At 30.0% G+C, this 107,143-nt stretch overlaps 2 protein-coding genes across 6 annotated transcripts; one reads left to right on the top strand and one right to left on the bottom strand.

The window, feature by feature from the left end:
• Positions 1–769: 769 nt before the first annotated feature.
• D1 (D1 chromosomal protein) lies at positions 770–58,793 on the top strand. 5 transcript variants are annotated; one of them, XM_067283512.1, is made up of 7 exons: positions 770–924; positions 21,623–21,751; positions 39,461–39,517; positions 51,044–51,109; positions 53,001–53,054; positions 53,215–53,288; positions 58,049–58,793. In XM_067283512.1, exons 2-6 carry the CDS (start codon positions 21,632–21,634, stop codon positions 53,272–53,274), a joined length of 357 nt encoding a protein of 118 aa, XP_067139613.1. In that variant the 5' UTR covers positions 770–924; positions 21,623–21,631; the 3' UTR covers positions 53,275–53,288; positions 58,049–58,793. The 5 variants fall into 5 exon arrangements, with proteins under 5 accessions (XP_067139613.1, XP_067139617.1, XP_067139614.1 ...); XM_067283513.1 differs by having other exon boundaries at positions 779–920; XM_067283515.1 differs by lacking the exon at positions 770–924 and adding an exon at positions 19,091–19,110.
• A 4,227-nt stretch (positions 58,794–63,020) lies between these two features.
• Positions 63,021–103,863, bottom strand: LOC136986088 (repetitive organellar protein-like). Its single transcript, XM_067283549.1, has 12 exons — positions 103,833–103,863; positions 100,445–100,670; positions 97,490–97,693; positions 85,498–85,631; positions 83,796–83,896; positions 78,836–79,437; positions 69,951–70,040; positions 68,760–68,836; positions 64,909–65,048; positions 64,730–64,818; positions 63,327–63,407; positions 63,021–63,258 (listed from the first exon to the last, which is right to left on the bottom strand). Exons 2-12 carry the CDS (start codon positions 100,667–100,669, stop codon positions 63,037–63,039), a joined length of 1,965 nt encoding a protein of 654 aa, XP_067139650.1. The 5' UTR covers position 100,670; positions 103,833–103,863; the 3' UTR covers positions 63,021–63,036.
• Positions 103,864–107,143: the final 3,280 nt, after the last annotated feature.

The following is a 107,143-nucleotide window of genomic DNA, read 5'->3' as shown; positions in this document are numbered from 1 at the left end:
TGGATGATGAATTATATAATATGGCAGATCGAATCATCAAGTAAATATCGCTCGAATGAATAGGATATTTAATTAATATATTTTTTAAACATTAAAAATATTTTACAAATTGACATTTTGGAATATTTTAAATATAATTTTTTAATTCAATACAAGAATAAGGAAATTTGAAAAAATAAAATAAAAAGTTCTTCGCTTATTCTAAATTAATTTAAGTTCACTGTTTATCTCGTGTAAGTGATATAAATTATATATAAGTAAATATCAGAGCACAAATTTATATTATTTCTTACATAATATATCCATTTAGACTGTACGAAAATATATTCGAATTTTGAACAAATTATAAAATAGAAATTTAATTATTTTAATAAATAAAAATCATTAAGTAATCGTAAATATTTTTTTAAAACAAATAATTCACTTTAAATTAATAAATCAAGTTCTGTTCTTCGTCAAGTTCTACGTCAAGTTCTGTTATTGTATTAAATTTATCTCTTCGAATATCTTATTTGCAAATTCTTAATAATTAAAAAATAATAATTTATAAGTAAGGATACGTAATCCGTATTTACTACTTTAAAACGTTAATAATATTTTTAAATAATAAAACATGGCGACGGATTTAGTATTTAATAACTTTAATTAAACGATTAATTATTTTAGTGTATATATAAATATATATATATAAAAAATGGTGCAGATAAAATCTATAAAAGTATCGGACGATTCTTATTAAGGTGAATGAATGAGGGTCATTGGCCTCTTTTCCATTTATCCCGTTTTGGCGCGCGAGAGCTCTCCCGCCATCCCGCCAATAACGCCGTGTTTAGTGCCATCTGACGGTTGTTGTACGCGTGAGGAAAACAAAGCGTATCAGCGCGGGTTTTTGTTCCCTTAACGTTCTTTTTGGATTAAAAGTAGGTAAGATATTTCGTATTGTCAATACCGAATTTTTAACCGTAATGTTACGTTATTATCCGACCTTCGACTTTATTTTATCTTCGAGTCAAATATTCCATCCGTAAAAGAAGGAATTAAGTCAAACGACGTTCATTGTTGCGCGCTTATTTTAAATTTCAAATGGAGACTTCTAACCGGAGGTTTGAAGATTAAAAAATTGATTTTTTCTTTATAAAATTATCATCATAAGTTTATTTGTCCAAGTTAACGAGGTAATTAACGTGTTTTTTATGGTTAACATTGGACGAATGTCAACCGTTTTTCCTATATAGCTAGACAATAATGTCGTTGGATGGCAAACTGTTATAGGCTCGTTTGGCTACTTTGAAAATGTCCGTCATTTTTGCAATCGACGTACAAAATTATTCCACTGTTTATTACATTACCCGTTCCTTAAACGCAATTAAATCGTCATCGTAATTAACGTCGACGTTAATAAAATTAACTTACCGTCGATGATATTTCGTCTTTTAAATTTCTATAAATTTTTCTTTTGTTTGGTTTTACTGTTATTCGCTGGTGTGATGCACTGCAATTGTCTTTTTCAAATATTAATTGTCTTTTTCAAATATTAATTACTATACCAAAGCCGTATTGAAAATAAGTAAATAAATTCGACGTTTTTATTTATTTATTTATTTATTTTGGAATTTTTATGGCTTTTCTTTAATTTTAATTATATTATAAGATTAAATGTAATTACTTAAATGTTAAATTATTAATGATTTTTTAAGAAGTTTTTTAAAAAATTTTAATTATTTTAAATACATAAACAATTATTATTAATCAATAACACACCTATTGGGTTTAGTGGGATGTTTATATTTGTATTATTAATCAATTTTATTTGTATTATTAATAGAAGAAAAAAATGATTACTTCTGATGTAAAATGTCAAAATGATTTGCTGGATTCATTCAAAATATATATATATATATATATATATTTTAGGAATAAACCTAAAATATTTTTAAACATTTTGTTCTGATTTCGGACTAAAAATTTGTAAAATAAATCGGTTTCGAAAAAATGTAATATATTTAAATTCGTTTTGTTCTCCGAAGTGTATTAATTTTAATTAATAGCACGTATGAGAAGTTTATATTACTTCTCGCTATATTGTTTTATGCTTCTGTTTTCGTTTATAACTTAATGATTCACCAGTTAAAGATGGTATTTTTATTATATAATCAAAATTATATTATTACTATTGTTATTAATGAAAAAAGGTTTATATGCTAAATGTCAAACTATGCTTTTAACACTGTTTTTTTATTTCTAGGAAAGAGTTACTGTAGTATGTTTTATTACAGGAAAGTGTTAGGTGCTTTAATTTTGGATTGTCATTTTTGAAGTGTTTAATATTTCAATTATATTATTCTAGTGTTATGAAAACTTTTATATATTTTTTTCCCTGTTAATAGGTTAGACTAATAATAATTGAAGTGTAGATTTCAAAAAATTAAATTTATTTTTTATCTTTACCATACATATTCCATTATATATCAGTACATTCAAAAATATAACTATTACAGTAAAGTTCTAAACCTATGCAAAATATATATTAAAAAATGCAATAATTTATTAAGAAATTAAGTTAAATTATATATTTTAATAATGTATTTATACTTTACGTAAATATTAAAAATGAAGTATTTTGATTAAATTTATTAGAAACTATAGAATGGGTTTTAAGTATTAAAATTTTAATTTAAATAATTATATTAACAAAAATGACTGTATTTCAGAAATCTAAAAATAATTGATTTTAAAGCCCTTACCATGATGAACTTAGCTGGAGATGAGTGTTAATATAGATATTGATAAAAATAAACAGTAGTGTATTTTAAAATATACAATTATCTGTCATATTATTTTTAACGTTTTGATATTTGCAATGTCTTCACCTTTTTTTTATAAATTTTTAAATTAATTTTTTAATATGCATTCCAATGATCTGAGAGTTTGCAAGAATGCTTGAATTAATACAATAATTTCTATTCTGTATGTTATGTTAACCTAAAAAATTATAAAAAGTCGCACATTAAAATCCATCAGTACGAGCTGTCGATAAAAATTGTGTGTGTAATTTCATTTTAAAATATTTAAAATGAAAGTATATGTACAGTTTTAATTGACAATTCTGTGTTTAAAATTTTTTCATATGTATTTTTGTATGTTCTGTCTGCTCTCTTCTAGTGGAAGAGCAAACCACAGTGGGATCTGTAGCTGAGATGATAAAGGTCTTAAAAAATTTTTATCTGGATCAAGTAATGATTTCTAAAATTTTTAGAGTTTATTTAGATTTATGTTACACAATTTAATGCTGTATTATTTTAGTTTCCCATGTGGATTAGACATTCAGATTTTTAGTATTCCAATATCATTGTTTATTTGATTGAATTAATCATTTTAATTTATTTATCAAATTAAATTTGGAATTTAATTTGATAAATAAATTTGATTAAAGTAAATATTTTAATTAAATTTATCTTCTTTAATAATAATAATAATAATAATCTAGTAAGGTTTGTGATTTTTCTTAATGAAGTAATTTTATAATAAGACAGATTTATGTTGTATCATTTTATTAATGTTCGAATAGATTATAATAAACTCTAAATTTATATATCATGCAAATGAGATATATGTATTTTGTTGACACAGAATATGCTTTTCTAATATGATGATACTCCATTATGAAATTCTATTTTTAAGTTTATTCATAATGCATAATTAGATTTAGAAGTAAAATTAAACACTGCTATAGGAAGAACAACTGCTAAACTGACCAGTAGAATTTTGTAATACAATCTTAGAGAGACAAAAGTTTATTCTGAAATTAATTCCAGAGTATATATCTTATCTGAAACTTTAAATGCATTACATAAAAAAATATATATGATGTGATAGTTTTCATTGATTGCTGGTATATTGTATGTCTTATAAGCAGGAATCAGATTAATATTTTAAAAATTTTTTTCCCATCAATTATTTTGAAAAATCAAAGAACATGTTAAATTGGTGTTCTTATGCCAGTAGGGCAGTGTTCCTCAACCTTTTTCTACTTGCAGCACGCACACCCATGACTCAACATCGCACACCAAAATATTATTCCCCTCAAGAACATATGATATGATACTAGTAATAGAATTACATAATGCTGCTAATCTATTATTCTTATTATTATTATTATCATCATCATTATATTATTATTATTAAACACACATTAACACCTGTGAGCAAATTTATTTTACATTTAATTTTTTTAATGTAAAAATGCGTGGCTTGTAATAAAGAATAAATGAACATCTTATTTCATCAGTGCTGCAGCAGAGAATGAAATATAAGCATAAGAAACACAACAACTGTGATAAAAATATATAAATAAAACCTGACAATTAATAGATGTAAAAGTTCACATCACGCCTTTCACATTGTGACGGCACACCGGCTGCAGAACACTGCAGTAGGGCAGATTAAAAAACTAAAAAAAGATTATTCCACTGTATAAAAATTATTTCACATTTTTAAAAAAGTTGAAAATAATTTATCAACAATTATTTCTGGCTTTTGGGAACTATATTAAAATCTAGCCATTTCTGCTTAAATTTGGAACTTTGGTATGATTCTAAAATTATTCTGGAAAAATTAAATGGAAACACACTCTGCATTGTGTTTCTATTCAATCTTCTAGTAAGTTATTGTTAATTTAAATAATGAAAAAAATCAAGAATACATTGTGAAAGCAAGTAAAACTTTGATGAATTCAGTGGTACCAAAATTTGGGAATATGATGGTTGAATATTACTATGTTTAGTGTTTGTGACAAAACAGTACTGTGTGAACAAAAATGTCACATTCAGCAGCATGTTTTAACTGGTAAACATGAAAATCAACTTTAACTACAACAGCAGAAATAGCAGTTGCTGTCATTAAGCATTGAAGTTACAAAATGTAGAAGAAACAACTTCAAATGAAAAAAATTTTTCTAAAATTTTTTCTAGCTATAGAGATTCTAGTTTTCAAGCTGGAGAACAAAGAAGTAAGTCATATTTTGGAAAAGTATACTGCTTAACAAGTGTCTTATGACTTAATATTAAGGAAAATTTTTTGAAAGAATATGAAAATGTTTTGGAACAGCGGAGGTTAAAGTATTATGAAAATTAATTTTATCTAGCTCTTGATGAAACCTAAGATTCTCTTGGGAGAGATGAGAGGTGCAGTTTTAAGTGGTTTCATGACAGAAAATCTGAATAACCAGATTTAATAGCATCATCCAGGTGTAATCATACAAGAATTTTTCAAGCAATCAATAATGCGATGTGACTACTTTGAAAAAAATGAAGAAATTGGAATATAGTATGCAAATTTTGTTTCAGATGCAACACTATAGTGATAGTCATGAAAAATGTTCATTGTTTCCAAATCTGATTCATATGATTGGTGGTGTAGCTCATACTGTTAACCATGTTGCTGAAATGATATCTTACAAATTTGAAAAATCATTTGCTCTTATTCAACATGAATTGTATCTTGAGAAAACTAGTGATCTTACCACTGTAACCCATTATTATAAGAATGGGATATTGAGCTAGAAGCTGCCTTCTATTACTGTGAGAACTTTAATACAGTCAAAAATTTTATGGGTGATTTAGAAGCTTTTGCAGCAATTACTAAGGCAAAAAAAATGTTGAAGTTCAGTAACAAAGATGGAACAGATAACTTATGACTGAATTTATAACTGTTATTTCTAAGTATCAGAAAATGTACAGCTGTATTAATCCACTACAAATTGTGTCAATGATCTTGCACATACTGATGTGTTCCAGGCCTAAAGTTAGGAGGATCGATAGGAAGAGGGACACATGGCTCCATCTCATTTCCCAGAGGAAACAAGAAAAAAAATTTGACAAAGTTAATTAACGTTTTTATTTACTGCAGCAAGTCAAAGAGCTATGACATTTAGAAGTACATGAAGTGCCATTATGGCAAGAAAAAACCTAATATTATCTCAAGATTGGGCAGATGCAATTGTCCTTAAAGTAAGTTTTGTCTGAGGAACTTTCACATTTAGTGATCATTTTTTGGAACAAGCCAAAAGTTCAGATCTTGTGAATGATGTATTACAGCAGTGTTTCCCAACGTGGGGCCCAGCCCCACATTTGATTGTTAAGGGGGGCAATTCGAAACTCGTCCAGAGTTTAAGTTAACCGTATAGCCGCTGTATGCCATATTTATTGTAAATATTGATTTAAGTTAGTTTTAATTTTCTTTGTTTTCCTTTCCTTCTAGAACTTTCCTTTATAACCCTTTTCCCTTGGGGTGGGATTAACAATTCTGGGAACCACTGAGAACAAAGAGATGAACAAGGCCCTGAGGCTGGTGAAAGAGGAGAAAGAACATTCTTTGCCCAGACCTCGAGGTGGGCAGACGTGATTTGTGGTGTTCTAGGTCGTGTTTGGCAATGACTGGAAAGTGCAAGAGACTTTGATGAAAGGATTGTGTTTTATCGTGGTTACAATAAAACAGTGTGACAATTAAGTGCCAAGAAAAAACTTCAACGAACACGGCAACGAGAGACCTTCCAAAAGAGTTCAACATATATGTTGGGGAGCATAAGAATTTTAGAAAGGCTTAGGTGGGGCATAGCACAAAAAAGGTTGGGAAACACTGTATTACAGATTCACTGGTTACTTTAGTATAGTACATTCACTGACACACACTTTCACTATCATATAGAATAATGATTCCACAGATTAATTACGCATGAAACAGTGCCTGTTATGTTATCACTTGTTTATCTATTTATTTATTTATTATTAATTTTTATTTTTGTGTATGTGTAGTTAGTATATTCATATATTTGTACATTATAAGTCTGTAGATTTTATTTATCTATTCACGGACTTGCGCACTAGATGTTAAGAAAGTTTTAAAGTTAAAAACGTTTCATAATCAGTTTCATTTGGTATAAATCAAAAATTTTTTTGATTCATTCCTGATGAAGGTCAATTAATTGACTGAAAACGTTAGATACTATAATAAAATAGACTGCATTTTAAAGGTTTGTAAGGTTTAGTTATGAAAAGTCTTAGGCATACCTGATGGTTATTGTTCATTTTTATTTGTATTTTTATTTTATTTGCTCTGTTTTTCATTAATGTATAGAATATATTTTCAAATATATCTTTCAGTATACAAAATTTTGTTCTATGGCCAAGGAGCCACGACTCCAAGTTTCATATTGCCAATGACATCATATTCAGATAAAAAATCAACATAACTGGGATCGTCAAGCAATCTCTTCAACATGCTCAGGGTTCTAAGATATAACCTTAACAACTAAGTACATTTTTGAATTGTTTGTGATAAAAGAAGAATCCTGCTCATCATCAAACAGAACATTCTTAGTTGAAAATGTACACTAGATTCAATATAGCATGAATTACTATTAACTTCATCAAGACAGTCAAGTAAACCTCTTGAAGCCCCTCCATCTATCAAACACTTGCATAAAAAATCTGGTATCTCAATTATTTTCTTATCAGTAACAAAATATCTCTCACAGCTAGGACATCATTCCTTAAAGTTCATCTTGAACTCTGTTTCTGTTGCAGGGGTTGTACTGCATAGGGCCAAAATTGCCAATTGGCAATATTTTTATTAAAACCAGGCAATAAAGCTTAAGGTTTTTATTGCCAATACAGTCGAACCTCGGTATATGACCTTAATCCGTTCCTGATGTTTGGACTTATACCGAATAGGACATATACCAAACCAACCTTTCTTATAAGAAGTAATGTAAAAATGATTAATCCGTTCTCATGTAAAAAAAAAACCCTCTTGATGTGGTATATTAATGGGGTTGTAAAATAATTTACACACTGTTTGAGCACATTAATAAAAAAAATAACAAAAATCTATAATAAAATTTATTACAGTATATTGTATTATATTATTTAAATCATTAAATCAAAATCAAATCAAATCAAACTCTCCTTAATACTAATAATCTGTTTAGAAATTGATTCAATCCCTTTCGCAACATTAGCAGATTTAATAATGTCTTTATTTTTCATGATTGTTGATATCGTCGTTCTCGGAATACGGTATGCAACAGTTGAATCTCGAACACGCATGCCACCTTCATATTTCTCAACAATCTCTTTTTTCATTTCCATTGTGATTCTAGTCATTTTTTTAGTTTTCTGTTGCTTTCCATTTGCCTTTTTGCAATTCATGATTAATAAAAATAATAAAATTTTACTTACAAATTAAAATCAGAAGAAATTTAACAAAGTTATGAACCGTGGGACCGCAAACGTCTAGTCTGGTCTAGTACACCGATAGTGCTACTTGTTCATTGATGGCACGTATAATTGAATTAAGTCATATACCAAGCAAAATTTGTTTCGTCCAAACAGGACATATTTTAAAGCAGACGTATACCGAGGTTCCACTGTATTATTAAAAATATAATACTGGTTATAAAAAAATCTAGTCCACTGATTTTGACATTCAGCATGAAATTGGATCACAAAGCATGCTTCGGGAAAAACAGCAGAATGTCTATCTCTTGTCCTATGTACAACATACTTAGCAATTTCATGATGTCACATGGCAAGTTTTGGCAGAAAGTAAGAAGTTATGTTGAGAACTGATGGCAGTTTTCATGCAATGTTGCCCAGTGTTTCCAGATTGAGAATTTTTTTTATCAACTGATAGAAAATTTGGGAATTGTTTTTGATGACATTTTTTTCACCTACTCAGACTCAGCTTCTTAATAAATCTACTAGATACATCCAATACACCTTATTGCTGAGAACATATATTTATTCTTATAACAAACGTTTTCGGCCCAATTTATGGGCCATCTTCAGGTTACAGTCGTTCGACTCTAATACAAAATCGAACTCGTTCAAAATTAAATCAAATTAGAACATACGTTATAAATTAAACTAATAGAACAAGTATAATCCAATAAATTAAATCAAAATAAACCAAACATGAAAATGAAAATAAAATACGGTACTGGCCGTAAACATTAAGGAACAATTCCTTATACATTAATCCAGATATCTATTGAGTCACGGTAGACGCATTATTACGTGTGTTACTTCTTACTATGTATTTCCAGGATGACGGTAACCCCGTCGCATCCTTATAATTTAAACATCTGTCAGCCAAACTTGCTCTGTAAATTTCGCATTTCTCAGTTATGGATGAGAGCGTTGGCGAGCATACTTTTGCAAGAATTTTGGCATCCTCCCATTTAACAACCGAACCATCCGCTTGGGCCATCTTTGATAATGCTGTTGCACACTTGTTTTTAGCGACATCGTACCGGTGTTCCTTTATCCTCACTCCAAGGTTTCTATTAGTGACTCCTACGTAGTCCTTATCTATTCCCAACTGGTCATTTTTGTAGGGAATTGCATATACTCCTGCCTGTTCTCTATCATCAATTCTTTCCTTGTCATTTCTAATCAACCTATAGACTGTGGGGGCCCTTTTGCATATTATACTGGCGTTTTTGTGTCTCGCTATTTGCTTCATAATCGGGAATGTTTCTTCCCGATTATGGTACGATGTCGCTAAAAACAAGTGTGCAACAGCATTATCAAAGATGGCCCAAGCGGATGGTTCGGTTGTTAAATGGGAGGATGCCAAAATTCTTGCAAAAGTATGCTCGCCAACGCTCTCATCCATAACTGAGAAATGCGAAATTTACAGAGCAAGTTTGGCTGACAGATGTTTAAATTATAAGGATGCGACGGGGTTACCGTCATCCTGGAAATACATAGTAAGAAGTAACACACGTAATAATGCGTCTACCGTGACTCAATAGATATCTGGATTAATGTATAAGGAATTGTTCCTTAATGTTTACGGCCAGTACCGTATTTTATTTTCATTTTCATGTTTGGTTTATTTTGATTTAATTTATTGGATTATACTTGTTCTATTAGTTTAATTTATAACGTATGTTCTAATTTGATTTAATTTTGAACGAGTTCGATTTTGTATTAGAGTCGAACGACTGTAACCTGAAGATGGCCCATAAATTGGGCCGAAAACGTTTGTTATAAGAATAAATATATGTTCTCAGCAATAAGGTGTATTGGATGTATCTAGTAGACATTTTTTTCAGTTTGATCTTTTTTCAGTAGACTAAAACAAAATTTTTGACATGACAACATGTGAAATACTGTTTAGATATTGTGATCAAATATGTTGTTTGGAATTATTCATTAAAAAATTATTCAAAAATGATTCTTATTTCTAAGTGATAGTTTAACATGTTATTTTTGCTTTCCAGACTCTAAACTGATAAGGCTTCTATCACCAGCATTAATTAGTAAGTAAAACTGGTGATAATAAATAATCTGACATCGCAACAAAAAATTAAAACTGGAGAAATGGTTGGCGATTTATTTAAAATTTTTCAGAACAACCTCTGTTACAGGATTGAAATTTAGCAAGATGTTTTCTCCTAATACACAAGTTATAACACAAATCAGTAGACAGTGAAATTTTATTAGCACTTGATTTAACTGACCTCCCACTTTTCCAAAACTTTATCAGTATCAGATTACATAAGTACAAACTAGATAAAGTAATACAATGAATTTCTCTGCCAAGTTTTCCATTTGAGAAATTCTGAAGAATCTGTATTAATAATCATGATTAAAAAAATTAATTAAACAGTTATAAGGGTTAGTTTCTTGAGGAATTACAGAATTAAAACTCATGAGGTTATCGTTAGCTATCTTACATTTGTGCTGGATGTTGGTTTATTTTACCTTGTTTATGATATTCTGTTATCAATAAGTTTGAATTTGTATTCTACCTGAGTATGATCTTTAAAAATGACTGAAAATGTTCATAATTAAACTTTTTTTCTGTTTTTAAGGGTTTTCTGAGTGTCTAAATTTCCATATTTGCAGTTTCAGAAATCTTAGTTCTTAAACAACAATTTTCCTCTTCAACAGGAACTTCATATACAGTTGAGAAAGGTGCTGTTCAAGGGTTAATAAAAAAGAAACAATATCACTTGCATTAGTCTTCAAATATTTCAAGGATCCTTGTAAAATGGTGCATAAAGTGGATTTCTCACAACCAGTAATCCTTTCTCCTTTGGTCGTAGGTGTAAAAAAAAGGATTCCAGTCTGTGCATATAAAAACGACCGAAAAGATTCAGTCGCAAAAGAAGAAACGAAAACGTAACTGTATTTTTGCTGATTGAAAATAGTGGATCCTCTTAAGAGTTGGATCACTTAAGCCTTGGTCACACTATGCAATTTCCAGTTGTGCGAGTTGCGCGTGTCTTCTCGTGGTCACACATTGTTCATTGACGTTGCAACTCGGAACACATGACCCTATAATAAACCAATAAAATTACAGTTGCTTGTTTTTGTCTACTTTCGTGAGTTTACCAACATTTTACGTTCTACTTCAGAGTATTTACAGAATTTTAGCTACTTTTCTTATTAAAATAGCAAGCAGTTCCTTTTGTGGAATGAATAAAAGAAAGAAGGCAATAATTTTGTTAGAGCTGGCGAGAATATATGAACAGAAAAATAAGAAAAAACATTCATGCTGGGTTAAAACTTGGCAAAATGAAAATTAACGGGCTAAACAATCGTGCTTTCACCAGCTGATGAATGAATTAAGGCTTTCGGATGCCGAAGGTTATAGGGGATATATCTGTATGAATATAATTTATACTTGTATATAATTTAGGTGAAATGTTTTGTAGTTTGGCACATCAATTTAGAGTGGCCCATAATTCGATATCAGTCATTATCCCAGAAGTTTTGGATGCTATTTATCAATCTTATAAAAGTGAATATTTGTGGGTAAGTGTTGTTTAGAGGAAAGCTTGAATGATTTGATTCATTTATAATCGATATATTTTTTTCTTTTATATAAGCATTTATTTTATTCAATTGTATATTATTAAAAGTAATCAAACATTTTAAAATAAATCTAACAAATAACTTTTATAAATTCAGATTTGATTTGTATCAAATATAGCATTTAAATGTACTGAAACTGAATTAACACAAATGTTATAATCAAGATATGTTGACAAATATACAACACAAAGTATGACGTTGCACAAAGACATTTTCTGATTGGATGCACATTTGCAACCGTCGCGTGTAGAACAAACTTTTTGTTTCTAGTTGCGGTTGCAGTCGTGCCAGTTTTTGAGGGGTGATTACTAGTTAACGGAAACAGCCGTCACAGTTGTAGTTGCCTGCGCGGCTGGAAATCGCATAGTTTGACCAAGGTTTTAGAGATCAATTATGTCTCAAAGTTACCACACTGTTCAAATTAGAACAAAAATTCATTGTGGAGGTGTTCTAGTAGTCATTATGTTTCATTAAACTTCTTAATATACCGGGTCGAAATATAAATCAGCTTACTGGAAACCAATTAACCGGAGCAAAATTTCTAAAGTGCAAACATATAACCTAATTTTGAAGTTAATATATACTGCCATTACCAAGAAACAGGAGATCAAAATAGCATATGGGAGGTGTCAGATCATTTATAGCCTACTAAGGAATGGAAAAGACCATCCGAACCAGCATAATTACCAGGCATCTACAAAGTCTCCATAAAAGATGACAGGTTTGATAGAGAAATGGTGTATGTGGGTGCAACTAAAAAATCCTTAGACACAATTGAAGGAGCATAAGTCAGACATAAGACACAATAAGTGTACGGCAGCCCTTTCGACGTATTCGACAGTCCCTGACATCACGGCAGAATTTGACAGAGCACGTATAGTTCTCACCACCCCACACCAAGATCACCTAAAGATATTAGAAGCAATGGAAATATTCAAGGCAGAGTGCGAATCTACTAGCATTAATTATAAGGAAGAAATGACACTATCTACAGTGTGGAAATTCCTAATGGATGTTTAAATTTAGGTTATTCTTTATTTCATATTTATTCATGTTTATAAACATCTGAATTTAAATGGTTTGCATTTTGAATCTTATATTGGTTCACAATGTTTGATTAAGTTTTGGAGTGCATGTGCATTAGGCATATGAAATTGAACATCTTATAAAGAACTTCAAAAGTTTAAAACTACCTTGCAACGGTTTTGAGTGAATGCCTGAAGAAGAGCCCAGGAGGGACGTCAAAAACATTTGCACTTTAGAAATTTTGCTCCGGTTAATTGGTTTCCAGTAAGATTTACATTATATTCCAAAGTAAAGCATGGAACATATACATTATTATTATCTAAAGAAAAAAGAACAAACAACAATTAGAAAAAAAAGTGAAGTTTAGAATTAAAACTCCAAAGAAAGTCAAATACCATCATAAAATACTTTTTTAATGTTACTAAAATTTTTAGCAATTATTTATGGATTATAAAAAAAAATTAATAAATTAATTATTTTACCATTTGTAGAAATTATTAATCTGGTCATTTTAACTGTCCTGCTTAAACTAAGGGCACTAAAAACTGCCATATATAGGAGCTTAATGATGTAATGAAATGCAAATTAATCTTTTGAGAAATTAAAAAGCACAAATAAAAATGTATTATCCTTTTAAAAAAAAATATGCAATTTTCTGTTTCAAAACATTAGAATAAGAATGCAAATCAGATAAAAACTATTTTATTTTAAACAATATTATATTTGGATACAATTGGTAGTCAGTAGGGCTCCCTTTGGCTTTAATTACAGCATGGATTCTTCAAGTCAATGGTAGTGGTCAGATGGAATGAGACTATGAAAGGCACTTGTCTTTTAGCTTGTGGTTTTAGTTCATTCAGTTTCTTTGCAATATTCCAGAAATTCTCAGTGGAATTTGCAAGTTGGTATAAAACTGACTTCTTTGTCATTAATCCAATCAATGGTTGATGCTGATTTGTGTGATGGAGTGAGATTATGTTAAAAATGAATGTCACTACCAAAAGAAATTTCTGATGATTATGTTATAAATGTTACAAGGAATTTTTGGTACACTTGAACATTCATGACATTCTGTTAACTGTCTGGTGTTCTCTTTTGCCCATTGCAATCATCTTTTTCACTATAAAGAATTGAACTGTGGTTCAATGGCCAGAATCCAAGTTCCCATAATTACACCATGTTGTATTAGTGAATACATTAGTTCATGCATTGTTTCAGTTTGTGTAACTGCAGTTGACTGCAGTCCTTGACATGAGTTACCTTTCTCACCATTTTTGACTATGCAGACCTTTATAAATCATTTTGAAATCACGAGGTTGATGCCTGTTTGTTTTGAATTGCAATTTTAGATGAATTTTTTCTTGTTTGCATGAGCCTTGACCTGATTGTGAAATGTTGGGGGTTTTGGCAATAGTGAGGTTGCGCCAAAGTTTTCATATCTAAAATGTGAATATTGATTGTCGAGTGCGGCTTACAAGATAGCGGTGCTTGACATTCGACGTTCATGTTTTAGAGATGAAAACTTCAGCAGCAATCTTACTAATATCTACCTGCTTCCAGCCTTCAGCAGCCATACATATAACAGATTGTTTTTTCCTCTTAAATAGTCTACTTCTGACCCATTTTGGATTTTTAATTGTTTCCATTGTACCACTTGAGAAAGTTTTATGCTAATTTTCAGGACTATCAAGACAAGACCAAGGATGCAAACTATTCAGAAATTTTATTCTAATATTTTGAAATGTAAAAAGTGTATTTTCTATTATTATTTTTTTTTTTTTGAAAGGGATATTATTATTATATTCATGATTTAATAAACTTGAGTAATTGAGATACAAATTTTATTTAAAAATTAGGAGTACTTTTTTAGCACTTAGGTTTAAAAGTAAAACTATTTTAAAGTTTGTCACATACATCATTGAAGGCCTGTATAACAGTTGTGAAATTTTTCTTTGCTAATTTGAAACTATTAACAGCATAGGTTGTACTTACATTACACCCCTGTTAATGACCAATGAGAATATTCAGCATGTACTGTACAAGTACTGTTTTTAGCACATCTGCTATTTTATCTAAAATCGGAAACAATTCATTTTTTTTTTTATTTCCTGTATTTTGTTTCAGTTTCAATTCAGGCTGCACACAGCTTTCCTTATTCTGCTTTGGTCAGGGATTGATACTTTCTAGAAAGTTTTTGAATGCTAGTTCATTGTTTAAGAGCAATCCATGATTGTATTGTTGTAGCCAGATCACTTGAAAATGCATTCTTCTTGCTTGCATTGTCCTTTGCAGAATTTAATGATGCCAAAATAAAACTGTTTCTTTCTTTCCTTTTGGAAATATGCTGCTTTAGCTGTGAAAAGAGACTTTTATCCAAATTTATGGTAATATCACACAGTTTACATCTTAATTACTATTGTCAGTCACAGTTTTTTTTGTTTTTAAAATTACATACTAACTCCTTCAGTTTTGACTTTTTGGTAACCTTGACATTTTAAACTGGTAAGCTGTCACATAATTCCCACTCACCCTATCCCTTCTTCACCTTCATGAAAGTGGAATTGTCGTTATTATTTTACATTAGTGATGATCAATATCGTAAAATCTGTAGTCAATATAAATGACATAGCATTGTGCAATAATTGATAACAGGTATTCCAGTATTGTCAAAATATGAATTATTAATCAATAACAACAAATTACAGAACTTAAACAGCTTTATTTCAATATTACTGTATTCTATTCCTTGTGCCCCTGTTAATGGACCAATGAGAATATTCAGCATGTACAGACCTAAAGTGTTTACATAGTTTATTAATTCAAGATTTCAAAAACTAGGGAAAAACATTGATTAATATTCAGTCCAATATAGTATATAAAAATATAAATGTACTTATAATATGATAAAATGGTGCAAAACTTTGTTGGATAGTAGATATACTAAACAGAGACTGTCTATTTATAGTGTTTTTAAAACGACCATTAGTTAACTGATTTTTTTTCTAAATAATCACAAAATAATTTTAATAACTATTTGTTATTTAATCTTAAAAAATCATCTTATTTTATAATGTCTTAGAGAAACCATATTCACAAATAGAGTCCGCAATGTACTGTAAACATCACCAAATTGTAAACACTTACATTTACAAGTATGTACTGTATGTACACATGTATTCGTAAATTTAGATTACTTTTTTCTGTACTATATTAAAAACTAAAATTTATTTGTTTGTAAGCTTAAAATAGATTCTTATTAACCATAAATTATTAAAAATGCATTTATAAATAAAATACAGAACTGGGAATTTTAATTTGTGGTTTAACCTAGTGACAAGTAAATTCAAATTACGTCGCCTCTCCTGGAACAAATTACCGACGTAAGGTGAGACATACCTGTATTCACATCATTTTACAGAATATGTACAGGGAAATGGATTTGTGGCCTAAGATAGAAATACCAGATATTTATAATTATTTAATTGATCATCTGCATATATATTCACAGGAAGAAATGACAAATTGGGAAAAGTCTTGAAACCAATTGTATCTATTATTGAATGTTGAAATTTATGTTTGCATTGGTGTCTACTTATTTGATACTGGATAATGAAAAGATGACCATCTCACAAAAGGATGAAGAATATATGTTTTGAATTTTGTTTCCCTTTTGCTAAAGATGTATCAATTAATTGTTGACTTATTATTAATTGTAATGATTGGCTTTTCCCCTGATTAATCATTACGAGGCACCACTGTAACTGTCACTTATTTCGTACTTAATTTATTGTAGGAGGTGGTTCAAACTCCAAATCATTCAACATCTGAAGCTTAATAATAATTCATAATTAAAATAAAATTAGCTTAATTAATAATGAAAACAAGAAATAATGGAAAGTCTTAATTCATCCCCTGACCCTGAACAATACCTATTTGATAAACTTAAAACTGCAAATACACATTATTTAATGTAAAAATAAGACAATTACATGCTCTAATAATAAGTTTAAACTTGAAAACAATAAATAAAATACAAATAATATATAATAAAGTGAAAATTGTATTTACTATTCACACACTGTAGACTTAGCATCTTCAACATGGCCTCCAGATCCACCACATGTATCACTTTCATATTTCACAATAAGGTCTGTTTTAATTTCAATTGTTGAAATTAAAAAAGATACTTAAATCAACCATCCTTTTAGACTTTGTTGCTTCCATGGTCTTTTCAGATTACATAGTTAATAAGTAAAAGTTATATTGAGTTGAACAGAGTTTATTTTTATTTAAGATTCTTCAGTTTTTATGATATATAAAAATTCCAGATTTATCCTGAAATGTTTAACAACCATCTTAAATTATATTTATGTCAAGTATAGAGAACCAATTTATTGCCATAAAAAGATAACATTAAATAAAACATGTAACAAAATTTACATGGACTGTACAAGAAAAATTCTTTAAAGTCAACTGAAAGCTACATGTGTGTATATATAAATAATATATATACATAATAAAACATATAAAACATACATATAATACATAATAAAACATATATAAATAAATGCAAGTACCATTCATGTTTTTTTTCCTAACCTCTCTCATCAACATTTCTAGTGAGTTAATTTTTAAGTATGTAATAAGATTTATTGTTTTTTTGCACTATAAGGTTGTATGATTTTAAAATTATTCAAAATTAGAGTGAATAAACCTTGATCACACTTTTTTTTTAATTTTTGTTCTGATTAATGCTGAAGTTTACTTCTATTGAGTTATAGATAATTTTTAAAATTACATACAGTAATACTTCGATTTTTGTTGACTTTGGTTATCGCCTGTTTCAGTTTTCGTCGATCCCCCCCACCCGAAAATTTGTCTTGGTTTTATCGATTGCCTCGGATTTTGTCAGCGTGGTCAAGTGACCTCACTGCTAATTTTTGAAAACAAAGGGCAACCCTTGCGTTTTCTGGTGCAGTGTGGCATTATTTCTCATTGTGTGAACATTACCCCGCAACGGCCCATCATTGGCTAACAGTTCCGTTCCCTGAACACTAGGAGTTTGGTTGTGAGTTTGTGCTTTGCCAGGATGGGCTGGTCACATGAAATTTTCTGGGTTTTCTCCACATCTGTATGCCTGAATAGGGGCCAGTTATCCTTAAACAGATTTCCCAGAAGGCATTATTCCCCTCGATACGACCATCATAAACACATACAACTACTATTACATGACAATTATGTCACACTTTACCGCGGGGCGATATAGGCTAGAAGCTCATGTCCAACTAGCTTCTACAAGACAAGACATTACCCCGCATGTCTAGCCGAACAGTTCCATTGCTTTCATCTTAATGCTAATTTGTCTTTTTATGTTAATTTTGTATTGCTTTTAATATTTAATGCTATATTAATTTTCTATAAAATGTGTTTTTGGGGTGTATTTTGGACTGTCTAGAACGAATTAATTGGATTTACATTGATTCATATGGAAATAATTGCCTTGGTTTTCGTCGGTTTCAGATTTCACGGATTGCTTTCAGATGGATTATTGACAAAAATCGAGGTATCACTGTACTACTCTTTGGAATAATTTTTTCAAAATAAAAATGTTATGTAAAATATTTTGAAGCATATTATTTGTTTTTTGTGAAGTGTTATAAGTGACATCTACCAGATACTGGTTAACTTCACAAGATAACTAACTCAATAACCTAAAACCAGCAGTAAGAACTGTTTGAAAATAGAACTGAATGTTTTAGAATGAACTATTTTCAAACATTATAAACATGTTTTCTATTTTTGAACATTAGTCTGAAAATGTTCATTCAAGGTGGCAGAAAATGTTTGCTGTTTTAAAGCGAATGTTCTTATTGCAGGTTCTAGGTTAGTTGTCTTGTAAGTATAAAATGCAGTGTGGAGGAGTGTTGCAAAATTCTTTGAAAGAGATTAGGCTGCATCATAGTAAACTATACTATAATAGTAATATCAGTAATTAAATTTTAACACATTTTGAGATTTCTAAGATGCTATGTTAGTTATACAATATTTTGAATTTGATAGAATAATCTGTAGTACTCTTAATTATCTAACATCCATAAATTTTTTGAAATATTTTAACTTTCCAAACTCATTACAAGTTACTGTTCAGACTTTCAATTTGATGGCAAGTGTTAATGAACTGGTCTAAAAAGATATAATTGTAATTTAATTGGTATCATTTTTCAGTTATATTTTAGTTTATAAAATTTTTCAACTTTTTGAAGCCATATAGTTTTAGGTCTTGTTCAGATGAGTGGAATTTCTGCAGAATTACATACTAACTTAAACCCCACCAGTTGTTATGGAATACTCATTTAAATGTAATAACTCATATTAAACAGAAAGTCTATAGCTGTGAGAATGTTATCAGATTCCAGCCATATCACTTGTAGCAGAATGGATGTCATGCAGTAGCCACAGATTGGTTATGGGCTATTACATTGTACCAAATAATTTAAATGAGCAGAAGCAAAAGTTGTGTGGAGAGGGCATAATTGAAATATTGTTTACTAGCTGTTTCACGTTACTATCATCTTTTTTCAGGGTATTTTTCAGAATGTAATAAAATTCATCAAACTTTTGAAAATAACATTCTGAAGTAATTAAAGAATTTTGATTCCTCCTTGAAGCTCATTAAACAACGTATAAAAAGTTTCTTGTAATAAATGACTGCTCACCACTAGATGTACCCAATACCTTCTATTTTTCTTTTTCTTTCTTTCTTTTAAGAATTGAAGTCCTAAGAATACTACTACTGCAGAGTAAAGAGCATTCGTGATGATTGGCCAACTCAAAACAAATTCAGCCATCTTCTGTCCAGAGTGCCCGCAGAAAAAATAATGCAGTGTGGCTGCCATTCTGCAGAAGTTTTGCTTGTCTGAACTGGATCTTACAGTTGTGGAATAATAACAGGATAAATTTCTATTTAATAAAATATCTTATTTTAATAATTCGGTAATTCTAAGTGGATATACATTTTTCTAATTAATAATTTTAACTAATTAAAAATTTTAATTTGCAAAATTGATCTTCTAAAAATTGAAAATGATAATTTCAGAGAGAATGTTCAATTAAAAACAGGTAAATAGATTTGTAAACATTATCTGTAATTGGGCTGCAATTTGAAAAAATTGTAGATGTATAAATTCCTATTGTTGTCCCATCCATCTCATCTGTCTGTCTTTCCTTAATCTTGAGAATGGAATTAGATAGACGAAATCCAAGACCAGATGCAGAAACCTTAGGTGCAGGAGCCCACGATTAACTATATTTGAACTTCCAGTACAAACTGGAAGTCACATTATTTCAATTTAAAAGTTTTCCCCTGAAAGCAGTTAGTAGATGACTAGCATGACTCTGTTGTTAAAGGGAAAGTATGATGTAAGGGGGTAAGCCGCCACTAATTTGAGGTGGAGAGCATATATTTTAAATTAAATAAATAAAAAATTGCAGCCCATCATCGTGACAATGTCACAATAAATAATTGCTCGTTTGTTTTTAAAAACCATTTTGCTCATTTTTGATTTTTTTTTGTTGTACAGTCTTTTAAATAGGCATGGGTACTTGCAGTGGTATAGCGAACATAACTGGCGCCCAGGGCACGACACTATTGGCGCTCCCCTCCAGAAACACATAGTTTGTCTTGGAGACCATTTGGGTGCCCCTCTGCGAGTGGCGCCCGGTGCATGATAGACCCCCTTGCACCCCCCTCGCTACCACCACTGGGTACTTGGATAATAGCTATTTAGGCTATCTGTCTACTTGATACCTGGGTACAAAAACAAGTGATGTTTGTCACCATGTAAAATATTTATAGAAACATTTTCTTTTAATACAAAAAAATTTAAAAATGAACATAAAATACTCTTAAATATTTGTGAAGAATTCACTATAATTTTTCTTTTTATTCCTATTTTAAAATATTTTATTCTTGTTATAAAGTAAAAATTTTAAATTATATTAATAAATTTGTAATGCAATGCTAAAGTTATTCAACAAATATATTTCAGTTTTTATTTTGAAAGCAAAGAATTTCATAATCAATTTTTGCTTAATCAGAAGAAAAATTAATTACAAAAGAATTTATTCATATTAAATATAATCTGGGTCAACTATACTGGTGCCTGCCAGTAAGCCAAAACTTGATTTTGTAGTGCTTGTAAACAATCTATTCCCAATACATAAAGACATCTACAGTACTATCGAAAAGCTTGAACCAAATTAAACCAATGAATCGATGAAACAAAAATATTAAATATAATCTAAAAAATTTTTTTAAAGAGAACAATACCTGACAATAAATAGAAAAATGTATGAAATGGGATCAAATAAAAATATTAGTTATAATTTATTGCATAGATCAGTTTTTGCATATTAACAAATTATAGTTTATTTCAGTAGTGCCCAAACTTTTTGATTGGCAGGCCAGATTGTGCATAAGTTGTAGATAAATGGGCCACAGATATTTTTTATGTTCCATATATACAAAAAATAGGCATATGTCTATCATTTATAGAATGTCAAATATGTTTGTGGGCTGAATTAACATGTATGATAGGCCAGATTTGGCCTGAGGGCCATAGTTTGGGCATCACTGGTTTATTTGATAGTCAATAGGATAATTAATTAATTTTTTGAAATGAATGAAGATTTTAATAAATTTACATTTTTAGTAAAGTACCATGGCAGAAGTTGAGAATGTAGCTGAAGCACCAAAAAGAGGTCGTGGTCGGCCAAAAAAAGGGGAAGCTAAAGTAGAAAAAGCAAAATTGGATGTTGAATTAGATGATGACCTTGATCAGGTAACGTTTTCAGAATTATGCATTTAATAGTTTGTAATATTACATATTTTAATTGTTGAAATAGTATTGTTACAGAAAATTCTGGTTTATTGGAAATAGCTTACTAAATTAAATATTTTTCTACTGCATAGCATATTAAATAAAACAATTTGTAAATGAATTTTGTGAAAAACTAAAAACAAAATGCTTTAACAAAATTTGAAAAATGTTCTGTTAAAATAAGAGTAATAAATTTGATTTGAAATTCTAAAAATTTCTTCTATAGAGACACGTAGAATTTAAGAATTTAAAATACGTAAATAATTATAAGTATATTTGAATTAAACTTTGAATTTTGAAATTCGTATAGTTAATTATAAATGGTATAATTGGAACTTATTACATAATAAAACCATCATCTGAATTGTTTTTGGGTCTAAGTAACTTATATTCAGGAATAATTTAATGATTAGATATAAAACAATTTAAGATAGATACAGATAGGCAACTAGGCCACCATTTAATGATAAATTTAATTTTTAATGACATTGCCAATAGCAGTGTTCTTATGTGATTTGTTCTGAACGACAACCTTATGCTAAGAAAATACATATAGTAAAGAGAACAGCAAGCAACCAAGATCTGAGAATAGGGTTTGTTAGACATTACTAATATAATCAGGTTGATGTATGTTGCTATATTCAGGAAATAAAATAATAAAGTCAAGCATTCATTTACTTGTTTTCATATTTCTTTCCAACAAGCTCATCTAATTGTATGATAGTTACTGACCATGTGACACTGTACAATTGATAAACTTTGTTCTTAGTTTGTCTTGGTTTAATCTGTATTAAAACCATTTTTCCTTTATTAATAGGCACAGTTGTAACAAATCTGGTTATTAATAGAACTGTTTACTTTATAACATTGGAATTTGGTCTCAGAATATTTAAATCTTCTGAATTTGACAATTTAACATTTTAGTTTGCATTAATTTAGTAGAATGCAGTTTTTGAATAAAGAATTTTGGCTGAAAAATTTGAAATATAATACCTGATGCATGGATATAACTGCATCTTTAGCAAATTTAGATATCTAAATAAAACGAAAGAAATATAAATTTAAAAGATCAGCAAAAATGATAGAAACTGAAGGGATTGAGAGAGAGAACAGCTTGAATACATACATTTAGCTTCACACTTCTATAAAGTTATGTACAAATTTTGGTTTCAATGTTTAGGTCAGGTTTACTATCACTACTAATTGGGGAAGATATTTAACAATAACTAAGAAAATATCTAAAATTTCCAGTTGGATTTTTACTATCAAAACTTTGATCAATCAGAAGTCAGACATTGCAATCAAAACCAGAAAGCACTGTACTTTAAGAGAGAGTATTTTCAGGTTTTTATTTTTACTTTTCCTCTCTGCTTTCCACTTTTGCAATCTATGAAAGTTTGTCAGTTACCTCTTTATCAGTTAAGTTCAAGCTGAATGAATCTTCTCTGACAGAAACATCAATATCAGACTTTGAAACTTCTCCTCCTCCATTCCATCTAATAGATGTGTGTTCAAATAACTGTGTGCGTGAGAAATAATTCTAATCCTGACTCTTGTTTTTGCAGTTTATGAGCTGGTTGAACTCTGAACTCAAATCTGATTCTAACAGTCTGTTGTCTTAACAATCATTTGTGTTTTTGTAAATAATAAAACAAATAAACAGTATTTAACTTTTTGACGACTTCTTAATATTTCAACTAGAGAATGTGTGATATCTTCATTGTGACTCTTACCCACTTGATCTGAGATGTTTCAATTGGAAAAAAAGAGACACTCTAGGTTTATATACAACTTCTAGATGTTGATTTTTATAATTCTAGACTATTTAATTAATGTTTTCTAGTTTTGTTCCCTACTGATGGATTCCTGAGACTCAAAAACATTTGGATGATTACCTTATGTGAAAGTTCTGGTTTAAAGTACTTGAATTCTGTACATATTCTAGACATAATTTTTTTTAATTTTGAAGGAAGTAAATTAAAATTATTATAAAATTAAGAAACTGGATCAAAATCAGAATGTTCTCAAATAATAATTTGAGGTTTTAAACATAATTTAATTTATTAATATTTAAATTTTTATTAAATAATAATAATAATGGTGATAAAATATTTGTTCAAACAAAGTAGTTTCTTCTGAAATATAGTTAAAATTTAGAAAACATTAAACACATTTAGCAAATATTAAACTAACCCTTAACTAATGAGTAAATTATTTTAAATTTTAATAGCTGTATAAGATTAGAATTTAGTAAAGAATATCTAGTACTGTAATTTAATGTGGATAACCTGCAGGTTATCCATGTTTGAAAGTCAATTTATGAAAGCAGATGTGAATTGTCTGCTGATTTTAATTTAGCATTTTGAATTCATCAAACAGCTTTTCTTTTATCTAAAGTCGCCAAGAGTGTCTTTAAAAAATATGAAAAATCCTGCATATGCTGCAGACATTCATTTATCATCATGATGTTTTTGGAAACCATTAAAGACTTATATGTATGCCTTGTCTTTGGTTCTCTTCTGTTCATTTTCTTCATAATAGATTTGTATTTATCTCTTTATTTGTAGATAATGGTAATAAATTGTTTTTCCTTTAATTTCAAAGTTGATCTGTTGGTTTTCTTGTCTCCTTTGCATAGAGAATGCAAAGCAGTCAAAAGTACAAGTGTTGTATTTGTTTCTGCATGTGATATGAGAGATTTCAAAGTCTTGGTAATGAAATAAAGCCAAATTTTTGAGAAATAATAGTCTCAAGTTTTCAAAGTTAATAATAAAAACTTAATGTAATAATGATAATGTGTATATTTCTTATCATTATTATTATCACGTAAAATCACACCAAACTCCTGCATGATGGATTCAGAACATGTTCATTATTAGGGTTTCTCATTTTCTGGTCTTTTGCTTGTCCCGGGATTTTTTGGAAAAAAGTGAACTGTTTCTCCCGGATTAATTATTTTTAAGATATACAAAATATCTTGAAATCAAATGATATAATTATTTTTCATTTTTAAAGTAATTTAATATGTTCTGCAACCTCCAAAATCATATTAATAATGCTGTGTAAGATATATATTAAAAATTACCTTTGAATTACATAGAAATTTTCACAAATAAAAAAAGTTTATTAAAGTTTTTTGGAAACTGCTTGCAAGAAAAAAATGTCTTTGAATTCAGTTGAAAATTTAAAGAAAAAATGAACTTTGATCAAACATCTACCTTAGAAGGAAATTTTTATTTTTTAAATAAAACATAATTCAAAATATTATTGTAAATTTTTATAATAAGATTTTAAAAAGCAAAGATGGTCAATATTCCAATCACTCAATCTGATTCTTATTTTAGTAATGAAAAGTCCCACTACCAAGAATGCCCTTTCTGATTCAATTGATGTGAGTGGAATCATGTTTAATGCATTTAAGAGAAGACAGATGTTACGTGTTTTTTCACCTGTAGCCTGGAAGATTTTTAGTTCGTTTTCGACATTGTAGTACTTCTTTTGCTGTCTAGTATTCTTGATTTGTCTATCTCGGCTGCTTTAATAGAAACATCAAGCTTATAGCCAATAATTTGACAGTTCGTTTGTCTTTAATAATCAGGTTATGAAGAAAAACTTCATACTCGCAGACTTCGTACTCGTTTGTATCCTTGCCCAATTTGCACAACCTGGCATAGTGCAGTTATTGAAGCTACTGGGCATGGTTAAAAATTAAGACAACATAAGCACAATTATTCCAGATATTACAGGTTCTGACAAGTAAAGAATTTTGAGAGTCCTGCCACAAATAAGCTACATATTGATTATTGACCACTTGTGACATGCCATAACGAGCAAAAATTTAAAAAACTAATAAGTAGGTTTAAAATTAATAAATACAAATTATTCTGACAGTTTGAGTTAATTATACTTTCTATTTGCAAACTTTCCTCAACCTTAACACAAAATACAAAAAAAGTGAACTTTGAAGAAATTTGCGTGATTTCCCGTGTTAAAAAACAACTGGGATCCCATTTGAGAAACCCTAGTTAATTATAACCAACATTTATTTGTAAGTAGTATTTCTTAACATTAGTGTGTATAGGAATTGTATGGGCACTGGGTTTGGTTTGTACAAATCAGGTGTTTGCTGTAATAAGGATTCATTGTAATGAGAGCTTGCTATATTCTATCCAGAAGTATATGATTAATGTTATTAAGAATTTGAGTTAAAATTTGTCATCTTTGTAGAAATCTGTTTTTCTTACCTAGTGCAGTGTTTATGATGATAATTTTCATATATCAGATAAATTGGGCTTAAATTTCGCTTTTGGTATGAATATTTATATATTCAGTTTTAAATTAAATTATTGACTGATAAAGCATTGGATACATTACCTGATAAAGCACCTGTTATAACCATGGTGATTTTTGGTATTGTTCTTAAAAAAATCAAAAACTATAAATGAAACTCTAAATCTTTATTTCCACTTTAGTTTATTAATAGCTAGGTTGAGGCTGAAGTTTTAAATGCAAAAAAGTGTACGTTGGACGTTCAGCGCCGCTTTCTCGTAAGCCTAGAAGTTTGACAATGGCATTTGGAAAGTCAGTGGAATCATGCTCGACATTCCAAACGCCATTGTCAAACTTCTAGGCTTACAGGAAAGTGGCGCTGAATGTCCGACGTAAATGTTTTCGCGTTTAAAACTTCAGCCTCAACCTCACTATTTTTTTATTTTTTAATCATTTTATTTAGTCTGCATAAGTCATAACAATTCATTCGTTTAATGGGTTCAATAGTTGTGCTGTTGTGCATTATAATTGTATTGATGCATTATAATTGGTAATGTGTCATACATTTTTAAATCTTTTTATTTTTCAATTATAATACTATTGTTTTTAAGATGGTAGATTTATATATAGCATACCTTGCCTTGATGATTTTTGTCTTCACCTTATAATTTTTTTATGTAAAATATCTACAAAATATAATATTAATTTATTAGAATTCACAGTATAGATTCATAAAAGTTAATAATTTAAAAAATCTATGACATTAAAAATTATTATATTAAAAACTAGAAATCCTTTTGTCAAGCATAACAGAATACTTTTTATGAGAAAGTAGAGCAGTAGTTTTCAACCTTTCTGAGGATGCAGAACATCATTCATATACTTTTTATTACACAGAGCATTAGCATCAATACATTCAAAAATTGATAAGCAAATTCATGTTTACTATTCTCAGGAAACAATGAAGCAATAAACTAATAAACTTTAATATATTGAATAAAATAGAAACATGAATTATCTACGACTATAGCAATGGGAATAAATTTGAATAAAAATTAAAACCTTTCCTTTTGTGGAACACTCGAAGTAGGTTTATGGAACACAGGTGTTCCGCAGAACACTGGTTAAGAATCATTGAAGTAGAGATTGAAGAATTGAGAAGAGTAGAGATTTCAAGAAATTTGTGAAGAGTTAATATTTGTACAAATTAAGTAGTTTATACTATCTGCTGTAACATAAAGAGCAACAAAACAAAATTTTACCTAGAGTGGACAAAAATAGGAGTTATAGAGAATTCTCTTACATACACAAACATAAACAAACAGACAGATGATGGCCTTTATATTAAAATAAATATTAAAATCTTTCTTTTTACACTACATTCTGAGTAAACACTATTGTCTTTTAAAAGGTTTCCTTGCTATCTTCCTTTAGTAATAGACACCTTAATATTGAACTGGATAAAGCAAAGTGTTGACAAATTTTATTCTAGTTTTCTCCTAAGCATCTTTCTTTTTAGTTGCAAAATAGCAAGTATGTTTAATTCCATGATTTGAAAAAATAACAAAATTTGCAAAAGAAAAACTAAAAAATTTTTCATGTACTTAGTATACCACTACCTTAAGTCTTAAAGTATCCAGTGCCCATTTGATGGTTATGATATGTCACTGCATTTTTGCATAAGATCACAATGATCCAGGATTACAAAATTCACTATTTCCAAGGATTGTGGCCTAGATTACATTGTCTTCCTAGATCAGAAATGATGATCCTTTCAGAATCAGCAGTTATTATCACGAGATTGTCCAGTTTGCAGTAAATCATCTAATCTGGTAACCTGCTCAACAAAGTCACACCTTCCAGAATCATGCAGTTGCAAGTCATCTCACTAAAATTAATCATACAAGCACCAGCTTTTATGATTACTGATTCTCCAGCATATTCCCTAATTCCTTTTAATCCTTGTTGATCCTAAATTTCTTTAATTCTTGATACAAATCTAAAATTAAAATTAGTTTAATTTTAGATTTGTATCAAGTAAAATTCTCAAGTTTAATGTTCATGATCAATATTTGTTTTAATCCAGTAGGGTCTGTTTATATCTGTTAAATTAAAAATTGTATTTGTTTTTTGCATTGTGATCCAAAAAAGGAGTTCAACTAACATTTTCCATGAGACACATTATATACATTATATGTCAGAGCTATATGTGGTTTATTAGATGCAATTAGGTCACCTCTGTGTTCCATTGGAATACTGCTTTTTGTGTAGAAATCATGTTTCAGTAGAAATGAAAAATGAATATGAAATATTTTATTGTGTGTAAATATGCTGTTTATTATATATTACAGTATCAGATAAAAATTTGTCAGAGGTTTTGAATTTCATTGCTAATATCAGTCTTTTGAATATGAAATGACATAGAACTGAATTATACAAGGCATATTCATATAATACAAATTAAAGATAAAAGTCCAGAAAATATCTCTAAAGCCTTTTAATTGTAGATTGATTTACAATACTGTTAGACATGTTTGTTTATTTTTTAACAAAGCCACTATGGACCTGAATGTATTTGATTAGCCTGGAAATATGTTTCTTGATACCAATGTCCTAGAAATCTTTCACCTGTTCTTGGTAACCACATCTTGAATCTTGTTGTTGTCATCAAACTTCTTTCCAGAGAGTGTTCCTTCAATTTAAGAAAAACTTAATAATTACTTGGTGTGGTATCTAGACTGTGTGATGGATGTTCCAAAACTTCTCACTTGAATGTCTGCAACAACCCTTATGTGATTCAAGCAGTGTGTGGACAAGCGTTATTGAGCAGTAGGACACTATTTTGTTGCATCATTTTGCCTATTCGTAATGTTTTTGCCGTGAAAAGAAACACTGTTGATGAATTTAAGCAGCAGTTTCTTATACAGGCAAAGGAATTGAATCACTGAACAAATCGTGCACTTGGAGGGATTACAAATGATATGGCATTTTAAACATATGCTGCAGTTAAAATCAAGTGACTTCTGTCATGTGATTCAGATTCTAACATGGCAGTGAGGCAAACTGTAAAAAAAATAATTTAAGATAATTAAATTTAATGGGATTTTTCTAGTCATTTAAAATGATGAACATTCATTTTTCTTATTATGACAAAAATGAACTTATTCTAGTACTTATCATTGAAAATCAAATTATTTGAATCTTTTATTTTTATTGTATTGTCATAAGTTTAAGCATTTAAAATAAAATTATTTTATCAGCTAATGTATCATATTGATAAATCTTATGAAATACGGTATGGTAAGTGGTAAAAAAAATATGAGATGTATCGAAGAGTTGTAAATAAATACAGGCTGTCCTCATTTTACACTGGTGTGATTTATGCTAATTGATAGTAATGCTGATTTTGAGATTTTTGGGGAAAAATTCTGAAAACTTTTTCCATAATGTGTAGAATATTTTTGCAACTACTAAATGTAAATGTTTTTTTCTATACCTTGTAGGCTAGTAGCAATTTCACTTAAGCAGTGATTCTAAACAGCCTTGGTTTGTTTATTATTCTAAAATATTTATTGTTCACATAGTATTTCACTATTTTAAAGTGAAGTTGTTATGTAATAAAAATAAAGAACATTCATCCAGCTCACTATGTAGAGATCTGTAATGATATAGCAGAATTTGTGGTTGTCATCTAGCAGAAATGACATCTTTCTTATAACCATATTTAATTGTTGATTTTTAGAAAACTTAATTTTACTGATTTTAAAAATATTATTATTTTGACAATGAGAAATTACAAGAAACATTTGTGTTCTTATTTGATAGTAAAAAATCATTAAATAATGATGTTTGTTATTTGATTAAACAAGCATGTTTTTTTTCATAAATTAAGAAACTTGATATGCACTAAAGGGAGGCGTTAGGTGCCATCTCTTATTAAATTTAATAATTATAATTAAATTAATATTTATTAAATAAATAATAAGAAAAATATATTAACTATAATCACTGGCTATGCATTTTGTTTGGTTAACACTTGACCAATATTTTGTGTATACAAAGTATATTGTTACTGTTTAATTAGCCTATTGGTACTTATGTGTATTTTCATAAATGCTTTAAAATGAAATTAATTAGCAAATGAGAATTTATTTTTATTCATTTATCTCAAACATAAAAAAAACACTGGGAAATATTAGTAAAAACATTGCTTTGAATAGTAAAATTAAAAAATAAACCTGTAAAAGCACTATTCAGTAAAACTGCATTCATCATAAACTACAACAAATCTTTAAATGGAGTTACAATTTCACTTTTTCAAACGTTTATGGTGTTTTTAACATCCTTCCTTAGGATAAAAACTTGCAATTTAAAAATAAGAATAAAAGCTGTCCTCTGAAACAATATGCATTTCGAAATTTTAGCCCTCTCGATGCTGTCCTTGTGTTCTTTAATCCTTGAAGTTAATGACCGACTAGTAGTGCCAATGTAGTACAGGTCTTGCTCAATCCTACTCTAATACTTTAATAAAGAAAGAGGGGCTGCCTGCTTTTGCAAACTTAGCCCACTAGGAAGAAAAAGAGGTGAAGAAAAGGTTCTGAAGGGAGAAGTATAAAGGAAAAGAGAGAAAAGTAAAGGTGAAAAAAGTTCTTAGGACCTCAGAGCACTGCATCAGAAATTATTAATAACCAAAACTACAACAGTTGACAAAATGTTATACAATATTATCAATTACAAGAAATAGTCCGGTTACAGTAGTATGCAAAACCCATCTCTTATGGGTAGGTAGATAATAACCTTGATCACTGCAAGGTTACAATAATATTAAAAACTACGATTTTAATACGCAGAGAATATAAATATTAGCTTACTATAATGTAATAACACTGATTATAATTTCTATTCACAGAGAAGGTAAGTGATTTAAGTTATTTACAAGTTCCCTTGCACTTGATAAGTTAACATGCCGAACATACATAACTGAAATGAGGATGAATATGCCTTTCTAATAAATGTTGATTAATGTTTTTAACAGGTCGCTCAGTCTTACTGTCCTTCAGTGGTATTTCGTGTATACCTGGAATGCACATTGGATTGATGGGCTTTTTGTCATTCTGCAGTAGCCCATATATAGTGGGTTTCTTTTGTAGGTAATTTTCTTCCCCATAGGATTTTCTATCTTTTTGTATATATTGTGTAGAGGTGATATATATTAAACCACTGTGTATTTAACCTGTATATTCCTTCCCTGAATCTCTTGTATCTAGCTTATGCTTCTTGATCATATTCTCTATTGTTCAAGGTTTGAATTCAAATTGTTCTCTGATAGCTTTAATGTATTCTATCTTGTATGTTTGTACAGTACAGTACATGTGGGTTCTGATGAGAGCCCGGAATGCTGCCAGTTTATAGATTATCAGGTCATGAGACATCCATGGTATGAAAAGCAGGCTGTAAGTTGGTTTTCTTTAAACATCCATGGCTATAGCCTCTCCCTTTAGTGTGAGCAAAACATCCAGGAAGTATGCCTGTGTGGCACTTTCTTGCTCTAATTTTATTTTCAATCTGCATGGGTTGGTGTTGATATCATTGATGAACTGTTGTATATTGGGCAGTCACCTCCATACTACCTGTTCCATACTATCAATATGTCATCTATGTATCTTGCATTCAGGACTGTTTCTATCATATTTAGGTAATGCACTGGTTTCCAAGACATTGAAGGTATTGTTTGAATAAAATCAAGTTGGAATGTCTGCAGATGAAATGCATATTGGGCATATTAAGCTTTTTAAGTTTTGTAAAGAATATAATGCTATACACACAGTAAAAGCACTTGTAGTGTGTATGGGGAAGATCTGATCTGGAGGTGGAGGAGACCTACCTCCTTCACCTCCAGATCAAACACCTCCCAGATAAAATACTTCAGACTTACATCAACCTGGTCTTGTGGGAGAATCTCTTGCAACAATGGCAATTTGAATGGGACCAAAAACACAACTCTACTGCCTACTGTTTCTTCCTCTCTATCAAGGATTATTTCAATAACACCTGGCTTTTACCAGACTTTTCTACCATTCAATTTTTCACTGGTCATGGTTGTTTTTTCAACTACCTCCAAAGATTCACCCTTCACAAATAATGACCTTTGCCCCATCTGCGGTGTTCCTGATACTCCCCTCCACTATATCTTTTACTGTCCCATGCTATCCATGCCTCGTCACTTTTTGAGACATGCTGTTTTGGACAAAGGCAGGTGTTGGCCGTGCGAGTGCAATTACTTAACAGATGACAAGAACATTTACTTATACTTTAAACAGCTCATATCTTCCTACAACAAAGTCACAACATTCCCTCAACTCAGTTCCCACTAGCTTTCCATTTTTTGTCACCATTCTTATTCCTCAACTACAACAATTTTGTAAATAATTTTATGTAAATATGTGTTTGTTACATATTTTATACTTTATTTCTATTTTATATTTCCTGTAACTCATTTTTTTTTACTATATACTGTACATTGTATGCAAAATGGTATTTATATTTGTATTTTGTATTTCAACAATTTCAACTGTATTATTTTTCATGTAAATTCATTTGTATTCTTTGTATTGTTAAATTCTTAAATTCATTGTGTTCTTTTATATATTCACAGTACCTGCTGCCTGGTAGTGCTTTGCGGAACCAGGTGGCACATGTTTGTGCCAAATAAAAAAAGTTGATGATGATGATGTATGGGAAAGATGTTCCTAAATTTCAAACATACAAATGTGGTTTTGAAAGTTTTGTTTGGGAAATTTTGAACTAAAGGATACAAAATGTACTGTACAAGGTACCCAAAAGCTGTCAACAAAGAAAAATTGCAAGTAGAAATTGTTAAATAGACAAATAACTTGTGAACTTGCAACAAATCTAAGTGTGTCAAAGACATGTATTGTTGAAACACTCCATCCACTTAAAATGGTTGTAAAATATGATGACTGTGTTCTGCAGGTATTAAGTGAAAAAAATGAACGGGATTGAGTATAATTTTGTTTGACAAAGGTTAATAGCATTAATCAAGGGATGCCTGTAGTAGATAACCTATATATAGTGGAAACCTGTCTATTGCGGAAGAATTGCTTGATTCCTTGGGATTCTATTATAGACTTAACTGTATCAAGATTTAAATGTCTGGAAGCAAAGAATTGCTCAGAGATCTGGGTGGCATAACTGGCAGTGTACCGCACAGTAAGTGGGGGTTGTGGACTTGAATCTCATGCTGAGCCAATTCTTTTCTTTCAGACTGTTCTAAATTATTTAATAAATATTAAATTTTATTTTTAATTTTGATAAGAGATGGTGCTTAACCTCCATCTCTAATACAAAATTATTAATAGTAGCAAACAAATGCCCAATTAATTATGGCAATCATTTGGATTAATATTAATACATTGGGCTTTGGGATGTCTTATATATAATTAAATAATCAATATAAAGTTGCACAGGAAAGAAAAAAAATTGAAAAAATTTCATTTTCAGCAAGATATAATAAATTTTGTAATCTTTTCAAAAATAAATATTTAAAATGTAATAATTTGATTAAATCATGTTCATATTATTGCTTATGAAATCTTCAAACAAAATGTCTAGTTTAAGGATTATTCAAAATCTGAATGGAGTTGCGGAATGTAAATAAAATGTATTAGGAATGTGTTCAGAAAGCATTGATCATTTGGCTGGGAAAAATACAATTATCCACCTGGAGGATGGAAACCGTAATCTCCTTCAAGTGGTCTCCTGGGGCTTGCACTCGCTTTTTTCATAAGTTCCTCCATTGTTGGAAGCACATCAGGGAGGTTCTTTGGAAATGGTGTTCAGTTGCACCATTGCATTCTGCATAATGTCTTCATTTGACTCAAATCAGTGCTATCTTCAGCTTGATGAACAGGCAAAAATCATAGAGCCAGATTGGAAGAGTAGGCAGCTTGACAAAGCAGAGAAATGTGTTTGGCCAAGAAAGCCTGAAAAAAAGAACAGGTATGTTATCATGATGGAGCTGTCAAGTTTCCTGCTGCCAAGTTTGGTTATTTGCTTTGCAGAGCATCATGAAGGTGACTGAGAATGGTCAGGTAATACTCTTTGGTAATGGCTTAGCCTTGTGAAAGTATACTTGTGATTCACCACACCATGGGAGTTAAAGAAGACTGACAATAGCTTTGATGTTGCTGTGCACCTACCATGCTTTTTTTTTTTGCATTGGATATGATGAATGTCTCCACTGTGATGACTGCATCTTGGTTTATGGGTCATACCCTTAAACCCACAACTTATCACCATTGAGTCCAGGAAGTGGGGTCACTGTTTGCACAGTTCAGCATGTCCTGCAAGACTTTGTGGAGTGCTTCTGCTCCATTGTTAGCAGCACTGGCACAAATTACGAGGACAATTTCTGCATGAGGATTTCTCTTTCAACATTGCATCTACTAAACCACTGCTTACCTTACCTTGTCTGCAAGTTCTCGGATGTTGATACAATGGTGTTGCATAACCAGTCTGCACTTGCTCAGTGACCTTCCCATTTCAGATTGTTGCAGGTCTACTGCAATGTTGTTCACTCTCCACCAATATGCAACCATCTTTGAAGTGATTGTGCTACATCCTAATTCATGTGGGGCTCATGGTATCTTTGCCAAAAACCTGCTGAACCTTCCAAATGGTTTCAACTTAGATATTACCATGCTTCTGGCAAAATTTGATACAGTAATTCTGTTATTTCACAACAAATGAAAATACAATAGGCATTCACTACACTGACTGTCCGATGTACATGTTTTCGTGTTTAAAACTTCGGCCTCAACTTCGCTATTCTTTAAAACCTAATAATCAAACCAGCTAATACAGACTTTGTATATGATCGTCTGGGTGATTAAATAGATAAATTGTTATTTAAAATAGTTTTAACATAAAAAAAAAACGTTTTTTGCATTAATATTAATTTTGTATAATCCATTTGGAAATAAGCATATATATATAAAGTGGTTTTAAAGTAAATATAATCTTATATATGTATTATAATCTAATATTTATTTCATATGTATTAAGACAAATTCTAAAATTAGCAATTTGTTTTAAAACCTTTTCACTCTCAAAAAAATGTTACTATAACCCTAATCAACAATATATTTAAGATTTTAAGATGTTCTCATTTGTGTATTATCTTCAAAAATTACTAACTGAAGAGGAGTTATTATATTTCAAATGCATTGTAATTTTAACAAGAAATTTTTATTGCATATGATAGATGGTAAAAAAATAAAAAACTGTGAACTTTCATAATTAGTTACTAGTTATAAGTTCTGTGAATTTTTTTTAAGATATTGAAAAACTAGTTTTAGCATTCACTGCTGCTATTGGAAACAAGTAGCACTGAATATGCCAATACATCCCCTTCTGTAAACTATGTCACTGTTATACATAAATTAAGAATACTCAAAATGAAAAAATTATAATCTTTATGGAATTTGTGGTGATGCAAAATTGAGTCACCATCACCTACTGGAGGACAAAATGATGAAAAACCATTATAATTAAATGTCATGGGAAAGTATGAAACCAAGCAATAAAATATAATCTTAAAAATGTTTCTTACACTCACAAGTAGTAATAAATCACATCTGTGCAATATACCAAAACTTCTAGCGTCTGAATGATGCAAAATTGTCACTTTGCAGCAAAAGTGTTGTTATTAATGATGTAATAAGTAATTTAATTACATTTAAGTAAGGTAAGAAAAGGCAGATTAAAAAGTTAATAGTATTAAAAATTATTTGAACTTTGCACATTGTCAAGAATACTAATAAAGCTGATTTACCCCCTAAATTGTAAATGAAAATTTCCATTCAATTATTATGCCTTTGTGTCCTTTATCATAGCTTAAATTTTTTTATCAAATTTGATAAATGTACTTAGTATACAAAGATAAATTTAAGAAAATTTCCATTATTTATTTTGAATTACACATGAAATTTTTGAAAAAATAATCTGAAGATTGTTATTGAAAATGATATAAAATGTTAGTTTTGATTAAATTGTTTCTAATTGCTGGATTCTTATTGTTGATGTTAATTTATTTGAAATACAGTGGGTGATCAGTTAATGAACAAATTGGATAATGAACACTTTCACAAAAGATTTATATTTTCGGACAACGAACACCTCACAGAACTAACACAAGAAGAAGTGATGTAAAATAATGAATACTGATTGGTCTTCTCTTGTCTTCGTGCAACAATTTGAAACTTATGGAGTGCGGGAGACATCGATGCTCAACCCGGTATATACTGATCAGATAATATTCCTCCGAACTTTAAAACTCTCCCTTGTAATTCCAGCCTTTTATTTCTCTGACAGAAACAATTCTTTTATAGTATTTGCGAGACTGTTGGGTAGGCACTCGTTAGGTTTTGCGTCGGTTTTTATTTTCGGAAGGTGAGAGTACAATAGCAAAGGTAGAGAGTGGGCGGATGTCTGATGTTGCTGGGCAGAATGGCTTGAACAGGTCTACAGTAGGCCACAGTTTAATCTTATCTAAGAAAGATACAGTATAATCAAGAAGACTCAAGCAGCTAAAGGAGTGACAAAAATCACATCTGAGAAATAAAGAACATTGAAGAGCTCATAATGGAACCTGAAACTGATCTCATGACAGAAGAACACTAAGAACTCTTTAATGAAAAACACCAAGAAACTCGGCGAGATATGTTTTCTTCTGAAAAAAAGGATTAATGCTGATGTCTGCTATTAAAGACCTTTTTAAAGAAGTGAGAAGATGTCAGAACAATGGTCTTAGAATGGCATCCAAACCAGGTTGAGGTTAATAGGCTTGGGGATGTCTACAATTACAATGCTATTAATTACTTCTGAAAAATCCTGAAGAAGAGAGAAAAGCAATTGACAATAGACAGATTAAGTAAAAATTAAATACAGGAACATGGCCGGCGTTATTCACATTTAATAAATATAAAAAATATAAATACGACTTTACAAAGTTGGAACTTTGTCTTTTGTCTTTACTTCCTCTGCTGTCTTTATATTTATTAAAATAGACAGATTCTTTAACCCCCACAAACAGAAAAAACTAATAAACTAATAAAAATGCAAAACTGTGTATATATGTATTTTTATTATTACATATAAATAAATGTAGTAAGAAAGTACATATTTTTTATTTTCTGGAGTTCCCAGAATGAATTATTTACCCATAAAAACCTATGGTAAATTGATAATCGGTTAACAAACAATTCGGATAACAAAGTCTTGGAACGGATTATGTTCATTAACTGATCACCCACTGGGTATTAGTTTAGTTAAATGAACTAGTTTGGATTTATGTAGTTTAGCTATTTTGTTAAAAACTTACTATGCATAATTTGAATTTAATATATTTTGTGTAATTATCGGTCTTTGCTGTTCATATTTATTATTATATTTAAGAAAACAGAGAATAATAAATAAAAGCAAGCTATGATAATTTATGATTAAAAAGAATAAATTACCATACAATAAGCCTCTAATTCATTCTGCAAAATAAATAAATTTAGCTCTGCTATAAATTCTTTTGATAAAATTAAATAATAATTTAAAATTCTTGCTAGATATCATATAAAGTTTAATCAAAATAAGATAAATCAATTAAATATTTTTGTTGATATTAATTATAAATTTTTGTTTTTAAATTTTACCCCAAAAATGTGAATAATTATCAGATTTTGTTATCTTTTGTTTTTTGAACAATTCAGTTATTTTGAAAAGAACATTCATAACAAATGCAAAATTAATTATTTTGTATGACTTAATTATAATAAAATGATATTTTTATGATAAAATATAATTTATTCTGAGTAAAATTGAAAGTCAGTACTTTACATAATAAAAGTTAAATTTACAAATTAGATAAAATTTTCAAATTGATCTTTCTAAACATTTAATAAGCTATTTAATCTGTTGAAGCTAACTCTCAATTATTCTTGTGTAAACTGTAAAATAGAAAAAAGCAATAAATGTTTAATTGTTCACTTTCTTAAACTGTGTATAGAACATACTTTTAAACATTTAATGTATCTTTTTTCAATATAGATTTCAATATATATGAATATGTAGAAATTAGAGAGATAGTGATTATTTATTTCAAAACTAGAAATGTAAGGTAGAGAGTAGTTTGAATTATAATTTTTATTCACTTAGATAATTGAGAGTTGACTATCTTCTCAAATAGAATATATTTTTCATTAGCTTTTAATTTCATTGTTGTTAATAGAAATTTTTAAAAAAATAAATAAATAAACCTTTAAAATCTAGCTGCAGTTTTTAATAAATGTTTTCAGCTACTTTAATAGCCACGATCGGGTTTAAATGTAATGTTCGAGAACATTGACATTGAATTTATTCCGTAAAACAAAATAATAATAATACATTATGAATACAGTAAAATTTGTGAATTTATTTATTTATTTTTACTGTTTTATTCAGTAACATGTGTTTTATCAATTTTTTTATAACTGAGTTTTTTTTGAATTATTATTATTATTATTATTATTATTATTATTATAAATAGAAATCATCATTTATTTTTTTGTAGAAGTTTATACTAACAAATTAGAAATTAAAATTATGTAAATTAGAAGGTTTTACATATAACCCAAAAAGTATTTCTCATTTCTTATAAATAAAATAAATGTTCTAATTTTTCAATGTTTCTACACACACCCATACACCAAATATTGAAGAGAAAAAAAATAATAAAACTCAATTCTCTAATTTGTCCAGTGTGAATTTCCTACAAGCAAGAAGGGATGATTTCCATTTATAATTGTTGATAAAAGGAAGATAATTATATATAAAGTAAATTTCTTGAAATTTTATTGTCCAGTATAGAATTTTATATTATAACTATCGCCTTTTCAAATTACTGGAGCAATCAAATAAAAACAAAACCTTTAAATACCAGTAACAGAATTTTAATGAAAACATTGATAGAAGGCCAGAAACATTCATAGTTTTCGTTAAAATTCTGTTACTGGTATTTAAAAGTTTCGTTTTTATTAGAATTATATAAAAATAACGATCTTAATAAATACTTAGCACTGAGAAATTTTTATGAATTTTACTCAAATTTTAAGAAAAAGAATAATCATCATCATCAATTTTGTATAATTGCATTTATTGTTAATTTAATTAATCATTAAAATTCTTTATCTGTTATAAATATTCAGAATGCCATAGCAGATATTCTATTAAACATTACTTAGATTTTTCAGAATTCTTACATTTGTTTAGAAATGCGTGTTTAATTTCCTTATCAAAGGTATAGAATATTTATTTGATAATTCATACTTGGTATCTTCTATCATGTTAAAATAGGAGGAAGAAAATGTTAAAAAAGGTCGTGGGCGTCCTCGTAAATTGGATTCAAACCAGGTAATCTAATTTGAAATTAAAATGCAATATTTTTTCCTTGTAAAATTCTAAATACGTGGGTGGTTCGGAAAGTTCTCGGAATTGGATATACAGAAACAAAATCTGGTTGAATTGGTTATTTTTTAATGTAATCTTCTCTTAGAATAATGTACTTATTCCAGCAGTGTTCCAATGTCTTCATTCTAACAGAAAAAGCTAATTTCCAGATTCTTAAAAATAGCTGTTCACTATAGTGATGAACTCTTCATTTGTGTGAAATTTCTTGTCTGCCAATGTTTTCTTTGGGTTTGGAGAGAGATGGAAGTCATTAGGAGAATATGGGGAATGGGAAAGAAGTTGGAAGTGATGGTAGGCAAATGTTTGCTGGGTAAGATGGACAGAATTCACTGATGCTTTGTCATGTAGAGAAAGGATTTTTTTTTTATATGAGGACTTTTCTCTATAATAACAGTCTTTAGTTTGTCTAAGAGGTCACAATAATAAGCAGCAGAGGATGGTCTCATTTTTTTCCAAGAAGTCAACAAGAACAAAATTCTCTCAGCATTTTAAAAAATGGAAACTATGACTTTCCTCATTAAGGGAACCACTTTTGCCTTCTTCAGAGTCATTGAAGATGCATATTTCCATTGTTTAGATTGTTTAGTCTTGCATATAATAGTGGATCCATATCTTGTTTATGGTCCCATACTGATGTAAAAAAATCCCTTAGATTCTTCTGGTATATGTCCAAACACTCCTTGGAAATTGTTGCATACATACAGTTTTATTTGACTATGAACAAACATGGTACCCACCTTTGCAGAGACCTTAGTTGTGCCCTGTTCTTGGGTTAGGATTTTGTAAACCCAATCAGCAGAGATGCCCACGACCTCAGCAATCTCTCACACTTTTAAGCAATAGTCAGCCAGCACTATAGTGTGGATTTTGTCTGTTTTTCTAGGGTAATAGTAGTTGTCTGTTACAACTACATCTTCCATACTTTCTTGGAAAAGTTTGAAAAGCATTACCCACTTGATTACCATTGAATGTGATGGAAGCAGACTACTATAAAACTTGATCCAAATTGGCTTTGATCCCAGTGGTGGCATTTAACTTCGTCTTTACGAGATACTTTATCAAAGTGCAAATTTCTGTTTTCTCCATTTTCTTTATTGTAATCTATCTTCACTGCTTCTGTTGTCTGCCACAACACTTTCTATTTCCTCTTTGGTGCCAAAATGTTGCACACATGAGAAGTAGTGATGTTGGTTTCCGACACTACCTGTTTTATGTGGATAACACCACTAGCTATATGCGATTCCAAGAACTTTGAACCACCAACGTACTTTATTGTGAAAATAAAAGAAATTTTTGTTTTTCACTATTGTTAATAATCATCTGTGAAATGAAATAATTATTATTAGTCTATTTTTTCACACATAGAATGTTCTAATTTTTGAAATTATATTTTATATCATTATATACACTTAATTTATATAAGTTAAGAAATAATTTTCAAATATTTGATATGAATTTTTTAAAATTATATTTAACTTCACTCAAAATAAACTAATTGGCAAAAATAAGACTAAACAGCTACTTTAAGTAAACAAATTATTTTTTATTTAGACATTTTTTGCCATGGAAGGCCAAAAATAGTTACAAAATAAATAATTTTAGTTTCTTGACCACAGCTGTTTGGTCTTATCTTAATTGGCAAAAATAACCTTAATAAGAAGAAACTAAATTTTTTTAATATTGAAAATAATAAAGAACTTACAATTTATGTAATTTAACACGAGAACATTAAACAAATCAGAAAAGTTGTTCAAAGATAAAGTTATGGTATACATTATAAACACATTTTTTAATATAATTTTTATTGTTTATCATTTATTACAATAATGTGTGTACATATGTTACTGGCCAAACTAATTTGTCCTAGGCCGAACTGATTTAGAATTATTATTCAAGTATATTAATGGTTAAAATAAAATTAAAAGGCAATCAATTAGATGAACAATATTTATTCAAACTTAGTCTACTTAATTATAAAAAACAGGGTTAATATTACCTAGGTATCCAAGGTGGCGGCTCGTCTCCGATTCCAGCAATTAGAAGACAGGGAACAGCGAGGACGCATGTTCTAACCTAAACTAACCTATTCTAATAAATTACCATAATTATTAGCAACCAAATTATTAGAATAGGTTAGGTTAGAACATGCGTCCCCACTGTTCCCTGTCTTCTGATCGCTGGAATCGGAGACGAGCCGCCATCTTTGATACCTAGTGTAACATTAACCAAAAACAGTATTGATTAGAAGTGACACACACTAGTACAAAACTATAAAATAAAAATAAGCTAATCAGTACTTATCAGTTTGTATTTTTTTATTAAGCCATGCATTTTTAAAGGTAATTAACTTACGAAGATATTTTCAAAAATTCAAACGAAATAATAAAAGCTTTTAGAGTCAAACTAAAATTAAAAATGAACTTATTTGTGCTTTTTAGTGTAACATATAAAATATTTTATCTTTTATTTATTTTTACAGGGTGTACTGCGGTGGCATTTCGAATTACACAAAAGTTTTTTTTTTTTTTTTTACACTGGCACATATTTATAGTACATAAATCAGTTTGGTGTAGGACAAACTAGTTTGGCCGGTAACATATATATAACATACGTTAATTGAAATTTTGAATTACATTATATAGTATTGAATCAATATATACATTCTTAAATTTTATTTTAAATTAAACATACATTATCATTTAATTCTGGTTTTTGTATTTTAATTACTAGTAAAAACTTTTAGAAAGATGAGCTAATCTTACAAAATAAGTGTTAAAAAATTTTTAATTTGATATATAACTGTTATTAGAAGAGAAATTTAATTTAAAGATAATAGAAAAATAACTAGAATGTAAGTTTATTATTTTTTAAGGAATTCCATCAGATTATTTATTTTCAAAATTAATTATCTAAAATTTGGAATATAAATAGTGCCAGTGGCATTTTGAATATTTCCCAAAATATCATCTTCATACAATCTTATGTTTTTATGCAAAATTTTAAAAATTTGAATGTTTTTAATTCAGAACAGTTCATTGCAACACTTTTTAATTATATTAGATTTTCTATTGGTGAACTAATAGTATTTTAAATAGTTGTTTTAAAACAACTATTTAAAATACTATTAGTACAACTGTTCTGAAATTGTTTTCAAATCAAAATGTCTGATTTTCTACAGCAAACAATTATTGAAACAAAATGTGAGAGACAGAAATATACTTAAAGCCTAAAAAATTTTAAGTAATTTGCATGTTCCTTGCAGAAGCAGTTCTTTTCAGACAGTTTATATCAGAATTCTACTAAACTTCATTATTACTTAAAATATATTATAAAGTGTTATTATTATTACTATTTATTATGAATTTATATTTAAAAAAAAACCCAAAGGCTTGCAAATATATACGCAATGATTATAAAGTTATTGCGGATATTGCTTGCTTCAGAAAATTTTATGTATATATGAATAATAAAGAAAAGATGATTATTATTCTTTAGTTCAAAAATCATATATACAAAATATATGATGATTGTATTTAATATAACATGTTTTGATGATATAACTTGTATTACATCCTGTAATTTTAGAATAAATGCTTCAGTTTATATATCTACTCTTAGAAATTTTGTTTCATCATAAATTCATTAATTGTTTATGCTTGGACAGCTTTGATTGAAATATTAACCTTTTGATTGATTTCAGATTGGTTTCCTGTCTTCATATTTATTAAACCAATTTAATTAAGTTAAATAATATGTAAATATTATATTTCATCCGTTTTCCGAATTTTATTGCCTTTTAATATTAAATTTGATTGTCTATTTTTCCTCAAAAGTAAAATGAAAAAATGCATTTATGCATATATTTATCATTTTATATTACTTATAAATTTTATTCTGAATTTATTAGCATCATTTGAATTTGAAATAATAATGTTGTACTTAAATCAATATACTGATATTAACATAACTGAATAATGATTATTATAAAAAATCTCTTATTTTAATGGAAGTAAATATGGAATATATATTTCTGTGCTTGCTTTTAAATAAGAGATACAATGTAACTTGGGTTTTTATTAAACAGTTTTACATTGATGATAAATCTTAAAAATAAAAGAAAATTTTGTTTGTGGCGGTGTTTTATCTGTAGCTAAGAATTACACCTCAAATTGTCTTGGGCCTTTACAGACATGTTTGTGTTTAGATTCACATTGTCATTGAATTTTGTCATCTTTTCTTTTAAGTTTTTTTTTTATTTTCATACAAACCTGTTCCATTGTATTTTGTAGAAAATCAAGAAAGCCCACAAGTTTCTTTCAAATGAGCATAAAAGTTTATTTTAGCAAATGAATTTGTGATGTTATTTCCTACAGATCACAGATCAATCAACTACAAAAAAAAAAAAAAAATGCATATAACTTCCATTTTGGAAATAGTAAATTAATAAAACAGTTTATTATTAATATGGTCGAAATAATGATGTGCAACTGGCTGCAAAATTGCATGTGGTGTTGCTACCGTTTAATTAGTCTCTTTGACAGAATATCGATAATCTAGTTCAGTGTTCTTCAACCTTGGGTCTTCAGACCAGTACCATTCCATGTAAATTTTTGTAGACTGGCAAGAAATTTTGTAATAACAAAATAATAAGATTTTAAATTTGTAATTAATATAAACAAATTTTATTTATTTTTCATTGTTGCAATTGTTTAAATAAAGTTTATTATAAATCAAAATTTTATTAAATACCATATTTACTCGCATATACGACAAGGTGTGACTTTAGAGATCAAAATAAAGAAAATTAGATTTATTGATACAATTCTAATTTTATTTCATTTAATCACAAGTAAAATATCAAATGAATGTAAATGCACCTATTGTCCCACAAAATTTAAACTTTAAGGAAAAATCTTGTAAAATTGACAACATAATTTGTTTATGTAAAGCTGGACAATCGGAAACCTTTTTTTTGCCAATTCTTAACAATCGAATCCACTCCGTCGATTACACTTATGAGTTTCTTTGAATTCCGATTTCTGAATAATCATCTGTTTTCATGTGGGAATGGATTAACATTTAAATATATTGGGCTCCTGTGTGATTTTGGAATTTCAATCTGGAATTTAATTCAAAAGCTTTGCTTTTCCTGTTGCTATTCATCTTTACTCCCAACAATATATAAGAACAATTGAAACGACTCAGATAAAATACTTATGGTTTTAAATACAAGAGGGTAAGCATCCAGTAAAAAATGCGAATACAGTTCACAAAAATTATTTGAAAAAACACAAAGAATCTTTCGCTCTCGTATAAAGGATGACCTAGGAATTTGAAGATGTGATACATGAATAAAAACCTCGTCTTATATGCGAGTAAATACGGTATTATCAGATAATACTATAATTACTATATACTAATAATATTTAAAAAATTCATAAAATAATTACATTTATGCATGACAGTTATCAAATGAACATCACTCTGGTGGTAAATCTTCCATCCCTGCTGTTATACTTAGTAGGCATTGCAATATTGTGTCAGTTTACTTATTGGTGACAGTAGCAAAAATTCTTATTTTACACCATTCAAATATTCTGATGCTTGAATATTTTGAAAGTACTTTAAAAAAAATCTTAATGTCCCATCTACTTCCAATGTTTTTTTGAAATATAATTGTCGTCTCTTAACATATATAACTTCAAATTGATTTGTTACAGATTGCTCTGTTAAGGATTACTTTCTTTGTCATTTGAGAGAATTTCTGTAAAATATAATGGAACAAATCTATACAAAGATGTATTTAATAAAATAAATTTTGTTTTATTTTGAGTATCAAAAGAAAAATGACAAAAATTCATTGAATATTTACTTTCGTTGCAGTGTCAATGTTAATGTTCACAAACTAACAAGTGTGTAATTTTCGTAAAAAAACTAGAGCACTACTGGGTACATCAGCTAGTATGTAAATAAGAGAACTGCTTAATACTAGAACAAGTTTTTAGAGAGTATTTGAGTTTTGATTTTGTATGGTTTGAAGATAACTATATTAAAAGATCAAAAGTACATGAAAAGTCTTGTTAATAATGCTGATAAATGTTAATAAATCTTGTTCCTATTCAACCATCTTTGGTTGAATGGGAAGCAAATACTTAGTGTGAAAATATAATTAATTCTTATTAAGCATAGTGTGATCTTGTCCTTATTTAATATTTTTTCTGAATTTTAGTTCATAAGTTTTTCAGGATAAAATTTGCTGTTTTGGGTGGTGTCATATAAGTTATTCAGTTAAAAAAACAATGAACTAATATATATATGTCAGATTATTTTAAATTACAAAATAAAAACTTATTTTAGAATATTGTCATTATTTATTATTTTTACTCAGTTTTACATTTATCTTAACACTTTCCTAGTGTTTGTTTGAATTCCTTTATCATGAAGCAGAATTTCTCAAGCATGTATTGCTTTTTATATAGACCTAGCTGACTTTTTTGTAAATTTTATTATGTTCTCTAAATATGATACAAATACAGAAAGAAATAGTAAAGAAATTCAATGTTATTTCACATTGTAATATTTCTGGCAGGTGATTGATGGATTGCTTTTTGCCAAAGACTATTTTGCAGTAATATTTTTGTTTTCCATGCCATTTTGAAATAGTATGAAATATCTGCCATTATAAAATGTGTACTTATGTAAATTTTGTGATTTTAATGTTTTTGTGAAATGTTGGGAATTTTTGTAATATCATTTTATTAATTTATTTTTATTTGTTGACTCAAAGAAATTTAATTGTAAAAAAACAAAACACTTTTCAGTGGAATGAAAAACTTCTTTAATTAAGATAATCTACTTTGAGACCATAAAGAAAGATATAGTAACATTCTGTACTCATTGGGAATACTTCAAAGTTCACCAATGAATGCCTGAAACTGCAGATATTAGCAGAACAATTATAACTTTTACTACAGTATGTATTTATGTGAATGTGATCTCAGCATATAATTTTTTTCTTAAGCCTCATGCTTTCATCATTTCACTTAAAAGAAGCACTTTACAGCTTCTTTTTGGTGAATTACCAGTCATTAATTCTTGTACTTTGGAGTCATTATTAAGTAAAGTAAGGATTACTTGAACACAAGCACTGTGACATTGCAACAGTCAAGCTGATAACAAAGACAGTCATTAAGTGACTAATGCATAGATAGCACATACAGTGTGGATAAAGAGATGATTTGCATTTTAGACAGAACAGAGTGGGATGGCATGTGATTTTATCTTGCTACTCAGAACACTCAATTTAAAACTTGTGAATGTTTGTTTCTGGAATTTTTCTTTTAATATGTTTAGGTGACAGTTGACTGCAGGTAACTGAAACTGTGAAATATGAAATTACAAATAAGGACAGACTACCGTGTAAACCTTTTAAATATAGCAGAATTTCAGTTATCCCAACTAATTTGGACTGATATATCTTGGATAACGTGGAATGTTAGACAAATTATTAAATAAAGTGGATTTTTATGCATTAACATGTACTACGTGTAGACCTACTTATTTTAAATGATGATTTTTTTTACATTATACTACAAAATACTTTGTACACAGGAGATGAAGTAAAGTAACTTGTATGAAATTAAACATACTTATTAATCTGTTTCCAGAAGTTAGTAAAATTAACATTAATATACATTTCAAATAAAATTAAAATTTACAAATATTCTTATAAATGGTATGCGATTATAATCAAAAACCAAACTATTATCATTTTGTATGGATAACCCATTTGATTGCCTGTACTTAAAAATCAATTTGAAAGTAAATAATTTTATGCAGTAGTGTGTGTTATCTGTTGATTTTAACTTGTAATTTAAAATTTATTTACTAGTTGGTGCAAGAGATGGCGCCACTAGATTGTAACCCGTTTGTAACGGCTGTGGGTGTGTATTTATATAGGTTACTATATTAAAGGGTTAGTGGATGTTTATTTGTGAATTTACTCCTCAAATAGCTTTTCCTTGTATAAACTTATCAAGATTGTCTTTATAAAATGCGTCTTGTCTTTGTTCTTTCTAGTTCATTTTCTGCACATCAATCCACACTTTGATATTATTAAACACTTAAAGTTAACTTTGAAAGCTGGTTTCTGGTATATATAATAACTCCTCCATGTAATAACCAATACACAACTATTTAAAGAAGCTTTTGTTTAGAACCTTATTGTCAGTTTTGTTTTATTTTAGTATATAAAGTAAATAGAAGCTGAGTAATCAACTCTTAAATGTATATCATTAGATATTGCTGACCATTAAAATCTCTTCTATAATTTTTTTTCAAAGTTATTTTAGCATTCAGTATTATAATTATTTGATTCATGAGGTAGAAATGAAGTTTGGGTGTTTGCTGACCATTTGTATTTTTGACACTTTGATATTCCATTTCATTTTTATAATTATATCTACAAAGAACTGCAAACAAAATGAAATGAAAATGGGGAAATGAGATAATTGAGACAATACATCATGCTTTTTGTAACTAATTGAGATGTGACATGTATACTCTATATATAGTGATGTAATGATTCAGATTATACAAAGGTTTTGTATTCCTTCCAGCAATTTTTTGCAGAGTATATATGCTGAGATTACAGTACATCTATCAAATAATAAATTATAACAACAGAAAAGATGACAGCCTCCCTTGCAAACTGTGAAAATTATGTTTATTAAAAAAAGAAGATAAAGGCACGATTGGTAAAACCACAGTTACCAAAACAAAACTCTATAAGAAGGAAGGAGTTAGTAGAACAGTGGTTTCCAACCTTTTTTTAATTGCGACCTTTTTTAGTTTTTTAAAAATGTTCGCGACCCTTTTACATCCGTCATATTTGATCAATGAAACAAAAAATAAAAGATTTGACAAAATATATTTAAGGACTTAACAATAGTGATGATATTTTTTATTAAGTATTAATTATTAATGTGATGATTGAGCTTTCATCTGCTTAACCTCTTAACTTAGGACTATAAAGCTAGTGGAAGGAACGACGAAACTAGATTGAGGCGTCTCTAGCAGCGATGCTGAGTAACAGAATCGGGGCTACAAAGCACCACTAAAAGTATGACACGTGAAATGGCCTTGTTAACGGAGGTCTCAACTATACCTGGCTAGTTTGCCACAGCCGAATTTCACCAGGCATAAGGAGAGGTGCGGGTGTCGGCTGCCCACTGATTACGTCACATATCTCACGTGTTGCCAAGCATAAATAAATTATTAACATTAAGGTGACCCATCGGTTGGGAACCGTTGTAGTAGAAGAATGATAACTATGACACTGAATATACATTTTACATTAAAAATATAACAGTATATTTTGTAGATTACAAGAAATGAAAAAATTCTAAAGCTATTTCAAACTGGCTGAGAAGCATCAATTATTAACTTTTTAATAGTTGTGAAGTCTGCATTGTTTTCTTTTGAATTTCTTTGTAAGAGTACCATTAATTAATGTTTCCTATTCCTGTTTAAGTTTAAAAAATACTTCTAGAGACTGGATCAGTGTACATAAAGTGATTAGTATGGTCGTATATCATCAGTAATACCTGTAGTAGGTAAAAAGAATATTACTACTTTCAGCATTGAATTACAGATATTTTTTAATTATATAAAGAAAACGTTAATTATTGCATTATTATTATTTAAATTGGAAAGCATTTGAAAATTTTAATAATTTAATTGCAGCTTATTTTCTCACTGTTTATATAAAGTGTCTTTTGCGGACTAATAAATATTGAAAACCATGTGGGTGTATGAGGAAATATATATATATATAATTTACTTTAACTTCTGATTCTAATGGACTTAATGTACTCAAATAATAGATGGAATGAAAATGAAAAGAAGTTACTGGTTTATATAAATTTTTGTTTACTTGATTTTATATATTTGTAAATGTATTAATGTCAATAATTCACAAATTATTTCAGCCTTTTGTGACCTTTTATTGAAATATTTCATTATCTTATATAGTTCAATTTTGTGTATGGTATATATAATAAATGTGACAACATGATAATTACTTCAAATATCAAATGAATGACCAGATTCCTTTATTAAAATTAATTATTTAGAGAAATTTGAAATGGAGCTTATCTGTGTATTGACAAAAGTAGTTTACATTATTTTTACTTTACTAGAATTTTGAACATGCTCACAATTTAAAAATTTGTGTATGTGTCATATGTAACTAATTTGGAAATTTGTGTTCAGAGAATATAACTTGAAGATTGTTAAATAATATGTACTTGATATGCAAATTTATAAATTAGCATTAATATTCGAAAATAATTTCAAATTGTCTTTGTTTTAGAATATAGTTTTATTGCATGTATAATATTGTTCATAGATTTGTGTACTTAAATAACATGATAAATAATATTCCTGTGACATCGGTATCATGTACAGTACAATATATTATTATTATGTATGATGATAATGATTTCTAATATTGGTGTATAAAATTGAGTTCAAATGCAGAGGAGAGCACATGAAATTTTAGAGTAGAATAATACAAGAAATGGTTTAATTAACTAATTTTTGTTGGTACCAAGACGATTGTTAAGTGACCTCATAGATATGTTATGTCAAAAGTTGGTTAAAAACTTAAATATCAGTGAAAAGTATTTTCTTTCATAATTGATATTGTACTACAGTGTGAATTAATACATAGAAAAATAATAAATATAACAACCGTTGTGATATTTTTATCAGTTAGATATACTAAGATTTCTAGTTTATATTTTTCTAGTTAACTTAATTCTTTTGATGGAAACTTAAAACATAATCTTAAACTTATTTTTTACATATTAAGTTCATAAATTGTAAAGTACATTTAGAATGATATATCATTCTAAATGTATAAATGATAATCATTCTACCTTTGTAATGTTGAAAAACTTGGACTTAATCTAAAACCTCCTTTTTCAATGTAAAGTAAAATGAAGAGGTTCCATTTTCCACAGTTATTCTCTTGATAATTAAAAAAATTTGAGGTAAAATGTCTAGCAGTTTTAAACTTTAAAATATTAAGTTTGATTTCAAAAACTTTTTATTCAACTACCTCAGATTTTTTAATGAAAACCATGCTTTTTTAAAATAATACGTAATATTTTCATTGTACTAAAAACAAAATAGTTACTTAATCTTATATTTATAATATGTTAGTCATATTTTAATGAAAATCAGGCAGTAAATATTTAAATTTTTTTTATGATAAGTTATATATGTTATGCAATTTAACTGTCAGACTATTTAAGATTATGATTTTTTCATTTTTCATTAAGCTAATGTGATCTAACATAATTAAAATTTTAAAACTTCAGTGGCAATTAAATTTATTTTATTTAACTTTAGTTTTAAAATAATTATATAAATACTTTAAATTCATATTGGTTTTTAATTTATTAGGATGACTCTGATCAACCAAAACGAAAACGTGGAAGGCCAAAGGGTAGCACCAAGAAACCACGAAAGGTATTAGTACAAATTAATGTTAAATGTTTAAAAATAACACACACACTCCAATTACAACATATTAACATTAATGTTAAAATTTATATCATTTAAAAAAATTTTTTTTTACCTGAAGAAGACATTCTATACATGTCGAAAGTGCTTGCAAGATATTTTGTGCTTTACTGGTAGAAAGTTTATTAATGCCAAAAGACAGTGATCTTAAATTTTTATCTAATAGGATGCTAGACTTACTTCTAACTCAAAACCAAAAATGGTGTGTAACTCTACAGTACGTCTTTCACTAACGTTTTCGAACCAACGGTTCTTCTTCGGGTGAAAAACTTAGTATTTTTTCACCTGAATATATTACCCTTAATATTTTTATTTAAATTTATTTAATGGTAAAAAGTTTTAAAGAAGAAAAAAATGTTATATTGAGGTTTTAAATTCAAAATCTCTGAAGTTTTATGTATACCGAATCAAATTAGTTTACGAAATATTGGGTGAAGATGATGGCAAACAACAGACATTGTTGCTCGAATAAATGTGCCGTGCTTAATCAATTTTAAGATGATTGTAAGTTTGAAATCAAATTTTTTGAGAGAAAAATTTTGAAATAATCAGTTTTATTAAGTAAGAAGTTAGAGAAAAAAGGAACAAATATCACAATTTTTAATCAAATCAAATGTCGTACAATTTAAAATTCAGTACCAAACGCGATACAATCGGCAACTCAGAGTGCCGATTGGCTATTGTATGTCGGATGATCACTCCTCGATGTATTATTTTCACTTTGCCTGACTAGATGATAGCAGTATTCATAATGACCGGTCAATTTGATAAATTAATCAATATTTATCACACTGCGCGCCCTTTTTGGTCATTATTCATAATGCCCGATTAATCACTTTGTCCATAACATATATATGGAAGTTTATTATGTAAATTGATGTTCTCCTAAGAAAGGTTTTAAATGATTGATCAATAGTGTTAACTGGCTGCTGTTATAATATAAATTTCCTTACAAATCTCAGCTAATGATGACAAAACAATTGCATACTTGTCTATATGATTTTAAAAAATAACCATTATTTTATTTAAGATAATTTAGTTGTTAATTGGCTGGAGGAAATATTGTACATCAAATAGTTCATATATTATTTATTCTTAGATAGGTGCAGCTACCTTTTCCGTTGTTTACAGGGTCTGGCAGGAAAGTGACATTTTTAGGACATGTATGACATGCTCAGGGGCATCGATCGCCACAGACAAGGTCATGCATGACTTGCCAGGTGATGCAGTTTCTTGGTAACAGAGCCATGGAAAGCTGTGTTTTGCTCTTTTGTCGTTGAAACATTTTTTGAAAGTTATTTGGCATTGCAGTGGAGTTCCGAGCTGGAATGCTTTCAAAATGGATCAAAAATTGAGGAAAGCCCATAGAGGCAAACAAACCGCCCAGACTCTCAAAAACACAAACTCGCAAAACGAGCTGTGGAAAGTAGCCCTGTCATTTGGCAGTAAGCCCTCAAAGATGCAATTATGCGGAAAATTGAACAATTCCACAAAACGTGGTTTGCATGTGAACTTCTTCACGAGGCCACAGGAACACATCAATGGAGGTTCGAAAAATAAATTTGTCCGAACTAACGGGCTTGTTTTCCCTTTCTTTTTTTTACATTAGTAAATGGCATACATATTTGTTTCTATTGGATAAATAAAATTTTATTTTCATCCAAATAGACGTACGATTATTCCAAAAAAAGTCACACTTCCTCACCAGACCCACGTTATCGAGCAAGTCGCTTATTAAATGCAACCAATTAATCATAAGATTCTGACATTTTAAGTTTATAGGTAAAAAGTAAAAAAATAATTATATCATTTGTAAATTCATTCTATTTGGATATAGACTTCTCCAAAGAAAGGTTCAGGTGGTAGAGGACGTGGACGACCAAAGAAAACCGTAAGCCAGAATTTTCAATTTTACTACTAAAAGAAAAAACAGCTATGCATTGTTAAATTATTACAGTTTTTATTTAAATATAATTTATTTCTTAACACTTACCATTTTTTTGCATCAATATTTAATGAATAATTTTTGTAATTTGTAAATCTTTATTTAGGATACTGCTAACGTCACAGATTCCGAAGAAGGAAATAGTGGAGAAATTGAAGGAGAGTAGTATTTTTCAAAATGGTATGATGATGAAAGTATATGATTAATTTAGAAATTAAATTATAAGGTGATTTTTATATTTTTATGAAAGGAAGATGTGAATTTTAGTATTTAGAAGAAAGTTCCTGCTTTAGAGTTAACAAGTTGATTTTTATGCTGTGTGTTAATATATACCAGACATAGGCAAATGCGGCTCTTGCTGAAAGTGTTAATTTCTGCTTTTTATTCTTATTTTTACAATTTTATTTCCACAATTTTGTGAAAATATGTAATTATATATATATATATGTAATATTTAGTAATTTATTTCCAAGTTGGTGCAATAAATTAATTTGACATTTCAAATCTATCCTTTTAAAACAAGTTCTTGACCTGGATGGGGGACACCCTATCCTTTCCTGCCTTACCATACTATCTGCCACGACAGTACAGAACTGCGGCTCCCATGCATTTTGCAAAACCTACATTTCGGCTCCCACTGAACTCTTGCTTGCCCACCTCTGATATATACAGTAGAGAGTCGTTAATCCGAATCAATTGGGGACTGGGGTTGTTTGGATAACCGATTATGTACGAAAAAATATATTAACCGGTCCGATGTTCAAATTTTTCTCCGTTGCGTGTCGCTTCGTATTGAATTTTCGTCGATTTTAAGCCTAAAATTTTTATAATAATAATCGAGGCTATTGTATCGTTAAAAATTATTTCTTCATTTTGTATGAACAAAATAAATATATTGAAGAATATAAAAACATGAAAATTATACTTTAGAAGTAAATCTAGTATCAAAAACGTTCAATTCAGCACGACACAGTCCGACTGAAAATTGTTCGGATAACCGGGGTTCAGATTAACTACTCTCTACTGTACTTCAAAAATAATCTGCCCATTAGCTTCTTGATTGACTACATGATCAAATTTGATAAATTCTAAACTTACAACCTCCAAGAATACAGAATATAAACATTTTTACTGTTGAAAAAAACCTTTAAAGTAACATTGCTTATGTGGGAAACGCCGGGAGGTAGGACGGAAGTCGGACCTCCTTGTTCTCGGCGAATAGGTCGGCAAGACCCGCCCCACTGTCAAGGATGGCTAATTTTGCGCGATATCCCGACTTGTCGGGATCGGTCAGTTACTTGTCAGGTCGAGTGGAGGAGTGTGTGTGGGGTCGTCGATAAAGAAAGGCAATATCCGTATAACAGGACAACACAGATAATGGTTTATTGGAACATAGGAACTACTACAGAAACGCTACGCATCCCGTCCCTAATCGCGGGAGAGAGAGAGCTCACAATTGTTTGGGGATTCATACCTCTCGGTGATCGATTTTGATCGAGGATGTTCGTCGGACTCGGGCGTTTTCCTGGCGGAGCGACAGGTGGGCGGCAGGATTGGCTTGGCGGCTGAGGCTTCGGCGTCTCGACTTGGCTTTCGAGTCGGATATGGTGTCGCCGGGCAGTTCGTCTTCTTCGGACGTCAGCTCCCCGTTCTCAGAGATCTCCCCCCTATTTATACTCTAAGTCCCTTCCGCCCCGATCACCAATCGCGATCGAGGATGATGACTTGAGTTCCGTGACTCAGGTCGGATCCTGAGAAGGAGGGAAGTGAGTTTGACGGCGGAAGATTGTACATCCTTCGAACTTGATCGTTATCGTGGATCGCGATCGTTATCTCCCGAGAGGGCTTCGAAATAATTAAAAATTTAACATTGGACAGGCCTAATACGGGTTTCACACTTACACATGTTTAAATTTATTTGAAGAATGCGCTCGGCGTTTTGTTTTTCCTGATCTCTTAGAAACTATTGTAATCTTGGGTAAAAAGCAGAATGTTCTATTGTCGTCTCCCCAACCATGAAACGCCTTTCCAGATTTGGATAGTCTTTTTTGAAGATCTTGTAAGAGTCAAGATGACATAAAATCCTTTAGTGACTCAAACATAGGTCAGATGCCAGCAGAACTCTGAGCTGCCATTTCATCCAAATCTCGAGATTTTCTTTATTATTCTTTAGGGAGTAGACATAAGTTTAATCCAGTTAAATTCTTCTTTTATTGCTATTTCTGGTCTTTATTTGTACATATTTTTACACAATAATCCTCTAAAGCTGGAACTTAGGTTATGGTAATAAAGACAACACCTTCCTTACACTGTTCCGGCAATAATCTTTAATAAACAACAAATATTTTCGGCCTCTTTAGGGGCCTACTTTGGGTTTTACACTATTCTAAATGGTGTAAATGGCCAAAAACGTTCATCGTCCATGAAAGATTATTGCCAGAAAGGTGTAAGGACGGCATATTTTTACAGTAACACATCTTTTTCAAATAGTTTTGTTTAAGCTAAACAAAACTGCTAAAAGCAGATGCTTGTTTATGAAAACCATTATCAAAAAATTAGAAATAATGTGAAATTAATACAATAATATAAATGTGTATTCGGTAAAAATTACAGGTTTTGTTTTCAAGTTTGATCAATTTAGTCAGAAATCTGACAGAAATAATAATCAAAAAATTTCAAAACGACACTAAAAATTGTAAAAAGTTGTTAATATAAATTTTCCTCCTGTATGAGAATATAAAATTGGCATTGGGATTAACGGATAGAGAATCATCTTAAACCTTAGATAGAAGCTATAGAAAATTACCAGCTTTTAGCTATAGACTAGGAATAGTTTGTTGGGAAATACAGTAGAGCATCGATTATCTGAATCAATTGGGGATGGGTTGTTCAGAAAATCGATTTTTCGGATAACCAATTAATATATTTTTTCGTACATAATCTATCCCATGTTGAAATTCTTTCAAATCCTGGCATGTCCCTAAGTACCCTCTCATGATCGCGCCAGTGCTGCCAGCTAAAACACGCACACCAACAAAAATAATATTGGAGTAGCCCAAGACATAGCCAAAGATTGCAGCACCACAGCACTAGTGGAAATTGAAATTTGCTGACTGGAAAGCAAAAGCTTTTGGTTAATTGACGTTTCGGTTGATCAGTATTTAAATAATCGATGCTCTACTGTAAAGCTTAAAAATAATTTGAACAAAGAAAGTTTTTATTTGGTCTAAAGCAGGCATGTCAAACTCATGATATTACAGGCCACATGATCTATTTTGTATTAAGTCAGGGGCCGCATGTTTTCAATGTTCAAAAAATTAATAAAATATGATTTTCAGAATGATTATATTATGTATTATGTATTTATTAGACTCAATGTATTGTATATTATACATACATAGACATTTTATATATCATGTTATTTTTTAAACTTAAACTGTAAATATTTTATATTTTTTATAAAAAACAAAAATAAAAGTTATAATAAGAAATAAACAAAATCACAGTTTAATATTACTTTGTCAAATATCTTCTAAAATGTTTTTCACAAAGCAAGTCATCAAAATTTGGTCGAATATATTCAGCTGATGAAATTTTTAAAATTGATGATAAATGTTGATCGGTTAATCTTGACCTTTCTGAATTTTTGTTATTTTTCATTAAAGAAAATAGTCACTCGCATAAATAAGTGCTTCTGAACATAGCCAGTATACGTGTAACAAACGATAACATTTTAGGAAACCGATCTACAGATAAATATGTATTCAAATCTGGAATTCCAACTTCCATACATTTTTGCTTTAGCAAATTATCACATTGGATTTCAATTAATTCCATTTGTAAGTTTTCATCAACAATTTCTAGAACAGTTAAGGAGGATGCATACATGCAGCGCGGCAAAGAAAAGCGGTATCGCAAACGCATATTCGCCGCGCGGCTGCACGACCACACAAACGGCAATCCACTTATATTTCAGCACACGCGTTCAGTATTCAAGATGGTGAACGATACCGACACTGTCGCTATCCACGTGTTTACAAATTTTGTTTTCTACGACTTGCTTTATTTAGCTAGAAGATTTTGTCGAAGATTCGAACGAAGTTATTGGATTACATTGGAAGATATTTTCTTGGATTGAGAAGGTACTGGTGTACAAAATACACTTATTCCTTGGTCTTTGAATTAAATTATCATATGATTATTTGTTAAATTTATTATCCTTTCCTCTTTATTCTGATGTTAGTTATCTCGGTTAACCATGTCGAACATTCCGCCATTAAAACACCATGTGATTGTATTTTCTCACGTGACTACCAGATGACCTGTTATTGGCTGATAGAAACGCGTCTTGGTGGCATGAGAAAAGCGGCACAAAATGACTTCTGCGGCGAGAAAGTGTCGTCATTCTGCTGCTTTTCCTTGTCGCACCGCATGTGTGCATCTGGCTTAAGAACAAAGAAAGATTCCTAAGCCTAACATAACATATTAAAATATGTACAAATATACAAATATCAGTATGGCTGATGGCAACACAAACATGTGTTGTGTGTTGGATTAGATCGCTCTGCGTTCTATCGTGTTTCTAATCGTCTTGTGTTTTTATCACTGTTTGGCTTCGGCCGCCGCTTTTCAGCTGCTTGCGCCAGCGCGCAGCGTCCCAAGCAATCACACAATCACACACGATGCCAGCATCAACCAAAAAGTTCAAACTTCGAGCGTGAAAGCTTGATATTTAAAAATTTTTAAAAAGTCTCGGTGGGCCGCGTGTTTGACATGCCTGGTCTAAAGTGATAAAGTATGTTTGCTTCCAAGTTAAATTAAATTATCAACCGTCCTAATTGACATTTATTTAAATTGTATACATTAAAAAAGTTTGTGTAATTTTTCTGGCATTTCAAATTTCAGTTTATTTATGTATTTATTTAATAAATTTGTTTTAGATTTCTGGGAACTACAATTGCTGTTTGCTGCAAGAGACAGCAAGAATTAAATCATTTCAGCGTAGTATCTTCACGAGAACAAAAGTGTCGACGGCACCATTCATCATGTCATTTAAACTCTATTATTTAATGTAGCTTTGCATAGTGATACCAGTATTCATTTTACTTACTGAGTGTAGTCCAACAATCTATTCGTGTGTTTTAGTTTTATGTTTATTACACGTGATTTTACAAATTATTTTTTAATGGTATGAATTGTAACTTGTGGTATTCTATATTTAAATTACTACTTTTAAAAAAGATGTAATCACACACTATAATACGATACTGCTTAATCAGAATTTTACTCCGGCACAGACAGATACTTTATTTTTAAATACATTTTTAGAATTTTTATTTAATTTGATTTTAGTAGTAATTTTATAACCGGTGATTAGATCTGTTTTAATGCATTTTATACCTGGGTAATGTGGAGTACAATATTTTATATTTGCCATTTAGAAAAATGTGTCATGTTTTGTAATAATTCATCTTCATTGTACACATCCTGTAATTGTCATATTCTAATTGGACTCTACAGTATTTAAAGGCAGCACAAAATTTAAAGTGTGCCAAACATCTTCATTAATTTTTATTTCACATTTTAACATGATCTTTACATACAAAAACTTTTTTTTTGTAATTTGTATTCATTAAAAATTGAATGTAGAATTTTTCTGTTAAATAAACTGTGTTCCCAATCACATTAAGTGTTCTCTTCTATTGACAGGTGCTCATAAATGTTTTAAGCACAAGTGGAATTTTTTCATTTCATTATCTAAATGGAATCTGAATAAATATATTTTTACTATGCTAAAATATTAAGACGGGGGAGAGAAATTTTGACAATTATATAAAGAATCAAAATTGTAATTATTTAATATGTAAAATTTAAAAAAATAAGATTAAAACACATTAAAGATCTTTTACTTTATATACTTCCATAACAACTTGAGACCAGTAGCTATTTTCCAAAACAACTCCCCTAAAGATACCCAAAAAGAAGAGGCAATCCAGCTAGTTTGATTTCCGCTTCCTTTAGAGCACTATGTGGTGTTTGACCTTTGGCGGCCGACCATTAATTAATTGCATACATGTGTCCATCCGCAGCAGTTTCTGACACTGAAGACTATAGTCTTCAGTGTCATTTTTCTGCATTCTCCAAAGTTTCCAGTCAGTGGCTACGACGGTAGGGTAGACGTACCAGTTTTGGCCAGAAAACAAATTTAACTTAAAAATATAATCACCACATATTCAAATCTGTCCAATGAAACAAACTTTTTATTGTTAACTGTTCACACAGTTAACAATAAAAAAGTTTGTTTCATTTGTGATTATATTTTTAAGTTAAATTTGTTTTCTGGCCAGAACTAGTACTACACTGGCCAAAACTGCTACATCTACCCTATATTGATGACAAGATAAAACTATACTATACATTAGTGAAAAGAAAGCAATTATTTATTGTGATGTCGTCACAATGTTGGGCTGCAAATTTTAATTTATTTAAAATATATGTTAGTAGTGTCTTGTCCCGTACATCATACTTTCTCTTTAACAATAGATGACTGGCAAGACACTAACTAACACCTTTCGGGGAAATTTTTGAATCGAAATAACATGACTTCTAATTTGTATATAGTTAATTGTAGCCTCCTTCCCCTAAGATTTCCATATGTGGTCTCGTCTTTTCTCTGTTGAACTCCGTTCTGGAGATTAAGGAAAGATGGAGAGACGACAGTGGGAATTTATAGGTCTACAATTTGGTCTTAAGTTGTGCAAATTTCATATGAGTAAATCAAAATGTTACAAAAAAAACTTAAGATAAAATATCATGATATATAGATAACATGGTCATGTCACTGTTTTAAAATCCATAATATGCCAGTTTCTGCCAGTAGATGGCATTTGATTGTATTTAGCCCATTTTCTCTTTGCTTTTCTGCTTTTTGCTGTTCTGAAAAAACAGTTAACTACAAAACTATGAGTTATTTCTACAATTTTCCTGTTTTGTAGAATAAATGTCAGAACAAAAAGGTATTAAAAATAAAACAAGATTGGTCAAGCCTATCTGATAGCATGCTTCACAAAAGTGATTCCAATATTTTAAAAATAAATTTATAATAATAATAAATTTAATATAATTATTAATTTAATGCAATATACTAACTGGGTAGTTTTTACTATAGCTTACAGTGACCGTAAATGAAAATACTCGGTTCCCTTTTGCACATGCACGTGCACAATGAATGGATCTAACACAACATAACGTTTAGGTAACACCTAAGCCTAATGTTGGAAATTTTTTGCTGACAGAGTTTAGGCTTAAATTATAAGCCTAGTTTCCAAAGTTTGAATTGAATGGATCGGCAGAACATAACAAAAGTAAAGTCATTGCGCATGCGTGTGGAGATCAGACAGATACACAAAAGTCGTAACATAAGCAATTTACCACTACCGTGAAACATGCTAAAAATGGCAAAAATTGAATACCGTATTTTACGGACTATAAGACGCACTTTTTTCTTCGAAAATTGCCTCCAAAATTCAGGTGCGTCTTATAGTCCGTAAAATACGGTATTTTGTTTAAATAATAATAATATGCATCAATGGTATATTCCATTGATACAGATGCCAATTAAGAACAAAACAGCAAAATATATATATAATAATAATAATTTTTAAAGCAAATACTTTATTAACAACACAAAATAAAAATAATTCCAAAGGTATATTAATTAAATGGAACAGTTGTAATAATATTTTACAATCAAGCTTAAATGAAACTACTAGGTGGAGACTAGTGATGAGTTCATATATAGTAATAGAGATAGTGTTATTGCTGATTACCTATAAATTATTCTGAAAGGTTTATTGCTTTTCGGGTAGTGAATGGTAGCAATGTGTTGCTCCACACAGTTTCAAGTCCCTCGCTAAACGAGCTTAAGAACATTTATTATAGAAAGGAACTTATTGAACAAAATGTGTTGCGACAATAATAATATTAAATGAGCTAAGTCTAGAGCGAGAATCGAACACATGTCGGAACTGGGAAGTCGAACGTTGACTCTGGCGCTTGTAGAATTGATAAAATTTGGGAAAACTGGAGAATAATATCAATAGATTGGAACAAATATTTTGTGACTGTTGAGTCTGTCTCGGTATCTGTCATATCCACGTACAAATTTCTACCTCTCCCACCCCGACTTGGGTTCACAATTCAGCAACCTCATAACGTTATAGGCAGGGTCATTTTTTTATCTAGGATGGAAAGACCTAAACTGGGGTCTTTTTATCCTAGATAAAAATACCTTGGGTATAAGTCTTTCCTGTTACTTTAATATGAACTATTAAAGAATGAAAAAAATTAATTCCTTTGTGTTTTATGCCTCGAGTAATATATTTCTCAATAAACATACTCATTAGATGTTATAGCTTGAGAATTTCCTGCTGATGAACTGCTCTTGCATCTGCCCACATAAGAATCTAATTGCATTTTGTGTGTATTTCAGTTACTAAAAAATAAAATTAGTCAAGTATATAAATTCTGTTTTATAATTATCATGGAGAAAATTTACCTTTTGTATCAAAACATGGTAATTTAACTGGCTTATGTTGTAATGATTCATATTTGATTTTCATTTTGATGGTGAAGTTTTTTAGTAGGAAGCTTTTTACACGAGTAAGGCACATTATGAAATTTAGTGGAAATAGATTGGGTGTTAAATCCCACTTCCCACAACATCTCAGGAATATCAACAACATTACTGTTTATCGCGTGCTTAAATTTTTTCAAAAAAACCTGTCATCAAAGTAAAGGTCACTTATACTTGACCTTGTTGTTAACTTTTGATCAAATTGCAGTATGTGATAATTTCATAGGTTTACTTCACCAATTTTTGGCTTTAAAAAATGCCCCTTTTCAATTTTCCATTATCTTTTTATACAGTGTAGCCTGACTTACAACCAGGTGCAAAACATCTGGGCATTATTCTCAACTTCAACTATAATAAAATACAAATTTACATTATTTGTAGTTTTAGATAGAAATATTGTACTTATTGTAGTAACCTGTATTCATCTTAGTTAAATTACTGTGAATAAAATGGCAGAAAACCGCACCAGGTAACAGATAAAATATCTTTCCCATATACAGTCAAACCTGTTTTTATGCGGTCTTTTTTTGTGCGATTTTTTTTATTTGTGCGGTATAGTTGGCGACTAGTCTCGTGCGATTTGTCATGTCTCACGTTATATAGTAAATAAACTTATTATAGCATAAATGAACTTATTATAGTAATATTATTGCATGAATATGCGAAAAATGAAATAATTTATTTTTTAAATCAACAAAACACCACCTGGACAAAAATATGTAAAACAGACGATAGACGAGACGATGCAGTCAAGTGCTGACATCTGTTGTCAATAAATTCTATTTCGTACGGTTTTGAGTTATTTTCTATGTGAGACTTTTTTTATGCGGTCCCTATTGACCGCATAAAAAAAATATTTTTTTAATTGTGTTGCGAAAACTATATTTTAAAGCCACTCGTGAAGTTTCGTGCGATTTTTTTTTATGCGGTCCCTATCCACCGCATAAAAACAGGTTTGACTGTATATGTATTACAAAAATTGGGCAAAATGCGGCATCTTACTTATTTTTGTTGAATGAACGAATGAAGTGGTACGACCATGTTATCTATAGATTATGATAAAATATATATTTTTGAAAAGAAGAATTTTAGGTCAGACAAGTGTGTCATGAACTCTTGAAATGTATTATAATAATTGGCTTTACCGACATTTTAATACCTATTGATTACATAAATATCCCACAATACTTTTTCTCCAAAGTTACTCTACTCAAAACAAAGAAGTATTTATAATTAATAATCATTGATTTTATATGCAAAAATACAAAAAAACTATGTAAAAGCAATAAAACTTTATTGTAGAAAACGATTTTTAAAAGACGAAGACAGACCCTCATTCCACAGACTGACGTAAACGGGTTGAGTGTTTATGAATTGTTCTTCGAAACTGTTAAAATGACTCGTCAACGTATTCAATAGAGACATTCCTTTATTAATCAGGTGAATATTTTTGCTCCGTCCGCTTACGTATTCTTTAATGTATTTATTTAATATTTTCATTATTTCTTCAAACAACTGTTAAATATTTAATATTACGTATGGAATATTTAACCAATTTTATTAAAATGAATGAAAATGTTTACCTCTTGAAGACAGGGGCAATTATTTGTGTTGTCCGACAACATCCCGTGAGAACTGGTCATTCCAGAAATGAAATTCAGGATCTATAAAATGGAAAAACATTTACTGCAAAAATAATATAAATTATTTCATTATTCAAGATTAATTCTACTATATACGTAATTATACTAAGGGCTTCACTTCCCCCCTGATGATTTGTGTTGCAATTTATATGTATGTAAAACTACATGAAATTATTGTAATATTTATAATGACAAAATGAAAATTATGTGGAGGAAATTAATAAAAAATAAGTAGGCGATGCTCAAATTAGTGGCTGAAATGGAAATACCAATATAAAACAAAAATAGGTCAGAAAACAGTAATCTAATTGTTTGATGTGTTGGACTCAAATCCAATATGGGCAACATGGTTCTTCAAATGGGAGAATTATACCAAAAAAAACAATGGCATGCTTATTTTAATACAAGTATGCATTCTTGAGGTTTAATGATTTTTCTCGAAACTAGAAAAACACCGAGCAAGTAGCATAACGTACCTAAAATCCATCCAACTGTTTTATCAACGTCAAAGGGGTATATACGTTCCACATCCAATTGATGAGGCAGTCTTCCTCTTCCGTTCCCGACTTAACTTCCACAATGTATCTGCCTAAATGCGAGCATGGACGTTGACAGTTTGCCATTCAAAATATTCATTTAATGTGTGATTCAATTGCCCGATACGAGAACAGTCCCCATGCATTTCAATCCTGTCAGAGCCGCCATCGTTTGCATCTCCCAATTAAAAGAAAAATCGTCTAACCTCAAGAATGAGTAAAGTTACATTAAAATTAAGCATGCTGTCATTTTCTGGTGAAATTCTCTCCCATTTGACATGTTACGCACTCAATTTCTCATTTAAGTACTCAGGAGTTGAATTTGTGACAGCCATCAACAACTCGTTAGGCTGTCGGTGATGTGGCAGCCTAAGGAGGAACCTATTGGGCTGCCACGTTGGCAATTCGGCCTAATGAGTTCCCCCTCTCTCATATCCTATGTTAGGACATTGAATTACTGATCCAACTGGTTTGTTTAAACAGACATTTCCATTGCCTAGTAGGGCTTAATTGTTTTGATATTTCAAATTTTCCTAGTAGAAATCTGCTTCTACTCAAATATTTTGTATTGATGCATACGGCCAACATAGCTTTATTACATCAGATAAATTGAGATATATATGTATTTAGTTTCTTATATAAAATATCAGTTAATATAATTTCAAATAGTCTCAGGAAAGAAAAACAAAATAATAAATATTTAAATATTATTCGGTTATAAATATTATTATTTGTAATATAAAAACAAATAATAAATATTATGGAAAATTTAAAGTTTTATTTTAAAATGTTTTCAATTCGACATACTTCGTTCATTACTTTGAAACTGGACATAGATAAATCTTCATTCCGAACTTTTTGGCACAATTCACAAAAACTTCTATATATACATGTATCTAAACTCAGAAAAATTTTATGTTAATAATAATAATAATAATAAAATGTTAATAATAATAAAAATTTATAAAACTGATAGAAAAATATACCTGTGTGTTTACAGATCGATGTTATTGATTTTAACGGTAAAATCCATTGCAACAGTTTTAAAACGAGATTCGACGACGACAGACCACATTTTCCGCTAATTAATGGATTCAAATTAACATATTGTAGATAAGTGTCGAATCTAATTATTAAAAAAAAAAGTTTTTTAACTTAAGTGTGGCAAAAAAATCTGATTATAACAAATTGCTATCATTTAAATATTGTAAAAAAACTTAATTGCAAATATCTCGAGCTCTATGACACTGCAATGCTTTAAAGCAATTTATGTATTTCTCAAAATTAACGTAATTCGTTTTAATAGTTTTTTTCTGCATGCATTTGGAATTCGTAATGTTTCGGTTTCGATTAAATTAGCCCAAATATGAATTATTTTCAAATTAATTATGCACTTGTTAATCCATATGTCGGAAATACAATTTTAGGATGTATCGGTGATGTGTAGGAAACCTTGGTTTCTTGCATTTTGCATAAATGTTTGAAGAATATATATTATACAATATGTCCAAACTTAAGCTTAAACAATCAGATTACTTTTCTGCTCAAAATATTTGAACTATTGACATACAATAGGAGTCTGAATCTCATTCTGGATAGACATTTTTTTCTAGAATTGTCAAAATTATTTTATACTCTATTTCAATTGTTTTTTGCAGTTTTGTACAGTTAAACATTTTGATAAATTTGTTCATAAAACCAATCCTCACAGTCGGTGGTAGAATAAACTGTGGACGGAACAGACACACTACTTTTGGTGTGCAATACAAAAAACATTGCAAATTTTCCTTAGTTTGTCATATTTTACATTTAATGCAGAGTCTTATAATAAATTGAGAATAAAATTTAATTAACACATTAAACACCACAACAGAGGGGCATAAAATCTCACCCAGGGCCATTCTCCTTTTTATGGACAAAGTAGCACAAATATGATGTCTATTTAATATACCGTATTTACTCGCATATAAGATGAGGTTTTTATTCATTTTTCATTGCTTGAAAAATTAGGTCATCCTATATGTGCGAGCGAAGGATTCTTTGCATTTTTGCAATAATTTTTGTGAACTGTGTTTTTGCATTTTTTACCAGATGCTCGCCTGATGGTGTTTAAAAACAAAAGTATTTTATCTGGGTCGTTTGAATCGTTCTTGTGTATTGTCAGGAGTAAAGATGAATAGCAATAGGAAAAGCAAAGCTTTTGAATTTCAAAATCACACGGGAAAATCACAGAATTTCAAAATCACACATAGAGATGTAAGTTTTAATCCATTCCCATGTGAAAACAGATGATTATTTGGAAATTAGAATTCGGAGAAACTCGTAAGTGTAATCGACGGAGTGGATTCGATTGTTAAGAATTGACAAAAAAAGGTTTCTGATTGTCCAGCTTTACATGAACAAATTATGTTGTTGATTTTACAAGATTTTTCTCTTAAAGTTTAAAATGCCAGTAAATTTTGAGGGACAATGTGTGCATTTACGTGCATTTGACATTTTACTTGTGATTAAACAAAATAAAATTAGAATTATATCAATAAATCTAATTTTCTTCATTTTGATCTTTAAAGTCACACCTCATTCTACATGCGAGATTGTCTTACAAGCGAGTAAATACGGTAATTTGCATTGTTAAAAACATTTTTTCCTGATTATGTTATGATTATGATACAAGATGGGAAAAGATTTTGAATTCAAAACAACTTCTACCATAATCAAAGTTGCATAAATGAAGCAATATATATCAAAAAGAAATAGAATAATCCTAAAATAATATACCTACTGTTAGTTTTGCTGTTTATGTTTACTGAAAAAAAAAACAAAAATTGTTTCTTAATTATTTGTTTTTGTGTTATGTATTTTCATGATGATGTACTTATTCAAGTACATTGTGCAAGAAAAACAGAAAAGGCAAATTTCACTTATATTTCATATTTTGGAGGGAAAAATATTAACTTCCTATTATTAGTATTTTATCATAAAAAAATTTATTGGGCCAAATGAAATTTCCAATTCCACAGGCCACGCTGTAACTATTTCTGTTATGTTCATATGGCAGTGTGTTTCTCCGAAGTAACACGGCACAATTTCAATGTATAGTGTGTTGCATTTCTGCAATATAGCCTGGGTGAATTTCTAGGTATGTTGAATATTTGCAATACATGGCACGTAATGCATTAGTTAAGAGATCAGAAAATGTTTGGTATCATTAAGACTGATATATATATCAACCAACATTATATGGTACGATCTTGTTTTGTGTAGGATTGATATACATAGATTTGTGTTTTTTGCAAATGGTCCTTGGAGGTATGGTAGTAATTCTGATTATTAATGTATGGGCTGACTATTTTTACTTCTGCTTCATAATGAATTTTATAATAATGGTATAAAATTTAGATTTTGTACAGCTTGCTGTTGAGAAAAGATATCAACCCAAATCAAAAATAGAAGATTCTAATGTGGATGCAAAGAAAGCAGAGATGTTTTGCATGTACAGTCTCGAAAGTAAAACCAAAAATGAAACTTTTCACATTACATAACAAAAGTAAAATCATGAAGGCAGGGTGACGCCAAACATGTTTTAACATTTTTTTTGACTGGTGTCTAGGTAATTGTCTGGAACTACTTGGTACAGAGCACAAATTTATATGTAATGAAATTCTATGAGATTCATATCGATACATATTAAGATAATGTTTTTTTAGGCTTTTATAATGAATTTCAAGCAAATATTTGTTTCAACTTTTTAAACTAATATATATTTTCAAGAATTTTATTTATGTCCAATAAAATAATATAAACACTTTTATCTTCTCCCTGTAATCAATCTTTGTGGGAACTGTCCCAACAATTTACAAAAATCGGAAATGATTTTTCAGAAAGGGTGGGAAATCAAGAAAGTTGGAAGTGGGCCGCCTCGGCCAGTGGCTGGACCAGAATCAGAAGTTTTTCATCCATCTAGAAATGAATCAATAAGCCAGATATTCTGGTCTGAACATGGAACACAGATTTGTCAAAAAAGTCTAACATAATCAGCACCTCTGACTGTAACAGTTCAAAAACGATTCAGTGAAGAGTCAAGAACCTGCCAAGCTAGTCAGATATGTCAGTTTCCAAAATAAAATTCCAAAAACCTAGCATGGAACTATATCAACCTCCAAGTGTCCGGATGTCAGAATATTTTAATACATTTGATCTCAAACAGTATTCCATAGCAGAAAATAATTGCAATAATCTTGTCAGTGATTGTCATGCCATTGGTTTGGTTTCAGCCAGTACAGAAATGATGCACAAAAGCACTAGAAACCATACAGTTCACTTTCAGATGACTCATGGTCGCAAGTCAGTAGATTTGAAAGTGACATTGCAGAGATCGAAAAGTTTTGGAGGAACAGATCTGATGGAAGTGGTCACCATGGGATTTGAACAAGACAGTTTTCCATTAGAATATCACGGAATTATAAAGAGAGCAATTTACATAATAATAATTATTTACAATTTTTAATTTGTATTATGTAAATTGATTGGGACAGATCGACTACAGGGAGAAGATAAAGCTCCAGCTCCAACAGTAACCTACATAGAAGGGTCTGTTGTGGGAAGTGACTTCATCGATTGTGGAACTTTTTGTCACGAAGTAAACATTTTTTACTATTTGTTGAAATTTTTTAAGAAATTAAAATGTGACGAGGTCCTTTTTTATTTACAAATATTATACAATTTTGATTAGAACTAAAGTCAGCAAATTTATACATTTTGTGCATAAATTTGCTGAAATTTTTAATACATATTAATTTGAAGCATTTGAAATATTAAAAACAGTTTATTAAATTACCTTTTGCAGTTATATTCAGCTAATTTAACAAGCACCATCAGTGACCATTCAACGAGAAACTTATTAATACAATTTTCCTAAAATAAAGATTTTTATGATTTTACATATATATTACATTATCCAGTACTAATTTATATTATTATTTATCTTCACATCTTTTGTCAGAAACATTAAGATAGCTTTAAAGAATTTTACTATTATAAAAAAAATTTAATAATTAAACTACTGTATTATTATAAAATAATATTTGTTTATAGGGTGATTCTAAATATATTGAAAAATTTCAAGAGATGATTCTTTGAATAATTTCTACCATAAAAGTGCATAAGAATGTATGCTCAAAATGTTAGAGTTGTAATAATTGTTGAAATGACTATTGCTGCCATAATACGGGATTCTATCCTCCACCATTTGCACGAATTTACAAATATCGGATGCTTCAAATTATTTCATGGGGCAACAATGCAATTCCATAATTTGTCAACATTTTCAACAGAGACACATGTTACACATCCTGTAACTTTAAAAGCTTTAAAACTATGCTGTTTTGAACATATATTTGTACAGTACATGCTTTTACACTTGAAATTATTTGCATTTATTTAGAGTTACCCTGTATAAACTGTTAAAACTGATGTACAATCTGATTGATTTGAGTCTATAATTCATTATGTGCATTTCCAAATCTACTTGTCTATTAAAAATATTTTTATCACTTTATACTTTATATATATATATTTATATACATGTATAACAATGCATTTGTAATCTGTTTGCTCTAGCAAATTATCTATTTCATAAATGTAAATAAGAAAGCCACAATAGTAAGAAGAATAGCAAAATAAATACTATTCTCATCTTAATCATGACGTCCTATCTTGGTGTGCATTGAATTTATACTTGTATCAGTAAAAACCAAAATTTTTGCTTTTGTAAATAATATTTCATTACAGAAACTGACATGGTAAATGAAAAATATAGGAGAAAGCACTTTTATTGATAAAATATAACATGGTTCTGAACAGAAACAAATATGTGGAAATACAAAATGATATAAATAATATCAAGATTATTAGGAAATTTAAAAAATGCCCATAATTTATAGCTTTCATATGTATTATAAATTGTTTAATGTATTTGTTATATTTTATTTATACACTTTAAATCAAATATGTTTATGCATAAACTTACTTCGTAATATAATGGAGTTGAAGAGAGTAATACAATACGAATAAGTGGATGAATGGCTTCTTCTGTTGATATTTCATTATTCTTTGTTATCTGAAACAAATATGAAAATCTTTACCAACAATATACTTTTGAATTGATACTTTAACATTTTTTATGTTAAAGTGTATCAAATACATCAATGATCAAGTGTATTTATTAGCATCAGTTTTACAGGGTTGTCATAAAATCTTTTTGGTTACCAACATTTATTGTACAAAAAATATTTTAGATAAAAAATTATAGTTTGTGGCTTTATTTAGGGTGATTCGTAGTTATCTTTTGCTCTAATGTAGCACAGACTCCAAATGGTCCAGGTGGTTGTGCAACGACCAATATTGAAATGGTGTCTTTATAAGAAAGCTCAACATGTTGTGCGATTTTCTGAACAAAGTTGCAAATTACAGTTTGGAAAAACTTTATAAAAGACCATGGATGAAAACCACTACATGTGAAAAGCATTAAAGGTTGGTATGCAAAGTATAAAGAAATTAGAAATGTTGATAACCTGTAAAGAACATTGTTCAGACTTCATTTCTAAAACTAAGTCTGAACAATGAGTTGCAAATTTACCAACTTTTTTATTGCGTTTCATATATTTAAAACAGTAAATTTTCAAAACATTATCAGTATTTTAAATTTTGACTCAAATGCAAAAAATTAACATGCTAGTAATTGCTTAGTTGTCAACTCACCAATGAGTGAGCAACTAAACAATCTTTAATGCTCTACGACCAATTAAATTCTTTTATCCTATTTTGAAAAGTAAAAGTTTCATTGCCTGAAAAATAGATCATGCTGTAATTTTTTAGTTTTTGTTGATTGAAAAGCGGCCAGTGTCGGCACTGGCATTTAAATAAAAATATTCCATTTTGTCAACAAACGTTACTCAAGTAAAATTGCTATTGCGCTCTAGGCACAATAGCAAACTGTCCAGTGTACTGCTGTAATATAATACTTTCAAAATTGTAAACTAATAATTTAAAAGATAAACACTACTTTTATGGCCTAAATAAAAATGTTGACCCTTCTGTCTTTAATATATAAAAATATAAGCACGTGCAAAACTGTATACAGATAAATATTTGACTTCAAAAAATTATTACTTGTCTACCTATTTTTTACTAAATTTTCTGATAAAAATATTAATTAACAGTATATTTACCAATGCATTTTTACCTGATTACAGGTAATGCAGTCTCTAATGCTAGGTGGGGAGCTTTCCAACACAGTTCTAGCAAATTTACTCATTGTGATTCAAATAAACCTAGGAGGGCAGTGCTTAGGCTTTGTATAAATAGCTTTACTTAAGTGCATACAAAGTACAAATTGTATAACTCTCGGAGCTGGATGATTGCCCATAACATGCTTCTTTTGTGACTAATCCTGCAATGGATGGATGCAAACAATAATTACCTAAAGTATGTTTGTTTTCCAGATGATGCTAGCTTACATACTTCATGAAAGGTAAACAGATGTAATGTCCATATATGAGAAACTGAGAACCTACATGCTATTTTAGAGAAAGAGTAGGATAGTCTAAAAGTTAATGTTCGATGCAACCTCGTGCCTAACAAGGTTATACTAAACCCATAATTGTAGCAAATGTGTACTGGATGTAACAGATTTTTTTAGCACCTTAACTGAAAGATTTTAAGCCACAAGCGATGGCTTGTGGCTTAAAATCTTATTGAAACTTCATATGTTTATTGACTCCTGGATGCAACTTTTTCTAATCGATGAATTTGGAGAAGTGAACCGACAGCATGGTAACTTTGGTCACTGGATAAAATCCCTCAACTTTTTTAAGGGATTATGTTAAGGAGTGTTTTTGACACCCACTGCTGATATGAAAACTGAAAATGAAGATAACAGAAAGTATAGCAATGCTCACTGAAGAGTTGTTAGAAAAAAACTTGGAGAGAAATTGAATATCAACTTGTTCTCCAAACCACAAATGAAGCACATGTCGAAGTGTATTAAAACTAGTGTAAAAACTTTCCAAATCAAACTATATTTGCCAAAAACCATATGGGTCTACTTAGCATAGTTTTTGCACAATAAATGTTTATAATCAGGAAAAGACTTTATGATCACCCTGAACAATAGCTTTCAGTAAAATCGATAAAAAATATAAATAATAATTTGGAAATTAGGATCAAATTTTCAAAAAAGTAAGAAATATAGTTATTTAAAAAGGAAAAAAGATGAAAAAATTCACATAATAGTAAGCATACGTATAGAATATCCATATAAAAATATATTGAAAGTGAAATATTGACCACAGAAGCGATTTTTGAAGACATTAAATAAATATTTGCATTCCTGAAATTAACTAAATCCATAAACAGGTAAAACCTTGGCAATCTGGCCGTTTGCTAGTTCGATACATCCAGCGATCTGACACTAATCACTCTCTGGTATTATCAGAACTGTTGCCAAATCAGAAAAGCTTCTCACTAGTGTAAATACCAGTCTCTACTAAATTCTAATGCATTTCCACTAAATGTGGTATGATATCAAGCCCGAGCTTGATCACAAGATTAAAGATTGTTTGGCTTGTCATCTTAGGCAGTTCAAAAAAGGTACAATGACTTATAACTAGAGCCAAAAATTTTCACTTTTGGCGAATTTCTCAGCTATATTCGCCTGGAATGAGCATCTTTCAATTAGTACTAATTTAAAAATCCGGTCTCAATATGACTAAGTTTTTTTTGGCAAAAATCAGCGATTTTCACCCTAACTGGCAAATTTGGCAATAGGTGGCTAAATCGTCAGTTTCCCATGTGCTTTGTGCAAAAATGTCTAGAAAACAGTCAATTGAGTTTAAAATTGATTCTGTGATTAAGGAATTAGGTGGCAATATATTTCTCCGTACCAAAAAACCAATTCTGTGTTAAGTGCTCTACACACGTCAACTATGAACGTGATACAATTAAGAAACGACTTTCGGAATGTCTCAACAATGCAAAACACAAGAAACAACACGCTACAGTCACAAACACTGTTGTTTGAAAATGGAAGCGATTTTGATAAAGAAATGGTTGAAGCATTCACCAGTGCAGATATTCCGCTTGAAAAATTAAATAACAAAAAACTGAGATTGTTTCACGAAAAATATATGAAGAAGCCAATCAAAAGTGTTCCATGTATTTTTTTATTGTAATTAGTTTTTTTTAATGAAACGTTTATTTTATTGAAATTGATGCTGCTGTTCGTGATTTTGCTCATAATTTAGCTGAAATATGATTTTACTTGAAGTCTCATTGCGTTACTTATTTTTTTAGCACTGCGGGCACATCAGAAAACTATCTTCAACTTAGTAACAGAAAAAATTAAGGACAAAATTAATGGACATGATGTCTATTTCATTGTTGACAAAACTAGTGACAAAGTGCAACATAAAGTGGTCAATGTGCTTGCGGGAAAATTGAATGGCGAGAAAGCAAAATCAATGTTAATTGACATGATATTTCATTCAACAGTTGACAACATTATAATACAAGAATGTATATTTGATGTGTCTAGAAAATTGTGGCCAAATGATTTAAGTTTAATATACAAAACTGAAGTTAATAGTGACAGATCGAGCAAAATACATAATAAAGGCAGTAAGTGAGATTTAAAAAAATTCATTGATTTTTCCAAATGTACATCACGTCATGTGTCTCGCTCACACTTTACCTAACGTTGCATTTAGGATTCAGAATGAGTACAAATTAACAAATTTGCTTATATCAGAAATGAAGAAGTTTTTTGTGAAATCAAGAGAAAGACAAAATGATTTTAAGAATGCAACTGGAGTTAGTAATCTTCCTCCAGAACAAATTGTCACTCACTGGGGGTCTTGGTTAAACGCTGCAAAGTACTATGTTGATAATTTTGATACTGTTGAGCGCTTCATTTTGAACTATAAACATAAATCTCATTCAAATGCTAGAAATATTTTGGTGAAACTATTGCAACAGAAGAAAGTTAACCCAAGAAAGACTTATTTGATCTCTGTAATCTTGTCAAGCAATCAAATATTATATTTTCACTGGAAGAACAAGGACTCGGTGTATGAAAAAATAGCACCTTTAATCATCCAGCACAAATATTTAACAAAATAAGAACATTAAGAAGATTTTGTTAAATATTTGTGCTGGATGATTAAAGGTGCTATTTTTTCATATTAATTCTAATTTCCAGTATAATTTAAAGTTGGACTCAGTGTAACTAAACAAGCTGAACTAATTGAAAATGCAAAAGAAATTGTTTCTGGTTATCCTATGTTTTCTCAAAAATTGGAAAAAGTTTTGTCAAGCAATCTTGATCTTATCAAATTTATGTCTTTTGATATGAATTTAATTGATAAAGTTAATAGTGAATACGCTCTTTTAGTTGCAGTCGACACTGAACGTTTATTCTCATCATATTCATCGATATTGAGCAATCAATGTGATAGTTTAAGTGAGGATTATTTGAAATATCTAAGTGTAATTCGTTTTAACTCGTTTTTGAAATAAATAACTGATGATTTTTTTGGCAAATTTAAGGCAAAAAATTGGTGATTTTAAGCACAAAAACTGGCAAAAACTTTCGGCTCTACTTATAACACAATACTATATAAATGTAAAAATCGGTTCCTGAAAGTTCCCAGCTAAAATAATGTACCTCCCACTAAATTTTCTGAGATCACTTCAATTTCTCACTAAATTTAGTGTGAATTACCCACTTGGCAACATTAATATTGCAATGACAGCATGCTTGCATGTCCTTATCGGTAATCCAACTTAATACAATATATAAATATTGTGCAAATAAACAAATAAAGGGCTCTCATACAAGAAGCTAACTCTGTTTCAAAATTTCATGTTTTTGCTCATAAAAAGTGCTGAGCCTCAAATTTTTGCTTGGACATTACATTTTGAATTTTCTGCCATTTTGGGTCGACTTATTACAGTTGCCAAACCTGGCATAAAAGTTTTTCCATACGTAATGCTAACCATCAGCCAAAATGGCTGCATCAGGTGATAACAGCTAACGTAGTGGAATCCAAATTTGTCTTTTTCAAGATAAACCTGACGACGACAAGGATGAAATTAGTGCTGACAATAGCCTGACCGATTCTGATTGGACCAAAGACAAATCAGATAACAGTAGTTGTGAAGACAAGGTAAATATGTCCATTTATAATATCACCTGATTATCATGTCAGTTAGCACATTTTTTCACTCCACATTTCCTTCTGCTTCGTTGCTATCCAACATCATCTAATTTTTAATTTTGCTGTAGCCAAAGTCGATTGTTCAAACTTTCGTAATTTTAGTCTCACCTAGAATCAGTTTGCATAGAATATGAAAGAGAAATGCTATGTCTTTGTGATTGATTACCCAATGTTCAACATGAAAACAACAAGTGCAAGTTTTTTTCCTGATGATGTTCAAATGACCAGAAATTACATAACTTCAAAGTATCAGAGCCACTATAGCAGAAAACATAATGCATAGAAGACATATGTAAATTATGATTTGACTATAAACTCACAATAGCATGATTACTATCTTACATGGTGTGAATAAAACAGGAAGTCAGCTGTTTCATTGTCAAAATTTCAAAAAATATTTTGTGAAGACTTTAACATTGGTTTCAAGTTGCCCAAATCTGACATGTGTCCCATCTGTGATGGTTTCCATGTATCTATTTCAAATGCCAGGAACAAAAGTGATGAGATTAAGGTAGAAACTTTGATGAAAGAGAGATTTGTACATTTGAGAAGTAGGAGCATGCCAGGAAACCATATGCAAGTTGACAAAATCAGCTGACGATTCCTCTGATGATGTGCTTCACTATTGACTTGCAACAGGCACTTTTCACTGTGAAATTGTCAGTAGGGTCAGCCTTTTATAAATGAAAATTGTAGACTTTTAACTTCCGTGTTCATGACTGTGGATCCAACATGGGCTACATGTTTGTACAGTCTGAGAATGAAGCAAGGCAAGGATTCAGTGAGATAGCAAGTTATTTGCTGAAGTACATAGAAATTCAGAAACTCAGAATAAAAACATTTCATTTAATATCAGACAAAAACAAAAACTGGTCTTTCATTGCAATGTGTAAATCTTTAGTTCAGTATAAACACTTTAATGAGATATGACAATTTTTTATTGGTGGGACACACCCATTTGTCATGCAATTGAGATTTTGGGTTGCATCAAATTATCAGATCAGTCCATAAGTTCATGCGTATTTTTATCTACAAAAAAGCAGCAAAAAATTTTAATTAAATTTTATTTCAATCTATAATGTATTCACCATTATTTTGTACAATTTCTTGCCATCTTGATGGTAGCTTTTTAATCCCGTCTTCGTAAAATGATTTCGGTTTTGAATCAAAATATTCAGAAATAGCCTTTTTTACATTGTTCTCATCCTCAAAAGTTTTCCCTTTTAAAAAATTCTGCAAACTGTGAAAAAGATGATAATCACTGGGAGCAATATCTGGCGAATATGGTGGATGAGGTAAAACTTCCTAGTTGTATCTATCAAGTTTCTGTACAGTTATTTTTGCAGTGTGTGGTTTGGCATTGTTATGCTGCAAGAGAACCTGCTTTCTGTTCACTAACGACAGTTGATTTTTTTTCAATTTTTCATTTAAATGTTATAATTGCTCACAATACATTTGGGCTGTAATTGTTTGATTAGGTTCTAACAGCTCAAAGTGAATTACACCTGACATATTCCACCAAACAGACAAAAGAATTTTTTTTTGGATGCAACCCACCTTTTGCAGTCGGTTTTGGCTGCTTGTCGCGATCCATCCATTGTCTTTTTCTCGTCACATTATTATAGAGGATCCATTTTTCGTCTCCAGTAACCAGCTTACCAAGAAAAGGTTCTAAAGCAATACGGGATAAAAGAGACGTGCAAATGTTTACACGTTGTTGTCGGTTAGCTATTGACAGTTCATGTGGTATCCATTTTCCTAGCTTTGAAACTTTTCCGATTTGTTGTAGGTGTCTATGAACAGTTCCATGGGATGAATTTAAACGTTCCACAATTTCATCAACTGTTAAAGATGGTTCTGCTTCAACTAGTGCAGAGAGAGCATCATCATCAAAGTCAACGGGTCTTCCAGTACGAGCCTTATCCTCCACACTAAAATCATTGTTTCTAAATCTTTCAAACCACTTCTGCACAGTCCTTGCACTAATTACGATTTGATTATTTACAGTATTTATTTTTTTGGCTGCATTTGTAGCATTCTCACCACTTAAAAATAAAAAGTATAAAACATGTCTTTTGTATTCGTCGGTTACTTCCATTTTAACGAAAATAAACAACTGAAATGTTTACAATTCTGAACAGTATTATATGAATGAGATCCAATTTAACACTTCAGTGTAAAAATTATCACATTAGACTGACATTTTTAACAGCAAAACAAGATTTTTCTCAAGGTCATAAAAATGCGCATGGACTTATGGACTGACCTGATATATGCAAAGAAACACGAGCCCAATGTCTACAACCTGATCCACAGAAAGATGTGATCAAGAAAACATATTTGTTGTCACTTAATGAGGAGTGTAGACTTCAAATATGTACAGTCATTGCTGAATGGGATCACAAAATAAGTTTTCACCACTGAAAAACAACCTCTGGAATTCTCTAAAGCTTCAACATTCAAATTCACAGCATCAGATCCAGATCACCTGCATGTTTCCCACAGTTATGCCTATGAGAACAATGCAAACATGGTAAGGTTACTTTGCTGAAATGGAGCAGACAGCATGTGATGCTTATGAATCCCTTTCAGTTGACACCTAAGTATTCATCCAAGCTAAAGATACCAAAAGATAAGATAGTTGATGTGTTTTCATTGATGCAGTGGATCTCTGCTTCATATCAAGAGTTTTATATGCAGTTGGTGTCATATGATATTGACCAGCAAAATGTTGACATTGATGAAGACACTGGCAATGTCATTTGCTAAAAAACTAATGATAACTTTCATTTACCATATTTTCTGGCGTATAAGACGACCCCCGACTTTTACAGTTAAAATATAGAGTTTGGAATATACTCACCCTATAAGACGACCCCCGACTTTTGAGAAGATTTTCCCGGGTTAAAAAGTCGTCTTATACGCTGGAAAATATGGTACTTTTGATATCAAAAGCTAATGATTCTTATTCAAGTTTCTGTTCAAAATTTATATTGTAAGCATAAATTAATACATCTTATTGTTACATTTATATGGTCCACTAAAAACAATAACATATAACTTTGCATGTGTTGTTATTCAAAACTATGAAATAATCGCAGCACCTTACAATCACTGACTTGTGGGCTATCCTGACACAGGACCAATTTCAATAGCAGATTCTTTACAGGTATATGGTGCCATCCCACAATCAGCTGGTACTGTGTTACACATTCTTGCATTACTGAAGCCAGCTAACAGAAACCTGAAATGTAACACTAAAAGTTAATAGCCAAAGAGTGTGCTATTAATATGGAATGTAAAACAAAATCATAAAAATTTCCAATTTAGAGATTTAAGCAAACTTTCAAATCCAATTATCCCAAAATAGAGAAAGAGAATTAGCACCTTCTATGAGGGAGCTCTTCAAATCTTTTCTTTCCAAATGACTAAGCTATTGAATTCATCTCACTTCCAATAATCTGAAACTGTTCCATTCCCATATATGTCAGATTACCAAGATTGTATTGTATTTAAGTAAAATGTATAGCTCTATTAAATTAAAATAATTAAATAATACATTTATATAAATACTATAATACGTGAAATTAAAGAATATTTAATTCTATATTAAAATAATTAAATCTTAATTTTCACTCACTTCATTTAATTTTATTTTACTGTCTTCATTAGAATGTTCTGAAGTATAATTCATCAAAATGCTTCTGAAACTGTCAAAATCTAACAATTCATACAAATACTGTAATGTTTTCACCATCCTACATTCAACTTCATTTACAATAAATGTAACAGATGTGTTTTCAAAATGAAAACAATTGGAATCAAAGCTACGCACTGCTTTAAAATAGTTATCAGAACAAGAGATACCAGGTTTAAGCGTAGAATTTTTTTCTGTACTGATTATATTCTTTAAAAATCCCATGGATTCTTTCAACGATTCTTCTAACAATAAGATAATTTTGAACGATGGCAATGATTCTATTGGCAAAGTCTCTTTTCTTATATTATAGTCTTGATTATTTAAATTTAATTGGGTCAAAAATAGATTTAATAAATTATTTTTATCATTTTTTAATTTTTTCAAATTGAATACTGCATTAGTATCAAAAACATCTTGAGTGCATTCTGGCAAGATGTCTTCATTTTCCTTCTTATGTTCACAAATATTTGGATCAGTATGCAAAAATAAGCTTTTATCTTCACTTAATGAGTTAATAGTAAGAAGCTTCATACTTGAATATTCTGTAAATAAATAAGTAAAATAAAATCTAATTATACAATAAGAAAATTTGTTTATTCATTTCACTATCATTAATTTTTTATTATAAAGTCAATAGTAGGGCTGGGAATTTGTATGCATGTGTTTTTCCTTCAAATACTATGATGTTAAACCTCAATATAAATCAATTTGAGTCCAAGTTATGAATGGAATTTGGATCCTAGACACTTATAACACTTGGAAAAATTCTTTATTGTAATGCATCCCACAGATAGTTTCCTGTTAAAAAAAAAAAACAACTTCAAGTATCTCAGAGTATTAAAATGTCCTTAAATAAGTGCAACATGAAGCATCAAAATGAGCCAAAACAGCAATTGATTGCAGGTAAATTCTAGTTGCACTGAAACTAACTTTAGTAGAGTTCATGATATTAGTTGAAAACAAAACATTACTATCAGCTTCGTCATTATATCTGTAATTAGTTAAATAATTTAATAACTTAATAACTTTACTTCTCATTTGTATGAGGCTATAAACTTGATTAGACAGCATAGAAAGTTTATAAAATTTTATTTGTAATTGACTCGATTGAGCCTCCTACATGAAACATTATTTTAACCCGTGTCTAATGCATGTTTATCCCCTCCCACTTAAAAGATATGTAACAGATGTTTGCTTGTACACAGAAATGAAATATGCATGCATTTCAGTTTACAAATTTTAGCATATATAACTGGCAATTTTAACATGCATGATGCTCAGCAACAATTAGGTTTATTGGTGCATTGATGTGATTTAGTTTATTTGCTGAGAAAGCACTGGATACATGCATAATACATATTTCAGGCATTTTTGTGAATGTGATATATTGAATAACACAAAAATCTGGCCCTTATTTAAATAATTTTAGGTAATAAGAAAAATTATTTTCATTCATTTTTTTGATTAACTGTTGTCTAAATATTTGTTTGATAAATTTCTTAAGAGTAAAAATAAGAGAATGATGTTATTTCAAATTTAAAATGGATAATGTCTTTGTGTCATTTTACATTAAATACCAACTTATTTGTCTTACATTTTTGCATCTTAATATATACAGTGGAACCTCACTTAACGAACATAATTTGTTCCGGAATCTTACTTGTAATGCGAAACACTTGTTAAGTGAAACAATTTTTCCCATATAAATTAATGTAAAATATGATAATGCGTTCCATGCCAAAAAATAAAATATTTTATGTAAAACATTTATTTAAAGAAAATTATACAATATACAATGCTGAGGAGCGTGAATCATCTTCATCTTTTCTTCTAGCACGGAATAAACCAACCTGGAATGCAAATTTAATTTTTCAGAAAACAAAAAAAATCACAGATAATATGTCTGATAAACATGCCAAATTCTTGGGCTATGTAAAGGCTATAATTAAATATTAGAAATTAATTAATTTGACTAGAGGTAGACAGTAATGCTGCCAACTCGTATTAAATTTAATAATTATAAATAATTAATTTTTAATTTAGGCATTCTAAAATTTAATTTGGAATTGGTCATTAAATTTAATAGAAGATAGCAGCATAAGTAGCTACCTCTAGTCAAATTAATTAATTTCTAATATTTAATTATAGCCTTTACATAGCCCAAGAATTTGGAATATTGTTTGGCGTGTTTATTATATAATGTGCTATGATTGTTGATGTTTATATGTAATGTGTGTGAACACAAGTTTAGAAAAATGTGTGATCACAAGCGACACTAAGATGCTAGCAGAACAAGTGCTAAACACAGACTGATGGAGCATGCGCACAATTTGGGATGTCCCTTCTCCTTGTCACTTGTTATGCGAAATGTCGCTCGTTAAGTGAGTCATTTTTTTACTATTTGTTTTGCTCATTATGTGAATTACTCGTTATGCGAGATGCTTGTTAAGCAAGGTTCCACTGTATAGCTTTTACAGAAACAAGTAAAATGAAAACAACACCTTTCACAAATTTCCAGCAACAAATTTAATCGTATAAAAACGTTTTCAACTGATTTGATCAGCCCTCTTCAGTTAATCAAACAAAAAATAAAAAGAATGAAACTAATAATTCAAATTTACAAAAGCAAGAGAACGGAAAGATTTTTGCGGTTACGCAGACGATCTAATAACGATACAACAATAAACGGTAATAAAAATGCAGAATTGGACAATGTATATTTGGCTCTTGACCAAATACACATTATCCAATTTTCCGCTATCCAATAAACAATTTCCAGGCAGCCGACAGCCCATCCGCATCTCTGTGGTTGATGCATTGAGACGTTAATTGTGCTCTATATATCTCTAATTTCTCCATGTGTCTAATAGCTTGTTTAGATCCAGTGGCTTTTATGATGGCAGCACTATCCCAGTGTACTGTGATTTCCTGTTGCCTAGCAAATGCTGCTAGGACTGTGCTGTCAACAGTCCTATTAACAGATTGTTTATGTTCTTTTATTCTCTGTTTTAAATTATGTAAGGTGGCTCCAATGTACATCAGATCGGAGTTAAAACGCTGGTCTCTAATTGGTATCGAGTACACTCCAGTTCGTTCATTTGGCTTCTCTATCATTCCTTAATAGACGGTAAACCGTCTGGTTGCGTCTATAAACTACACATAGGTTCCTATCCTTGGTCACCTTCTTAACAATCCTGTTGATAAACGGAATATAGTCCATCACCACCGTTTTCCGCTGTTCATTTCCGTGCAGTTGTCGTTTACGTTTCTGCATACTCGTAATTAGTTGGTCTACGTCCTTCCTCCGGTAACCATACTGTGTTGCTACGCTTCTTACATACTCCAATTCTTTATATGTGTCGCAAATATTTGCGCAATGCGGGTATGTTCATTTCACCCATGCCTGCAAAGCCGCTAACTTAAACTGGACAGGATCTATGGAGTTTCTGAGTATGATGATAGGTTGGTATACCGGTTTCCTGTAGATATTTGTCTGTATTGCCCCGTCTCTGCAAGTGATCATTGCATAAATAATTAAATAATTTAAATAATAATTTAGAATTAATTAAATGATTTATTATTTAAATTATTTAATTAATTGTAATTATTAAATTTATTAAGAGATGGCGCCTAACGTCTACCTCTAATGCCAAATTGTCTATTAAATTATTAGTATTATAGCCATTTCTTGCCCGATTCTATTTGGCTTTGGTTGGTGTATAGTTCTTCATTCTTGCTTTTTTATTCTGGGTTGGTGGAATTTGAAAAAAAAAAAAACCCCTCGTTAATTACGAGGGGTTTTTTTTTTACAACAGTAAGTGTAGAATAAAAATTACTTAGTTCTGAATAAATACTGTTTAATTTGAACAACAAAAAACAAAGAAAAAAGAATTAATAGCTTTTATCTAAAAAGAAATGCCTCTTAACTTATAATTTAAATCTAAATTTCCACTTCCAATACACAATTCTATAATATCAAACTTATAAATGCAACTTTTCTCAAAGTAACCACATCTTCATCACAATTGAAATGCTTTCGATATTTGCTGAAAATTGCACTTTGGTTTGCAGTCTTTTAAGCACTGAATGCGATGTCACATTTCCTAATGTCATCTACATACTTATTTGCTAACAATTACTTTATTCTTACCAACAGTTTTCCCATATAATATATATGACAAAACATTATTACTATTATGTTAATTAAATTACCCTGTGACAACCATCTAATCACCATTTTTTAATTCATCAAACCATAAATGCCAAGTCAGCAGGCCAGGAATAAAGCTATCAGTTATTAGTGGAGATTAATTTTGAATAGAGAATGCAGACTTTTTGCTCTTTTAACAATACAAACTCCCCAAAAAATAAGTAAAGAATCAAACAAAATATAATGACTTCAGAAAATAAAATAATGTTTGGGCTCAATTCTTCACATTCTTACATCAATTTTTAAAAATATAAATAAACAGAATTATTGAGCTCTTCAAAACATTTTATCTGTTCATCTGATATAATTTAAACTATTTAAAATTTTAATCTATAAAGTATATTATACACAAAAATAATAAAATAAGCAGCATAATTTATGTTGCTGCATAATTTATGTAAAAATGTTGTTTATTTTGAGAAAAATAGTTAAACCAAAATGCATGCAATAAGTGAATTATAATAATTTAAGTTACAATATATATTTTATAATAATGATTCCTAGAACTTTTAGACATGTCAGACTTGTAAAATGTTTGCAGACTGGCAAAAAGTTTTTGGCCTGTTATTTTACCAAAAATACAAAGTATCATCTGTATAAAAAAAAAACATTTTAAAATAGAAAATATCAGGAAAATAATTTCTACATAAAGAACATTAATGTATCACAAAATAAAAACTTTTGAAATACCTGATTTGGACCACAACTTTAATTTATAACATTTATTTTCTTCAAGATCTTCAAGATTTTTGTCATTAAAATTCTTAGGGCGTTTTGCAAAACTTTCTATGCTGTAAAGAAATCATATATTTTTGTTTAAATTAAAAAATAAATTATAGATACTATAAAATATTTGAGAACAAAGAAAAATAATTGATACCAATTTGAATGTCAAATTTTAATTATTAATTAGGACTTCCAACTGAATTAAAAACTCTATGATAATGATCGTAAAATTTCTGATGACTTTTTTTTGTGAAATTTCTTATAATACATATGAATAAAATTGATATATTTTGAATTTTATACTCCAAAACAAAAGGTAATTTGTTATATGGGAGAGAAATCACACTTAACTGACGTTAAAAACATGCACTTATTAAAAATTGTTAGTACTTTCAAAGACATACTTTCACCCTGTAATACCCCTACCATGGATATTCTGCATCTATGGTTAGAATTATTTAAGCATTTCACTTTGTAGTTGCTCTAAAGATCTTCACTTGGGAGTTATATTTTTGTTGATAATTTTGCGTGCATCACATTTTTATTAGACTGTTCCAATTTTTTTTTTTAATTGAATATTTAATATTCCAACTTTGTGCCTTAAATGAATTAAAAAAAGAACATTATATTTATGTTCTATTCTTATGTTTAAAATTTTTGTCGATTTTTGCCTGATGACGAAGGCTGTATGTCTTCAAAAGTACTCACAATTTTTAATAAATACATGTTTTTAATGTCAGTTAAGTTTAATTTCTCTCCCATATAACATTTGTGGTGTGAAGTGAATATTGTTTTTATCAATTAAAAGTAATTTGTTAACATATTATTATCACATATCAAATTACAGAAAATTTCCATTATATAGCAATTAAAAAAAGTATAGAGTTTTATACAGTATTTTGCTTTCAGGAGAATTTTGTATTGTTCTTTTATGAGTTTTGATATTCTATTGTATGTTCAGTGTTCATTTTTTAAATTTTCAATTACTGTATTTGTAATTTTTATTGAAAAATATGATAAATTACACAAATTTTTAATAAGCAATTTATTATGAAATAACAGTATAATAAAATTGCAATTTATATTTTGTTTTTATCTCTACAGTATTTATATTTAAATGTCATTATTGAAGAAACAATAATGCTAAACAGACAGTCATGGTATCAATGTTCATATAAATGCTTTAATACAATATAACCAGAAATAGAGTAGAGATTCCATAGCATATATAATCCAATTAATATAAGCTCAAAATTTTTAGTCCTCGATTGTATCACACTTTTTTTAATAATTTATTGCATTTTTCAAACTAGTTTAATTTTTTTATTTTTGAATTGAACAGAATATTCTTTAGGAAACTTAGTACAATATTGAAAAACAATAAAAATAATTTTTAAATTACATTCAAGGGTTGGATGTCACCTGATCCTTTGTTTAAGCAAGAAAGGAAGAAATTATCACAAAGGTGTTAATTAATTGCAAATATAGCAATATTTGTACATAATTAATGCCTTTGTGATAATTTCTTCCTTTCTGGTTTAAATTAAATAACAATTTATAAAATATTAAATTTTAAAAATTAAAATTATTCTTATACATTTATATAACAACTAAACTAATTCTTATATTTTATTATAAACTTAAATATTAAGAAATTAATGCTTACTTATTAGCAGAATTTTTTAAAGTATCTACAACAGAAAAATTATTGGCAATTTTAACTGGTGATATTTCTGCAGAACTTTTTCCTTTTTGTTGCAAGATAATCAATTTTTCTACTGTAGTTCTTAATTCGTGATCCTATAAAAAAAGAATGCACTTATAAAAGTAGTATTTAAATATCTTAAATATCAAAATAGCATTCTTGTATTATCTTGTCAGAATCCCTGAATTTCAACTTTTCTATTCTATTAATTTTTATAAAATTCTTGCAGCAATTTTTTTATTTATTGCCAATATTTATCACTATTTATTAATGAGGATTTTGACCAAAAAGTTTGATATTTTTGAGCTGTTTCATTATGTTCTCAAAAAAAAAAAAAGCAGCTTTTTACAATATTCTTACCTCAGATGCCAAATCCACAAACTTTAAGGTGGCAGCCTACCACTCTGGGAGACCCGGAATCGAATTTGGATAGGTCGAAAAACCCCAGGAATTGTCTGGAAAATATATTGGCCATTGCCGTCCCAACACCCTACTGTGGGCCCGACCAAACCCATTATGGACTTGCTCAAAAAAGCCCTCTTTGTGCCCACAGGGTGGAAAAAGTTAAAAGTATTTCAGGTACTAAAAAGTAAAAGATCCATACAAAAAATAAGCCCCAATGAATGATATTGTAAATTGGCATTTTTCTAAAAGTGCAAGCAAGTGTAAAAACAAAGTACATTTACTTTGTTTTTACAGATAGCCATTCAGTTTTTTTTATTGTGAAAAGACTTTAATGTCAATTAAAGTTAGTGATAAATGACTTTTCACTGTAATGAGTCATACTGATTACAAAAACAGCATGTTGTTAAATTACAACTGATTGATAATTAATATTGAATGTTTGTAATGAAATTTTAAAACATTGAATAGTAACAACATTAAAAATTTTATAAATGGAAATGTTAACAATATCATATCAAGATTATGTATTGTTTCTAATTAAATACATAAAACTGGAAATACCTTATCCTAACAATATAGAAAACTTAATTTTTAAGATAAGAATAATATCATTCTAAGAGAAACTACTTACATGATTAACTTTAATGAAATTATTTAAGTCAAACAATTTAAAAGGTTTCCTTACAACATACTTCACATTACATTACATTTATTTTATAGTATATCCCTTACATTTAAAACATGTAAGGAAAATCTTCTTTATCTGAATTCAATTTTGCATTTTTAATAAAAAAAAAATATAAGGGGTGTCACTCCCTGAATATAAAAAAAAATATGTTGAGGGGGTGACAAGTTATTTGGCTTCAAACTGTCATCTACTTGAGAAATTGTGTATGTAGTTCTTTTTTGTTAAATTATAACTTTTCATGTTTTGATTTAAAATAAATGTTTTGTCTCTGTTGACTCTCTTGTAAGTTTATTTTATTTTTTCAGCAGAACATTACAGCATAGAAAAACACTGAATCAAATATTCAAAATCCATTAATAAATGTAAAGAAGTATTTGAAAATGAATACATTTGTTCTATATATATATTAAAAAAACTTACAGTGATGATACACTCCCAAAGTATACATTGTATTTACACAGATGTTGAGTTACAATTTGCATGGTAATATGCCAAGCAAATTGTCTTGGCATTAAATAGACAATGATGACTATGTCTTTATCATGGAAGTTGTATAAATGGTAGCAATTGAGATAACATCAAATATAAGAATGAGCTAACATAAGAATTAAATTCTATACACATACATTGTAACCCCCAAATCATGAGTGTGTTTTATTCATCAAAATCTCTAATACAAGTATTCTTAACCTTTTTTTGTTCTACATATCCCTTTTCCAATCAGGTGAAGGTCAGACTCCTTCTCAGAGTAATATTTTTAAATGCATAAAATAAAATGACAAAAGAAGCCAGTTATATAAAAATACATTTATTAAAATAAAAAACATGATGTAGCAATATATGTGCTTCTTTATTAACACAATAATTAACAATTTCACACAATAACACAAAATTAAGGTAATAAATTGATTTTTGTTCTCCTAAGCCCATCGACCTCTGGTTAAGAACCACTGTTCTAATAAATCAAAATCTTGTAAATAGAGAAAAACTTTTCCATTATTTCTCATAATTAAAATTTAAACTTTGTAGTAGTAAAATCTAACCATGTTTTCTGAATAAGATTGAAGTGTTACAGAACATTTAACTTTTAACTTAATGATACTACATAATCTTATATACTTTATAAAATTAAGTTTAATGAAATATATTTGAGCTTATAAAGATGTCATACAATAAATTTTCAATGATAAAAATCAATTTTTTTTTTTTTAAATTTAAAGCAGTCACAAAAATTTAGCAAGTAATTGTTAAAAAAAATAAATTGTAATCCAGATATCAACAAAAATAATCACTTATAATTATTGAAAATGTGAAATGCTTTCTATAAAGATGATAATATAAAATTTTCACATTTAAAAATTAAGAGGAAAAACAATTATACATAGATATAATATTCAAAAAAATTGCGAAAAACCTTAAAAACTTTTATGTGATTTGTATACCAGGTGTACCAGTTAATAATGCAAATTTTTTAATCAAAGAAAACGTGATAATTTCAAAAGAGGCTTAAAAGTAATCAAAAATGCTTTATTCAAAATAATGTCATTGATAGCTACACATTTCCCTATCTTTCAGGTAATGTGTGGATACTGTCCAATAGAACTTTTTGTTTTGAAGCAAACCATTCAGAGACCATTTTCCACTTCTTTGTATGTTTTGAAGTGCTGCTCAGAAAGTACATGTGCCATTGATTGGAACAAGTGGAAATCAGAAGGAGCACGGTCTAGTGAGTATGGCAAGTGGGTTAAGACTTCCCAGGCAAGATCTTTTAACGTGTCTTTAACTGGTTTCGAAGTGTGGGATGGTGCGTTATCATGAAGCAAAAGTACTTTGCCGTGTCTTGTGGGCCATTCTGGTCATTTTATGATCAAAGTGTGGTTCAAGTTGATTATTTGTTGTCAGTAATGACCAGTATTAATGGTTTCTCCTGGTTGTAGAAGCTCATAATACACCACACCTTCCCACACATTCCACCAAATACAAAGCATTGTCTTCATTCTGAAGCAATTTGGCTTTGCAGTTGCTATTCATGGTTGACTTGGATCAACCCATAATTTTGTGCATTTAGGATTCTCAAAATAAATCCACTTCTCATCGCCAGTCACAATTCGATGCAAAAAATACTTTCTTTCGTGCCGTTGACGCAATATTTTACTGATAACTTTCACGTTTTCCATTTGTCTTTCATTCAGTTAATGTGGCACCAATTTTCCTTCTTTTAAAATCATCTTCATTGCTTGTAAACAATCAGAAATTGTTTGCTAAGCAACATTTAATCTTTCTGCAAGTAGTTTTTGAGTTTGACATGCATCTTCATCCAATAATGCTTATAACTGTTGGTTGGTCTTCAAACTTTTTTGGTTGACCTGGACATTCTTTGTCTTTCACATCAAAATCATCACATTTAAAATGTTTAAACCAACATTCACAAGTATCATGAGATGAGGCATGTTTACCATAAGCTTCATGAAGTATACGATAACTTTCAGCAGCAATTTTCTTCAAAATAAAGTAGTGAATTAAAACTTCCCACAAATGATCTCTTTTTTTCAGGACAAAATTCAACATATTTAAGCATAAAAATATCTATGATGTTAACACCTTCAGAAAATTTGACATATAAAGTTTTAAAGCTTGTTGTCAATTCAGCAAAATGGCATACATAGCAGATTGGATATACCTCAACATATCTGTACGTGCGATCGAGGGAACAAATCTGCATTATTACCTCTGTGATCACGTGACCGATGCGTTTCCGGTCGCCGACGTGGTCTTCTATGGAGACTGCGCGTTACGCACTGTATCGTAATAACACGACCTAGTAACTCCTATACTATAATAAGCTAATTCAACCCTATTTTAATAGAAATAAAAACATTTTTTTACTCACGTTGATTGTCTGTCATTTCCCTTTTTTACTTTTCTTCCGGCCTTTGGAATTTTGATCTTCGTTTGTTATAGATCTTTTTTTTCCCCCTTTAACGGCTTCGTTTACTACTGTCGATGACTTCTTATTTCTTCCTTTTTTACTCGCGGTGGACGATGTTTCATTATCCTGATCCTTCTCTGATTTCTTTGAATAATTCTTCTTCTTTTTGTCGACGTTTTGAACGGGTGCAGACGGAACCGTCTCGGGTTCAACCCATTTCGGAGTTTTTCCTGTCCCTGGATAAATCATAGCAAGATGTTCGATGAAAGTTTGAAATCTTTCTCCGGCAGTTTTTTTAGGCCAGTCCATGAACTTCTTGTACATGAACAGATACATGTATGAGTCCGATAAATCGGTTGTGTAATGCTTTGGCAGGTGTTTTTTATTTTTTAGGTATCCCCATAAGCGTTCTATGTTTTGAGTGTGGTCCCCTGTCTTCGGATTCACGAAGTTTTTCGAGTGATTTACAGTTCTATGCACTACATCCACGCCTTCGATGTCGTCAATGTGGTTGTACCCCTTCCACTCGTCGGTTATTATCAAACTTCCCGATTTGACGTATTTGTAAACTATCCAGTTTAGAGTTTGTTCAGATCTGTCGTTTACCTGACAAATAAAACAGTTCCCGTCCTGTCTACATATGCCGCCCACAACCCATTTCGTTGATTTCAATAACCTGCCTTTTTCGTACTTCCTTTTGCAAATGACAGTTTCGTCGATCTCTACGATCTTATTCGGCCCACCTATTTTGAAGCTCGTCATGTTACTTAGTGATATCATCATTACTAGACGTATGTGATTCGACCAATCCACACCAGCTTTTCGAGATATCCCGGATGCTAAAGCCGAAATGGTAGCTCCACATTCTAGACATAGGTAGTGCCATATGAATGACAAGATACATCCCCAGGAAAGACGACCGCACTTGCTTTTAAAAGTCCCTTCGTAAACTGAATATTTAACTCCACACGAACTGCATCTTAGAAGACATTCATTTCTTTCTCTTCTGTAATATAATTTGCATATCTTATCGCACGCAGAACACGTCGACTCTATCTGCTGTATACCTAATTTGACCGCAAATTTGAATGCATTATCAATTGCCGGGTTCAATCCCAATTCAGAATAATCTGCTTCCATCATTTTATAAAACTTCCTTGTAGTACATTTTGCCCATAATTCCTTCGAACTGAAATCAACGTCGCCCATGACTAGCACAAAATTAGTAACCGCCTTGAAAAAAATATCCTTAGTACCGAAGTTACTAAAAAATAAAAAAAAAACAATTTAACAAAACAAACGCGCAAAAAGAAAGCAATTTCGTATTGTTTGTACTTGTAAAAAATATAAATTACCTCTTTAACAATTCGGAAAGAACAGATATTGTAAAAAAAAAAATTCTATGCCAACAACGAACATGCACCACACCACTGTCTTCTACACTCCCACCAAACAAAATTTGCATAATTCGACGATCTCGGCACCAACACATTACGTCACAACATTTCGAAAGAGCTCCCTCTCACGTCACAAACGCGAAATCGCGCGTCTCCGTTCCGAGGTTACAGGAAACGCGGTCGCCACGTCGAACGCAGGGAAAAAAATTTTCCCCGTCGCCGTCTAGAATGTAGGGAAAAATTCCCACGAGCCGCCATCTTGCACCAAGGGTAACATTAAAGTTTTAAAGCTTGTTGTCAATTCAGCAAAATGGCATACATATCAAATTGGATATACATCAACATATCTGTAGTGCCATCTATTGAACAAATCTGCATTATTAACTGGTACACTGGGTATATTAACATACAATTTATAAATGCTAATTTACATTTACATAGTCAGCTTTATCTTCTCACTTCCATCTATGTTCACACATGCTACCAGTCACCTGTTCTTTGCTTCTTTCCCTGGCACATTTGTCCCCTTTAAAAGTGCATGTTCTATCAGAAAGAACTTTAAAGAAGGACCATGCTTTGTCTGCATTGAAAATGTATTTCTCTGCGTAGCCTTTGATCCAGCCTGATATGCCACTTTGCCAGTTCTGACATTGCATTTCATCCAGCAAACCATTTTTCCACAAATTTTCTTACACACTATGCACTATTAAACACTAAAGATATTTTCTTAAATACTATGATTCTTAAACTGCAAAAGACATCCCTCACTACTCTTGAATTCTTACATTTTTAAATGTATTACCAGCTCTTCCACTTAGACCTTTAGCAGGATCTGATGACAGAAAAGTCTTGTTTTGTGCATCTTTCATCCACATCAAGAGAACTTTCTCCAGATTTACACGTGTGGCAGTGCACAAGTATTTCCAAGTGTTGGTAAACTTCTCCTTTTCCCATGCTGATCTAGATCCTTCATCTTCAATTATGTGGATAGCATGGTTTGTTTAATCCTATACTCATCACTGATCTTGGATTTTATTCTATCGGACTCAACCTCCGTGATAACAGTCAGTTTGGTTTCCAAATTTAATGGCTTCTTGAGGGCATACAGATACCCACAAAAAGCTGTGAATGAGCAAACATCACAGGATGACTGTAAACTGTCCATCAATTTGGAATGTTTTTAAATGTTAATTTATTAATTTTAAATTTGATCTTTAAATTTCAAAAATGGAATGATGATGTTAATTTATTAACATGGACTCTTGGCTCAAATAAACAGGAGTGGCACAATCATGTTCTAATTACAGAGACAATTTTATACTGATTTAAATAGGAATCAGATGGGGGCTAGCATCCAGTTTGAATTAAGAGGAAATTTCAATTACCTGAGTTTGAATTAATGAGAGTCTACTGTATAATATAAATAATCTCTAATTTACAATGGAGTTCTCTTGTTATATATCAAACATAACAAATATTGATAGTTATGTGATACATCTCTCAAGACCATGCATAAGCCTATATAATACTGCATACGTACTGTACACACATGTCCAAAACTTAACGATAAACACAACTGCTCTGAGGAAAGAGTGGACCAATCTACTCCAAGAATACCTGAATCATATGACAAACCTACCACAATGTTGTGAGTGCTGCATTGTAGTTCAAGGTAAACTTACTCCATACTGACAGGTCTCTCTGACTGAGTATTGGTAAGCACTTTCCATTCATTCTCCATCTGTCCAACTGTTGTATGTATCTTTTTCACCAAAGACTTACTTTTATTGCTTTAATCTGTAAAATCCTACAAGTTATGTATTTATATTAGATGTCAAGTAATATAGTTCTTGCTGTATTCATCTACAGTTCTCTCCATTCATGTACCGGTACAAATGTCGCCTATCCATAGTGTTTTGGACATGTGTATACTCTAATCAATTACTATGCCCACATTACATAATAAAATTCAGCAAAACTGTTTAGGTATATTGCAGATCAAACCAATGTTTAATATTTTATTTAATTCACTTAAGATTAATATTTAAGATTCATAAACACATGCAGCTATCAACCATTTTAAAAGGAATCAAAAATCATTCTGAATTAGTATTGCAATCTCTGTGTGGAATTAATTTTATTTTTACTGTTAATTTTTATTTATTAAACTAACTGTTAATTAATTTTATCCTTATTATAAAATTGAGATTACAATTAATATGTCAGACCAAATGGCTCTGAAGAAAGTTATTTCTGTTTTCACTTTTGAGTATAATGATGCAAACCCAGGTTGTAGTTAAATGAGTACATTTAAAAGTTATTGTTACATAGCATGTTATTGCCTATTATATTATTACATTTAATAGTTAATTTTTGTATTATGCCATTCAGTGTGTGTGACCAATTATTGGAACTTAAAAAATATTTTTTAATACACCAATTTTGGCACTAATAAGTACAAACATTCATGTTTAATTATATTTTAAATGTCAATATCAAATTATTTAATCTCTCATTCTATCAATAAGTAAGTTACTGGCTGCAAAAAATTTCATGCCATCAGTTTAATTTTAGCTAACTCTAAGCATGAAAGACTGCTTCATTATTGATTAAAATGCATTCAAAAACTTGTTGTGTGCTTGTTTTATTTTTAATTTTACATAACTATTTACATTCTGACTTCACATTATATTATAAAAGTTGTTAAAAGTACTACCCATGAACATGTAGAAAAGCCTGAACCTGTTTAATTTTTCTCATGAACATATTTTGCAGATATGTTTGAGATATGTTCCTTATGTACAATGTTATTGTAGCTTTTAATTCATGTCTGGGCAATCACAATGCATTGCACATTTCGCTGCTTCCTACAGATAGAAGCTTAGTGGAGGAAGATTTGGCAATCAAGACATTAGACTTTTTAGAGGTAAAAAGTTCTATGAAACTTTTGAAAGAGATTTTTTGAAGACTTGTCAGCTTTAGGTGAAGTTGTACCATCTTGTTGAAACCATGGGTACTTTCCTCTTCTTCAAGATGGCTGATAAAATTGTGATGTTCAATGTTCACTATTTCTTCAAAGAAGAAAGCACCAACAATGCAACACCTGGACATTGCACTTTCCAGTCATGTAGGGGTGTTTCCTGAAAAGGTTGAGGATTGTCCAACAACCACAATTGTGTGTTTTGTGTGTTAACATAAACTGAGAAGAGATGAGGAACCATGCCTCATCTGTAAAGAAAATGACATCAAGAACATTAAGTTTTCATTTAAATGAAACTTTGAAACCACTCACAATACATTTATTTTTCAAGATCCACTGATTTCTGTACCTATACTGCCATTTCTTTGTATGGGAAAAGATTTAATTTTCGATGGACAGCTTTATGTGCTGTTACAAGCAGGATATCTTGCTGCTTTGCTCAATTTGCACATTAATTTTGATGAACAATTAAACACAACAACATTATCCCACAAACAACACTTGAACTTATCAAACAATAGGTTGCTGATCAAATACATCAACAGACAGAAACATCTAAAATTAATGAAGATTGTGTAACCTGTCAGGATAATCCAGCAACAAGCATTGATAATAACACACATACAACAACAAACACTAATGATACCACAGACACTTCCCCATCCATCACTGATAACATTCACATAGATTTAGTTAATATGCTCTCACTTACATTTCAGGAAACACTCACTAAATATACAGGTACAGATTCCACACAAAGACCATGAATACTAAAAATCAACACTTCAAAAGTAGTAGGAAAAACACTAAATTATGTAAACACTCACTTACTACCACACTACATTCATTCAATTTCTACACACTCAAACATTCATATTTTAGTTTATGCTGGGGCAGTTACAGTAGTGACACACCATGTACTGAAAATACAATCGCAGACAGATAGATGTGATAGAAAACACAGTTCTATCACAAGCGTGCTTGGCAGAAAAGAATAGAAACACAAATAAATGACATTAGACAGCAATTACGCAGGCTGACACAATACACTAAAAACAACATAACACCCAAATTAAGAAAACAGCTCAAAAACATTTTCAAGAAAATAAAAACACACACAAAACATGAACATCACAACACACGCATTACAGAATACATTGATACACTAAAACAAAAACTCACAGCCAAAGCACGTAGACTCAAACGATACAAAACATGTTCACTATGAAAACAACAAAATAAATTAGTCACAAACAATGAAAAACTCTTCTACAGACAAATCAGTACCAAAACAAACACTGATACACAGCACAGCAGCACACCAACAGAAGAAGAACTCACAACTTATTGGTCTTCTCTTTGGTCTAGTGCTGTTACACACAATGCTGATGCTGGCTGGATCGAGGAGGAGAACAAAAACTTGTATAACATACCAACTATGCCCTGTGCTGAAATAAACGTACACGACATCTGCTACTCTGTTAACAGAACACACAACTGGAAGACACCTGGTGTAGACAACATTCACAATTTATGGTAAAAAAAAGTTTACATCACTGCACCAGGAACTAGCTAAACACCTAACACACATCATCATCAATTCACAAGACATGCCAAATTTTCTTACTCAGGGCATCACCTGCATGAAACCTAAAAACAACAATACCACAGACCCCACACAATACAGACCAATTACATGTCTTCCAACACTCTACAAATTATTGACATCTTGTATCGCAAACAAAATATACAAACATGTTGAAGAAGACGACATTCTTACGGAACAACAAAAAGGTTGCCGTAGAAACCACAGTGGATGCAAAGAACAGTTACTCATAGATTCAGTCATTCTACGGCAAGCACACAAACAACACAGAAACATACACATGGCATATATAGACTACAGAAAAGCATTCGACAGCGTTCTCACAGTTGGCTGCTACATATTCTACACATGTACAAAATACATCCATCACTCATTGCATTCTTCCAAAACACTATGCAGCACTGGAGAACAACACTACATCTCAGGGTACAAACAAACACAATAAAATCACATACATTATAGACATGTATGTGATTTTATTGTGTGGACATGACATATCCATTCCAAACACTCACAATGTACAAAACACATGCACTGAAAAAATCAGCAAGTACACAGAACTTGCCCTGGAAATAAGGCATCTGTGGAGGATGGATAGGGTGCTTATTGTACAGTACCTGTCGTTCTCTCCTCTACAGGTGTCATACAATCATTATATACATCATTACAATCATTACAACTGAATAGAAATACATACATCACACTACAGAAGGCCACTATATTGAATACTGTATTTTACAGATTATAAGACACACCTTAATTTTTAAGCAATTGTTTAAAAAAATACCTATAAGATGCTACGGACTATAAGATGCACCCGAATTTTGGAGGCAATTTTTCGAAGAAAAAAGTGCGTCTTATAGTCCGTAAAATACGGTACCTGTCATATTGTGAGGAAATTCCTGAATACAGACACACACACTGATATACTTCTTTAATTTTTGTTTTGGTTACTATGCCTTGTCTTAGGTCTGGCATAGTACACAGCCACTGGTGTTAACCGAGTATATCTCACATATTAATAATTTAAAATTTGATTTTTTTTTTACACAAAGTACCTAAACACAAACAGTATAAGTTTTGTAATGTGTGAGTTTTAGTATATGAGGTATGGCATTACACTGTTGTCTGCATACCAAGTCACAGTTCTTTCTAAATGCATACATTATATTGTTTTGCTTGAGTGATGGTATGCTATGATTGTATGTAATTAGAAAATAGTTGACAAATACAATTCTCAGAAAGTGATTATTATTTGTAAACAGAATGCTATTTTTATAATTAATTGTCGTGAATGTAAACTTGTTGATAATTGTTTTATCAGATATTTGTGATAATACTACATGATACTTACATATCGTATTACATCAGTTTAAAATTGCCCTTGTCTTTTTATTTACATTTTCCAGGAACTTTTTTGAATGCCCCTCATATTTGTCAGCATCTTTTATCATTGCCAGTACTAGTGGATAAAAGGACGAAGAATCAATATTAATTTAATTAAAATAGTTCCCATAACAATACATCCCTGAAACATCAAAAATTCTATTATCAAATTTTGTTAGAAATTTGAAATTGCAATGTTCGAGCATGGGGCCTCAGTCTGAGACCTGAACAGTTGACATCTGAACAGGCTCTGAATATGATTATGTATTATAATGTGTAAATAATTCAAACTGAACTGAAAGTGCTTTATTGAATTTTATGCATGCCAGCTAAAACTTTTCAATAGTCATAGATAAGGGAATGGGTGTATATTTTGCATCTATAACATGATACTGTCAGTTAAAAATAAGCTAACATGAAATAAGCAAAAACATTTCATTAAGCTTTATTAGTTGTTTAATATATTTCTTAACTTTATTTATGTGACTATGATATCATGTTAAATATAATATTAAATTATCATAATTTGTTTAAATTATAGAATAAAATATATAAATCTTACTTTAAAATTCAACTGTGTTTCCAATTGCTCTTTGATTTTGTTAAATGATTTTTGTTGTTCTTTATGTTGATCATAATAATTTTCGATTAAACTCATCTTTTCTAATCTTTCTTTATCTAGTTCTTTCAAGTTTTGTTCAAGAGAATTACGAAGCATCTTAATTTGTCCTTCTAGAGCATAATTTTGTTCCTTTAACTTTTGTAACTAGAAAGATTGAAATAATTTTTAATTAATTTCTATTAACACTAAACAAATCAGATATTATCCTGCAGTCAGTTCTCAAAAATTCAAATATAAATTATGCAGAAATTCCAATAATGTGTTAACAAAACAATAATACCGTAAAATATTTCAGAAACACTAAAACTATCAAAATTACTACTTGATTAATAATTACCAAATGCAAATCAATTAAACAACAAAATATATTTTGTTATTTAGCATAATAAAGTTCCAAAATCCAAACTTCTGAAAAATCAAGTTTTATCTTGTTAAATTTTGAAAACTGACTACAAATTTTTAAATGAACACAATATTAAAAAAATCATAATTAATATTACATCAAAAACAAATATATTATAACAAAAAATTAAATAAAACATTTTATTAGTTCAAAAATCAATTTCTCAACAATAAAAAATATAAATCTAAAAACCAGTCTTCATCAAGCAATTAATTAACTAAATTTTTAAATTATAATTGCCAGTATATTAAAAATAACTACATAATGATACAGATTTCAGTTAGTATATTTGTTTAATTTCAATAATTTTGACACAAAATTACTCCAAAACAAGCATTAAAAAAACCTATTTCTTTGATTTAAATAATTTAAAACTACTTACGCTTTAAAAAATATAAAATTAAATATAGATGAAAATTTAACAAAAAAAAAAAAACAATCTAATTTACATAGTAAAAAATATAAAGAACACATGATAAAAAAGACATACGTTATGGTCAGCTGAATATCCTCATATATAATTAAAATTATTTAATACAGACCAAATACATCTCATCTTTTTTAAAAATATAGTTAAAATATTTTGCATAGTAATGAGTGATTTGTCAATTTTTCATTTTTTTTATATTTAGCATTTTACAAATTGTATCTGTAAAGTTTTAGAATGTCATCTTAAAAATCAAAAATATAAATATGTAGAGAAAAACTTCAGTGTTAAGGTTAAAAATATATTTCTCATATATAAAATTATATATTGCCAACAATCATAAAACTTTTTATGTTTGTTCATGATTCTGCAGACAGTTTAATTTCATTATTATAATACTATTAATACTGGAAATGTCTCAAAAATAATCCTTAAGAATTATGATGAACTTATTTCATAATTTAATCACAGTTCTTTGCCTATACTGAAAATAACAACCAACTCATTTCAAAATAATAATGTAACAATTGTTTATATATCAAATGTTAATACAGAATAATTCTATCACCTCTAGTAGTCTCTGAATAGAAAGAGGTCTATGACCCAAACCAAAACTGCTTCCATAGTTGCCAACCATCAGCATTTTGTAAGCTCTGTCAGTGGACAGATCACCATTTTTAAAGAATTATCATGTAAACACTTCACTTAATGAGTCTAACACCAACACATACACCAATACACATTGTATGTATTTTATTATGAACAACTGAAGTGAACCAGAACAATGTTCTCAGATTTGTTCAATTGGGAAAGAACCAAAATTGATATTTTTATATATGCATATTGGTATATGTATGAGAATTTTAGCTCAAATATGATAATTTTAAATGGCAGATAAGATAAATTACATCTTCAAGTCTGGCAACTTAGTGTCATCATGTTGGTGGTTAAATCAATTATGACCCACTCATCAGCAGAAGAAAATGAGTTACTTTTAGTTATACCAAATTATTGAGCAGCACTACAGTTTCTCTTCCCAAAACTAAGAAACATCTGATTCATTACTTAAGAATATACAGGCCATACAGCATGAACTTTCTGAAGAAAAATAAACCTAGATGGTTCTTTGAGATTTATGGAATTTTACAAAGATTTGTAATCTTTGTAAAGTTCCACAAATCTCAAAGAATCATCATCAGCCTTACTATTTTACAAACATCACAAATCTTTGTAAAATAGTAATGCTGATGATGGTTTAACCACACAGCATTGCATGGCCTTCCCTGCATTGCTGTTTGACAAAAATAATAGATATTCAGTAGGGTAAGAAAAGTACAGAAATAGGAAATAAATAACCAGAAAAATTATTGTCCTTAATAATTGCAGTGATAGTCAACAAACTGATAGCAACTGTCATGAGTACACTGTACTGTAACAAAAGAAATTATTAACAAAGCAAAACATCACACAAGGGCATATAAGAGAAGGCACTCATCGTGCAATATCAAGATTCATGATACACAAAGATGGAACACATCATAAATCTAGGTGTAGATTTATAAATCTAGCCCATAAAATATTTGATCTTTTTTAAATTGTGATGTTAAAGAGTATAAAGCTATTGCCTTACTCTGACAGTGTTTATGGTAGTAGCTTTATAAGATATCATATGGAGAAATAACACTAAATTTTGTTTTTTGTGCAATATCAATAACAATGAAGAATTTTATCACTTTTTATGCTGTTAGAGTTTTTATTCAAAAATTAGTGTTTTTCAACCAATGTCCCGGCTATTCCCCATTCTAAAGTTTGGCAAGTATGTGCTTTTCATTAAAAAAAAAAAAACAAATTCTACTGTTGATAGCCAAATTATGATGATAATATTGTAATTAAAAAATCAACTTTTAGATACATCTTCCACAATTTATGATACATTTTGATAAAAATAAATCTATGTCAGTATACTAATGGTTAAAATGTTATCTATTTATATTATTTTTCTGCCATAAAAAGCAATTAAAACATTACTTGAAATTACAATATTACAGTATATAAAGAATCATACCTCATCATTCTTATTTTCAAATACATTAGTATTTGGTATCATCTGTGAAGACACTTGACTCTGTAATAAATCAAATTCTTCAGCTGTAAAATCATCGTCTCCCCACAGTTCATTTCCTGTATTATCCTTTCCAGATAAAAGATTTGAATTTTTGGAATTTTCCAAATAATTATTTCCAACACAATAATCAAGACGGGGCTTTTTAAATGGAATAGGAGAATCCATCCTAAAAATATTTTTCAATATTATTCATATAAAAATGCATACATAAACATTTAAAACCAAAATAAAGTGAATTAAGCAGCATTTAAAGAAAATTGCTTAACACTATACAAATTACATTTATGAACTGAACTTTATATTATATGAACTTAAACAATCCACATTGTTATATCTATAAGTGATAATATTAAATGTTCTTAATATAGTTAAATATAGATAAATTTAATTTCAATTATTCTTTCTTAGTTAAATAAATTGGCATAACAGCCAATCTAATTGTAAGCTTACTAATCTTACATATGGTAGTATGATGATTAATTATTTTCAAAAAGAAGAAGACATTACTATATATACACCCCTTTTCTTCATCAGGTTGAAATATTAAATTTAATCACAAATTGCCTTTGTATCATTCCTGTGCTTTTTCATCACTGTTATAAAGCAAAAAACTTGTTTCTTAGCTAAATACTTAGTTTAATAGCAACTATTTGACATAAATGGTCCAGCTTGTGTAAATTTCAGTTGTTTCCTACTGGGATAAGTGTCAAGACAGGTATTCTGGCAAGGACCTTACCCTAAAACAATTGTCCTCTAGTATGTTTTTGAAGTTTAATCTTTTGAAAAACTCAAACTCAATTTTTTTTTATTAATTTCATAAAAAATAAAATTGTAATTTTTTTTTGAGATATTATATATTTATTTTTAAGCAGAATCCAAGAAGAAAGACAAATTAACATCTGGCTTGATGAAAAACAATGTCAGCCAGAAGCCAGTATCTGATCACCCTGTATGTAGTACCAGGTACCAAGATTAATAAATGTAGAACTAAATTGATTATCAAGTTATTATATAACAAAGAGCAGCTTGTACTCTTAACTCTTTAAACATGAGATCATCCAAAATTGCCTTAATCCGTTCAATGCTAAATCAGCCAAAGGCAAAGCTGTTTGACTGGTTTTGCTTCACAAATTAATTTCATTTTATTTCCTTCATACTAAATAGCTAAACAGCAACAATTAGTTTGCTATTTAGAAACAACTAATTCTTAGCAAATAATTTTATTTCAAATAAAAAGCATAATAATTGAGAGACAACTGCACAAATAATAGCAGCAAGACAATCATGATTCTGCAAATCTGAACTGGAAAAAAGACTGAACCATTCCCCATCACTATAGCCTACCTGGAAGATGAAAACAATTTCTTATCCAGTTACACAGGAAAAACTTTTCAGAGTTTAAAGAGTTAAACTAGCATAAATTGCTACACTGAATGAAATAAAACTAATTTTTAAAATTTTAAATACTTCAGACATACCCAATGGTTGTGATAACTAATAAGTTATTAAGATAACATTACAATATAATAATATAAAAATAATTTGATGATGATTTATTTTATTTTTTCATCTTTTTAATTTATATTCAGGTAACACTAACCAAAGTCATTCATATCATAAACAATATTTCTAAATAAAACTATTAGACTAGACTTTTAAATTGACTTTCAATCAAAACTTCAATATACAGTATAGCATCGATTATCCGACCCCCGATTAACCGACTTATCGGTTAACCAACCGCGTTCTAGTCGGCAAATTCAAATGTCCGCTAGTGATGTGGTGCTACAATATTTGATTATGTCTTGGCTACTTTAATATTATTTTTGTTAAATTTTTGCATGTTTTAGCTGGCAGCACTGGCTCAACCATGAAAGGGAGGTATTTAAACCAGATCTAATACACTATACTAATAATGTATTTTTTCATACTTTTTGGTTATCCGACTTTCCAGTTATCCAACCAACCCCAGTCCCCAATTAAGTCAGATAATCGATGCTCTACTGTAACATAAATTCATCTTCAGTCTAATTTTTCAAATATGAGAAAAAATAGACTTTTTCTACACTTCTAATTAATTTAATAGTATTCTGAGATATATTGATCATCTATCAAAGATTATAAGATCAAAAATGGTACAATTCAAGCTCTGAATAAGACAGATCTTATCAGAGCAGTAGAGCATACCAATAGGAGCAAAAATGTCAAAGGGTCCCACATATAGGTATGGTTCCTTTGACTTTTTTGCTAATATAGGTGGTCTACAATTCTGGGGATGCAAAACCCCTCATTCCGAGCTTGAATCTTACCACAAAAACATTTGTTCTTGAATACTGTTTTGCTGCTTAAAAAGCTGCGAGTGTATCAGTTGCTTACTATGCAGTCACCTTTTTTATTATATTGGCCATCATCAATTATATAGAATTAAGCATTTTTACATAAATTACAACCAAGAATGAAAGCTTTTACCCTACATAATCTCAAAATCACCAAAGTATATCCTAGTCATATAAATTATAACTAGGATATTCTAATAATCTTTCAACTAATTACATTTACTATGCACAAGTAACAAGTGCATATAGTTTATCTCGAATCTTTGTTCAACGTGCATTCATTCTGCTACTCCCGAGATGGTCTTTTTATATACAAGTAATCAAATTAAAAGCTTGTAATGAAAATGAATCGACCTAATCACTTTGAAATATTCTGTCAGGGGAATGAATGGTTAATGTTACCTATGGTAGCGAACATGGAGGCTTGTCTCTGAAACAGTGGTGATGCATGTTCTAACCTAACCTAACCTATTTTAATAAATTACCCTTATTCTAATAATTTGGTTGGCAATAATTATGGTAATTTATTAGAATAGGTTAGGTTAGGTTAGAATGTGTGCCCCCACTGTTTTAGAGATGAGCCGCCATGTTCGCTACCATAGGTAACATTAACTGAATGGATGTATCAATCTGTAAAAAATCGAAATGGATATATTTTGAAAAATGTATATTGTAAAGTGTAATTTGTATTCTGTTTTCATTGTATTTGTGTTGCTTATATTGCTTATATTTTTATCAAAAAGTAAATTGCTACATACTTTTCTAAATTTGATTCTTTTTTTAAATTGCATTCAATTGTTTGTAAGCTTCTGAAATACCTTACTGTATATTTTGGCTAAGATTTTATCATTTAGAAGTTTATGACCCAATAATTTATTAAATGAAAATATTTAAACGGATTAAAAAAAAAAAGCAAATTGTTTCGTTTAACGAATTATTAACGTTTGCTTAAAAATGTATAATGATTGGCAAAAACAATAATACAACTTTACCGCTCAGAAAAAAATTGTTTTCGTTGACAACAACGCCCTCTAGAAATTGACATTTATTAGATTTAAATGATTTATTGTTAAACGAAATAGAAGTTCTTAGTTAGTTATTAATTTCCTATCCACTTTAAAAATTGTATAATTTATAATTACGAAATTCTAAAGATTGCACATAACATATGTGACGTAAAGGTACCGTACGCGTATTTGGACTACGTTCTAATACGTTAAAATCTATAAAATACACAACGGAAGACAACATTTATAAAATAAAAGGGTGTTAAAATGATATCAAGATGTTTTAACCTAATTGGAAATATTATACAAATAAAACAATATTTTACAGTACAGTACTTCTAATAATATTATTTTTGATTTGAGCAAAATTGAAATATTAAGTACTTTTTCCATATCCTGGACATTTTTAGTGAGGGGGGAAATGTACATTATTTCAACATTTTTCAATTATTTTAACTTTCACACTACAGTATTATAATTCTGAATGTCATTTTTCTAAGTTTCCAGAACGTGTTTTGGAATTCTGCCACACGAGGCGTGTCATTAAGATACTTCAAGCTGTTACTGTAGTTGTGCAGTTTTTAGTTTTTCGTTGGAAACGAAAATGCCCTATAAAACCAGTTCGGGTAGATATTGTAAAAGGGTTGGCTGCCATAATGGCCAGAGTGTCCTTTATAAGTGGTTTGAAGCATACAGCTTCAAACCACTTGTCCATGTATTCATCCGTTCCAGTTACATTTGTGATAACCGACAGCGAATGAAGTGTTATTAGTTTGTAAATTAACAAGAAAGTGTTTGTTATTAATCCTCGTTTTGTTCGCGAAAAACGAAACTAATAACTTTTCATTCGCTGTTGGTTATCACAAATGGCGTCCGCGACAGGATCCCAACAGTAAAAGTGTAAGGCGTGTCATTAATTGTAAATCCTATATCCTATTGGTTAGTATTAAGTGACGAAATATTGTCATACTAGTATATATGTTACAGTCAAAACCCGTTTTTAGTTAGAACGCGTTTTAACTACAGTAGAGCGTCGATAAGTGGAACCAATTGGGGACTGGGGTCCTTCCAGTTAATGATTTGTTCCAGTTTCCGACTTTGTACGAAAAAATACATTAACCTGTTCGATGTTCAAATTTTTCTCCGTTGCGTATCGCTTCCTGTTGAATTTTTCTCCGTTGCGTGTCGCTTCGCGTTGAATTTTCGTCGATTTTAAGCCTAACGAAAATTTTTATAATAATCATCGAGGCTATCGTATCGTTAAAAATTATTTCTGCATTTTGTACAAACAAAATAAATATATTAAAGAATATAAAAAACATGAAAATTATACTTTAGAAGTAAATTTAGTATCAAAAACATTCGATTCAGCACGACACAGTCCGACTGAAAATCGTTCCACTTTCCGGTCATTCCACTTACCGGCGTTCCACTTATCGACGCTCTACTGTAGTTGAAACTAGTTTATACTGGATGTCTTTGTTAAAACCCGTTTTATCTAGTTAAAACTAGTTTTAACTCAAATTCATTTTTGACTAGCAGTAAATTCTAGTTATAACAAAGACATCCAGTATAAACTAGTTTCAACTAGTTAAAACGCGTTCTAACTAAAAACTGGTTTTGACTGCAACATATAGAGTGATTCAGGGTAAGATGGTAAGCGGGGAAAGATGCCTACTTTTTGATATTTTCAAACGGTGACGTCAGATATTGTCATGTGTTTGTATGATGAATCGTTGGGCCAATATTGAGTGCGGAAAGCTGTAGTTGGCTCGACCAACTACAGCTTTCGTTACACACTACAGCTATGTAGTTAGCTACCGTTAGCTCATTTTCTACGTCCGAGAAGAATAAAAGCAAGATAAGAACGAAGTTTTTGTTGTGAAATGTTTCTAGAATCATTTTAAAACTAAAAGTTAAAATAGAAATTATTAAAAATTGCGAAAAAGAATTAATGTGTGATGTAGTTAAGGTTCTAAAGTTTTCATTGTGAGCTACCGCCGATCCCGATCGGACACGCTAGAACACGTGACTCCGCTAGGCATCTTACCCCGACAAATGGAAAAGATGCCACATTTTTCTTTGGGTAACATGCCTATTTTTTGTTAATTGAATTCCAATATGCCTATTTTTAATAAATTTTTGTTTTCTTGTTTTATTGAAGGATATGCATATAAATTATATAAGGACTTCTCAAAAAGGTTTTTGGACTGAAAAGAGCTTTCAGCTAGCTATAGAGCACGTTAGAACGGGCGGAAACTTAATACTTATACTGAGCTGTTATACTTACTACGAAGTACTTTGTACTACATATGCAATAAATTAAATTTGGTTAAGATATTCGAAAATTAATTTTATGCAATTATATTTATCTTACCCTAATGTCATTTGACATCTCACCCGGATACTTGGGGTAAGATGCCTAAAATGCCAGACAGTAAAAAAGTCGTCATTTCAAACACAATATACAATTATTTTTCATATACTCCAAAGTTTTATTTGAAAAACATGCTCAAAAATATAATATTTTCGTTAGAGGCCTCCAAAACCCAAATTATTGCTATAATTTCCTTCATAAGCAAAATGTTAGGCATCTTCCCCCGAATCACTATACACAACTTTATTTATTTCCCCCAAACATATTTATATAGCTAAAATTAGTTTTAACTAATGTTAAAAGTTAAAACTACAAACTACAGTAGAGCATCGATTATCCGACTTATTTGGGGACTGGAGTTGGTCGGATAACTGAAAAGTCGGATAACCGAAAAGTATGAAAAAATGCATTATTAGTACAGTGTATTAGGCCTGGTTTAAATACTAGTTTCCCTTTCATGGTCGAGCCAGTGCTGCCAGCTAAAACATGCAAAAATTTAACAAAAATAATATTAATTAAAGTAGCCAAGACAACCAAATATTGTAGCGCCACATCACTAGCAGACATTTGAATTTGCCGACTAGAACGCGGTCGGTTAACCGATAAGTCGATTAATCTGGGTCGGATAATCGATGCTCTACTGTAGTTTTATCTAAAATCAAAACATGTACAGCAGTAAATTAACTAGACAAAACCCGTTTTGTCTAGTTAAAACTAGAATTTTTTTTAAAACTCTTTCCGCCCTGTGGGCACTAAGAGGGCCTCTTTTTGCAAGCCATTATGGGTTCGGCCATGCCCACAATGGGGCGACCGGGTGGTGATGGACGGGGCCCGACATAACCGGACGGACCGCCCCCCGAAAAATTCCTGGGGATTTTTCGACCCGTTGAGATTCGAACCCGGGTCCCCCAGAGCGGTA

The sequence above is a fragment of the Centruroides vittatus genome, unplaced genomic scaffold (genome assembly GCF_030686945.1).
Source record: "Centruroides vittatus isolate TY-2023 unplaced genomic scaffold, ASM3068694v2 contig_990, whole genome shotgun sequence".
NCBI lineage: Eukaryota > Metazoa > Arthropoda > Arachnida > Scorpiones > Buthidae > Centruroides > Centruroides vittatus.
This window is presented reverse-complemented; position numbering and strand designations above follow the sequence as displayed.

Bases quoted from the DNA above. Each gene is read 5' to 3' on its own strand.
- LOC136986088 (XM_067283549.1), bottom strand. From the start codon at position 100,669: ATGGATTCTCCTATTCCATTTAAAAAGCCCCGTCTTGATTATTGTGTT. The intron at 97,694-100,444 runs GTATGATTCTTT...CAATCTTTCTAG, and splicing joins TTGAAAATAAGAATGATGAG to TTACAAAAGTTAAAGGAACA. The intron at 63,259-63,326 runs GTAAACATTTTC...AATATTTAACAG, and splicing joins ATTGCCCCTGTCTTCAAGAG to TTGTTTGAAGAAATAATGAA.
- D1 (XM_067283512.1), top strand. From the start codon at position 21,632: ATGGCAGAAGTTGAGAATGTAGCTGAAGCACCAAAAAGAGGTCGTGGT. The intron at 21,752-39,460 runs GTAACGTTTTCA...ATGTTAAAATAG, and splicing joins TAGATGATGACCTTGATCAG to GAGGAAGAAAATGTTAAAAA. The intron at 51,110-53,000 runs GTATTAGTACAA...ATTTGGATATAG, and splicing joins GCACCAAGAAACCACGAAAG to ACTTCTCCAAAGAAAGGTTC.